At 39.7% G+C, this 144,179-nt stretch overlaps 1 long non-coding RNA gene across 1 annotated transcript; it reads left to right on the forward strand.

Moving 5' to 3' along the window:
* Positions 1-29,059: 29,059 nt before the first annotated feature.
* On the forward strand, positions 29,060-95,907 carry LOC128775526 (uncharacterized). The gene is made up of 4 exons (XR_008420258.1): positions 29,060-29,318; positions 91,127-91,246; positions 91,860-92,001; positions 92,095-95,907. It is a non-coding gene; the product is annotated as an uncharacterized LOC128775526 (long non-coding RNA).
* The last annotated feature ends 48,272 nt before the right edge of the window (positions 95,908-144,179 follow it).

Genomic DNA, 144,179 nt, shown 5'->3' on the forward strand with positions numbered 1-144,179 from the left:
TCACTAATATCCTTTTTTTCTTCCAAGATATCATATTGCCTTTGACCAAGTTCTTTGGATTTACTCACAGAATTAATTTTCTTATGTCAAGATGTTGGTGTACTAGATTAATTGCCCTAACGGCCTTCATTTATCACCACCTCTGTTCCCATGCTCCCTGCAATGTGACATTTTAGCACCTCCTATGAAAATGTGGTCTACTTCTCCCCTCTCCCCCCTTGAATCTGGGCTGGGTTGTGAATTGCTTTGGCCAATAAAAGGCAGCAGATATGAAGATGTGCCCATTCTGAGCCTTGGCCATGAGAGGCCTTGGGTGCTGTTTGCTCTCTTGGACACCAGCCTTCTTCATAAGAATAAGGCTGGGCTAGCCTGCTGGGTTGAGGGACTGCATGAATTAGATGGGAACTACCCCAAGTGAGTACTGAGGGCACACTAGACAACCAGGCCCCAGCTGGCTGCACATCCATGAGTGAGTCCAGCCAAGATCAGCTAATCCTGTCCCAGAGCAGCGGGACTACCCAGATGGCCTATAGATTTGTGAGCAAAATAAATATTTATTACAGTGAGCCACTAGGGGTTTGTGGTGGTGTTTATGCAACAGCATGGTGGTGATAGGTAACCAATACAGCTGGCTCGGGATGGATCCTGATATTGGCCGTCCAGTGACTCAGGGTTCACGGTCACTAACAAGTTCAGTTAAATTTACTAAATTTTGCAGATTGTGAGTCTTCTTGGGACTAGTCTTAGACTTTGTACCCAGGTTTAGGGAGCACTTCTTATAGGGTCCACCTCTCTTGAGCTCAGTAAATTTGAATAGAAAACTCATACTTAGAAAATATTTCTCCTATGACCCTGACAGGTTTTTGGTGCAGTTTTTCCCGTGCTCTCATTGGCTTGTGCGTATTGACTGAAGCGTGGTCACTACCATATATCTCCAGATTTCTTTCTTGCTGATTCTAAGGACAAGGCATCTATGCATACTTGCTGTGGGATTTTGCTGCTTTGGGTATTTCCCAAATAAGCTGTCGGTTTTGGTAGGGCTTTCTGCTGACTGCAGTGGGTATAAGTCTGGAATTTAAATTTGATGTGTTCAGCCATCTTAGATTAAAACAAAACATTTTCTCCCCTCTGCCAGGGTATAGACAATCGTCTTTTTTTCCTCTTTCTCTTTTTTCAGTGCTCTCAAAACTGTGGGATGTGCTTTGGGACAAAACCAGTTGCAAAGGGACATTATATCATCTAGCATAATGCCCATGAAACAGCTTTACTTTCTCAGTCTTGGAGCCACATTCTCGTTCCCCTGGAGAAGGCTTTGGCCTCCCCCATAGAAGGTTGCAGCAAGCCTTTCCTCTGCCCTTTCCACGCTCTTGGATTTCTCCTACTTCCTACTGGGATAGTGGCAGTTTTCCCAGGATCACGAAGAAGCAGTGGCAGTCCTAAGCCTTTTGTTTTTCTCCCTGCAGAGAATATCTTCCCCTTAACTCCCTTACAGGAGGAGTTCAATACCTAGTGTCCAGGAGAGCCATAGAGGAAGCTGCAGCATGCTCTGAGCTCTGATCAGCAGCAATGGCCTGCATGTGTCCAATGAGCATGCAGGCTAGGTCTGACTCCCTAGCACAGGCCTGCAGATGCTCCTGTTTGCAATCCCTTGCTTAACTTTTATTTTTATTTTTTTAATTTACATCCAAGTTAGTTAGCATATAGTGCAACAACGTGCAATCAATCCCTTGCTTAACTTTTTGAGTCAACCATGTCCCTGGTGCCCGAGACTTTCTGGGTTTTGTTGAGTGAAGTGATATACTTCCTGTTAGCCTTCCCCCCGCCCCCACCCCCCAAACAGGGGCACTTGTTCTCGGTTCCTTAACACTTTTCCATCTTCCAAAAATGTGTTGACACCTCTTTTTCATTCACTACTGTATTCTCTTACCTTCTCTTCATCCTTGTGGGTTTATATATTGGTTTGATTCCTCCAGTCTTATTTTAGTGGGGCTTTTCAAGACAGCAACATCTGCCATATTTAGCCTGAAGTTGTCAGACCTTTGAGGTTTTTAGGACTATGTATATAAATTGTCCTGCTATAGTTCAATAATTGTCTTCCTCAGGAATTTTTTCTTTAAAAAAAAATCACATAATATTTTAATAGAAAAGGGGTTTAGAACTACAGAGGCTAGAATTTTAAAGCAATTTTTTTTTTTTTTTACCTATAGGGGTTTCAGTAACTCTTTTAAGAATAGCAACAAAGCCTAAACATCATGAGGCACACATAACGTTTGATTATATGCTGCTTTGTTCAAGAGAATGGGTTCTCCTATTGCTCTCCACACTCTTAACACATACCTCATATTCACTCCTCATCTTCAGCACCCATTTTACTCATCAGCAAAGGAGGGAGTCACACAAAGGAAGCAGCTCAGCTGCAAAAGCTTCTCTTCTGTGAACCCCACAGTGGCCCCGGGAGAGGGACGATGTCATGCAAGGCGGTTCCAAAATGTAGCAGAGATGCGACATGGTAGTCAAATCATACTAAGCTTTCACACATGCAAATACTATTTTGTAAAATATAAACGGGATCACACCGCACCCACTGTTTTGCAGCTTGCTCGTTTCTCTATGTATCATGAGCCTCTTGCATAAAGAACTAACTCATTCTTTTTCTTTTTTTCTAGAACAACTTCTTAGATGATTTCCAATTCAAAACAATGTTGTAATAAACATGCTTTTATATACTTTTTTTTGCTCATTTGTTTATTTATTTCTGTAAGCTATTTTTTCCCAGAAAAGGCCCACACCTGTTATATTTTGATAGATAAGGCCAGATTTCCCCTCAGAAAACTATCAATTCATGCTTCCCAAGAAATTGTCAGAATGCTTATTTTCTCATCCTCTCTCCAAAACTGTATCTGTTTTCTCCTTTTAATCTTTGCCTGTCTGATAAGTGAGACAGCATAATTCTTGGTTTACACTCTTGATTATCAGTGTGGCAATGTTGCTCTTTGCACTACTAACCGGCTCCAGACACAGTTACTTTTCTTCCATTTCTTTTCTTTATTTTTTATTTAAAATTTCTCTTAAGGTTTATTTATTTCTGAGACAGAAAGAGACAGAACATGAGTGGAGGAGGGGCAGAGAGAGAGGGAGACACAGAATCGGAAGCAGGCTCCAGGCTCTGAGCTGTCAGCACAGAGCCCGACGTGGGGCTCGAACCCACGAACTGTGAGATCGTGACCTGAGCCGAAGTTGGTTGCTCAACCAACTGAGCCAGCCGGCGCCCCACTTTTCTTCCATTTCTGTTATGGTGGAAGAATGAAGTCAGCCCTAATGTTTTCTACAAGTCCAGGTGCCTGCACGTTAAAGCGTGATTGTCCTTGGGAACATGAATAACCTCAATAGCTTATGTTGTTTACCTCCTGATTCTATCACTCTGGTGGCATTTTAGAAATATGCTAGGTCAGGACTCAAATGTTCTATCCCTCCTGTGTTTGGAGAAGAGTTTGAACTCTCAGTAAGAACTGATTCTAGGTAGGCAGAGAATAATTTCCTTAACTGCCTTTCTTGGTGCTTTAGTCCAGTCTTTGGAGCTTCTTTCTTTCTGTATCAGTTCCTTCTAGTAGTCATTAGAGATGAATTCTGATTTTTCCTTTTTAGGCTTTTTAAAGGTTTTCTCTTTCCTCACTCCAATACCCCTCATGAGATGTGGCTTGTGGGAGTTAACGCCCTGGAGACAATCTTGCTCAACAGGGGCTGGGTGCTGCCAGATAACTTTTGTCTCTTTCTTCCCCTAAGTGGCTAGTTCTGAGATGAATATTGTAGGACTGCTTAGAATGTTCTGCAGGAGTGAAGTGTCCATAGCAGTGGCCAGTGTGTCTGTGACAGCTTGAAGAATGACGCCCCAAAGATGGTCCCATTCTTACCCTGGGATCTGTAAATATGTTATCGTATATGGCACAAGAGACTTTCTAGATGTGATTAAGGATTTCGAGATAGGTAGAGTATACTGGGTTATCTGGACGGGCCAAATATCATCACAAAGGTCTTATGAGAAAAATGCAGTACAGTTAGGGATAGTATAAGGTGTGACGTTGGAATCAAGAGGTTGTAATGATGTGAGAAAGCGGTCACAAGCTCAGGAATTCTGGCATTCTCTAGAATGTGAAACAAAAATGAAGGGAATGGATTTTATTTTCAGAGACTTCAAAAGAAACCAGCTCTACCAACCCTGTGATTTCAGCCCTTAAGACACATTTCAAATTTCTGACCTCCCAGGACTATAGGAAGATAAGTCTGTACTCTTTTAAGACATAGCAGTCACATGAAACTAATACCACATCCCCATTTCATCCCCTCATTCTTCACTCCTGTTGCTTGGGATCACAATCCCAAATTAAGTGCTCATACAGAAGCCCTTGATTCAGAGTCTCCTTTTTGGGGGAAGCCTGGGTAAAACAGGAAATAATTAGATTTCCACTGATAGTTTCTATGGTGCATTTTTCCCTGAGGACCAGATCTATGAAAAGTGTAGTTGGTTCATCTTACATTCTATCCATGATGGCCATTGACAGGGAAAGTAGTCTTCAACTGAAAGATGCTCAGGTTGTTCCCAATGACCAGGAATTGAGGGAAGAGCTGCCAGTGGCAGGCCAGACCACACTCCCTTGTCAGGGGATTGAAAGTGAGGCAGCTAGTAATGGGGGAGTGGTGTGTATGTGTGTAGGAGCACATCGTGAGAGCCTGACTAAGAAAACAGAAGCACCTTCAAGTGTAGACAGTGGTGGAAATTTACTGCAGGGAATTGTTTATACAGATGACAGAGGAACTGAGAACCAGATAGGGAATGGGGAGGTAATCCAGAGATTGGCAAGAGCAGGAAGCCCCTACATCCTTAGGCTGGAAGACAAAGTGAGAGGTGGTGTGACTGGAGCCCATGGACTGGGACCACTGGAGGACGCTGGAATCAGAGTGGAGATCTTCAGTAGGAGCTGAGCTTCTGAGGGGCTGGAGAGGCCACCAGAGGTGAAATGAGATGAAAATTAGTACTCCGGTTTCATCCTCCCTTCCCACTTTCTATTCCCCATTCAGTGCCTCCAACTAGCCAAACCCAGAGAAGCCAGCTCTGCTGAAATACAGAGCAGGTGGGGTGAAGGATGGATATGAGAGCAAACAGACGTAGGACAGGCATCAGCCATGCTGCCAAAGAGCCGGTGAAGAAACACCCACGGGAGAAAGAACCCGTTTTAAATACCTGCCAATCTGTGTGGAAACCAATTCCAGATTAGTGCCGGTTGAGCAGTATTTTTTCCTACCTTTAACAACTCTTGCTTTCCACGCCCCAGGCCCTGAGGGGTCAGAAGCTATAGCCAGTATGTGGGGCCACGTTCGTGGAGATGCCAACAGAAGGAAAAAAGGAGGAATGTGCCTTCTCCCTTCTTTTCCACCTCTGGCTTCCCACTCACTACAAGCTTGAGCTAGGGGAGGTGGAAGCTTTAATGCTGAATGAAATTTGGGTTTTTGTTTATTACATTTAAACACATATTAATTGCTAAAGCAAGTCTATTTGAGGCAGTTCTGGCATGACTGGAGGATGTCACCTGAGAACAGTCAGATAACCTATGGGGCCTGCCCTACAGTTCGCCTAAAGTAGTAAGAATAAGCCTTCTCTTTCCATGCTGAATGATTATGCAAAGAAGGTTGTGAGAGAAGAACACAATTTAATTGAATTCTTTAATCCCATCTGTGCATGGAAAGCTTGTCAGTGGTCCCATTGAAGTTCTTCTCACTTGACTAGAGGTATCCTCACTAGTGGGTTAGGGGCCAATGGTCACATAACTGGTCTTTTTTCCCACTACCCCCACCATAAGCAGTTAAATGTGGGAATAGTTGGCATCTATTATTTTGAAGCTTCAGCCACAACTCAAACTGAAACATTCTATTTTAACATTCTTTAATATCCATTTGGAATGATTATGTTTTTAAAAATTTTTTTAATGTTTTATATCTGAGAGAGAGAGAGAGAGACAGAGCATGAGCAGGGGAGGGCAGAGAGAGGGGGAGACACAGAGTCTGAAGCAGGCTCCCGGTTCTGAGCTGTCAGCACAGAGCCTAATGTAGGGCTCGAACTCACGAGCAGTGAGATCATGACCTGAGCCGAAGTCGGACGCTTAACCGACTGAGCCACCCAGGCACTCCTGGAATGATTATGTTTGCATCATCAGCAGGAAAAAACAGATGTGAATGGGATGTGTTTAGTTATGAAGACAGAAAGAAATCTCTACTTTGGCACACTCATCTTTTGTGACTGTTGAAATTCATATCCCTTCCACGGGGAATCTTGTCTGGAATTCTGAAGAGTCTTTGTTTGAAGCACATCTGCTCTGCAAACTAATATACGTAATCCTAGGTGAGAATTGGAACAAGTCAGCTTGAAACCAGAGGTGTGTCCGTGTGCGAATAATGGTGTGTGGCAAAGAAGTAAATTCTCAGAAATCCCTGTTGATTTGCGAGCAGAGGCTGCCATAAGCTCATGACTGAGAGTGTATCTCAGAAAGGGCCAGGCCTGGAAAGACCCCAACTTCAGATCCCAAGGTGCTGAAAGTGTTGAATGTCTTTTTGAGGAAGGAATGCTGTACCATGTTAGCTGAGAAGTGTGGAGGCCTGGAGCATATCTCAGGAGGGTCTTCACTTGGAAGGGATGGACTGGCTGCATAACAAGGGAAGAGACTTTAAAGTTAGGAATTGGGGCATTAAAGCAGGCTTGGGAGATCTCATTGGGGGAAGTGAGAGAAGGTCCAGAAGGTGGAACAGAAACTATCTCTCATACTAGGTGACCACACCTCACAGACTCAGCGGCTTTGGGGAGGGGAGGAACTACAGGAGATCAGGTTGATATTTTACCGAGAACTGTTCTCTGTGCTTAGATAAGGACAGCTGCTGGCCCTTGTTGAGCAAAGTCTACTGGAAACTTGGAAACCCCCCCGGCTGTCAAGGGAAGCCATGCCTGCATCTAAGGCTGAGCAATCTGGGTTGGGTGGAGTGGGTGAGCTCAGTGATACTGGGAGAAAAAAGAGCATCCTGAGAAAACAAATAGTGATTCCCTCGTGGAAAAATGAGCACTTCACCAGGATTTAGGGCCCACCTACCTGCTCTTGGATAGCCTAGTGCATACCCTGAAGAATCAGATTCTGGACGTTCACTTTGTTGCTACCTTCTGGGAAGGGCAGGTTGTGTGGGGTGCACTAAGATGTCATTCGTAGGAATGCAAAATTTTACTAGGAGTGAAATGAACCAGGGTGACACACACAACACGTGTGTGTGCACACACACAATTAATGGAAGAGAACGGCTAAAGAGCCTAGGCAGACTAGTTTAGGGAGGTCAGCGTCGGGAGGCTGTGCCAGAGGGGTATGCGTGGACTGTGACACTCAAGGCAGTCAGTGGGCCATGCAATGAGAGGAACAGGCTTGGAGCGACCGCAGGAAGGAGACCAGAGAAGGCCTGAGACTCTGGGGCTTCTGCCGTGTGGACACTGCTGAGGTCACGGCGGCCCCAGTCACCGTGGTCTGTCCCCATCCAGGAGTCATCGCAGCTGTTTTTCTAGGGGATATCTAGTGGGGACCTCCATCGAGAGCTGATGTGATGGGCAAAAGTGATGCTCGTTCAGCTCTGTCTGAACCCCTTAGTGTGACTGTCCTTCTCATAGCGACCCAGAACACTTGCACGTTCCAATGTCACTCCCAACCCTACCTACAGAGTGCAAAAGCAAAAATGTGGGCCTTTGACACTCAGGGCAATGTGGGACATGGAAAATAAAACCTTAACACCTTAACTTGGGGGAAACTGAGGAGAAACAACATGAAATTCCTTCCCAGAGATGCGGCATGTGGAAACATGGCCATGTGTATCATCCCTGTTATATGAGCCACAAAATGACATTTTCTGTGGTGGAGTCCCTATCCCTTAATTGCATTGTTATTATAATGAAACTCAATTAATATTCTACTTCAACTTTGATTTCTAGAAAGGACCCAAAATATCGGTGTTACCAAGACTTTCATCATTTGCATTTCTCTTTGACAGTGAAGTACACATTATCTCCATAATCTTAGTATCAGCAAATATTACCTAGAAATTTATAGGTGTTACCAAAACTATAGTTTCCACTCCCTTACCCGGGCTTGAAGTATGGTTGGTAAGATCAGATAGACTTCTTTTTTGTTTTAATTAAAAAGTTTTTTTTTAGTTATTTATTTTTTGAGAGAGAGACAGAGTGCGATCAGGGGAAGAACAGAGAGAGAGAGGGAGACGCAGAATCCGAAGCAGGCTCCAGGCTCTGAGCTGTCAGCACAGAGCCCGACGCAGGGCTGAAACTCATGAACTGCGAGTTCATGACCTGAGCCGAAATCAAGAGTCAGATGCTGAGCCCCCCGAGCCACCCAGGTGCCCCCAGATAGACTGCTTCTTTTTAAAAAAATTTTTTTAACGTTTATTTATTTTTGAGACAGAGAGAGACCGAGCATGAACGGGGGAGGGTCAGAGAGAGGGAGACACAGAATCTGAAACAGGCTCCAGGCTCTGAGCTGTCAGCACAGAGCCCGACGCAGGGCTCAAACTCACGGACCGTGAGATCATGACCTGAGCCAAAGTCGGCCACTTAACCAACTGAGCCACCCAGGCACCCCAAGATAGACTGCTTCTTGACACAGCTTGTCCTTATTTGAATGATCCACAACATAGACAGAAAAAGTCGAAGGTTATTGTGTAACTATTAGAAGTTATGAATATTTAGCAAACTGCTACACAGGACATAAATTTACTTCGCTGTTTTATAGGTGCTTTCAGGTACAAGTCTAGAAATACACTTGGCCCAACTCTGGAAAACTTCCATGAAGACATTAGAGCAGAAACCCATGCAGCTGCTGCCTTGAAGTCCTGTCTTAAGAGAAAAGGCCCACCTCTTGCAGGATCTGATATAGGAAGGTAATTGGGGATCTCTTCTGAGTGATTCCAAAGAGGGCTCACTTCCTCCGTGCATATTTGAATATCTTCTGGTAACCTCTTAGGCTGGTGGTGAAAACATTAGGAAAATGCTGTGCTTGGAAAATTCACTTTATCTACTTGTTGTTTAAGTAGATAAAGCAATTAGGCTGCTATTAGAGGTAACTGGCTTTCTAATTTCAAGTTGTCAAAATCAATCTCTTTTGAGTTATCCAAAGGTACACACAAATACAAATCTTCCAAAAATATTTTTGACAAATTTAAAAATTAGTTAACCATTTTAAAACTATTTTTAAAGTCCCCCAACCCCCTAAGGTTGCAAGTTAGGTCTTAAAAAGGGCTTAAAGATTTTTTTTGAAGTCTATTTATTTACTTTTGAGAGAGAGAAAGAGAATGAGCAGGGGAGGGGCAAAGAGAGAGAGAGGGAGAGAGAGAATCCCAAGCAGTAGGGCCCCGACTAATAAGCTGTGAGATCATGACGTGAGCCCAAACCAAGAGTCAGATGCTTAACAGACTGTGCCACCCACATGCCCCTTAAAGAGGGTTTAAAGAAAAGTCTCAGTGAAGCCTCAGACCACAAAAGATCATTTTTTTAACCCCCCAAATTCATTTAGCCTCATAAGCTTTGGGGGAAAAATAACCCATATTGTCTTTGGGCAATTTCCATAGAAGACCCTACCATTCTCATATTGTGTCTTATTCCTATTTTTAGACAGGGTGTGGTAGATTTGGTGAAGCATGAAAGGCACTAATGTTTTTAAATTTTTATTGGTTTTTATTTTTCAGGATGGGGAGGGATGTTTACTTTTCAGACTGCTTTCAGATTTCCTTCAAATGTAATTACAGTGACATTACAGCGAGAAATGAACATGACTGGAAAATCAGAAATTGAGATGCTATTAACTTAATGACAGACCGCCCTGTTTGTGGAGGTGAACACCTCCCTTCCTGTGTTAGGCACATTGGTTGCTAGCAACAGAGACCAGCTCTTTCTGACTTAAGCATCATGCAAGGATTTTGCAGGAATGATTCTAGAGAGCTTACAGATCCCAAGGAATTGCTGAGTCACCAAGCCTGTGGGAGGGTGGGAGCTGGAACAGCTCCAGGGGACTATTAGCAAATTCACTGCAGTGCCTTCTCCGGACTGTGCCCTTGGAAGAACTCAGCCCCAATGGCTTCCATCTGCTTTTCATGCGGTTATAAAGAGATGCAGCCTCCCAAAAAAGAGAGTCCAGTTGGTCTGACCTGGTCACATGCCATCCCTTCAATGCCCTTGAGAGAGTCCAGTGGGACCAGAAGAACGGGAAGGAGTATGGTCCTTTAAAGGGAAAGCTGAGGTTGTTCCCAAGAAGGAGGAAGGGAGACTAGGCCAGCATCACCTGTTCGGTGCCAAAGCAGAGCCATCAAATGGAATTTTATCTCCTGCTGTCCCTGAAGTCTTATTGTCTAGCACAAAGTCAGCATGAATGCAGGTAGGAAGACAACATTCTGATGAAAGATATGCATCTTTGACGTGCTTTTACTGTTCTTCTTCTGATGTTTTTGTGCGGATTCTTGGTGGAAAATTCTGGTAGGCAAGGCATTGAGCTGAAGGAAAGGCACGGATTAGGAGAGCTGGGTGGTCAAAGCCTGCTGGCGGAGAAGACACCTCTTTCTCTTTCTTAGACGCGCATTCCTTACTGCCAGGAGAATTTTAAAAAACAAGCACAGTAAACTTTCTGTTTATCTTACACCTATAATTATAATAATAACAGGTTCTATAATTCATGCAGATTATTCACAAATCTTAATAAGAGTAACTGGAAACCAGTGCAATCAACATTCTATATATACTTACTTTGACACTGGGAATTAACATGTATTTAAATATAATGACATAAACTGCTCCTATCTGATTATAGTTACATGATGAGGTGGTTCCAATATCAGACATGCATTTAATTAGAAGAATGTATCAGTGATGGGCATATAAGAAATGATTTAGATAATTAATGATAAACACTTTGATTTTATTTATTTTTTAAAATTTTTTACATTTATTTATTTTTGAGAGACAGAGTGAAAGTGGAGGAGAGGCAGAGAGAGGAGATACAGAATCCAAAACAGGCTCCAGGCTCTGAGCAAGCATTCAGCACAGAGCCCGATGCGGGGCTCGAACCCACAAACCGTGAGATCATGACCTGAGCAGAAGCCAGACACTTAACCGACTGAGCCACGCAGGCACCCCATGACTTTGACTTTAAAAACAACTTTCTTTTTATATATTTCCATCCCTTCTCTACTCTATCCAGCATTCTGAGGTTCTTGCCTTATATGAAGAAGAGTCTCAAATAATATTGTATTTCTTTTAGGAAAACTCCCCACAATTTGATTTATAGGCAGAGAGAGGTTTACTTTGAAGCAAATGAAGCTTTAGTTTTGTTAACCCTTATTTGTATGGGCTCCTTCCAAGCCTCTGTAGCTAACTTTGCGTTTTTGTGGAATTTCTTTCTTTTTCTTTTTCTTTAAGTAGGCTCCGTGCCCAGTGTGGAGTCCAATGCAGGGCTTGAACTCACAACCCTGAGATCAAGACCTGAGCTGAGATCAAAAGTCAGATACTTACCCAACTGAGGCTCCCAGGTGCCCCTGTGAAATTTTTTTCTTAAATGCTAATCCCCTCAATATTACTTTAGGCCCGAGAAAACCTGGATCTGCCCTGCTTATGGATTCTGGGTATGTAACCTGCCCAGTATCAGCTATTCCCTCAGCCACTTCCTGATTCTCTTGCAGGCTGCATCAACCCAGATTTGAACATTGTACATTCAATGGTTTTCACAAGAAATCCAATAAACAAGGATTTCTGTAGGTGTATTTTTTTTTTTTTGGTAGTGTTTACTGAAGACATTGAGTGGGGAGACCTGGTGGTGGGGAGGAGAAGTGGGGGGGCAGAATTGAGTAGGAGTGGGAATCCTACATTATGTAACAAAGCATCTTAAAAAAGTATCACACTAGATGATTTATGTTCATTGGAATTCTTTCTTGGCCTTGCCTCTACCAAGTCTCTGTGACTGTTACTTTCTTTTTCCTTACTCCCCCTTGTCTGGATGCTCTTTTGTTCTTTTGAATTTCCCCAGGGGTCTTCAAGTTCCTTTGCCCGCTATTACACAGTGCCATGCGTCTCTCTCTCTCTCTCTACTTCTACCTCGGGCTCGCCTCTCCTCCATCACATGACCTAGGAACTTGCCACCACATTTAATTGTCCTCTGCTTTGTAACGAAAGCCTTCTACTTGAGATCATCCTCTGGGATCTCACCTCTCACTCCAATGACTATTTTGCAGTATTTTATTCTCCAAAAATATACAATACTTACACCAAGCAGAATTTTGGTAACTGAAACATTTTCTGTCTCCATTGTTTTTAAGTGCACATTTTCACATGTGAACGGTACACAATTGGAAAATCCTGGGGATTACATGATTGGCTGCCAGATTGAGGACCGGTCTCCTCATCGTCTCTCTGGACAGTAGTAGCACATACTAGAGGTTCAATAAATGAATATTGACTGTTTATTAAAGGAAATTACCATTTTGATAAGGGGTGGCGTATTGGTATTCACATTTTTAGTTTGGTTTGATACGGAAGCTGCAAGAAACATTCAGTGACTGGGCCTTTTCCCCAGAGGGCTCACAGAATCTGCACAGATGGGAGGAACAAAGAAAAGAAAAAAAAAACTGACAAAAAAAGGACAACTAATCCGAATGAATCTACCTATTGACAATTTAAGTGATTAGTAATAGGGACATTTTGACCTAAATAACTCCTACTTTTGACCTATGTGTGTTTTCACATCATTTTATAAGCATGCTTTAGAGGCTTTGGAATTTTCACAAAAAGATAAATTCTGTAAGAAAATCATCTAACTTTTTAGAGCGCTTTTTAAAATTTTGTGCATAAGAAAATAGATAAACAGAATATATAAAATGGTAAAGAATAGGCTTTATGATAAAGAAAAGAGCTAATAAGTCTTTTTGTTCATTTCCAATATTTTGAAGCCTACTGAATGTAGTCATACAGGGAAAGCGACATTCAAAATAGCAACAGAAGAAACAGAGTATTTTTAGGCCCCTGAAGTGGCTTTCTACTTTGTAGGGCTCCTGGCTTGTAATAAATTGGAATTTATATTTCCCTTTAGTTAGTGCCAATTCTCTTCTCAAAGATGAGACATATTTTCTGATTGTACCCATGTGTCCCATAGTATCATCTGTCATTGTTGCCTCATCCTTGGAGTTGACTGGGATCAACTCTTGGGTTCAGGTTAGGATGCTGTCGTCATGGATGGTCAGCTTCTGGCTCGTGTGCTGGGGCGTTTTCTCAGGCATGTCTTCCATCAGCTTTTGTCTCTTAGCCACGTGATTTGGGACAAAGAGAATGAAGGCCAGGAAGGTGTCATTGTCTTGCAGCTGGAAAACCTCACCAGTTCTGCTGACCGGATGCTGTATTTCAGTCCCAATCTTACTATTAACCATTTCCTCAAAGAAACTGATGGGACTAGTGAAATCTGCTCTGAGAGCCGCTATCATTATTTCTGAGAGACAACATTAACACCAGAATTTTCCATGCTAAGTCGTGACTTGAGACCTTTTTTGGCTCAGCAGAACTTATAAGGCAGGAGATTTAATAGAATAAAATACAGATTAAAAGAAAACACACAGATCTGTCTTCCTATGACACTATTTATTGCAACTCCATCTCCCATTTCTCCTCAAGATGTTTAGTTGTCATGCTTTTTCTTAGCATAGACATGAACTGAGAATCTGAACTGAAAATATTTTTAGGGACAGATTGACAGGAACTTGATTTAGTATTAGGAGACATTGTTAGTTTGGGACAATATGTTGTTTTAAAAAGTACAGAGAGCCTGGGACTTCTGTAAGAATTCATTTAAAAAATTCAAAAGAAATAAAGCATATATAAGGAAAATCTCCCTTTACCTTGTGTTTCTCTCGTTAGTATAGTAGTTTCTAAAAAAAATGACAGCAGCCTGCATTTATTGCTTAACCTATTCACGTAGCCATAGAGGTATCATTGATTTCCAATTTTATGTCAAACCATTCTTGCTCATGGAAGTCCAAATCTATTCATTTATTATTGTGTGTACTTGAGGGAGGGAGAGGAGTTCATTGATCCAGTGGAGCATTGGCTGGTAAATATTTAATGTTTATTCCTATCACTGAAATTATTCAAGTTTGAATATTGACAGTCGTTTGAATGTGCCCGTCGGTATGGCCCTCAATCCATAACATCATCTCCAGCAGGCTGCAGTTTATTTCATTTTTGCAGACGGACCGGACCGACTTGCCGTGCAGTACTTCTGAAGTATTATTTTCCAGATGGCTGTCCTACAGTCCAGACCAGAATTTCAGTTAATCTTGAAGCCTTTTGGTGGAAGGATTATGCAAAAGATGCTTGAGCCCTACTCTTTCTCAACGATGGAGCATTATTAGAACTCTAATATCCTCAAATGTGCTTGAGAATTATTGACCTTTATAATTATCTTTATAATTGTGTTATTTCTCACCAGAGATCCTTTGCTGCACCAAGAGAAAATTTCTGCTCTCAGATTTTCACCACAGCAACAAATACTTTGCTTCATGCCCTTATAGTTATCCATATTTAAGGGCTTAAGACTTGGTTTTAATTTTGAGACCCTTGGCCATCTGCCCGGCCTTAGCTTTGAAGGCATTTTCATCTTCCCAAGCATCCTACACCTGCTGGTTCCTTCAAGGGAGCATGACTACCTGGAAGTAATGGAGAGAGTTCTCCTGGACACCAGTGTTTTGTTGGGCTGCTTCTAATAGCTTGAATTTTGACTTTCAAGAACATCTGGCTTTTTGACCCTTGTATTGATTCTTATCTTTTACCCTTAGATTTGACTTACAGGATTAGACTTGGCTTCTGTCTCTTGTACCTTTGAACTTCATTTTGTCCCTGTGGTCTTTGGTCTAGTTGTCCCTGTGGCTCTGAGTGTTTACAGCCTCCACTGTTCCCATACAAGCCCCGAGAATCCAATCCTGATCCCAACCAAGTACTTGATCATCAACATGTTTGAGTTAGACCAGTAGTCCCTTCAGGAGGACAAAAGTCATATATCGTTTGACCATTTCTATGTTCTTTAAACAAAACAAGTATAAGACTTCTGCTTTCTGGTTAGGGGCTTTAGATGTAATGTGATATTATAATTCTGTTTTAAAATTGTGGGTTAATATTAACTACAAATTATTCATTAAAAAATATACAGTCCACTGGCTTCTGCACAAAGTTAGTTGTATTATTTCTCTCATCTTTTGGGGAAGCTCATGAGAGTCTGACAGAAGTAGGGTCTCTAAACAAACTTTGAGCTTGTCATACTAGTGAAATGGATAAAAAATCGGAAAAGAGTGTAATATTCTATTATATGTTTGGTTCATCAGGTGCATTTTTAAAGAACAGTGTCTTTTTACTTGGTTTGTATAGGGGATTATTAAAATACTCTAGAAGGAAATATTTTGTTTTTATTTTAATTTTTTTGTTTATTTATTTTTTGTTTTTTTAAATGTAATTTATTGTCAAATTGGCTTACATGCCTTTTTTTTTTTTTTTTTTTTTTTTTTTTTTGTAAAAAAAGGGCTAGGGGGTGCTCTGGAGGCACACTGCCTGGGCTTCAGACCTGGCTCTGTGTAATTTTAGACAAGTCATTTAATTTTCAGGGCCTTGATTTCCTCATCTCTAAATGAAAATGTTTCGAGTATAAAATGAAATAATATATGCAGTGTTTATCATGTGGTCTTGTTCACAGTAAGCACTAAATAAATGTGATTAAGTATGTTACATCATTTAGAGTCCTTTCATCTGAAAGTAACAGAAATTCTGACTCAAACTGGCTTAAACACTAATGAAGTTTCATTTCTTATAATACCAGAAGGAGGAAACTGGTTACCACCCTTTAGGGAGGCTTGTGTCCATACCTCAGTAATGTTACAGAGATCCACATTCTTTCCATCTGTGATCTGCAATTCTTAGTGGTGACTTCATGTGCAGATAGTGATATGCTATATGCTATAGCAGTTTCCAGACTTGAAAAAAATCCAGAACAAGAGATGCTATTCCATCCAGCAGCAACCCTACGCAGGGGTACTTTTCCCAGAAGCTCCCAAGAAAGCATCTTTACACTTTTCTTTGGTCTGAGTTGAGTCATAAGCCTGTTAATGAACCAATCACTAATAAAGGAAGTGACATTCCCTTTAGATTAATAAAGTACACCTCTGGATGTGAAGATGGGGTTAGCTTTTTCTAAGAGAAGAAGTGAATTTCCCAAGATTATGCAGACAGCCTCAGTGATGTAAGAGACCCTTCTCTTACATCAGACCAGACCTGAGCCTGGTGTTTAGAGTAGTAAAGAGTGGTCTGTACTTTTGGGACACGTGTTGCGTTGACATCACTGAGGGAAAACACGAAGAAATAAGTGTTCCTTGTTAACCCTTAGGATGATTTTAAATTTTCCTAATTTTCCTACTTTTTATAGAATGAAGAAGTTCAAAATGGAATTTTGGCACTGGACACATTTAAAATAGGATAGTTAGTAAAATATTGATTCTTCATTATCAATTTTTAAATTAAATAATTCCAATTTAATTTGCCTGAATATTTCACACTGGTTTGATCTGCTCCTTAATATGCCCCTGTAGGAAGGCAGAACAAATGTAAATGTCTTTATTTCATAGATGTAACCACGGGATAGAAAGATAAAGTGACTGTACTTATCATCCTTCTGACACTGACCCTCAATCTTTACATTATATTATGCATTATGTGCTCCTTGTTTTCCTTGATGTTCTGTCTCCTTAACTAGAGAATATACTTTTTAAGGTAAATGACACATCTTCCAGGGCAACTGGGTGGCTGAGACGGTTAAGAGTCTGACTCTTGGTTTTGGCTCAGGTCATGATCTCACAGTTTGTGGGTTTGAGCCCTGAGTCAGGCTCTGCTGGAACCTGCTTGGAATTCTCTCTCTGCATCTTTCTCTATCCCTCCCCAACTTGTTCTCTCTCTCTCTCTCTCTCTCTCTAAGTAAATAAACTTTAAAAAATGTTTAAAAAATGATACATCTTCCACGTGTTCTAGTGCCTAAGTATTTTAGGATTCAGGAAATGTTTGTTGATTACATTGAAAGATTTGGATTTAGTGTCATTGTGTTATCTGTAGCTTTCATGCTTGTGGTGATGTCTCTGGTCCTTTGTAGTCTTTGTAGCGTCCCACTTACAGAGTCACCTTTAGGATCTCTTGCAGGGCTGGTTTAGTGGTCATGGACTCCTTCAGTTTTTGTTTATCTGGGAAAGCCTTTATCTCTCCCTCTATTCTGAATGACAGCTTTGCTGGATAAAGGATTCTTCGCTGCATATTTTTTCTATTCATCACATTGAATATTTCCTGCCACTCCCTTCTGGCCTGCCATGTTTCAGTGTGCAGGTCTGCTGCTACCCTTATGTGTCTATCCTTGTAGGTTAAGGCCTGTTTGTCCCTAGCTGCTTTCAGAATTCTCTTTATCTTTGTATTTTGCCAGTTTCACTGTGATATGCTGTGGATAAGACCCATTCTTTTACATCTGAAGTGAGTTTTCTGTGCCTCCTGGATTTGGATGTCTACCCCTTTCCCCAAATTAGGGAAGTTTTCAGCTATAATTTTTTCAAGTAAACCTTCTGCCCCTTTCTCTTCTTCTGTAACTACTATGATATGGATATTATTATGTTTCATTGAATCACTTAGTTCTCTAATTCTCCCCTTGTGATCGAGTATTTTCTTATCTCTCCTTTTCTTGGCTTCATCGTTTTCCATAATTTTGTCTTCTATTTCACTTATTCTCCCTTCTGCTTCCTCCATCCCTGATGTCACTACATCTAGTTTATCTTGCACCTCATTTACAACATTTCTTAATTTGTTGCGACCATTTCTTAGTTCCTTGATCTCTGCAGCAATAGATTCTCTGCTGTCTTCTATGCTTTTTTCAAGCGCAGCTATTAATCTTATGACTATTATTCTAAATTCTTGCTCAGATGTATTGTTTACATTTGTTGTGAGCAATTCTCTAGCTCTCATTTCTTCGTGGAATTTCTTTTGAGGAGAATTCTTCTGTTTCATCATTTTGGCCAGTTTTCTGTCCCTTAGGTATTTTAATAGCTTATTATGTGTCCTGCACCTGCTAGCACTATTATACACTGTCCAGAGCCTGGCCCTTTGGAGGTGTTTTTGGAGTGTGTCATGTGCTCTCTGTTTTTGTGACTCTGGTTGCTTTATCTCCCTACTCGTAGTGGTGGTTTGGGTCTTCCACCAGGTGTGCTTTGATTTGTCTGTTGAAGTAGCCCTGAAAAAAATTTTAAAAGGGTGGTGGGGTGGTGGAAGAAGACTTACCCTATACAAAGAGAGAAATGACAGGGGTGGGGAAAAAGAAAAGACAAAAAATTGACCAAGCAGAGAATCAGAGAAACTATACAGTTTAATCCAGAGAGGGAGAGAGAGGAAAATAAAGAAGAAGGAGATACAGAACATCTCAGAGCCTGGAGCCTGCTTCAGATTCTGTGTCTTCTCTCTCTGCCCCTCCCATGCTCATGCTCTGTCTCTCTCTGTCTCTCATTAATAAATAAATGTTAAAAAAATTAAAAAAAAATAAACAAACCAACAACCAGAATAGAGTAGGGAAGGAATAAGCAGAAGAAAAGGAAGAAGAAAAAAAAAATACATATATATAATAAGAATTGACCAAGAATCAAATCAGAAAATGCTAAACTGCTGGACTGATATCTGATGGTGCCTTGGAACCATTGGCTGTGCTGGTCTGGAAGAGAGCCTGTCTCATCTGGTCAGTGTCAATCTTGCTCCTGTAGATACACAGTTACAGGCACAGAGGGACGTGGTTTGGTGTAGGCGGGTCCCCCCTCCACTATGGGCCCACTCTCTGGTCCCTGAAGCCCCACCTTGTGGTGATGGGGAGAAAAATGGCGACACCCCAGTCTACCTCCCCCACAGAATGTCCCAAACCACTCTGTTTAGATCATCCTCACAGTGCCACATGAGCGTGAGCACACCAGTTTGTCCTGCTCCACAGTCTCCCACACCACCCTGATGTCCTAATCTCCCTCCATGTTCCCTGGTTCCAGGGAAGTTCCACTCCACCCAGCCAGTCAACAAAGGGCCTCTGGCTGGCAGGTGCCTGAAGAGTCTTTTGTCCTTAGAGGCCAAATGCCTTCTTCCACAGCACTGAAAGGAGAGGATTGCTCTCTCCAACTGCGCCTCTGAGTTGGCTACGGAGCCTAGGGCTGTCTCCCCTCCTCCCCAGGAGTGAGCATAAGGCAGCAGGCCCCAGCCTGGAGAAAGCCCTGCAACCCTAGAATGACGTAAAAATTGGTTCTTTCTCCTTTTTTTCTGTTCCCTGGTCTGTGGTTTTTCTCTTGTCTGAATTCAACCCTACACTTCCACTGCCTCCCTTTCTCTTCCCTTTGTCTCTGCACAGAAGGAAATTCCTCCCCTCCATGCCTATACTGCCTGTTTTCTCTCTCCCAATTCTCAATCATGCACCTATGGCCCGCAAAATAATCCCCGTGGGCCCCTGGAGATGTTTCTGTCACTCTGTAGCCCAGATTTCTGGAATTCAAAGTCTTCTGGCCTCAATCCTGCTGTGTTTGAGGAACAAGGGAACTTTGGTCCCCCTACTTCTCCACCACGTTGACTCTGCCTCTCAAATGTTTGTTGATTATAAATGATCTGCTGAACTAAGGCAAGATTAAAAATCTTGAGTTTGAATCTTTCCTTGACAATGATACATTTGTGGACAGAGCAATGAATCTCTGCCTGGGTCAGTCTTAGAGAGCATTTATTTATGTGCAAGGAAACCCATTCTCCTACCAAATTAAAACAAATAACAGTTTGGTATTTAATTTCCTCTTGACTTCTTGTGACTTCATAGAATTTCTTACAAAAAAGACTGTATTTTAAAGACATGAAGCCACTAACATACCAGAAAATCTGAAGATTATGAAGTAAATCAAGGACGAATGTGAACAAAGTTATAATCCAATCTAATGAAAACAAGCGAAAAGGAAAAACAGAAACCACTCTTCAGAAGCAAACAGAATTACCAACTTCCAAATAGGGCTTTTCAAGGACAGAAGGGCACAATCAATTGGAAATGGGTCAACCCAATATATACAGTTCAGGATAAGATAACAGCATCAGCATCAACAAAAATCTAGGATATTTGAATATTTTAAGACATCTGAGACCAGGCACTTTCTATCATAAATAAATTTATTTCTATTAAATTATGTTATTGTAATCTAAGAATAACTTTCTAAATGAATTAAATTAAATGGTACTGAGTTTTCTTCTGGCCTCCATTTGTGGCTGGTGCTCCGTTGACTCCATTGGAAACACTTGTAGGTCCTTCTCTGTCTGTGGACTTAGTTGGGAGGATTCCTTTATGAATGGCCCAGGGAGATGAACCAACATCTAGAAACTAAACCCATATGGATAAAGATGTGGCCTTGTACCAACATTTACCTGTTTGGATACATTTGAAAAGTAGGTTTGTTTGTTTGTTTGTTTTTGTTTTTCTATTTTCACCTTGAACTCCTTTTCATTCCAAATTTGTTTTGGATTTTATCAATGCTTTGATTACAACCAAAATTAACAAGTTCATCTCCACAACAGTTGCTGGAAGGGCTTTTTAGGCAATCAGTGTCTTTATTATGGGGTGCATTGTCTGCACAAATATGTAGGAAGACAAGTACTGACATAAAATTAATCAGAGTATTCTGATTATGTATTTCACACATTTCCCAGTAGTGTGTAAAAAAAAAATGAGAATAAAAATGTTTCTTTTCAGCTATGATTAAAATAGATCATTATTTAAATGTAGTATTATTTACATTTTTATGAATGTTATGTGTACACAAAAACCAAACTTTGTTATCTCTTTCATTTTGGTGAATGAAAGACAAATTTATGGCCTCATAATTGTGTACTGTTTTTTATTTTATTTTATTTTATTTTATTTTATTTTATTTTATTTTATTTTATTTTTAATTTTAATTTTTATTTTAGAGACAGCAAGTTGGAGAGAGGGACAGAGGGAGAGAATCTTAAGCAGGCCCCACGCTCAGTCCAATACAGGGCTCTATCCCATGACCCTAGGACCATGACCTGAGCTGACATCGAGAGTCAGATGCTCAACTGACTGAACTACCCAGGTGCCCCTATACTCCTTTTGTGGTAGCACTCATGTGTCTAGTTTTAATTTAAAAAGAACCAATTATTTTTAAAACAAAAAAGTGGGCTATCTCTATTATGGTAAATGTTGCATTATTCAACATGTGTGCTGAGTTTATTAATTAACTTAGTTCCTTTTTCTCTTTTTTAAAACCTGCCTTCATTTTGGTTACTTCACCAGAGAAAATACCCATTAAAGATTAAAAAAGAACAAACTAGCCGTGATGGCTAAATGAAATAATGTTGTTCGAAATACATTTTGGTCACCCATCTTGGCCTTGTCTCCTCATTTGTTAAGGCCACTTCCCAACCCTGAGTATCACTAAATTTTAATGATGTGCTGAATTGCTCATGTTAGCCTCTTGGCTGTTTTGGCCTAGTAGGGCATGGCAGACCATTTCAATTGACAGTGATTCTATTCCAATTAACTGCAAACAACTCTGACAAGTTACTTCTCTGCCAGTACATTTTCATAAAGTATTTCTTCACTCTAGGAGAAACCAAATTTGAAATCATACCTTAGGTAAAGAGGTATTTGAAAGTCTTGAGGTAATTGCCGGTTCCTTCTGGGAAACGTATTAGCTGTAGTTTTAGTAATACCTTTTATTATTAATCTTCCAGCTACATTATTAAAATATTTCTTAGGAAAATGGATTAATTCATTAAATCTGACAAATTCTACTGATGTTAGTGGTAGGTAAATCTCTAAGCTCTAGGGAGCCATTCAGTTGTGTAGATCTTTGGTAAATATTTCCGGAAACGTGAAAAATAGGAGATATTGTTGGGGGAGGCAGTGGACTCTTCACATGCAAGGAAGTGTGTTGAAGGAATGTTGTTTGCTTGTAGTGGTTTGAATGGGTCCAGGTGCAACTGGGGGAATGAGCTAAATGACTTCAGAGATGTCTTCAAGACCAAAGTCTCAATGACCTTTTCCCATGATGAATTCCAACCGACCTTGTTCAGTGCTGGTGATTTCAATCTCTATATTCAGACTCCTCTATGCTCCATTGCATATATTGCTGTGTAATCTAGATATGAAATAAAGCTTCTCATGCACCTCATAACCAAATATTATTTTCTAAGAATTTGCTAAAATTATGGATTTGAGAGTCTAAAAGTTGCGTCATGATTTCTGTTAATTGTTGGGGCTTTCACTCATATAGTCCTCTATTTTTCTATTTTTCTGCCTCTCTTCTTCCCACGTCAACCACAAAGTGTAAAATCATTTTCCTGTGTTTTACAAAGCTATTCTCATCCCTTTCCCCCAACATCTCACCCCCTCCAAAAAAAACTGGCATACCCTAAACTCATAAAAGTACTCAACAGAACAAAGGAGACTTCACTTCCTTGTATAGCAGTTGGGGATCATAGCAAAAAAGAGAAATATACGCAGAAATAGAGAAGCTAGGGGAGAATGGAAGGTCACTGGGCTATCAGTGTTTCTCTCCTTATATTTTTTAAAACCAAAAATTTTTAAGTGATAACAGCTGGTCACATGTTTTTCTAGTCTAATTCAGAGGGGATTACCTTCTAAAGTAACTCATCACTTTGGCAAGACGGTGCCTTGTCAAACACATATCATATTTGACTACATTAACTCTCCTTTCTCAAACATTAGCTGCAAAAAATCCACTCCTCTTTCCTTTTTATAGCCTCTCTTCCTTTAAAATTATCTTAAAAACTTTACTTCATGGCACAGTAACCCATCTGGAACCATTTGGATGTAGCCTGCCTGTTTATCTATAGACTCATCTCTGGACATAATCTGTCTAACTTCTTCATTTACAGTGGATATGGTCTGGGAAAATGGGGCCAAAGTAAAATTGCAACACACCTCTGTCCAGTTGATGTGGATAAGCCCTGTTATTTGAGCCTGGTCTCTGTTAGGGAGAAGATGAAATTTTAGCTAAAAGGTAGCATATGGAGACAAATAGAGAGCTAGGTGTCCAGAACGGAGATATCTTCATAGCAATTTTCCCCTTTTTCCCCCTGAACTCATAATCAAATCTTCATCAAGCCTCTAGGACCACCTGGTATTGCTATATTGAATAATAAATTCACTATAGATAACACATCTAGCTGAGAATATTGAAGAAAATGCAAAAGAATATTTTTTAAAGTTTTTAATAAAAGTAAGTTTTGGGGTGCCTGAGTGGCTCAGTCAGGTAAGCATCTGACTCTTGATTTCTGCTCAGGTCATGATCTCACGGTTCCTGAGATCAGAGCTCCAGGTTGGGTTCTGTGCTGACATTGCAGAGCCTGCTTGGGATTGTCTCTGTCTCTCTCTCTCTCTCTCTCTCTCTCTCCTTCTCCCTCTGTCTTTGCCCTTTCCCAGCTTGCACTTTCTTTCTCTCTCTCTCTCTCCTCCCCCTCTCTCTCAAAATAAATAAATAAACAAACATTTTAAAAAAGTAAGTTTTCATGTTTAAATGAAGAACTGTGCAAGATTTGGGTTTAATTGGATGCTGGTCTAAATTAGAATAAACCATACTTGAGTATTTTCTTATAACTTGAGAAATGCTATTGAATGTCTTTTGATTGTTTTCAAGCCACAGCTGAGTGTAGCAATTTTTTTCTGAGTGTATTTGAGAGTGCAAAACTTTGCTTACAATAGGAACTTAAACAATTATAGGTTTGAATTGACTTAGCAGGACTATGAAACAATTATGTATTTAAATCTATAGCGTGAAGCCCTGGTGTTTAGTTGTATGCTGCAGCAATGTGGTAAATCTACTATAAATTTATCTTTCTTCTTATTAAGCTTGCACTTACCCACTTACCCTTAGGAAGAAGATATCTTAGAAGGTATCTGTTTTCATTATATTCTGAGATTCTTCATCTTCCTTTAATTTTTTTTTCATTTAATCCAAGGATTAACTTTATTATTCCTTTTCTTTTTTTCTTTCCTAAGAGCTGCAACATTTTCATGATGTCCTAAATCTTACAGCACTGAATAGAATATAAATGGAAATCCAAACAGGCAAAGATGTAATCTATCACCCTTTTCTGGGGCTGTCACTTATCAGAGGAAGTTCATTCTTGGCTTTCAGGGTTTTAGCATATACATATTATTTTCACTTTAGGTATTTAAAATACTTTATTAAGCTTTAGTGTTTTCTGAGTCTCTTATTTTTGTAAAAACTGATATGCTGAGCAAGTAGAATATTTCTCTCTTTCTATAGTTCTACAATTGGACTCTTCTAAAGAAACATGTTCCTTGTGAGGAAAAAAATATGTGTGCTGGATTTAAAGTTATAGGGCTAGCAGCAAATTATTCACACTAGGGTTTCTTTTCTTTTCTTTTTTTTTTAAGTTTATTTTTGAGACAAAGAGAGAGAGAGAGAGAGAGAGAGAGAGAGAGAGAGAGAGAGAAATCCCAAGCGGGATTCGCACTATCAGTGCAGAGCCGGATGTGGGGCTCAAACTCATGAACCGTGACATCATGACTTGAGCAGAAATCATGAGTGGAACACTTAACCAGCTGAGCCACCCAGGTGCCCCTCAACACTAGGGTTTCCGATTAAAGGACCAATCACTCTCTTCATTTGACAGAAATGAAGCTGAGACTCAGAGGAAGCAAAGTGACTTATGTAAGTTAATGGTAGAGCTCACTACACTTTCCTGTACCACCTGCTGCTTCTCATCTAGAAATCTTTCCACATTCATTCTTCCTACTGCACATCAAGACTGTATAGGGGATTTTTAAAATTAGAACTTTTTTCAACTTTATTGAAAACATGACATACATGACATTATGTACAATAAGGTTCACAGTGTGATGGTGAGATCATTCATTCATCACCTAATATAATTATAATATTTTTTTTGTGTGTGGTAAGAACATTTAAGATCTACCCTTTTATCAATTTTTTTGGGTATGCATTTTCAGATAAGAAGATGCAAAATAAAATTCAAAAGATCATGGGCTCTGATATCACAGAGGCCCAGGTTCAAATCCTATCTCCATTATCTACTGGCTGTTACTCTTGGCCAAGTTACTTTGGCCTCGGGGGAGACCAACATACACATAGAAATACGTTTTATATATATATATATATATATATATAATATATATATATATATAATATATATATATATAATATATATATATATAATATATATATATATAATATATATATATATATATACGTATATTTGTGTGTGTGTGTGTGTGTATATATATATATATATATATATATATAAATAGTATGTGCTCTGATCGGAACACACACAGGATGGTATGAGAGCACGGAGAAGAGGCCCCAGCAAGGCTTGGGAATATTGGAGAAGTCATACCTGACCCTCCGCAATTGAGAGGCTACTCTTGAGACCTGTAATAGGATTTGTGAGGTGCAGAAAAGTTCTCTTGTCCAAACAGTGTCTCTCCCCATCATCGACCATCGCTCTCAGTAACATACTGCTGGCATGCCTAAAATTGCCACTGTTGTTATTACTTCTTTGGGACAAATCTTTCTCTAAAATGCCTCAATGAAATACAAGTATGTCCAAAGAGTAGGGCAACATATTCAGCACACTTTCTACCTCCTACCCCATTGCCCACCCTTTCCCCTTTCCCTTGTTACCTGAAGGCAGGTCAGGGATTTGGAGAAATGAACAAGGACAAACGAGTTGTGGCTGAGAGGCTGGGAGAGGCTTGGTGAGGGGGCTGATTTCCCCATGTCTGGAATGGCGCTCCTCTGGAGGAGAGAAGGTGTGTATAGTGGGCGAGGTGGATACTAAGGATAAACTTTGCTGACCCAATTATTTCTCTGAGACCAGTTGAGTTCCTAAAGGTGGAGACAAATATTTGGGACAGTGACCTTATAAGACACTAACAGTTGGAAAACTGAGGCTATCAAGGGAAGGCTTCTCCCTATGTATGGATCTAACATACACATTTTATATTAAACAAAAATGAGAGGACCATTAAGACATCTACAAATGGGGAAGATGAGAAAAGTAGCTACTATGAAGGAATTGCCTTTCAGATGAATAATATTTTATATTTTTGATGAACTAACACCAGAGTTGAATGAGAACTAGAACATGAAGAGAAACCTTTAGAAGAAAGTATCTAACCAACCCAAAGCTGCAGTTTCCAACCCTGTGTGTTTTCTTACACTGACCTACTGTCTAGGTGCTAGGAAATTCCAGGATTTCTATCAGAACCTTAGTGTAGCAGAGGGCACCTTGGGCCACTGTATTTGGCTCAAAAAATATGCTCTTGGGCCCCCCTCTTAGTCCATGGAAGGCAAATAGATAGATAGATAGATAGATAGATAGATAGATGATAGATAGATAAATACTGGCAGTATTTCTGGCATTCTGGCATTTGTACTTTTAACAGGATAGATTTCCACCCTATTTTATCAGTATAACAAATCAGTCTTGTGAGCAGGTCATGTTTCTGAGTTATTGTCAGTATCTGACTTCACTTGTAAGTAGATATACGTGCATTATATATCTTGCAAAATAATATCCTTATGTGTTTTTTACATGTTGAAATTCTATCATACAGGGCATTATTGGTGAATGTTTTATCCAACTTGAGCATGTTAGGTAAGGTCACTTATGAGGAAGGAACATAGCCAGACCCAGACATATAGAGCCAAGGACTTAACACACTTTGAAGCAAGTAGTCTTGGTTTACATTGCTGCCAGGAAGGAATTTCCCAGGTAAAAATCAGGATCCTAACTTCCACAGTGTGATTTATCATATTCCTAACAGAGATAAATATTTTCTTAAAATTTTTTCCTTTGCCAGTTTTCATGGCCAGAACTCGGGTCATTAAAATCTAACCAGCCAATATGTTGGCAGTCCTTGCTTCCATGATCTCATTAAATCACTTGTGGAAGCGGTCCAAAGAAACTCTGAACTTGCAATTCCCTGCTGTTATAAAATGCTCTAATTCCAGGCAGTGTGATGAATGAAACAGAAAAAAGAGAACCAGGTGGTTGTTATTGGAGTTTCCATAATGTTTTCAATAATACTGTTGACATAGGGGACAGATAAATGAACCAAACCCTAGATGAGCCTCATAGGTCAAGGCTGATGCAATAAGCCCGGTGATATGGTTGTAGCCCTTCTGTTGAGCCATCTTGCATGCATGTACATCAGGAGGTTCAGCACTACTTGGTTTCCTATCGAGGGAGGCCAGTGTATTTGTGTGAGCTTTGTCATTCCCTGGGCATAACCGACTCCCAGGTCTATTGCCATGGCTTCTGATAAATTTTGAAGATGTTGGAGGCCATGGATTTTCAAGGGCTCCATTCCCTATAAATGCTTGGCAGAACTTTCCGAGGAGCAGTAGCTCTGGTTGCTGGCCTGGCTTGGCATAGTGGCTGGGAAGTCTAGGAGGGCAGGTCTCTTTTTCAGGATCAGTTTATGGAGGTGAGCATGAATCAAAAGGCGATATCCAAGGCGAAGGCTGACTGACAGCAAGACTGTCTACTGGTGTTTTCATCCAACGTGAATAGTCAGGGATTGGGGAGGGGAGTTTCCATGTATGAAGTCATAAGACAAAGATAAGGTAAAAGAAATTTATTTATTCAACAAATATTTATTGCAACAGGATACATACACTAGGCACAGGTTTAGGCATACTAAACCTGTAAACCTAGCACATCTACTTATGTGGTTTATAAGCATTCAGTAGAAGATAGAGTAGAGCCTGAAGGAGCCTTTGTACTAGGGAGTGTAGCCCCAACTGCTTTGCCCCTGGGTAGAACAGCTGGGGGTTAAAACATCTGACTGAAGGGGTACACCCAATTTCCTTAATATGACTTACAATACATTCCTTCTCTAGCTCTTAACAATTTAGCCTCCAACTATCTCAATGACTATTTTCCAAACAAACATTCTAGCCATAATAAACTATTTATTTACTCGTTTATGACTGAGACATACTTTCTCTTGCCTCTGGAACTGTGGACATGCTCTTCCTTCATTTTTGAATAATTCTGCCCCCCTCCTTCCTGCATCTTGGATACATATTTCCCGGCCAACTCCTTCTTATTCATTCTTTCTAGGTCAGATACTGCTTCCCTTGGGAAGTTGTTCTCAATTCCTAGGCTTAGGTAATGAGTGTCTCCCAGGTTCTTCCATATAACCCTGTACTTACCATTGTTCTCATACAAAACACATTTGATTGTAATTTCTAATGTATTCTCTGTACTGTCCACAAAACTGTAGCTTATTAAGGGCAGAGATTCTATAATGTTATCATTATTTCTCCAGATCCTAGCACAGTGACTGAGACATGACAGGCACTCTATAAAATATTTGTAGAATGTGTGAGTGGTTGACAATATCTGAGAGAAACGATCTTCAGTGAATCAAATGGAAGGCAGAGAAATGTATTGCTGCAAATCATTCTAAGTTAACTAGGTGAAGTAATTCATTCAGTCCTTCATTGGTTCCTGCATTCATTCATTTATTTATTTATTTATTTATTTATTTATTTATTTATTTATTTATTTCTGTAGCCAAACTTGGTAGGTGTGAAGTTTCATTTAGGAAGAACTTGAAGGATTGTTTCAGATGCATCTGGCACTCTAGAAAATTATATTTTCTAAATATGGGTTCACCAATATATATCCCATTCCATATGCTCTTCAGAGAATGTGACACGAACAATATTCTTTCTGCATTAAAACTAGACACGTGTTTGCATCTGCCTTGACCGATGGAATGTGGCAGAAGGGATGCTGCGTGACTTTCCAGTCTAGGTTATAATTAGGGAGTATGATTCTACCTTGCTCTCTTTCGCTCTCTCTCTCTCTCAGCTTGCTCTCTTTTAGAACTCAGCCACCATGGTGTGCAGAAGCCCAGGCCGCATGATGTGGCCATGTGTACGTGTCCCGGCCAATTGCCCTAGCTCAGGCCTCAGCTGACACCTGAAATCAAATGCCAGACTTGTGAGTGAAAAAGCCTTCAGATGATTCCAGGTGCCAGCCTGTAAATCTTCCAGCTGAGGCCCCAGACATATTGCAGTAGAGGCAAGCTGCTCTCAGGCATCTTGTATGAATTCCTGACCCACAGAAATCAGGAGAGGTAAGAAATACCTATTGTTGTTTGAGCCTCTACATTTTGGGGAGATTATTATGCAGCAGCAGATAATACAGGCAGCAGGGTCATTTCCCCACCTCTTATGTTTGCTGGCTTTTCCCCTTGCAGTGAGAACAGGCTTCCTCAGAAACACAGTCAATGGATTAAGTTTGTATAAACGAAGAGGAAATGCAAATGGAATTCGGGGTGGGGGGGGGGCAGATAAAAGGCTAAGAATGGTCATTTAAATAAACATTAAAAATTTTAAAGAAAAAAGGGGGCACCTGGGTGGCTCAGTCCTTTAAGTGTCTGACTGGCTCAGGTCACGATCTCAGGTTTGTGAGTTTGAGCCCTGCGTCAGTCTCTCTGCTGTCAGCACAGAGCCCATTTTGGATCCTCTGTACCTCCCCCCCTCCCGACCCCCACCCTGCCTCTGCCCCTATGCTGCTTGAGCTCTCTCTCTCTCTGTCAAATAAATAAACATTAAACAAAAATTAAAAACTACAAAGACTAAAAGTAAAAGTTTTAGAAACCAGACAAAATTTTAAAGCAAATTTAGGAATAAAATAAATAAAATGAATTAAACATGTGAAAATGAGAAATCCTCTCTCTGTTTCAGTGTTCCTTATCCCTGTCTTCCTTCTTTCCTTCTTGCCTCCTTTCTTCCATCCTTCCTTTTCCCCTCTTTCTGCTCACAAAGAACTAATTTTCAAAGAAAAGCTAGCTTTGTAAAACAAGAGTTGAACATATGAGAAAAGAATCACTTTCACTTACAAAGACATTCAAATTAAAATTCCAGTGATTTATATGCACATATATGTACATACATATATAATATATGTATTTCATACTGGCTGGGCAAGTCAGGAGTCCATAGGGCAGGCTGTCAGGAAAGGCAGGCTGTTAGGAAGGGCAGGCTGGAACTTTTGGGCTAATAAAACTGCAGTGACCGTCCACATGTGAAGTGAACGGACTGGATCAATCCACTCAGATTATCTAGGATAATCTCACTTACTTAGAGCCAGCTGATTATGGACTTTAATCAAATCTACAAAATACCATCATAGCAACACCTAGATTAGTGCTTGATTGGCTAAATGAAGACTGTGGCTCAGCCAAGTGGACACATAAAACTGACCTTCACGCCTTCATTTGTTCTTTCTCTGATACTCTTCCTTTCCTAATGTAGACTGAGTTTTCTGACCATATCCTTTTCCTTCTGCCAGCACTTCTGCTGATGATAAATTCCATGCTTTTATTTGTCTGAAAAGAAAATTGTGGAAAGTCTTTATTTCTCTTTCACTTTTTAAAGATAATTTTGCTATATAGAGAATTCTAGGTTGGGGGGGTCCTTTTCAATACTTTACCTGTTTTGCTCCATTCTCTTCTTGCTTGCATGGTTTCTAGCACAAAGTACATTCTTATGCTTGTGTCTCTAGAAGTAAGGTGGCTTCTTTCAAGATTTTTTCTTGTGTCTAATTTTCTGCAGTTTGAAGAATATGCGTAGGTTTAAGATGATTTTTAAAATAATCCTATTTAGTGTTCTCTGAGTTTCCTGGATTTGTGGTTTGGTGTCCATCATTAACGTTGGAATTTCTTGGTCAATATTACTTAAAATATTTCTTCTGCCTCATTCTTTCTCTCATTTCCTTCTGATATTCCAAATAAGTATATTTATATCTTTTATATTGTTACACAGTCCTCGAATGTTCTGCTCTATTTTTTAAAATTCTCATTTTTCTTTGATTTCACTTCAGGAAGTTTCTATTGACCTATATGCAAGCTCACTGATTCTTTCCTTACTGTGTTCCAGCCTACTAATGAGCCCATCAAAGACATTCTTCATTTCTGCTAGTGTTTTTGATTTATAGTCTTTCTCTTTAATTATTTCATATAGTTTCTTTCTCCCCACCTTACCCATTTATTTTCACACGTTGCCTACTTGTTCTATTAGAGCTTTTCTTTTTTTTTTTTTTTTAAATTTTTTTTTTTCAACGTTTTTTATTTATTTTTGGGACAGAGAGAGACACAGCATGAACGGGGGAGGGGCAGAGAGAGAGGGAGACACAGAATCGGAAACAGGCTCCAGGCTCCGAGCCATCAGCCCAGAGCCTGACGCGGGGCTCGAACTCACGGACCGCGAGATCGTGACCTGGCTGAAGTCGGACGCTTAACCGACTGCGCCACCCAGGCGCCCCAGAGCTTTTCATATATTAGTCATAGTTATCTTAAATTTCCCATCTAATCACTTCAACATTTGTGCCATATCTGTCTGGTTTGCTTATTGCTTTGTCTGGAGAAAAGTAGGTCCTTCACTTTAAATGGAACGAGTGAACGAATGAAAATATATAATAAATGAGGAAAACAAAGTTTTATTATTGAGGTACAAAGGTTTAAAAACATACACAAACGTAAGGTTAGTACAACAAGTTGAAATATGGAAAAGATAACACACTATGATATGTTGAATAATGGCTCCAGAGTATATCCAGATCCTAATCCCTGGAAGCTGTGAATATTTTCTTCTACGATAAAAGAGATTTTTCAGATATGATTAAATTAAGGATTTTGATACAGTTATTCTGGATTATGTAGGGGGCATTTAAATGCAATCACGCATGTCTTTACAAAAAGGGAGGCAAAGGGAGCTTTGATACAAAGAAAGTAATCACCACCGGAGTAAGATTCTATGATGATGGTTTTGAAGAAGCAAGATGGAGCCAGAGCCACAATGCAAGGAATGCAGCTCTAGAAACTGGGAAAGACAAAGGAATGGATTTTCCTCTAGAGCATGGGCCTGCCTATACCTGGTCTCAGTTTAGTGAAACCATTTTGGACTTTTGGTGCCTGCAGTTGTGAGAATAAGTAAGTGTTGTTTAGACCACCAAATGCGTGCCACTTTGTGACAGCAGTCAGGAAATTATTGCACATGGTGATGTCCTTAAAAGAGGTCTGAGTTGCCCCTGGCTTCCTATAGAATGGACACCTTCTCTGGGGTGGAGAGTGGGGTGAGTGGAGAGCCTTGGGCAGAATACCTCAGATAACTCTTCTTTTCTGCCTCTGCCTCACTGTCTAACAACTTGAGTTCCTTGCCAAAGCATCTATTTCCAGTGGAGTTTACTCACCAACAAATTCGAGACTATTAGGTGAAAAGAAGTGATTCATGCCTCTTTGGCTGTGTATCTTCGAAGTTTCCAAGGCTGAGCATCTTGGCATAGCCACAGAACTAAATGCTCAACAAAAATTTAAACAAAATGAAAGTTGTCTTAAACAAATTAGACAAACACAAATCCTTAATATGAGCAAAATAGGAAAAGATAACTTAGAAAGGATGACAGAATGTCAAAGAGGCTGAGAACATGCTAACATATAGAAAGTGCTGTTAACCTATTGAATTCTTTTTCAAAACAAATTAAAATGGAATGTCTCCAGGTTGGCTAAAGAGGTTTTTGAAGTTTAGTTTGTCAAAATAGAAAACTAAAGGGATAGAAAAAAAAATGTCAGGAGGAATTACACTAAACTAGCATAGATAAAATGATAAATTATGATAAAAGTGGATTTTAGATAAATATGCCATTAAAGAGATAGATAAGGAAATGAGTCCATGCATTCCCATATGTGGTATGATGTAATTCTAATATTTAAAATACTGTAAGGGCTCAGTCAGTCGGGCGACTGACTCTTGGCTCAGGTCATGATCCCAGGGTCGTGATCCTGGGGTTGTGGGATCGAGCCCCTCATTGGTCTACACACTGAGCTTGGAGCCTGCTTGAGAGTCTCTCTCTCTCTCTCTCTCTCTCTCTCTCTCTCTCTCTCTCTCTCTCTCTGCCTCTCTCTCTCTCTGCCTCTCTCTCTCTCTCTGCCTCTCTCTCCTGTTTGCGTGCTCTCTCTCTCTCTCTCTCAAAAAAAAAGGCTAAATGTCTGTAGCATGTATCATCCTAGTAAATGTAACCAATAAAACCCCTATTTTACTCCAGTTAGTGACTAAAAAGCCTTCATCAGGAATGCATTCTGGTGGATCACCTAAATTCCTTCTGGAACATCTACCCTTGCCACCTCAGAACTGCCCCAGTGATAGGCAATACTGAGACCATTTTATACCTTCCTTTCAATTCAATAAATATCTATTGAATATCTATTATGTGTTAGGCACCACTAGAGTTTCTGCCCCAAGACCTCGAAGAATTTGAGGTTTTGTGGACAGCAATGTACGTGTGTGATCTATCATCATCACCTGTAAACAAATGGGTCACAGTGAAAGGATGATACTGTTTTCAAAGAATGCATCTGAATGAAGTTGCTGAGAAAATTGTGCCAATAGATTTCTTGTCTGTCCATGTATTTCTTTTTTTCCAGTTTTATTGAGAAATAATCAACATACATAACTGTGTAACGTTAAGGTATGCGGTATGACACCTGCATATTTCTTAGTGGCAGCCCTTGGAGCCATTTTTCATTCTCAAAGTTTTCCTCTCTTGTGTTGCTTGAAAGGTAAGGATAACTTCATCATTATGTGAACATAATGAGGCCATGTCTTCTGCTCTATATTTTGGCTTTTTTATGACACACATCCCTAATGTTTCACATCTGTGCTGCTCTGTTGATACCTACTCTTTCTACTTATTATTCACTTTTACTACACTATTTGGTGTTTTGCTAAAAATCACGAGGCTAGACCTAGATGAAGAATTTGTGCTACCTAAGCAATTTTGTAAAGGGGATGGAGTGACCTCATTATGTGGATCAATCGCAGTGGCATCTGGTTTTATTATTTATTTATTTTCAGCCTATGGAAGTGAAGTTGCATAGCAAGGAAAACTATAATTCACAGAGTGTCACTGAAGTGACATTGTATATATCAAATTTGTTGGCTCACTGCCCTGCAGAATTTCAGTTCCAGGAGGCAGTTCGCTTTGGTTTCTATGGATGTGGCAAAAACATGGCCAAGGCCCTGGGCATTTAGCAAGTTCAGGTAGGGGCTCATAGTCAGGCCGGCTTTATTTCCAGTCCTCTCAGAACCTTGGCCTAGTTAACCGGTCTTTCAGGAACCGTGCCCCAGTGTCACTTCTCCATACTGTTTTTATAACTGGGTGTCCTGCCTAGGAACCAAGTTCCTCTGTGACCGAAGTTTACCCTGGTTCTTGCCAATCTTGTCAGGTACGAACTCTTCTCTTGTGTTTCAAGCCCAGGCATCGGAACTGGACTCCAGTTCTTTGGTGTCAGACCTCTCTGCTTAGTTTCCTTGATCTTCCCTTCCTACCTGGCAACACCCCGTGTCTCTTCCCTGGAACCGTGCTCCGTCTGCTGAGAATCTGCTCTTGGCCATTCACAGCACTGCCTCACTGCTCTTGACTTTCCTGGGTAGGCAGTGGTAACCTTTCTTCGTTACCTGCTGTCTTCATCCCGTTACCAAGACCAAAGCATGACGCTGACTGCTATTTCTATGTCTGCGACTAAAAGACAGAAGCAGACTTGAAAATGCTATTTCCTTATTGGTTTCTTTAAATTTTGTGACTCATTTTATAAAATGCATGCTTTCTCAGACACATCATGTAGTGAAAAGTGCCTTCTCTCTCTGATTTCACTCCTCGCAGAAACTAGAGTTAACAGTCTGTGAGGAGTAGTTTTCAACCCCGCCTGCATGTAAAAATTATCAGAAGAGTTTAAAAAAAAAATACTGATCCCTGGGGGCACCTGGGTGGCTCAGTCGGCTAAGCCGCTGACTTCGGCTCAGGTCATGATCTCATGGTTTGTGGGTTCGAGCCCCCGCATCGGGCTCTGTGCGGACAGCTCGGAGCCTGGAGCCTGCTTTGGATTCTGTGTCTCCCTCTCTCTCTGCCCCTCCCCTGCTCACACACACTCTGTCTCTCTCCCTCAAAAATAAATAAACATTTGAAAAAAATACTGATCCCTGGTTTCCATCCAGCAGGGTGCCACTGTGGTCAACAAGCAGCTCTGTGGGGTGGGGAGTGGGGGTGGTGGTCGGTTTGTGAGCCGGCATGCGCTGCCCTGGCATCCACTGCCTCCTCCACCATCCCATCCCACCCCTCCAAAAATGATTGTCCAAAAATGAATAGAATCTGTGAGGATCAATCCGAGGAAATCTCTCACACGAACCCCTTGTAACACAGTGCTTGGCCCCTGGATTTGTAACCCGTCTCTATCACTTAATATCTATGTACCTTTGGGAAACTTATTATACTTCCATTTTCCCTAGTTATAATATATTGTTCCTACCTCATAGGGTAATGACAAAGATGGAATGAATTGATGTAAGGCCTCAGCTGAATGCAGGGCACGTTAGCTGTTCTTAGCGTCCCTCAGCTTAGTCTCTTCCTTTTAAATGGGCCTCTTAGAGAAGACTGTCCAGACCTGAATGGTAATTTTTGTGTGTATTGGGTTGTCTCCAGCAGCTCAGGAGTCTGTGTTGGACAGAATTGAAGATGAACCGAGATTAAGAATTTAGACTGAGGGAAAATAAGAATTTTAATTAAGATGAAAACTAAAATTCACAGAACATTGTATTTCGTTCCTCGCTCCCAGGCTGGAGCGAAGAGGTTAGAGAATGTTTCATCAGCTCCAAACATTCTGTGGACTTCCCCCAATCCTGTGCAACCTAGGTTAAAAATGCATGCTGCTTTGGCAGGGCACATCACATAAAGACGCGCTCCTCTAAAGAAGTTCGCCTCCATGGAGTAAGTACAGGCTTGGGCTTTGATGAATACTGAAAGCAGAAATCAGTCCCTTGAAATGAATTTCTGAAGAAGAGCTTAAGGGTTCAGATCTACCGCTCATATCATTAAAAAGCTTGCTCTCTTAAGGAAACCTGCTCACTTTAAATCATAGAAATTTAGAGCTAGAAGGCACCTTCGAGATCATTCCTTATTCACCTAAAAGAGAAGAACTTACTAACTAGGTCTGAGGTTTAATAAGCAAGTTCTGAACAAGCCCCTGGCATTTTCTCAAATGTTCTTAGGCTCTCCATTTTCCCCTCCCTCAACTGAGACTTTCGAATGGATTTTTAAAAATTTGCTGGAAGTTCCTGTTAGTCACACTTTGCCAGGTCACTCTGAACAAAGGGACACCTACTAAACAAGAAGATAAAGGGAAATAATAGATGTTTATTTCTAAAAAATGATACTGCCTCAGCTTAGAAATATGTCCTTTTGTAGGAATGCAGCCTTTGCCATCATATGCAGGATTCCACTCCAAAGCAAGTTGGGGTCAGCGCTAAGTGATCACGAGACACCCATCCTGTAGAGATGACCCACATTCCCATGGCTCTTTGGACAGGGAAAACTGTTTACGGTGGAAGAAGTTAAGACACCAGAAAGATCCAATTACTGTGTAGGCTGCCCAACATGGCAGCAATTATGCTCCTAGCTTTGGACAGTTTCTTCTGTGGTTCAGAAACCTGGAATTTCATTTTTTTAAAAAGTGTTTTAAAATTCTATGTATAATGTGAAATATCAAGGGGGGGGCAGGGAAGAATGCCAGATTTTTTAAAGTTCTTATTTCACCTAGGGCCCTGCGAGTCATGGTTTTCATGTGTCACCATGAAACCTCACGGCAGTGGTAGGAGTTAGGTTTCATGATGCGTTCGAGTGCCAGTGTTAATACTTAGCAAAACTATTTTGCACAGCTATTTCTGACTCCAAACCTCTTGGTCCAATATTATTAGGCCCATGCTTCTGATGAAGATAGATGCAGGATGAGAGCAATATGGCGGTAAGGGCATTACCTGTTTAGCTGTTTGCCCATTCTTCTTTAAAAACCATTCTTTCCCTCTTTACACTATCACCAAGCATGGTCCCCTGCTGCACAGAGCAATACCGTAGGTCTGCAGTTGGAAATATTGCAACATTAACATATGATTATATAATTATAGCTCCTATCAGACTTCCTGTGACTGGATTTTCAATCTTGTTGATAGGGAATTAAGTAAGACCTAATACATTACCCCATGGCAGCACTTAGTAGTTGCTGGACCAACATTAGTTTTATTCTTCCCTTTTATGTAGTTCTGGAGGTAGAACAAGGAAGGCTGTGTGTGAGGAGTAGATTTTGGCGGAGTGTGTGATATCTTCTGGAATTCTCCAGTGTGTGGGGAGATCTATTACAAAGGGGGGTACGGTTAGTGTCAAATGGAATCAGATGTGCTAATGAGGATTGGTCCCATCATATAAGCATCTTTTAAATGATTGTCTCCATGAAGAAACTCACTGCATCCTAAATAATTTACAAGAAACTTTTGGGCCAACACCAGGCTATATTTTGTCTGAAATGAATAGGATTCAAAGAAGCATTTTCAAGTAAATACATTGAAATTATTCAAGATGTTAAGGTTTTCTGAGGAAATGCTGAAGAGTTTTCTCTTTCCACATTTATTATTTAATATTCATGGAGTAACATTTTCATGGCACAAGTTTACACAAGAGATATTATCACGATGAAGAATTACTAAATGAGAGACCAGATGATGTTTGAAAACACTTGTGTGATCTTGTGTGAGAAGCAGCCCTGGGGAACTTGCCCTTAGATAATACCTAAGTGTAAGCCCTTGCTTAGAAAACATGTGGAGATTCTTTGCCCAAAGATGTTATAGTTTCAAGAAAGGCAGGAGGTAGCCAGACAGAAGTCCAAAACAAGCAGGAAAGAATCAGCTTCTTCCACAGAAAGAGTCCAGGTTGTGTGTCCCACGGGTTGGGCTTAAATGGGGGAACCTGTAGACAGCAGGTTCCAAACCTCAAGAGTTTTAGCCGAAAGATCACAGAGAAGCTAGAAAATATGCTCTGGGAAGGTTCCTTTGAAGCTACAAGAATTTCTTCAAAGTATTTTGAGGCTTAAAAGCCTCCTTTTTTTAAGTGCTCACTGGAAGATTGGGACTGATTGAATCCAGATGAACCAGAGCCCTTACCTTTTTCTTGCCGCTCAGTTCTCCAGACTGAATTCTTGGTGCTTTAAGTGTGGGTTGAAGTGGCTAAATGTGGCATTTGGATGATGAGAAAACTATAGTTTTCCTCTTGGGCCATCAAGATGTGGGAAGAAACTATTGGAAGCATTCAAAACAAAACAAAACAAAACAAGACAAAAATCCCAAACAAAAACTGCAAATCAGGAGAAAAGGAAGGAATCAACCTGTTGACTTTGGAGAACCCCCTGAAAATCTTCCCAGTCAGATTTTGCTATTCTGTTTAAAATCTTGTTTCTGCCCTGCATTGATAGGCTTTGGCTCTTTTTATTATCTCTTTCATCTTTACTTTTGTCTGGTTTCATATCCTTGAGTTTGTGATCTCTCATGGCTGATGTCTTATCTCTGCTAATGTCAGTTATTGTTTGCGATGGGAGCAAGAGATTCTTTGGGGCTTCCCAAAACAGTGATTGATTCTAGTGCCTTATTCTAAAGTTAGTTCTAGTCACCAGATGACTATTTATAGATGAGGGTGAGGAATTACAATCTGTAGGAAATGGAAACAAGACAAAACAAAACACTCTGTGGTGGGAATAGCCAGGGGGAAAGAAGTCTTGGGACAGGCAAAGAAGTTGGAGACTAGATTAGGTATATGTGTAAATATCTCACAGAGCCCCCAGGTGAGGTGGACTGTGCCTGGCTGGTGGAAGGGGCAGGCATAGGTTGGAATTTGAAAGAGAATCCAAACACTTTGCCATGTTCAGGGAGAGAGGACCTAATTCCAGAATAAGCTAGTCTCCAGCGGCCAAAGAGCCACAACTGGAGTCTTCTAAGCTACGTTTTCCTGTGTTAGTCATCCTCTTGGATTCCAATTTCTCATGTACACATAATTCATACACTTTACTCCGTATATCCATTTTAAGAACAACTTAAAAGTTTCTACTGCATGATAATACCTCTATTACATAGCACTAATCACCTTGTAGTATAGTAACTGGACACTCTCTCTTCCTCGTGGGACTGTGTGCTCCCGGCGCATGGGCCACGTTTCATTTGTCTGTGATGCTCCAGTGCCTCCAACACACTGGGCACTGAAATATTTGTTGAACTGAAATGCTGCATTGGTGTGAGTGTGGGAGCGCTAAAAGGAAAAGCAACATTGGATGACGATAAGGAGGAAGAGAATATGCTGTGGTATGTCGCGTCCATTTTCTAAGATAGACACGATTTCACTTACCCTCCTTTACAAACTTTGTGCCTTCTCCTAGACCATAACTGAATATTTTTTCTTTTATTTAAAGTATGATTGCAAATCACTGAAGATTGAAATGTAGTAGGGAAAGGTTGACAAGGACTGTAAAGAAAGGCTCCAAGGTATTTATAGAATAATTTATTAGACATGAATGCCAAGTGCTTAGAAACAGGTGGTGCCCTGCAGCTGATAAAAAACGTGTAATAAAAAAATTAAAATGCCAGGAAAAAAAAGTCTACAGGAGGGAGGCAGAGGAGCAAAAGGCAAGTCAGAATTAACAGAACTTCTGGGGCTGAGGGACGAATTGACGTGCTGATCTTATTCTAACTGGACAATCTTGAGATCTCCTTTATTTTTAAAAACACTTGGGCACATTATCGAGTGGAATAGAAACATAAGACATTTCTCAGTAACTATTTAATGGTGGAGTTGATGGGATCATTGCAATAATTTCTCTAGCTATTGTGACAAGAGCTAGAGCATTAATTGTTTCTTGTTACAGTTTAAGAATATAATGCCCTACTTCCTTCTCAGAAAAATACAGTAGTCTTTAAAAACTGAAACCCCATATTGATGAAAGGAGATTTATTTCACTAAAAATAATTCATTTCAGTTTCTTTTAATGGCAAATTTCCTTTGTACACTTAAAGAAGCATCCTTACTGGAGAAAGTTGCAAAAAGATCTTAACTGATACTTGCAGAAATTCAAGAAATATTTGCTTGCTTCTTATGCAAAGGACTTGTCTGAGGCAGGCGGAATTAGAGAGAGGAAAGACGACTGTGAGGTCTGGAACATCTACAACTGCTCTGCTCTGACTTTATAAAAAGAGCTGAGATAGATATTTCTAAGACAGCTTCCACTCATCCTCTCTAGAGGTGTACAATTCTGCTACACACAAGGCAAGTTCTCGCGATGGCGAAATTCTCTTCCGCATTTTGAGCGAATATACCTCCGTGTTCTGGAAGAGGATCCAGGCAGAGAGCAGAGGAGGCGTGTTTGCCCGATTCTGACACATTCTCCCCTGTCTTCGGTTCCCGGTTGGGTAGCGGTCATGTGACAAGAAGAGGAGAAATCAGTAGAGCTACACCCTGATTCTTCCAGGTTCTTTTTTGTTTCAACACTGCCCTTGGCAAGTAGCATGTTTCAGTGCCTCCGTCCACTCCCCTCCCCAGTTCAAACATCTTCCTTTCACCTTAAAGAAAAACTACCCCCCCAACCACGTGAATCAACGTATATAACAAAATATTTTATAATTAATTACTCAAACAAAACGCTGACAAGTGTATGCACCTGCCACAGCACCCTGTGCTGTTTTTATGTTTGCACTCGTCATGCCTGCATGGCTCTGTGAGGCTGGGGACTGCATTTGTCTTGTAGAAGGAGTGAAAATATAAATGCCGGAAGCTTAGAGGAGAAGAGGATAGCATTTGCAAGATTCTTATTTCTCCTCCGGAATTTGAATTCCAAACGGATACTTTTTTATTGGCCTATCTTACTAGCCTGGCAATGTCTTTATTTCTCTACATTTTCAGAACAGGAAATTTATTTTTAGCACACGTGTAGTCCAGTAGGCAGTCTTCTATAATTCATGTGGTTGATCCAAAAACTGAATGTTGCTGGGGGGGGAAAAAAAGAATCAATGAATGGCAACATACACCCACTGTTTGCGATGTCGGGAATGCCGGCCCTCTTCCGCGTTCATCTGGCAAAGCCAAGTTCTCTTTCTTCAGGTTTCTGCTCCAAAGGCTTTACCCCCAGGTGGTTGGTAACTTTCTGGTGTTTCCAAATGTACTTCTGTGTACTTCTCTCTAGGAGTTCAATGTATGTTACATTAAGAGATTATCTCAGCCTATTTTAATTTTTTGATTTCCTTATCTGTCTCCTACATTTCTCTGAATTCGTGGGGATTTGGGACCATGAATAAGTGAATTAAAGACCATAAACACACAGGAAAGAAATGTCTATGAGAAGAGATGATCAGAAATGATTTATTTCAAGAATGAGTGAGAAAAAGGTGCTAAGAAGGAAGCTAGGGGAGAGAGGGCAAAAGTCAATCCAAGAGAGGAGTGATGTACAATCCAAGAGAGGAGTGTTTCAAACTGCTATGCATGTCAAGTTCCCTGACTTTCTCAGTGCTCACATAAACAAATGTATACACATCTACAGGATCTCATTTGTTCTCTAACAAAAAGTTGTCATACTATACTTAATCACATGCAAATCAGCAATGCATCTTCGATATCCAATAAGTGCATAGATACTGATCTAAGTCTTTTTTCATTTCGTCATTTACAAATTTTATTTTATTGTAGTAAGCACACTTAACAAGAGATCTACCCTCTTAACATATTTTTAGATTACAATACAATGTTATCTAGAGGCACAATGTTGCACAGCCCTTCTCTAGAATTTATGCATCTTACTGCAACTTTATACCCATTGATTAGCAACCAACCCCCCCCCCCATCTCCCCTCTTCCCTTCTCCCTTTTTTTCAAAAGCCGCATCTGCAGAATGGATATCCCACAATGTATTTCCCTATTTCTGTATTGATGACATTCATTTATTTTCAGGGTTTTTTATTTTTCCTTTTTTGTTGCTACTGCAACAAAATTGTTGCAGTGATCAGCCTTGTATTTATCATCACACACCGGTGCTTTTGTCTCTGTAGGATGGATTTTCTAAAGTGAAATTGTTTGGTCAAAAGGTATGTGTATTTTGAATGTTTATAGCAATTGCTCAACCTCTTAACGTTAGCTTACCAGGAGCTTGAGTCCCAGCAATAAAATGCGAGAATTCTCCTTTCCCCACATCTTCATCAGCACCAAATTCCATACATCTTATTTTTGCCCATATGGGTGAAAAATGCCACTTTGTATGTTAGTTTCTACTTCTCTAGATAGTTGTGAAGCTGAGCATCTTTTCACATTTATTGGCCAATTGGGTTTCATCTTCTATAAGTTGCCTTTTTATAGCTTCTGTCCATTTTTCTTTCAATTCTTCTTTATTTTTCAAATTAGAGGCATTCTTTTTGCTTGTTAGATATAGTAGTCCTTTGTCGTATGAACTGCCAATGTTTTCCTAGTTTATCATTTTTTATTGTGACTTTGTTTACAGTGGATTTGACATCTATGTATGTTTTAATATTATGAAGTCAAAATATGTCTCTTATTTATCGCTTCAAACAATTATGTTTTGCATAGAAAGTTTTTTCCTACCTCCAGTTTTTGAAAATTTCTTAACTTTTAAAAACTTCAAAAATATTTTTGCATTAAAATTTTATCCATCTGGAATTCATTTCGGCATATGGCACGAGGTAGATCTAGCTTGTTTTCTTGTAGACAGATAACCAATTATGCCAGGATCATTTATTAATAAACCAATTATTTCCCACTGAATTAAAATGTCACTTTTGTGGATTTATTTCTGGACTCTATTTTGTTCCACATATATATTTATCTATTTCTGTGTCAGTGCCAGGGATTATAATGACTTTATAGTAAATATAAATATCTAATAAGGTATATATGCCCCTTACCGTTTTTCTTTGTTCACAATCTTCTTTTTTATCATTGACATTTCTTTTATCTTATGAACCCTAAAAAAATTTTATCCATCTTCTTCCCCACAAAAAAACCTCAACAGGATCATCAGAATTAGGATTCTAACCGAAATTGCATTAAATTAATATTGGGTGAACTAAATTTTTGACAAAAGCTCTTACTTTTTATAAATATTGTTTAGGTATTTGGGCAATCTTCAGAATATTTTATTAGCTTTCTTAGATGACTTTCTAATATTGATCCCCCAACTGTTTATTTTTTAACAGTTGTAACTTTTATTGAGAAGGACACTATACATACAAATCATAAATACATAGGTTAGTGAATTATCACCATGATAGTATCAGGATTTTAAATTTCTGTCATTCTCATGGGTTTCTAGTGATACTTATTTATGATATTAGATTGTGTTTCCTTGATTACTATTGATGTCGGACAGTTTTCATAACTTTATTGACCATTTGGTTATCCTTTCTGGACCTTTTGGTTATCCTATTCAAGTGTGTAGAGCTGTCTCCTTTTTTTTTTTTTTTTTTTTTTTTTAATATATGAAATTTACTGTCAAATTGGTTTCCATACAACACCCAGTGCTCATCCCAAAAGGTGCCCTCCTCAATACCCATCACCCACCCTCCCCTCCCTCCCACCCTGCCCTCCCTCCCACCCCCCATCAACCCTCAGTTTGTTCTCAGTTTTTAACAGTCTCTTATGCTTTGGTAGAGCTGTCTCCTTAAAGATGATCTGTAGTAGCTTTTCAGTCCGTGTTTGGGCCCTTTGTTGGTTATAAGTGTTGCAAATATCTTCTCCAATCCTCTCACTTGCCTATTTACTTTTTCATATTGAATCTTTCAGTAGAGGTTCTTAATTTCACTGTAATCAAATATGTCAGTCTCATTCCCTATCATTAGGACTTTTATATTCAGTTAAAACTACTTTAAGATCCTAAAGATATATGCCAACATTTGCATCTAGGAACTTTATTTGGCATTTCACATTTAAGTCTTCAATCCACCTAAACTTGATTTTTCTGTATAATATGAAGTAGAGATCTAGTTTCATTTATTTTTGAATTGAATATCCAATTGGCCATTTATTGAAGTAGTCTCCTTTCCCTTCCTCTTCTGCAATGTTATCTTCATCATAAATCAAATCATCAAATATGTGTAAGGTTGTTTCTGGACTCTTTCATAGTGTATTTACTAACTTGTCTATCCTTGAGGCAATACCAAGCTGTTGAAGTTACTACACTTGTATATGTAGTTAAGTAATCGTCTTATTTTGTTCTTTACTTGGCTTATTTTTGCATTTTAATATGGAGTTTAGATTGCCACTTTCTATCAAAAGCCATAGAAATTTTCATCCATAGACAAATTTTGAATCCATAAATTTTAGAGTTGACATCTTTACAACACTGAATTTTCCAATTCATGAGAATGATTATATGCCTCCTTTTATTTAGGTCTTATTTAATTTCTCTCAGTAATATTTTATAATGTATTGATTCCTAGGTATTTGATATATTGATGCTATTCTAAGTGCTGTTTTAAAATATTTTATAATTATTTGTCTATTCTATAGAAACAAAATTGATTTTTATATATTGATTTTTGTATCCAGGACTCTTACTAATAGCACATTAATTCTAGTCATTTTTCTCTTCATTTTTGCATTTTTCTATATATTATAATCGTATATCATTAAAAATGGGATGTGTGTGACTGTTTTAGGTCAGGGAGCCAGGAAAACTTCTTTGTAGAGGGAATATTTAGAAGAACACTTCCTTCTATCTTCTCAGCCTCTTCTTAAAACAGAGGTCAGAATGACCTTTAAAATTAGGACAGGTCATGTGATATCCTTGATTTTATACCTTCTTGATATTTGCTATTTATTTTTCCCTCCCCCTTTTCCCTACTTTTGTTGGCTTGCCAAAATTTCCTTCTCTCCTTTTTGTTTGCTTGTCAATGTGGAAGTTCTATTATGCTTTCCAGTTTTGACAGATGTGTAAAACTACTACCATAATACAAATATGGAACATTTCCATCACCCCCCAAATTTTCCTCCTGCTCTCCACAGTCAAACACCTGACTCCTCACCCCATGCAGCCACTATCTTTTTTTCCAGTCACTATGGGTAAGTTTTAGACATTCCACAATTTTATATAAATAGAGTCCTGCAGTATATATTGTTTGATTCTGTTTCTTTGGCTTAGCATAATGATTTTGAGATTTTAGTTATGTTGTTTTATGTATCGGTAGTTCATTTCTTTTTATTGCTGGGCAGCACCCCATTGTATACATATACCACCCTTTGTTCATCCTTCTATTTTTTATTCGTATTTTTATTTTTTTTTTGGAAGGGCCCAGCTCACGTCGGGAGTTGCCGCTGCCACCGCCCCCCCTGGGGGGCCGGGGCCTCCATGGGCGACCTCCCCCGCCACCAGGGCCCCGCCACCCCCTGGCCCGCCTCCCGGAATCCTTCTATTTTTTGATGGACATTTGGGTTGTTCCATTTATTGGCTATTATTAATAAAGCTTCTGTGAATTTATGTCAAGACTTTTTATAAATACACATTTTCATTGGTAAATATCTAAGTGCAATTTCTGGGTCAAAATATTCTTCAGTATGAGTGCACCATTTTACACGCCATGAGTAATGAATATATGACTCTCATTTATTCTACATTCATGTCAACAGTTGATACTATCAGTGTTTTAATGTTAACAATTTTAGTGGGCTTGTGGAATATCTTGATTTAACTAGTATTTCCCTGATGACTAAAGACGTTGAACACCCTTCCATATACTTATTAGCCATACATGTCTTTTTTGTGAAGTGTACAAATCTTTTGCTCACATTACTTTTTAATAATGGGTTGTCTTCCAATTGAGTTGTATTGTATTATTCTGGATATAAGTCCTTTGCCAAGTATCTGTATTGCAAAAATCCTTCTTGGTCTTTGACTAGGAATTTCCACCTTCTTAGTGGTGTTTTTTGAGGAGCAAAAGTTTTAAATTTTTCTAAAGTCCAATTAATCATCTCCTTAAAAATGATTCATTTTTGTGTGTTCTCTTTATGAAATCTTTGCCTCCCTCAAAGCTTCAAAGGGTTCTTCTTCTTCCTGTTTTTTAAAAGAAATTTTATAGTGTTAAGGTATATATTTAGGCTGATGATCCATTTGGAGTTGATTTTTGTATGCATTATGAAGCAGAGGTCAAAGTTTATCTTTTTTTCCATACTGATATCCAGTTGTTCAGTTACATTTGTTGAAAACACATTTTCCCCCTCCCCAGATTACCTTGGGGAATTTTTTTTTTAAGTCAAAAACTTTTTTATTTTTTATTTTTTTAAGTAGGCTTTACCCACACGCATGCAACTCTTGATCTTGGAGTCTTGCGTTTAAGCCCCACACTGGGCAGAGAGATTACTGAAACTTTTTTTTTTTTTTTTGTAAAGCCAAAAAACAAAAACCAAACCAATCCACGCCAAGAAAAACATTAAAGACCCCAAACTGAGTGATACATGTGAAGCTATATTTGGATTCTCTATTTTGTTCCATTTTTTGGTACATCTATTTTTATGCTACTATCACACTGTCTTGACAATTGTAGCCTTATATAAGAAGTCTTAAAATCAGGTAGTTTACATCTCCAAAGTTTGTTCTTCATATTCAAAATTGTTTCTGCTATATTCGGTCCCTTCCATTTCCACATGATTTTTAGAGTCAGTTTGTCAATTAAAAAAAACAAACAAACAAAGCTTCATGGGCTTTTTATTGAAATTGCATCGAATCTCTAGATCGGTTTGGGGAGAACTGATATCTTAACCTTGAATCAATCATTCCATGGACATGGTACGTTTCGCTGCTTACTTAGGTCTCCATTAATTTTCTCAGCAATGTTTGGGGTTTTCAGTGTGGAGATCTTGTATTTGTGTTTTAAGTTTATCCCCAGTATTTCATTTGTTAATACTATTGCAATGGCATTTACAATTTTTTAAATTTCCAATTGTTTATTGGAACACAAACATTGTTGGTTTATAGAAATATGATTGATTTTTTCACATTTACCTTGTATCCTTTGACTGTGTTATATTTATTAGTTTTGATAGCTTATTTTGTAGATTCATTAATATTTACTGTGTATAAAATTATGTCATCGTGAGTAAGCCAAGTTTCACTTCTTTCTTTCCAATTGGAATGTCTTCTCTTTTTCTTGATTTACCACAAGACTGGCTAGGACCTCAGATATAATATTATATGGAGATAGAGGGAGCAGACATCCTTGCCTTGTATTCATTGTGTATCACTTGTAATTTATTTTTATTGTCTTTTTCTTTATGTATGTATTTTCTAATTTTCTATAATGAACACATTATTTCTTAGGTAAGAAATTGTTTAAAAACATAGGAATTGTTGATCTCTGAAGATAGGAATTAATATTCATAGCTAACGTCTGATTTTCAAGATTTTGGTGTATCAGATACAATCTTAGTGTTGTCTTTCTTGAGAGAAAGCATATATTGAGCTTTAAAATTTCATGTATCAGTATGTCTTGGTTTTGTAGGTTGTGACTGTGAGATTAAAATGTATACAGATCATTACAATGCTGAAAAAGTTTTATTGATTCTCTTAGGGATATACGTTGTTCACCCACAATCAGTTTGGCCGGGGAATTTGTTACTGACCTCTGAGACTGAAACTTATAGGTTGGGTTTCTCTCCTGGTGGTACCTGATGCCTGAATTCAGATAGTCATAGGCTTAATTTCTTTTATTGCAGCCATAGTCCCACTGGATTTAAAAATTTTAAAACTACAATTCACATTTTAAACTGTCTGTCAATATTTAAATTAAACAAATTTTTACCGTGGTATATGCGTTGAGTTTACAGCTATATCCTTCGACAACATCATCATACTTGCATGATTTCATCTATGGATCTTGTCTGAATATAAAACCTTTCTCTCAGAAATGACAGACAACCTCATTGCAAACAATCTCCTTTGGTTTGAAAGAATGATTTGATCGAATTGGATTTTGATGCCTAAATTCTTTCTGTTTGTAGAACACCTAGTCCTCAAATTCATTTTGGTGCATGGACTCTTGCCTGAAATTTCTCAAATTAATATGGTTGCCCATTTATATTTACCTTTGTTCCTCCTGCTTCTTGGCATTTGTGGTTCCTTTCCAGATCCTTCAAGACTAGAATAAAAGATACAAGACATCTGTATATAGCTCTCATGCAATGTTAAAGTCCCCAGTAAGCCAACACAAAGTAAGTGGGAGAAATTAAATATGTTAACTCTCTGTTTAATAATTTTTGCCTGTCTTCATCAGGCTGGCTTCTTAATTTTCATTAATCTTATCCTGATTTTATTAAGATTCTTACTATTTGCTTACAGAGCTGCCTGATACTTTACATAAAGATGTTTTTCAGTGGATCTATTATTTCTTGGAGTGGTCTATCTACTTTAAATGGATCACCAGCCCAGTGTTTTGAGCACCATCTGTGGAGTCAGGAGGTCTGGGTTTTTGTTCCTGTTATGCTTTTAAGTAGTTTTGTAACCCTATATAAAACATTTGTCCTTTCTGGGATTCAGTTTCTTTATTTTTTAGATGATGAGATTGGTCTAGATGGTCTAGATGGCTCTGAGATCCTTTATAATTTCAATGTATCAGGATTATAAATTGATTAACGTTCTTCATTAGAAATTTGGGTCTCCAAATGGACTCCTGCAATAGAAAATTGTATGTAGTTATTTGGTGTTTGTGTCAAATTTGTCTTGCATGTGTATATCATATAAATGATATCAACTGGTTTATCTTAAAGAGTACAAAATCAGTATATATATAGTAGCAGCCACAATGATAGATAAAAATGATGCCTATGTCACATCAGTAAAAGAGAAAGAAATTCATGCAATTATATTAAATCACTGCATTGTATTTATTGTCTACCTAGAGTAAAACAAAGACTATTTTGTCACATTTCTGATTCCAAGATGGAATGTTTTGCAATGTGATCTCAGAAACTTCAGAAGAAATTATTTTTCTGGTTTCAGAAAGAATTTAGGCATCAAAATCCAATTTGACATCAAAATCCAATTTGATCAAGCCACTTTGTACAAACCAAAGGAAATCTTTCAATAGCCTTCCAGTGGCTCAAGAAATCATTCCCTTAGAGTCAATAACTTTCCATTCACTAGGAATCCTAATGTTGTATTTTAGGACTCTTTTGGAGCAAGTTTTATATGGGCTGAATTATTGAGTCATCACTGGTACTGTCAGTTTACCAAGCAGAATTGTCTATGATAGAGAAAAAGTATTATAGCCTCCCAGCTTCTTCTCACCGTTTATATTAGAAGGCTTCAAATGAAATGCTTCCATGGGCTTGCTGGGAGTTTGGATTCCTGGGTGTAGGAGGCCACAACCAGGAATAGCTGAAATTTCATCTTTGATATGCGTGGCACCTGTTTTCAATGTGTTTATATGACTCCTTGACTCCCTTCCTATATGACTCCTTTTCTATTTTCTATGCTAATAGAATTTGGAGCACTTTAGCAGACAGGGTTCACTGTACTGTTTATTATTTCTGATAATAGCTATCATCTATTCAATTTTACTAAGTTCCAGACACTGTCCCATGTACTCTACAATATCCAACATCATTACATCTTACAACATTTAAAAGAATATTGCCCTTTGAGGGACGTGGATGCTAAAAATCAGCAAGGTTATATAGTTTGGTCAAGGCCACACGGTAAGAGGAGGAGCTGGGGGGTAATCTCAGCCCTGTGACTACAAAGCCTTTGTTTTTTCACTGAGTCTCAGGTATGGCGTATAACACAGCACTGTTTAAATATGTTAGCTCTGTGTGGTGCCTGGGTGGCTCAGTGGTTAAGTGACCGACTTCGGCTCAGGTCATGATCTCACGGTTTGTGAGTTTGAGCCCTGCATTGGGCTCTGTGCTGACAGCTGTGAGCCTGGAGCTTGCTTCCGATTCTGTGTCTCCCTCTCTCTCTTCCCTTCCCCTGCTTGCGCTCTATCTCTGTCTCTCAAAATAAATAAATAAACACTTAAAAAAATTAAAAAACAACATGTTAACTCTGAATATGAAACTTGTCCATTATGCTTACTGTATTAGGTTGGTTATAGATGAAGTAGCGAGAGCGCTGCTTTGTCCATCAAATTAAAAAAGCTTCCCCTTTCCTAGTCATCTGCATATATTTTCCCCACCTATATTATATTCTGTTAGAGTTATTTGCATTCTGTTTTACTTGTATTAAGCCCACCTCCTGCAAATAAGGCCATAGCGTCTCTTGATAATGGCATAGATACACAGGATAAGGCCTTTAAATGGACTTCCTCTTTCCTTAAAAAAAAAAAAAAAGTTGAATTCCAGTTAGTTAACATACAGTGTATTATTAGTTTCAGGCATACAATAGAGTGATTTAACACTTCCGTACATCACCCAGTGCTCATCACAGCAAGTGTACTTCTTAATCCCCATTACCTGTTTAACCCATCTCCCCACCAACCTCCCCTCAGGTTACTAGCAACTCTGTAGTTAAGAGTCTGTTTCTTGGTTTGTCTCTCTCTCTTCTTTTTTCTTCTTTGCTCGTTTGTTTTGTTTCTTAAATCCCACATATGAGTGAAATCATATAGTACTTGTCTTTTTCTGCCTGACTTACTTCACATAGTGCAATACTCTCTAGCTCCACCCATGTCATTGCAGATGGCAAGATTTCATTCTTTTGTATGGCTGCCTAATATTCCATTGTGTATATATACAACTTCTTCTTTATCCACTCATTAGTCAATGGACGCTTGAGCTGTTTCCATAATACTTGGCTATTGTAGATAATGCTGCTGCAAACAATGGGATGCATGTATCCTTTTGAATTAGTATTTTTGTATTCTTTGGGTATATACTTAGTACTGCAATTGCTGAGTCATAGGGTAGTTCTATTTTTAACTTTTTGAGGAACTTCCATGTGGAAAACCACAGAGGCTGCCCCAGGATGCATTCCCACCAACAGTGCAAGAGGATTCCCCTTTCTCTACATCCTCACCAACATCTGTTGTTTCTTGTGTTATTAATTTAAGCCATTCTGACAGGTGTGAGGTGATATCCCATTATAGTTTTAATTTGTATTTCCCTGATGATCAGTGATGCTGGGAATCTTTTCATTGGCCAATCTTCTCATTGGTTTATTGGCCATCTGGATGTCTTCTTTGGAAAAATGTCTATTCATGTTTCTGCCCATTTTTAAATTGGATTATTTATTTCTTGAGTGTTGAGTTTTATAAGTTCTTTTTTTTAAATATGAAATTTATTGTCAAATTGGTTTCTATATAACACCCAGTACTCATCCCAACAGGTGCCCTCCTCAGTACCCATCACCCACCCTCCCCACCCTCCCACCCCCCATCAACCCTCAGATTGTTCTCAGTTTTTAAGAGTCTCTTATGGTTTGGCTCCCTCCCCCTCTCTCCCCCTCTTTCTCTCTTTTTTTATCCTTTCCCTCCTCCATGGTCTTCTGTTAAGCTTCTCAAGATCCACATAAGAGTGAAAACATATGGTATATGTCTTTCTCTGTGTGACTTATTTCACTTAGCATAACACTCTCTAGTTACATCTGCGTTGCTACAAAAGGCCATATTTCATTCTTTCTCATTGCCACGTAGTATTCCGTTGTGTATATAAACCACAATTTTTTTATCCAGTCATCAGTTGATGGACATTTAGGCTCTTTCCATAATTTGGCTACTGTTGAAAGTGCTGCTATAAACATTGGGGTACAAGTGCCCTATGCATCAGTATTCCTGTATCCCTTCGGTAAATTCCTAGCAGTGCTATTGCTGGGTCATAGGGTAGATCTATTTTTAATTTTTTGAGGAACCTCCACACTGTTTTCCAGAGTGGCTGCACTAATTTGCATTCCCACCAACAGTGCAAGAGGGTTCCTGTTTCTCCACGTCCTCGTCAGCATCTACAGTCTCCTGATGTGTTCATTTTAGCCACCCTGACTGGCGTGAGGTGATATCTCAGTGTGGTTTTGATTTGTATTTCCCTGATGAGGAGAACGTTGAGCATCTTTTCATGTCCCTGTTGGCCATCTGGATGTCTTCTTTAGAGAAGTGTCTATTCATGTTTTCTGCCCATTTCTTCACCGGGTTATTTGTTTTTGGGGTGTGGAGTTTGGTGAGTTCTTTATGGATTTTGGATACTAGCCCTTTGTCCAATATGTCATTTGCAAATATCTTTTCCCATTCCGTTGGTTGCCTTTTAGTTTTGTTGATTGTTTCCTTTGCAGTGCAGAATATTTTTATCTTCATGAGGTCTCAATAGTTCATTTTTGCTTTTGTTTCCCTTGCCTTTGGAGATGTGCCAAGTAACAAATCACTGTGGCTGAGGTCAGAGAGGTTTTTGCCTGCTTTCTCCTCCAGGGTTTTGATGGTTCCCTGTCTCACACTCAGGTCCTTTATCCATTTTGAGTTTATTTTTTGAATGGTGTAAGAAAGTGGTCTAATTTCATTCTTCTGCATGTTGCTGTCCAGCTCTCCCAGCGCCATTTGTTAAAGAGACTGTCTTTTTTCCATTGGATATTCTTTCCTGCTTTGTCAAAGATTAGTTGGCCATACTTTTGTGGGTCCAATTCTGGAATCTCTATTCTATTCCATTGGTCTATGTGTCTGTTTTTGTGCCAATACCATGCTGTCTTGATGATTATAGCTTGGTAGTAGAGGCTAAAGTCTGAGACTGTGATGCCTCCCGCTTTGGTCTCTCCCTCAATATTACTTTGGCTTTTCGGAGTCTTTTGTGGTTCCATACAAATTTTAGGATCGCTTGTTCTAGCTTCGAAAAGAATGCTGGTGTAATTTTGATTGGGATTGCATTGAATGTGTAGATAGCTTTGGGTAGAATTGACATTTTAACAATATTTATTCTTCCAATCCATGAGCACGGAATGTTTTTCCATTTCTTTATATCTTCTTCAATTTGCTTCATAAGCTTTCTATAGTTTTCAGCATACAGATCTTTTACATCTTTGGTTAGGTTTATTCCTAGGTATTTTATGATTCTTGGTGCAATTGTGAATGGGATCAGTTTATTTATTTATCTTTCTGTTGCTTCATTATTAGTGTATAAGAATGCAACTGATTTCTGTACATTGATTTTGTATCCTGCGACTTTGCTGAATTCATGTATCAGTTCTAGCAGACTTCTGGTGGAGTCTATCGGGTTTTCCATGTATAATATCATGTCATCTGCAAAAAGTGAAAGCTTGACTTCATCTTTGCCAATTTTGATGCCTTTGATTTCCTTTTGTTGTCTGATTGCTGATGCTAGAACTTCCAACACTATGATAAACAACAGCAGTGAAAGTGGACCTCCCTGTTGTGTTCCTGATCTCAGGGGGAAAGCTCTCAGTTTTTTGCCATTAAGGGTGATATTAGCTGTAGGCTTTTCATAAATGGCCTTTATGATGTTTAAGTATGTTCCTTCTATCCCAACTTTCTTGAGGGTTTTTATTAAGAAAGGATGCTGAATTTTGTCAAATGCTTTTTCTGCATTGATTGACAGGATCATATGGTTCTTTTCTTTTCTTTTATTAATGTGATGTATCACATTGATTGATTTGTGAATGTTGAACCAGCTCTGCAGCCCAGGAATTAATCCCATTTGATCATGGTGAATAATTCTTTTTATATGCTGCTGAATTCGATTTGCTAATATCCTGTTGAGAATTTTTGCATCCATATTCATCAAGGATATTGGCCTGTAGTTCTCTTTTTTTGCTGGGTCTCTGTCTGGTTTGGGAATCAAAGTAATGCTGGCTTCATAGAATGAGTCTGGAAGTTTTCCTTCCCTTTCTATTTTTTGGAACAGCTTGAGAAGAATAGGTATTACCTCTGCTTTAAATGTCTGGTAGAATTCCCCAGGGAAGCCATCTGGTCCTGGACTCTTATTTGTTGGGAGATTTTTGATAACTGATTCAATTTCTTTGCTGGTAATGGGTCTCTTCAAGTTTTTTATTTCTTCCTGTTTGAGTTTTGGAAGTGTGTGGGTGCTTAGGAATTTGTCCATTTCTTCCAGGTTGTCCAGTTGGCATATAATTTTTCATAGTATTCCCTGATTACTGCTTGTATTTCTGAGGGATTGTTTGTAATAATTCCATTTTAATTCATGATTTTATCTATTTGGGCCATCTCCCTTTTCTTTTTTGAGAAGCTTGGCTAGAGGTTTATCAATTTTGTTTATTTTTTAAAAAAACCAACTCTTGGTTTCATTGATCTGCTCTACGGTTTTTTTTTAGATTCTATATTGTTTATTTCTGCTCTGATCTTTATTATTTCTCTTCTTCTGCTGGGTTTGGGGTGTCTTTGCTGTTCTGCTATTTCCTTTAGGTGTACTGATAGATTTTGTATTTGGGATTTTTCTTGTTTCTTGAGATAGGCCTGGATTGCAATGTATTTTCCTCTCAGGACTGCCTTCGCTGCATCCCAAAGCATTTGGATTGTTGTATTTTCATCTTCATTTGTTTCCATATATTTTTAAATTTCTTCTCTAATTGCCTGGTTGACCCATTCATTCTTTAGTAGGGTGTTCTTTAACCTCCATGCTTTTGGAGGTTTTCCAGACTTTTTCCTGTGGTTGATTTCAAGTTTCATAGCATTGTGGTCTGAAAGTGTGCATGCTATGATCTCAGTTATTTTATGTTTATGAAGGGCTGTTTTGTGGCCCAGTATGTGATCTCTCTTGGAGAATGTTCCATGTGCACTCGAGAAGAAAGTATATTCTGTTGCTTTGGGATGCAGAGTTCTAAATATATCTGTCAAGTCCATCTGATCCAATGTATCATTCAGGGCCCTTGTTTCTTTATTGATCCTGTGTCTAGATGATCTATCCATTGTTGTAAGTGGGGTATTAAAGTCCCCTGCAATTACCACATTCTTATCAATAAGGTCGCTTATGTTTGTGATTGTTTTATATATTTGGGTGCCCTGAATTTGGTGCATAGACATTTATAATTGTTAGCTCTTCCTGATGGATAGACCCTGTAGTTATTATATTATGCCCTTCTTTATCTCTTGTTACAACCTTTAAAGTCTAGTTTGTCTGATAGTATGGCTATTCCAGCTTTCTTTTGACTTGCAGTAGCATGATAGATACTTCTCCATCTCCTCACTTTCAATCTGAAGGTGTCCTCAGGTGTAAAATGAGTCTCTTGTAGACAGCAAATAGATGGGTCTTGGTTTTTTATCCATTGTGATACCCTATGTCTTTTGGTTGGAGCATTTAGTCCATTTACATTCAGTGTTATTATTGAAAGATATGGGTTTAGAGTCTTTGTGGTGTCTCCAGGTTTCATGCTTGTAGTGATATCTCTGGTACTTTGTGGTTCTTGCAACATTTCACTCACAGGGGCCCCCTTAGGATGTCTTGTAGGGCTGGTTTAGTGGTGATGAATTCCTTCAGTTTTTGTTTGTTTGGGAAAACCTTTATCTCTCCTGTTCTGAGTGACAGACTTGCTGGATAAAGGGTTCTCAGCTGCATATTTTTTTCTGTTCATCATATTGAAGATTTCCTGCCATTCCTTTCTGGCCTGCCAAGTTTCAGTAGATAGGTCTGCCACTAGTCTTATGGGTCTCCCTTTGTAGGTTAGAGCTTGTTTATCCCTAGCTGCTTTCAGAATTTTCTCTTTCTCCTTGTATTTTGCCAGTTTCACTATGATATGTCGTGCAGAAGATCGATTCAAGTTACGTCTGAAGGGAGTTCTCTGTGCCTCTTGGATTTCAATGCCTTTTTCCTTCCCCAGATCAGGGAAGTTCTCAGCTATTTCTTCAAGTACACCTTCAGCACCTTTCCCTCTCTCTTCCTCCTCTGGAATGCCAATTATGCATATATTATTACATTTAATTGTGTCACTTAGTTCTTTAATTCTCCCCTCATACTCCTGGACTTTTTTATCTCTCTTTTTCTCAGCTTCCTCTTTTCCATAATTTTATCTTCTAGTTCACCTATTCTCTCTTCTGCCTCTTCAATCCATGCTGTGGTCACCTCCATTTTATTTTGCACCTCATTTATAGCATTTTTTAGCTCCTCGTGACTATTTCTTATTCCCTTGATCTCTGTAGCAATAGATTCTCTGCTGTCCTCTATACTTTTTTCAAGCCCAGCGATAAATTTTATGACTCATTCTAAATTCTTGTTCTGTTATATTGCCTAAATCGTTTTTGATCAATTCACTAGCAGTCGCTACTTCCTGGAGTTTCTTTTGAGTAGAATTCTTCCGTTTCATCATTTTGGGTAGTCCCTGGAGTGGCATGGAACCGCAGGGCACTTCCCCTGTGTTGTCTGGAGTAACTTGCGTTGGTGGGCAGGGCTGCAGTCTGACCTGATGTCTGTCCCCGGCCCACTGCTGGGGCCACAGTCAGACTGGTGTGTACCTTATCTTCCCCTTTCCCACGGTCAGGAGTCACTGTGGAGTGGTGTGGCCCCTGTCCGGGCTACTTGCACATGCCAGGCTTGTGGTGGTGCTTTGATGGGATCTGACCAAGGGCGTATTAGCTGGGGTGAATCTGTAAGGTACACAGGGGCAGGAGGGGCAGGCTTAGCTCGCTTTGCTGTAGGTGGTCCACTGTGGGAGGGGCCCTGCAGCAACAGGAGGGAGGCAGGCCCGTCGGAGGGATGGATCCACAGAAGCACAGCGTTGGGTGTTTGCTAGGTGCGAGCAAGTTCGGTGATGGGAACTGGTTTCCTTTGGAATTTTGGCTGGGGGATGGGAGAGGGAGATGGCGCTTGCTAGCACCTTTGTCTTCCTGCCGAGCTGAGCTCTGTCTTCCGGGGCTCAACAACTCTCCCTCCCGGCGTCCTCTCGCCCTTGCCGCTCTCTGAGAGCAGAGCTGTTGACTTTTAACATTCCAGATGTTAAGTCCTGCTGGCTGTCAGAACTCACGGAGTCCAGCCCCTCTGCTTTTGCAAGCCAGACTTCAGAAGCTCTGCCTTGCCTGGCAGGCTGCCCCTCCACCACCCCGGCTCCCTCCTGCCAGTCTGTGTAGCATGCACCGCCTCTCTGCCCTTCCTATCCTCTTCCGTGGGCCTCTTGTCTATGCTTGGCTCCAGAGAGTCCATTCAGCTAGTCTTCCACGGTTTTCTGGGTTATTTACGCAGATATGGGTGGAATCTAAGTGATGATAAGCAGGACGCGGTGAGCCGAGCATCCTCCTATGCCACTATCTTCCAGTCTCTCTCTGAGTTTTATAAGTTCTTTATAGATTTTGGATACTAACCCTTTATAAATTTGCAAATATCTTCCCCCATTTTGTAGGTTGCCTTTTTAGTTTTGTTGATTTTTTCCTTCACTGTGCAGAAGCTTTTTATTCTGATGAAGTCCCAATAGTTTATTTTGGCTTTTGTTTCCCTTGTCTCAGGAGACATGTCAGTAGAAAGAAGTTGCTTTGGCTGATGTCAGAGAAATTACTGCCTGTGCTCTCTTCATGGATTTTTATGGTTTCATGTTTCACATTTAGGTCTTTCATCCATTTTGAGTTTATTTTTCTGTATGGTGAAAAAAAAAGTGATCCAGTTTCATGGTATGATATTTTGAAATGTGAATTCAAGTCACTTGGAGTTAAGGTCACAGTAAGCAGTCTTCACAATAGACCAACCACATCTTAAGATCTGTCAATGATCTTGATATCTGTGGTGGTTATTCTCCATTTGACACTTTCATCTTAATCCATTCTCTGTTCGTTTTCTCTGTCCTGCTTGGAAAGAAACACATTTGGCTGATATCAAAGAGGTTACTACCTGTGTTCTCCTCTAGTATTTTTATGGTTACAGGTCTCACATTTAGGTCTTTAATGCATTTGAAATTTATTTTTGTGTTTGGTGTAAGAAAATGGTTCAGTTTCATTCTTTTGCATGTTGGTGTCCAGTTTTCTCCACATCATTTGTTGAAGAGACTTCTTCTCCACTGGATATTCTTTCCTGCTTTGTTGGAGATTAATCGAGCATATAGTTGTGGGTTCATTTCTGGGTTTTCTATCCTGTTTCATTGATGTGTGGGTCTATTTTTGTGCCATTACCATACTGGTTTGATCACTTTGGGGCTTACTTTTACTCCCAGCTGTGGATTCTTTTATTAAAAACATTTAGCCTCTGATCCTTGGTCATAGTTACAGAATCATAAAATTAAAAAAAATTGAGATTATATGAGAGTAACCCTTAATTTCACAGTACAGGAAGATGAGGCCCTGAAAGGTTGAATATTGCCCATATTTATGCAGCTTCTGAAAATTTTTCAGTTGCTTAAATTGCTGAAAGAAAAAAGAAGACTCCCATTACTATGGTTACGTCTACATAATGATATATAATCCAATTAATTTAGTCCTAAGTCCTAACTTCTTGGGCATCCTGTCTGTTTGTAACAGTCTATAAAATGGTTTTAAAATGATTTTTCTCCCCGAGCTTCTTATGATCTGTTTTCTGGTTTCTAAAAATGTTCCTAATGTATGGCTGCTTCATATTTTGGTGAAATAAGCCAGTCTGTACAATAAGGGGATCTTTGTTTAAGTCAGAATCTGATTTATTTGACCAAGCTTAGTAGAGTTTACAGAGTTCACATAGGGATCTCAATACCAAAATTAAACACGCACACACACACACACACACACAGTAGTAGATACACACACAGTCAATAGATAAAGATACTAATACCCTCCCCCTCTAGTTATATCATGTGAAGAGATAACTGAATGATACAACTATTTATTTTGTAAGGAATTAAGAATGAACTCCCAAAGTAGAAGACACTCATAGTTTTTCATTGAAAACCCTTGGATTCTATTCCTTGATTTGGTCAGGTTGGTAATTCTTGGCTTTGAGCAGATGTTCTGCCATATACACACATTCTGTCATAATGAAAGAAAATTGCATTGCGTGCTGTCATGTAGGTGATTAGCTAGGTATGTTATACATCCACATAGGGGAGAGGTAGCCACTCATTTCCCAGTGACTCAACTTTGTTTCCATAGTTCACCATCATAAACCCATAACTTCCCTCAAGTCCTTCATTTCTCTGTTGCACTTGCCTAGTTAAACTCTGCTAGTCATCTACTCCAATGATGCTGTCATAGAGGACAATGTACATCCCTTGCATATTTTATTTTTCATTTTCCAAAACAATTTCAAACCCTCTCTCAAACTCTCCTTAAACTCTTACATACTCTACTCCCTCACACTTTGCTGATGACCTTGTCTCATGTTTCACTATTGAAACAGATGTAATCAAACAGAATCTCTCCAAGATCCCCAACTACCAGCCTACTCGCTTCTGAGGCCAACTCTGATTTGTCCTCCGTTACTGTGGATGGAGTGTCCCTGTCAAGGGCCAAACCCCTCGATCTGTTTGCTTTGCATCATATTTTTCTTAACTTTTTAAGGTCTTGGCTCTATCAATTTTCCTCCTCTGTCTCTTATATCTTCTGTATCCCCCTACTGGATAATTTCCATCAATATCTAATCAAATTTCTCCCCTGTCTTAAGTATCCTATCTTTAAAAAGATGAAAAAACTCACTCCTTTGTGGCTATAGCTCTATTTCTCTGCTCCTCATTGGAAGAAAATTTCTTCAAAATAGTCCCTCCCCCCCACTTGATATTTATATTCTCTCATCAACCAGTTCTAATTTGGCTTCTATGCTCTCAACTAAACTGGGTGGCTACTGTCAAAATCATAAATGATCTTTGTGTTGCCAATACAATGGTCATGTCTCTGTTTTTATTCTTGTTGACTTGTCAACAGCATTCAGTACTGGAAGACTCTTGGGCCTCTTCTCTCTATGTATTTTCCTTTGGTAATTTCATGCATCCCATTTGTCATACCAATGACTCCCAAGTCTATATCTTGAGTCCTGATATTTGCCCATAATTCTAGATTCATATATCCAATGCCTACTAGAAATCTCCACATAGAGATCTGAAACTTTGAATTTAACATGGCCAGAACAGAATTTTTAACTCTAGCACATCTGAAGTCCACTGATTTTTTAAAGTCTTTTTCATCTTTGTAGATGGTATTATCCCTTCAGTTGCTCAAGTAAAAACTCTGAGTTACCCCTAAGTTTACACTTTATCTCACTTGCTACATCCACTCTCCAAATGAGTTTTGTTGACCATATTTCAAATAGATTGACTCCATTCATTTATGTTCATTTCCACTTCTACTCTCCTGGTCCAGTCTACTCTAATTTTCACTTGGCCTGCTGCAGCAGCCTCCTCTTGGTTTCCTTGTTTCTACTTTTGTCCCCTGGACTGGTCCACTGTAGTTTTGTTCTCTGATCTCTTCTTCAGCTCTGTGCCCCAGAGAACTGAACTTTCCAGCCTCCCTTGCCCTCTGGCTTCTGAGTAGACTTGCCTAGTAGAAGGAATTAGTGGGAGATTGCTTGCTGTGATGGCTCATATACTACATCTTTTCTGTGGCTCTGGCTGACCCAGATAGTCCCATCTTCTGTAGACCTACCTCTACCAGGAGGCCTCTGCCACGATAATGTGGGTAGAATGACTCCAGCATCTAGACCCTGGTCATGCTACCTCTCTTGTTTCCTTTTGTCCTGGAAGCAGTAGAGGCCATGGTGAATCTCAAGTTGTTTCACCATACCCTGTTTGAACTCCTAGGTCTTCTATTAGCTGTGTCACAAATTCCTAGTACTAAATAGCCTTTGTTTAAAAGACACTAAGTAATTTTTTAAACATTTTTTTATTTAACCCTAATTAATATACTCCTACACAATATAATCACAACATGGCAGCCAGAGATATCATTATATTTATGTTTATATTTTTTAAAGTTTACTTTTTTATTTTGAAAGAGAGAGAGAGAGAGCGAGTGAGTGGTGGAGGAGCAGAGAGAGAGGGAGAGAGAAAATCCCAAGGAGGCTCCGTGCTGTCAGCACAGAGCCTGACACAGGACTCAATCTCACAACCCTGAGATCATGACAGGACATGAAATCAAGAGTCAGATGCTTAACTGACTGAGATACCCAGGTGAAATCATTTTAAAAATGTAACCTAGATCGTGTCAGCTCTACCTTTCTTCTCCCTTCCCAAACTCACTTAAATCTTCCCCAGAACTTATGACAATGTGAATAAAATATCAACTGCTTATACTGGCTGACAAAATTTACCATAATCTGGGTCCAGTTTGTGACTCTTGTCTCATTTATATCACCTTACCTTTCATTCATTACACTCAGCCATGCTGGCCTGTGTTCTATTCTTTGAATGAATCAGGCTTGTTCTGGCTTCAGAGGTTTTGCACAAACTCTATGCTCTACCTAGAGTGCTTTTCTCTCTGACCTCACACTGTGGTTCCTTCTTAACATTCAGATCTGAGCTTTAGTAGCATCTCCTCAGAAAAGCCTTTCAGGATTTGCATGGTAAAGTGATTATTGTTCACTCTCTCACCTCAGTCTATATCAATTCTTCACATAATGTTTCTTAATACATAATCATTTTTCTTCCACTCTCTGTCAATTTTCTGACTCATTCAAGTATTTGTTTGGTTTCCTAGGCAAAACTCTTGCCCATCTCATTCTAGTTCCTAGAACAACGTTTGGCACGTAGAAACCATCAATAAATATTTGAATGAATTTATAAGTGAATGCAAACCAACATTTTGGTTAGACAAGTGTTGAATGGATAAGCACTAGAATCCTTCAGTTAAGTGGTTAAAAATAAGTTAGCGTTTAGAAGGTAAATTGAAAGTTCAGATGCTGTCAAAGTGCTATGTACTATGTCTAGAAGAAGACTGTAGGCTAATATAAAAGAAGATAAAATACTGGGGTCAAGTTCACTACTCTATGTCTGCATGCCGAGCCATGAAAATACTCTCATGCTCTTTGTAGCTGAGCAGAAAGAGGTTAAAAGAGTGACTGCAGGTTTCATCTGCCTGGGATTTCCACTTCTGGTATGGCTGATAAAGTAATTCAGTCCAACTATAACATAGAAGATAGCTATGAAAGGTGGAAAAATAAACTAAAAATATCTGCTTGAAAGCATTAGTGAGTTAACAAGGTGGTAAAGAATTATAGAGCAAAGATATGGATGGAAAAGGAAGTCCAGAAGGGTAAGTCCAGTATTTGGGTCAGTTTTTCCCCAAGGATATCTTCTAAGAAACACAGCAGCACTTTGACAGCTACATAGGACCAAGGGGACAGATTGGAACCAGGGTAAGTGTGGACCAGAAGAATTACAGGTAGCAGTTACCTTTCAGGAGGAAGAAGGAAGCAGTTACTGAGGGAGAACATGAGAAATATGTTCCATTTCTTGACTTTGGTAATGGTTATGTAGGTTTTCACTTTGTGATATTTCTTGGGGTGCAGTTTTCTATTAGAGTCATATATATATTATGAAAAGTGTTTAAAAGAAGTGATTGCCATAACTTTGGGCCACATACATTCCCTAAATAGTTGGAGATCATTAGGAGGATACCCTTCCCTTTCATGTACTGTAAATTTTTGGTTAAACACTTTGAACCTGCTCATAGGAACTTGGCTTTTACATATAAAATTGAAGTCTGCCTTAGAAAATCAGTAGTGTTTCCATTAAGAGGACAATTTGTGGTGGTATGTAAATATTCTTTATCTGAAGTGTAATAACTTGAGTTTAACCTATATAATGGAGCCAAAATCCATTTGAGGGTATGAACCCTGGAAGAAAATACCATTTAAAAAAATGAAGTCAAATGTTCCATAACCTTAGGTGGTGGGGAATGATTTTAAGGAAGCTCCCTCTGCACGCCCCCGGCACAGCTGCACTGCCCATCATGACTGCTGCAGGGGTTGCTCCAGAGGTTAAAGACCTCTGGACTCTGCCCTCAGAGGTGGAACCCGTCGCTTCCTCTTCTGGCTACCTTACCACTCTGCCATCTCTGTTTCTCTGTCTCTGCTTTTCCCTCCTTTCCATTCTCACACTACCTTTATTTACTCTTCTTTTCCTGTGGCTTCTACTCAGTCATGCCTTCTTCTGTGTCACGACTGAGGCTTATCCTCTCTTCCCTGGGTGACCCCTTCAGTTTCTCCTCCTGCCTGCAGTATGTTTTGCAGTCTGAGTCCCCAGAAAGACCTGCTCAGGTCCTGTGCTCACATGCTGGTTCAGAATGGTTGTGTTTGGCTGGCTTCTCCAGCCTCCTACCCGACAGAGGCTGTCAGCTCTCTCCCACTTGCCTGTTGAGAAAGGCATTTGGGTCAAGGCTCATCTCTGGGCCCCAAGTCCACAATAATTTCTGCTTATGAATGGATATTGTGGCTCTCAGAAAGTATGATGCATTGCCTACGTATGGGGAAAATGTTTGGCAGACTCTCATGTAGAAGGCAGAGAGGGCAGTGTTGTTAAGTGATAGGAAAATTGTAAAAAGGGGCAAAAGAAGCACAATCTATGTTTAGACAGGAAATGACTGGACAGAGCATCTGGAGATCAAGAGGTGCCTCAGAAGTCCTAGCTTTCTCAGAAAAAGTCTGTGCAGTTCACTCCAGGGGCTTAAGTGGCTGCAGGGAAATCACTCCCCCTTCTTTGGGAGGGCTCAGAATTTGGGAAAAAAGAGGCTCAGACCTCAGAGTTTTCATTCTAAACAAGTGAGGTCAACACGAACAACTTGCTTTGATGAATACGTTGCGTTTAGCAAATGCAGCAGCTATGCAAAGGGTAGACTACAGAGAAGGTCCCTAATGCACCGGCTGTGCATGTGTCCCTCTTGTGTAATCCAGAGTCACCATTCACAAAGCTACTTTGAGCACTTTGGAACTACCTAAAGTGCTCCTGGTATTTGAATTACATAACTGTCTTTCCACCTTCTGGTGATGGAACCCCTGAAAAAGAATTTAGGGGCCTAGGTGTCTCAGGGCTTTGTGAGGAGAGAGTAATAGCCCCAGTTCAGTATACTAAAAGGAAGTTCTTTTAAGGAAGTTAAAAAAAAAACTACTCTGAACCAAGGAAGAATTTAATGGGCATAAGATTTCAGTTGTGCGAGATGAATATGTTCCAGAGATCTGCTGTGTAGTATACTCTCTACAGTTAACAATGCTGTATGGAAACCAATTTGACAATAAACTTCATATATTGAAAAAAAAATACAACAAAACTTTTAAAAGTAAAAAAAAACCCAACAATGCTGTATTGTGCCCTTAAACTTTTGTTAAGAAGGTAAATCTCATGTTAAATGTTTTTACCATGCACACACACAAAAGAAAACAAAGGGACACAGGCAACTTTTGGAGGTGATGGATAGATCTATTACTTTGATTGTAATGATGATTTCACAGGTATTTGCATATGCCCAAACTCATCAAATTTATACATTAAAAATGTATAGTTTTTGTGTATCAGTTACAGTTCAATAAAGAGTTGAAGAAAATCAGTGGGTCTGCATTCTACTTTGGGAGCAAAAAGGAAAGTGTTCTGAGAAGGGGATGCTAGGGGAACTCGTAACACAAGATCTCCACATTCTTTAAAAGAACTATAGAGTAAGTATGGTAGGGAGCTTCTTGGAAAGGTCTTCAACATCACACACACCCTAATCCCTGGAACCTGGGAATGTGATGAGTTATCACTTCTTTGATTGTGTTATGTTACATGGTGTATCAGTTTGTTGAGACTGCTATAACAAATCACCACAAATTAGATGGCTTAATACAGCAGAAAGTCACAGTTCTGGAATCTAGATTGTTAGAGTTTTGGAGTGGTGGTGGGGGTTCGGAGTTGACGGCCAAGAAAGAATTCTTGAAGACATCTTTGGTGCAAAAAGGTAATTTTATTAAAGCACGGGGACAGGATTCATGGGCAGAAAGAGCTGCACTGGGGTTGTGAAGAGTGACTGGTTATACACTATGGAGCTGGTGGAGGTAAAGTCATGAGGAAGTTTCTTAAAGGGATTTCCATATGCTAAAGAAGACTCACAGATTATTGGAGCCCTAGCTATTGTCAAGCTAATGTTGTTTTCCCCTCTAGTAAGACATTAACATTAGGAGAGTAGGGAGTTTCTGGATCTATATTTCCTTCTGGTCTTTGTTTCCCACATCACTATGGAGGAGAGGGTGATGTTGGGGGCTATAGGTTTCTGGAGATTAGGCTATTGATAAGATTGCTTTTTTTTCTTGTAATTTACTAACATATGTGTAAACTGATGGAGACTCAAATCTTGTGGTCTTTATCAGTTCAACCATTTGTTTTCTGTCCTTTCCTTTGTTCTTGGGCAGCCAGGTGTGCCTGAGGAATAGCACATATCCCATGTGGCTGGGCAGGATATGGTAGCTGTGCTTTGCCCTCAGCTTGCCGTATGCTCCCTCATCATAGATGTCTGAATCAAGGTGTGGGCGGGGCCGTGTTCCCTCTGAGACTCTGGGTAGAATCCTTCTTTGTCCCTTCCTGGCTGCTGGTGGTGGAGGGCAATCCTTGGTGTTCCTGGTTTGCAGCTGCCTCAGTCCCATCTCTGCTTCTGTCTTTACATGACATTCTCCCGAAGTGTCTTCACATCCTCTTCTTTCTGTGCCGGTCTCTATGTCTGAATTTTCCCTTTTTATAAGAACATCAGTTATATTGGATTAGGGTATACCCTATCTATTTTTAACTTGATTACCTCTTTAAAGACACTATTTCCAAATTAGGTCACACTATGGCATACTGTGGGATAGGACTTGATCATATCTTTTTTGGGAGGGACACAACTGAACCCATAACATAAACATAATTGACCTTAGCAAAGGAAGATTAGGTAGGCTTAAATATAGTCACATGAACCTTTAAAATTAGAGAACTTTCTTTGCTTGGTGGCAAGAAGAGTCAGATTGGAAGCATGAGTGGGATTTGATGTACCATTGCTGGCTTGAAGATGGAGAGGGCCATGAATCAAGGAAGGTGGGTTCCTTCTAGAATCTGAGGGTGGACTCTGGTTAGTAGCCAGCAAGGAGAGGGACCTCAGACTGAGAGCTGCAGGGAATGGAGAGTTCTGCTGACAACCAGAATGGTTTTGAAAGTGAGTTCTTCCTGTGAGTGTTCTGGTAAGAGTCAGCTCAGTCAATATCTTGATTTCAGTTCCATGAAAGAGCTAAGCTACAGATCTTCTGACCTACAGAACTGTGAGATAAATGGATGTTATTTTCAGTCACTAAGCTTATGGTAATTTTTATACAATAGTAAAAAAGAAAAAAACCCAGTAAGGTACAGAGTGCTATAAATTCCTCTCTAGGGTTCCTATAAGAGCGTACTAGGATCCAGAACCATTCTTAAATGACATTTAGTTTCCCCTACCTTAAATGACCTGTTGATACAATCAAATTTTGGGGACAGACTACAACTAACAGTGCAAATAGATCGTGGAATCTGCTTGGAGCTAAGGGACAATTCAAGAACTTTCTGTGCTATTAATGGGCACCTGAAACCATGGGTGAGCCCTGCTAAGGGTTGCTTCCTGGAAGTGCCAGAATAAACATTGACAGAGGCTCTCACTGGAAGCAATGGAGACCGTTTTAATTGAAATATTCTGGTCTTTTATATTATTGCTTCTGAAATAGGGGATTGACACAAAATAGGTAAGTATAGCCCAAGACAAGCAGACTGCAGTTCAGAGTAAAATTCAAGAGTCACTAGGGGAGCTCAAGAAGCAACTAGGAATAAGAGAAGAAGCCCTAACATGTGAATGGTGCACATACGATAGGGCTCAGACATAAACAGGAAGCTTGGGGGCAAGCAGATCTTTAAGGGTTCACTTGGGACAAAGTGGACAACATCCACAGGGCAGTCAGAGTAAGGGCGGGGCTAAAGCTCCTACAAATGTCATATTAAAGCTAGCTAGGGTTGAGCAAGTAGCGTAGAAATCTTCAATCCTGACTTTTGGGGAGGAGCTTGGACACATGGACTGGCCTTATGTGTCTAGAAACCCAGAAATCTTGGATGAAATCTCCTATCAGTGAATTGAACCTGATATTCGTATTCTCTACTTGATCTTAGCCAAAAGGCTGAGAAGCAATTGATATTCATATTCTCAATTTCTTGGGGGATTATTTGGGTTTAGGAAAGGAATACATTCATGCTTATTTCCTTAGATCCTTTATCTAATTTCAAAATCACTATCTTCCCTGAATGAAGTATTTTTGTCTTTTACATAAGAGGAAGAACCCAGTGCAACTATTTTAATAGAAAGGGAAGGATATATGCTCTGTTGTGAGATAGAATTTGCCTTTTTATTTATTTTCAGTTAAAAATTATGCACGAGTGACTTAAGCAGTCAACACGATGGGAAGGAAACAGCCTTAATAACTGCTTGGTCTCAGCTTCTGTATTCTTCTCTCCCTCAGGTGGTGTCATTGGTCCCCTCCGAGCAACGAGCCCGGTTCCAGCACCTGAATGTAGCTCTGTGCCACTCCAGCTCAGTGGGCGGGTTCAGGTCTCCAGTCAGCCTGTCCAGCTTCAACCCCTCAAACCTAGTCTGCTTTGCGTTCCTTCTGGGCGTCTTCCCTGGCCAGGCTGTCGTGATCGACTTCTACTCCCCTCCCACTTTACACTTCATGTCTACAGTGATTCAACACTCAGCATAAGTTACCTTGTCTAGATATTTACGGTTTTTAAAAACTATTGTTTTTATTTGGGTATAGTTGACACACAACAGTACCTTAGCTTCAGGTGTACGGCACTAGTGATGTGACAAGTGTCTACATTGTGCTGTGTTCACCACCAGTATAGCTACCCCCTGTTCATTACATCACTGTTACAATATTATTGACTGTATTTATTTTTTACTTTTTTTCATGTTTATTTAGTTTTGAGAGAGAGAGGGAGAGAGAGAGAGAGAGAGAGAGGAGGAAGTGCAGACTGAGAGGGAGACACAAAATCCGAAACAGGCTCCAGGCTCTGAGCTGTCAGCACAGAGCCCTACGCGGGGCTCAAAGTCACAAATCGCGAGATCATGACCTGAGCCGAAGTCGAACGCTCAACCGACTGAGCCACCCAGGCACCCCTTATTGACTGTATTTTTTGTGCTTTGCTTTTTATTTACGTATTTTAGATATTTATGCGTTTTGAGTCTAAACTCAATGATATTTTACAGCTATGGGAAGTCTAAGCAAGCATCTATTCTAATCTTCTCTTTTTCACAATTTGAAAGTGGACTTGAAAAGATTAAGTATTAGGCTAACATCATATCGAGGAAGAGCCAAGATTAGAATTATATGAAATAATTCCTTGTTTTCTGTTATTTTTCTTATACAATGATGCCATAATTACATATATTATATATATGTAATATATGTATATATTACATATTGACTATGAGGCATTTTGACTCCCACATTTACTGATGAATAATGTAAACATACAATATTTTCTTAATGAAACATACAGCATTTTCAGTAATGTAAAATATATTGTCATTTGCTGTAGTCTGGTAATGAGGCATATTAATAAGTTTAGTCAGAAATCTAGATTTTATTGGCATACTTCAAATTTCTGGTGTTCCTTGATTAGAAAGGTTATTTCCTGGTACCACTGTTGAGATAAAAAGGTAACACGGTTGACATGCCTATTTATTTAAAGGAACCTGAGCTACCTGTGCAAGGATCGGATATTTTTCTGGTAAGTTATTACTGTCTGTTCTGCATCAAGGAACAGAATTTCAATCAACAGCCCCCTTCTCCCTCTTACCTTTTAAAAATGACTACTATTGTGTGGCAGCTAACTATAGGAAACACATTAAGCACTTGTTCAATATTCTTCGCTGAATTCGGCAACATACATTCAAGCGTTACAGGATTTAGTTGTGCAATTTCTGCTGACTCGTCAGTTGGGTCAGAGAATGAAAGACTGAATAGAAAATTGGAATAAACAGTAACCAAAAAGTAGCAGCTTGGATCAACCCTGGTACCTGATGGGGGATAGAATATGGTTTATCAAGTGTCCTTCAAGGTCCTTGCATGTCTAGTTGTGGAGTTAGCGGTCACAGGCTTGAGGAGCATGAGGGAAACTGTACAGCCATATCAATGATCCAGAAAACTGGTGAGTGGCCATTGGGCTGACTACCCCTCCCCCCCCCCAACAAAACAAGTCAATTGGCAAATTTGGCAGTGAGGCAGGGTACCAGGTTTTATTTAGTACAATGCTCAGTCTAAACCAATGCTATTTTTTTGAAATGGCTTAATCAGCTATGTCATTTTAAAGTCAATTTATCAATAGAATTAAACACCCTGCAGTAAGCCATAACAGTTTCCAGGAGGGTGGATGTCCCTTCAGATCTGTAGCCAGTACCCACAGCCAGGATCAGGTCTGTTCCCCAGACCAGCGTATGCAGGCAGCAGCTGTCTTGCTTACTCTTCACCGGGGAGACTGTGGTCAGCTTTTCCCTGGGGTCACACAGGGCTCGGTGTCATGTGCAGCAGCACAATTCTGGGGGAAAGAAAACCCGAAGCACAAACATTTTTGGAAAATTGTCTGTAACCATACATAATAAACCATAAAAAAAAAACCCCAGGAATTTCTTTCTGGAGGAGGGGGGCACACATTTTTAAGTTTCCATTTTTCTGTTTTTCAGTCTAGTGATTAGGTTGCCATATGAGACATTTCTGTTATAATTTACAAATTTAGGAGAGTTATAAGAGATATAAAATGTCAAGTTATAACTAACCTCTGTTGTTCCGGATAAAAAGAGAAGTGTATGTGGGGCGCCCGGGGGGGCTCAGTTGGTTAAGTCTCCATCTCTCGGTTTCAGCTCAGGTCATGATCTCGTGGTGTCATGGGTCTGCATCTGGCTCTGCGCTGACAGTGTGGAGACTGCTTGGGATTCTCTCTCTCTCCTCTCTCTCTCTCTGCCCCTCCCCTACTCACTTAAAAAAATAATTAAAAAAAAGAAGTGTGTGACTGAACATGGCACATCTAAAGGAAGGTGTATGTTTGAGCTGTTACTGGGGACCCTTCCAGGTGCCAGTGTTTGCTCTTCTTGGGCAGAAGTGGCTGCCGGGATTTTTTCCTGCATGTAGTTTTGCTACCCGGAAAGCTTCCTCATCCTTACCACCTTTCCAGTTAGGTGGATGTTCACTTCTGTTCCTTACTGTTGATGTCTTTTCTTCCCCAACTCTGACTGCCCTTACAGTTTCCCACTGCTTGACACTCTGCTTATATTTAATCAATCCCTGTTCATGAGTTTTGCTTTCCAAGTCAAGCTTGTGTCCTTGCAAATTCTCAGAAACTGAAAAATGTCCTTTCAAAAAGGAACCTGCTGTAGGACTAAGATTCTTTGTTAGAGTCATTGGTGGCCCATGGCGTAGGTACGCTGACAAATCATGCACATCTGCCAGGCTCTGCTGGTCTCTATATGGTCAATTGATAACTTGCTTGTGAAAACCCTGGTTGTTTTGCTTTCCAAATGTGACTCATTAATTGAGTTAAAAATTAAAAATCTTTTCCTGTGATCTTAGTTTCTCTTACTTCAAAAAGAAAAAAAAAAGACAAAGAAGCATAACAAAAATATCCCAACTAAACTTTACTTGAAAGGCTCTGTGGGACAGGTCAAAATATTGTATGATACTAAATAAAATAATTGATAGCAGGTGGCCAGCTAAGTTCTACCAGATGTAATCATGAAGACAAAGAGAACTTTCATGATCAAGGTCAGGGTCTTGAACATACTTTTGATGTGAATGGAAGCTTTGTAAGGGTAAGGAATAAGAATACAACGGAATACTGTTTTGGCAAAAGGACACCGAATCCTGGGAAAACTAAAAAACTATAGTCATTTTTTAATTTGAAAAATGTACCTTATATTCCTCAAAACAAATCCTTACTTTATTTCCTACTTTTCACTCACAGATGTAATTAAGGATTTTCATAATTAAAGAGAATAATTATTTTGTTTACTCCTTATGAGATGATTGATGCCCAGAGGTAAGGTAAAATTATTTGGGGAAGCATAAAATCTGTTCTTTTTTTTTTTTTTAAGTTCATTTATTTGTTTTTGAGAGAGACTGAGAGTGAGAGCAGGAGAAGGACAGAGAGAGAGAGGGAGAGCAAGAAGCCTAAGCAGACTCCACGCTCAGTGTGGAGCCCAACGTGGGGCTTGATCCCATGACTGAGGGATTATGACCTGAGCCGATATCCAGAGTCCATCTCTTAACCAACCAAGTCACCCAAGCGTTCCATTTGTTCTTACTTAAAGTAATAACATGTGCTGTTTAGATTAGTTATTCCTTAATGTTTCTTTGGAAAAAGTGAATTGCTTTATTTATAAATCTATTTTAATGCAACATGTGCTTCTTGAAACCATACTAGAGACAATGAGACTAAGGATTAAACTTGATAGATACTTGATTTGCCAAGGTAAATAATCACAGAGTTGGTGAAAATAAAAATATACCTTTGGCAAATGAAACCAATAGTTGTTGACCACCATGTTTTAAAAAAGTCAGATTAAGAACTCCCATAGGACTTTGGTGCTATTTTCTAGTATTTGACAAGAACTTCAGTTTCCCTGTTACTAGTATTTATGTTGTAACTATCCATGAATTTGATATTCTTTTCTTTTACTTTTGATATTGTTGTGGGGAAAAGTCAAAAGGTAAAGTGCCTGTACTCTTTTTCCTACTGAAGATAGTGCCCTATTTCTGCCTTTCAATTTATTGCCACGCTTCTTCAAAGATTAATATGCTAGACCATCTATGTGTTGCTTTCTGACTCCTTGAAATCTTATAATAATGAATAAGTAGCAAACATCCATGTAGAGCTTGTGTCAGGCAGTGGCTTCAGCACTTGAAACATGTTAACTCATGATCATGTCTTCATGATCTTCATGCCAACTCTCCAAAGTAGGCGCTATCATTATCCCCATTTTATAAATGTGGACGCAGAGGCAAGAATAAATAATCTGCCCAAGGTCACAGAGTTTCAGCTAGAGTGCAAACCTAGGCAGTCCCATTCCAAAGTTAACTGGGTGCCTCCCACTCAAGGTTTGCTTGATCTTTTAGTTACCATATCTAATGATTTTTTTTCAGTTCTTTTGTTGTTTAGCATCTTGTTATTACTTGACACTGTTGCTCCTTCCTTGGCTTCTGTGACCAAGGAGTCTTCTGGTTCTTCTACCTGTCTGCTTCATTTTGGGGGAATTTTATTACACTGTTTACATTTTTTGTGCTTATTTTCATGCATTTAACAAGGTGCTGTCTCCATTCATCTTATTTATTTTCTCTCTCTACTATCATTCCTTTAAAAATCTCTTAATCTGTCATTGCTTCAACGATTCTCATGTATCTATCACCATCCCCAATCCGCACCTGAATTACTTGCTACATAGATCTCTCTTCCGAAATGTTTCATAGATACCTTAAAGATGGTCCTTAGATACCTTAAACAGGTCCTCAAGTTTATTATCTCCTCTATCCCCTTACCTCCCAGATCTGCCCCTCACTGTGTCTGCATCTTTATTCACTTAATGCTACCACTTTCCTTCTGTCTATCTGGACTGGGCACCATTGGAGTTATCTTCAAAAGCTCTCTTTGGCTTCCTTCTCAGACATAGTTTGTCATAAGGAATTCTAGACAGAACAGTTTGAGGAAAAGATAGAGACATGAAAGTTCTTAGCAGTTTAGGGGAATGGTGAATAGCCTTGAGGATCAAAGGAAGGAAGGGTGAAGCAAGGAGAGAAGAGATTATCTAAAGTTGATTGAACACAGTTCATTGACCTTGGAACAAAAGTGTTCTGTGAGGCCAAAATGTGTTATTGACCACTGACTCCTCACCAGTGGGTTTCTTTTCTTCACGTATCCCAGCCTTGGTGAAGATATTGAAGTGAGAACCGATTTTTATTTCTGCAGCTCAGGGACTTTGTCATTACTAGTGCTTCCAGAGATGAAAAGACTCTCAGAGATGAACTAACACCAATCAAAACACCATCAGCCAGCCATGGGGACTGGCAGTAGAAATTAAACCTGGGAGAGGGGAGCATTCCTTTCCAGTGCTTATGGCCCTTATTTGGGACACTATCCCAAGCACAAAGCTGCTGGGGAAGATAATCAAGACATCAAAGTAACTTGTGAGCCTGGAGACAGCGTGAGGATAAAAAGTAGCTTGGAAGCAGAGAGGGTGGTCTCTCCTCATCCCTGCAACCTGAGAGCTGATAAATTACAAGCTTCCACAGCAGGAAGTGACAACATCTGTCTCTCCTACACCATGTTAGGCACACACAGCAAAGGTCACTTCTGCAAATTCTATTCCATATCCTCATTCTGGCCATCTCCTTTCAAGCAAACATTTTTGGGTAGGTTAATACCACTGGTAAGCTAGAGGAAAGGAGAACATTCCTTATGATACGGGAAGCATTTTCACTCCTTTTATTCTCTGATCAAGTCTGTCCTCAATTTGGAGAGGGGTGGGATTTAGACAAATAACTGAAGTTTTAGCATGTGAGAATAGGCAGGTATTTAATCTTGAACAGAGAATCTGTAATCCTCAATTAGGGCAGCGACTTGGCCTTGGGATGGGGGCTTCTAACTGATGTCAGACCTAACAAGACAGTCTGGGAGACAGCTCCAAGTATCTGAGGAGTTGAAGGAGAGGAGAGAACCTCAGATGAAAGGTACTTGCTTACTACTTTCATGAGATCCTACTAAGACACTTTTAACTACTACGGCAGATTGGGGAGTTTCTTGGGGTGTCCTAATCTGAAATATTTTGTTTTTATGTCAACAAAGTCAGACTAAGAAAACGTGTTCTCTCAAAATGCTCAATAACCTCTCAGTTCCTTTGCACTTGTTTGAGGAAGCTGGCTTGTTTGCAAATTGAACAAGTCTCCCCACCCCCTTCCTCCACCCCAGCCAAACATATATAAAACATAGAGCATCATAGTTGGGCCACCTCTGAGTAGTTTTTGCTCCCCTTGAGGCTCCAAGGTTGAACAGATCATACCTCTGTGATGGGAAATATTTTGATCTCTTATGTCATTTTGCTTTATTTTTTCTTTGTTTTGGTTTCCTCACTATGGTTACTTTACACTTAGTCTGTTTTATAAATTAAGAATTGGCAATTTGTCAGTGAAAAGAAACCATAAACTGCTAAAGAAAGTGGCGGGGTGGGGGGGGAGGAAATAGACTTGGTAAAACATAGAAATCTGAACATATGGTGACCATATTTCTTGCATGAAAAATCTGGTCTGACCAGTATGTGTCTATCTGGGGACAATAAGATGACACGTACAATACAAGGAGTTTTCCTGACCACTTGGCTTGCATGATTTCTAGTCTCACATAGGCCTTAGAATACGGAATAGACTTAGGTACCTCCCACTGCCTGCTGCAGAGGGCACAAATGGATCCTTGGTGAGGATGGAAATCCTCCATTCCTGCTAGGGGATGCTGCTAGAGAGAGCATTTCCCCATTCCTGTGAGAGCTGCAGTGAGCTTTGACTAGCAAACTCTCCCAACAAAGTTGAGATATTTGATGACTGGGTTTTCTAGTGTAAAAATTTCAGGCAAGCACGTATAAACCTACCAAGAGCTCAAAACTGCATATCCTAATAACCTTACTATGCATGAAAAAGTTGATTAAAATCAGGTTTGATTTTTACTGTATCATTGTGTTCTTCCTATTTCAAAGTGATTCACACAGAGCTATATACTTAAAAAGAGATGTGTGTTTTTCTAGAGGTAGATTTCCTCTTAACTACAAGTTCTCAGAAACTTTTATAGCTTTTATACATCTGTGCACATTTTTTTGTGTTCTAGTGGTTAGAAACATTTTTTGTGACAATAAAAAATATTTCCATAAAGAATAGTCCTGAAGAAGTGTTCTTCATCTATTTTAATATGCTTGATAACTTCAACTTTTATTCTGTCCCTACTGAATAAGACTGGAGGGATAATGAATGATTAAAGATTGTGTTTTAGGGGCGCCTGGGTGGCTCAGTCGGTTAAGCGTCTGGCTCTTGACTTCAGCTCGGGTCATGATCTCACAGTCATGAGATCGAGCTCCGTGTTGGGCTCCATGCCTGCTTGGAATTCTCTCCTTCTCTCCCTCTGCCCCTGTACCCCTGCTCTCTCTCTCTCTCTCAAAATAAATAAGTAAATAAGCATTAAAAAAAGGTTGTGTTTTAGATTACATATATTGTATATGTAATGTTATATACTATATATTTATAAAAAATCTAAACATATAGAATCTTATATATAATCTAAAATGCAATCTAAAAACAATATATGCTTATATTTTTACTCTTTTTCTTTGAAGTCTTTACAAGTTGCAAAAACATAGAATACTATGGGGAGGGGAAGCTTAGGTTTTGTGAATATGAAGAAAAACATTTCTTGAAATGTCTTCCTTTAAAACTGTTATCATACCCGGGGGAATATTTTGGCTTTGATTTCTTAATAGGTCTGGAAGTCATTTTAGAAGTGCCAGCTTCCTCCATTCTTTTTCTTGATTTTATACCCTCCTCCACAGTTATAACACTGATGAAAATTAAAAGATAACATTAGTCTATGGGGAGGAAAAAGGCCTCTCCCACGTTTTGATCCTTGACTTTCATTCGTAATCCTCCTCAGTAGGGGAGCTAACATCCTATTTCTGCCAGCTGAGCTGAGATGGCAAAGAGGAACATTAGTAATAAGACTTAGAAGTTGTCCCAAGCTAAAGCCGGAAACTATGAAGGACATGCTGGTCTCCAGGGTGAGGAATTCATTTTAGTTTTAATTCAAGCCAACCCCCCGAGAACTATCATAGATTGGGAGCAAAAGATTCAAACCCCACCCCACAAGATGTTCCTCAGCTGTCCCTGTTTTTAGCTAAGAAATTTCACATGCTCCTTGTCCCTCCACCCCCTGCCCATGTTCCCAAACTCCTGCATCACAGAAATTTCTGCAGAGCTTTGGGCTTCCAATGTCAAATACAATCACAGCTGCACTTACTACCAGAAAGTAAAAGTTGTAGTGTTCCTGCTCCATCTATTACCAAAGAGATGGATATAGGAGCCCTGTTTTGTTAAGTATCAATGTCTTGCCTTGTCTCAAAAAACGCTCCCCTTCTCTTTTTACTACACTTTAACAACTGTGCTCAAAGGTAAGCTATTGTCCCTTCTTTATAAAGAGATTTCAAAATGCCTTACCTATAGGTCAGCACATATTGTACTCTCTTCAGACATTGTCCATCAAAGTATTAGGACACAAGAATCCTTTGGTCTTATTGCTATTTTCCACCCTTGTGTTGTACGCTCAGAAATTTCCTAATATCAAAATGGGCCTTCTCATTGCTTCCGAGGGTGGACTTCAACATACCAAGGATGTTGAGAATCTTGGCTGAGATGGTTAAGTTTCTGTGTCAACTTAACCAGGCTCAGGGATGCCCAGATAGGTGGCAAGACATTATTTCTAGATGTGTCTGTGAGGGTGTTTCTGTAATAGATTAGCGTTTGTGTTGGTGGACTGAGTGAAGAAGATAAGATAGCCCTTGGCTATGGGGGTGGGCCCCATCTATTGAGTGCCTGAGTAGAACAAAAAGGCAGACAGGAAGGATAGATTTTCTCTCTGCTTAGGCTGGGATATCATCTTCTCCTGTTCTCAGACATTGATGCTCCGGGTTCTTGGGCCTTTGGATTTGGACTGAGAATTTACACCATTGGCTCCCTAGGTTCTGAGGCCTTCAGGTTTGCGCTGGCTGTCCTGGACCTCCAGCTTGAAGATGACAGATCATGGGACTTCTCAGCCTCCATAATCATATGAGCCAATCCCTTATAATACTTATATATACTTATGTATAATACATATATATGCCCTCTTGGTTCTGCCCAGGAGAACCCTAACAAATACACTGGCTAAATGTCACAAAGTTCAAACCAGTCATGTGACCAAAGAGCTGAAAGAGCCTTTTGGGGACAGTTATTAGAAGGCTCTGGAGACAGGCTGTTGGAGCATGGATCTTGGCTTTGCCACTCACATTACCTGTATATCTTGGGGAAGTTACTTAACATTGATTTGCTTCAAATTTCTCGGCTGTAAACTGGGATTATGAATAGTATATACCTTAAAGATTATTGTGAGACTCTAAGGTCTTCAGAATAGTCTTTGTCATATGTTAGCCATTATTTAAAAGTTTCCTGTCTTTCCACTTACTGTCATTTCTCTTTCTCCCTTTCTCTTTTTTGACCACATGTTCTGGGTCTTCATACTCTTAACAGTGCAGGCCCATATATGCATGATGACAATACCCTATACTCTGGACCTTCTCCTCCTCTTCCCCACAAATGAAAGCCTTGTCAAGTGGGTCCTCCATTTAGGACATAATGAAATAATTCGTCCTAAGATGTTAATCACTGAAAATATCTATGTGTGTTCCTGCTTCCTTGCTTTTGCATTTTAACAGGTCACAAGGTCCTGATTCAAAGGCATTAATTCCTAAAGAATAGACTTCAAGATGGGGTATATTTCCACTGGAGGTTAGTGCTAGAGTGTTTCTGATATCCTTTAAGTTATACATATAGTCAACTATAGCTGTTTAAAGTTCTAGTAATTATCTTCCTTACCCATTTAAGACTTGTCATCACCATCATCATCATCATCATCATCATCATAGTTGTCATTGTCATCATTTGAATGAGAACTGTCACTTGAGCACTTTCCTTGGTATTTTCCAAGATTATCTGAATCCTAAAATTCTCTGTGAGGAAGGTATTACTATAGCCTTTTTACATATAAGAGAATCAACTCTCAGAGAAATTAAGTGACTTGCCCAAAGGCACACAAGGGGTAAGTATTTGAGATTTGAGCCCAGATTGTGCTCCAGGTCTGTCTGGCTCTGAAGGTCGTGCCGTGATTACAGTAGAAATAGAATGGACAGCTGCCTGGTTCGTGTCACTCCTCCTCTTGTGGACAGCCACGGGACAGCAGGCTTGTGTCTGCCTCTACAACAGTGCCTTGTTCATATGGTCCCACTACACGTTTGTGGGAAGAATAAGAGGATGTGTGAATGCGTAGCCTCAAAAGTCTGTACCTTCCTCAAGGAATGAGATGTAACCAATGACTCTGTTAGCTGTATTTAGTTGTCATCTAATGGCCTTAGAAAGATCAGGGAAGTGAACTGCTTCATCCACTCTTCACAGACCATCTTGCAACCTTGGTAAATCAGAACTTCTGGGTATCTGAATCACATTTATTTGTGCCTTATGCAAACAGACCTGTCTACACTTGCAAGCAATATCTGACAATTATGTAATTAATTTGATCATTGAGAAGAGTTGTTCCTAGACCTTTATTAGGACTTAAATGATTTCAGTAGGACAGTACCCTTGTCCAAATTAACTGATCCCTACCAAATCTTCAACTGTCTTTGTGCTTTACCTGCCCAACCAGAGATGGTGTAGCCTATTGGTTTCAGTTTTACTGTATTCTGAGTACAGTCCTACTAGCATCAATTTCAGCATGGTGGGTGGAAACACATCTCTCATTGCACAGTAAGGTTATTGCAAGTTGCCTGGCAAAATCCCATAACGCTTGCTGTGCTGAAAATGGGTCTCGGGGTGTCCTATATTTTACTGCCTATGAATCAGTTACTGAACAATAACAAAAATAATAATAACCAAAAGCAGAGATCTGGCCGTCACTACAAATTCCTGCTCCAAAGATCAGCTTTCCATTTTTAACCAAAGGAGTGGTACATATCTAAGAGATTTTCTTTGATGTCTTGGACTTTCTGTTTTCAAAAGAACTCAAAAACATTACATAATATCAATCATGTTCAAATACAGTACATAGCTGAGACATTCTAAAGGAGAGTGCTGCTGTGTCTCTCTTGAGTGATTTCTAACTTTAAAACAAGAAAAATATAACCATGGACCAAAACTTGAGGGCAAAGATTGACTATTTCATACCATGGCATAATTTTTTTTAAAAAGCTCAAATAAAACATGTATTTGGGATTGAAATAAGTTGTAAAAGTGAAACAGTAAGCTAATTCTAAAAGTCTATTTAGAATTGAAAAATAGTTTTGTCGCTCTGAATTAAAATTGCACAAGAAGCAACTGATAATGTGTGCAATTGCTTGGAGACACGTGGAAAAATCCAATCAAATTAAAAAAAAAACATTAATTACATTGCTAAGAATTTCTATGGTATTTTGTTTGTTAGGTTTGTTTTCTTTCAGGGACTTTGTTGTTTTCCCCATGAAATGGTTCTACAGCTTTTTTAGTAACTAAGCCTGGTGCATTCATATAGCAGATTAAAATTGCTCCAAAAAAGAGGCAATTAAAGTCAAATAGATCTACAGCCAGCCAGTAAAGGTGGGCATCTGAAAACTGTATTTTCTTTTGCTGAGCAACTGGGAGAAAAAAAAATTGCCATAACTTATTTTTTACTCCAAATAGTAAAAAAAAAAAAAAAAAAAAAAAAAAGCTTACTTTACTAGTCTCTGCTTTGTGTACTGTTGATTGTGCTGATACATGAATTACTTTCCATATATTGATTTTCTGTTGAAATTAGAATGTGCAAGATCCTCTAAAATGGATGGGCAGGGTCTTAACGTCTATAAAGTGGTGTTCTGGTACTGATTCAGAGAACCTCCTTTTTCAAGCTGTGTGTGCCTCGTGGAAGGAAGGGAGTTCACCCTGCAGACTGGGTGTGCTTCATGCCCGAGGATTTTATGAGCACCCTAGACAGCAACTCTGGTAACCTGGGCATTCCTGAGGGGAGAAACACTGCACAGGGACTCTGCACCTGTCACCAAGATGACTGCTCAGTCCATCTAGATGCTGAGTCTGGTCCATTTATAATCCAACATACCCCCCAAGGTCAGCAGAATGCCACAAAGGGACGTGATGTTCATCAGCAAAATAAAACCTAGGACCTCTTGGGTCAAGCCCTGGAGGAGAATCTCCAAAGGGGAGTGGTCAGCATCCAGTGCTCTAATTTTTCTCTGTTTCCTTAGAGTCTTCCCACTTGAATTCCTATACCATTATGGATACACACTCAATCCCTTAAAAGGTCTTCAATTTTCTCCTAGAACAGCAGAGATGGACTAGAGCTTTCAAAGTGGACATTTTAAAGTACTATAGGTAAGCAAAGGCATAAAATACAGAAGTTATAGGCAGAAAATTACAGCCAGTATATACAATATTATAGCTGTAGCTATAGCTAACCTGACCATTGCTCCTAAAAGAACATCTCAGCCAGATTCCTCATGTCCCAGCTTCCCAATTACATTTCACTTCTGTTTCCAGAAAATGCCTTTCTTCACTTGGTCCCTTTGCAACAGGGCCAAGAAAGGGTGTTTTAACTCTGATCCTCTCCTGAGGCCTTCTACTTCTTTTTGGTTTTTAATCTGAGGGACAAGCCATTGTTTGGGAAAATGCCAGAACAGGATGCATTTTCAGGTGAAAATTGGCTCTATGTATAGGAAATGGCTTGGCCTCTAAAGCCACAAATATAGAATTTCCTTAAACTGGCATCATAGCCATATGTATCAATTAGGTTGCTTTTGGTCACAAGTCACAGAAACTTAACTGGCTTAAATTGTTGAGGAACTATATACGGTCACTTAACAGAAGCAGGGCTGGCATCAGGGTAGGTTGATCCAGCGGCATAGAGTGCAATAAAGGATCCAGATTTTTTTCATTTTGTCTGCTGTTTCCAGTAGAGGCTTCAGGCTAAAGCTGGATCTCTGACAATCCTCAATCCTGAAGCTATCTGCTTTCTCAACAATTGTGGCAGAAGAGAGAGAAAACATTTCTACCGGTGACTCTCTCTCTCTGGAAAGTTTCCCCTGATATCTCTGTGACCTGATCTGAGTCACACGCCTCTTCCTGAACTGATGGCTGTTTCCTGGGAAATGCCATGAGCTGTTGGCTTTGGAGGGCTTCTTGATGCTCGCATGGGTGAAGACATTTCCGTTGTTGGTAGAGTCTGCTTAGTGCTCACCCTGGAGCAGGGTCAAGCCTCTAAACTCTGCTGATGATGTGCAGTGAGGAATGGTAGAGTGCGCACAGGGCAGTCCATTAAATGTGTATCTGTTCACAAAAGTTAATTATCGGTTAGGGGCGCCCGGGTGGCTCAGTCGGTTGAGCATCCGACTTCAGCTCAGGTCATGATCTCACGGTCTGGTCCGTGAGTTCGAGCTCCACGTCAGGCTCTGTGCTGACAGCTCAGAGCCTGAAGCCTGCTTCGGATTCTGTGTCTCCCTCTCTCTCTGCCCCTCCCCTGCTCATGCTCTGCCTCTCTCTGTCTCAAAAATAAATAAAAACATGAAAAAGAATTAATTATTGACAAATGCTGATTGAAAGTCTACTTTATTTGCTCTACTTTTCCCAAATAAAACTTGACTTCTTTATCAAGGGGCTCGGTAAGGATCAGAAATGACTAGGACGGTGTGGTAATCTCTTTGGTCTAACAACTGTCTTGGAAGTTTGGGATCCTCAAGAATATTTGGAGGAGGATGGGAATTCTGTTTTTTTATCTCATTAATTCGACATACATTTTTACCTGGAGAGGGGCATCTTGGATTGGGTTTGCTCAGTTGCAGCTAATGTGGGGTTTCTCTTGCACCCTGACCACTTCACCAGATGTCATGCTTCACATCCCCATACAGACCTGGAGTTTGTGAATTTCTCGGGACAAGGGGACTTTACACAAAAGTCAGGTTGATAGAGACCAAGCAGAGCCTTGGGAGCTCTCATGGGTGTCACTTCTACTGGTTGGTCAATGGCCATTGGTCAATGCTGGCTGCTGTCAAAGGATAGTCCTTGCTGAACTCCAATGGGGAGGATAGCTGGTGTAGCTCTGTGGTGTAGGCAGCAGGAGACTGGCTGGTGTACGGGCTTTGACTCTGCACCCGTGGTGCTTCTGGACGTTAGCAATGGCCTGGACTGCTGGTGGAGGCTGGGCCATCGCTGCGTCCTGACTTGGCTTCAATATGCACAGTGTCTTCATGGTGGGACCTCTTGTCCTGAGCTCCACCAGTCTCCATGTGTTCTATTTCTGCCTTTTCCAGACAACCCAATGAATTTCATTCAGACCCTTGCTCATCACGTGTTCTTTCAAGTCTATCGTTTATTCACTAAGTTGTTTCTTTTCTTCCTTAAGGTTTTGCACCTAAAGAGCCAGGCAGAGACTCCTACTTCCAATTCTCTGTTTATACATGCATATGGATTGAACTACCTATTTAACCCGCTTTCACAGAACATAGCCATTTTCTGTGCCTTTAATTTCAAGTTAGTCTCACTATTTATTCATCTTTGAAAATTATATGCCCTCAGAGCCCCGAGGACTGGAATATTTTTTACAAGATGAAATAATAAATCAATATGATACTGTGGGTCATTTATTTTACATTAATGGCTTTGAGCCAGTTAGATAGGAGATAATATGACTCTCAGAGAATCTTTTTAACTTTTCTGAGGTAAACATCTTATATAAACTGGCTTTGAATTTCAGAGAATTTTTTAGAAATCAAAAAAATTCTGTGCCTAATTTAAAGGGATACCCTGATATGATCAATTTATTTTTTTACCTCATTATCCCTATTTTGAAGAAATCAGTGATGTGTTTAAAATCAATAGCACTGTATTTTATATATGTGGTAACAACGTGACCAGTATTTAGAATGCTTTTGGATATTACAGAGTGTTTTATTTTCTATCTCAATTATCTTTAACCTGTGATGCCAGGTATAGTTGTTATGTCCGTTTTACAGAAAGTTTAAGTGACAAGCTCACGGTCACACATGCCATGTGGTCCAGCCACTGCTTTGGACAAAAATAATCTAACTCCAAAACCCACACTCTTTCCTTTATACTTGCCACTGGGAAATCCCTTCTACTGAAATCCAAATATTTCCTTAGCCTCTGTGACCTCTTTCCTTTTTTTCCTTGGAAAGACTCAGTGGACACTAAGAAAACATTTAGATGCATTTTGATAACGCGAGAAATGATTTTGTAATCTGTGTGCCAAAGAAGAATGCTAAAAGGGGTCTTGTTATTTTTGAAAGGGCACCCACTGCTACGTAATATATAGCTTGTTGATTCAGAGAGTGATCTATCACATTTTTGTTAAAAGACAACACTATTCCCTTACAATTACATGCTAATTAGTTTCTTAGACACTCCATCTGAAAGGCAACTCGATGCCAATTACCTAATTGATATATTGCAAACTTCATTTTCCCAGGGCCATATTTTATGAGAACGAAAGGAAAGGTTGAGAAAGAGAAAAGCAGCCCCAGCCAACTGGGAGTGGGCCTGGCCCTGTCAGCGGGGCATCGGTGTCTCTAGGAGCTGGTCTGAGTCTCACAGCAAGGACTTAGTGCTGTCCTCTGGAACAAGAACCTTCAAGAGCACCATCGGACAAGGTCATTTTGTGACCATGAAGAAGTGAGACATAAAACAAAACCACTCTGTAATTTTGTCTACAAAACAAGGTCACTGGGCAAAACCCCAAATCCCAAATATTTCCCTATCCTGCCTGCTTTGAGTGACTGCTGCTTCTTTATCACTCCCAGCTCCAGCCTGACTTTGTACTTCTCGCCTTCTACCTAAAATATGATTCTAGAATTGTAGAATTACTCCTGCTTCCTGAAAGGATCCAATCCAGAGCAAAACTTTACCTCCTGAAATTTCCGCAAAGTCACCTAATGCAATCCCGATATCTGTTATAAGTTCTTTTTGACATCCTCTTACTGAGATGTCCATGGTTCCTCAGGGTGTGTGGTCTCCTTTATTGCATTGGGCAAGAGTCTAAGGTGTTTAAATATAGATGTGTTCCTCATTGATTTTGCCTGGAGGGCACTGACAAACTTCAGTTATTCAACCAGAGGAAAGATTTAAGTACACCGTATTCCATCATTAACTTCTTTTAGTTATATACTTTATTATCTGGGAGAAATCTTCTGGGAATCATAGAACATTATTTGTGGCTTCCACTGATACGAATAGTTTATGGATTAACTATAATGATCTCCACAGAGACCACTCGCACCCAGTTATTGGCACTTACTTAGAACTTGCACCTTAATGCAGGGTCAATAGTAAAGATTTTAGATGGTTCTTATGTCAGTTTGCATTGGACAAGTGTAGCACTTTCAGGGTCTAGCCTACCCCCCACACCTGCCATTACTAGATGGGTGACTTTGGAAAGATATTCCACCATTTGTGAAATGGGGATGATGATAGTACTTAATTTATAAGGATGTTGTGATGATTGGGTGAAATGATATGTTGTGTCTTAAGCACTCAGTATATTTTAGCAATTATAATGATTTTTACTCTTGTCATGACCTAGGAGTGGTATGTTACTCAGCTCAGTTTCCACAACAAAATACCACAGACTGAGTGGTATAAACAGATTTATGTCTCTCAGTTTTGGAGATTGGAAGTCTGAGATCAAGGTGTCGACACGGTCGGCTTCTGGTGAGAGCCCACTTCCTGGCTTCCTTCTAACTGTGTCCTCAAATCACACACACACACACACACACACACACACACACACACACACAGAAAGAGAGAGAGAGAATGCAGGAGTGGGGAGAGTGAGAGGGAGAGCAAGAGAGCAAGAGACAGGAAGCTTTGGTGTCTTCTCTTGTAAGGGCACTAATTCCGTCATGGAGGTCCTATCCTCATAACCACATCTAAACCTAATTACCTCCCAGAGGCCCATTTCCAAATACCATCACCCTGGGGGTTAGGGCTTCAACATATGACTTTTTTTTGGTTGGAGGGTGCACAAAATCCAGTTCATCAAGTGGCCTTACCTTTCACAAATTACAAATTAACTGTTTTAAAATCCCAAACCCAAATAATAATTTTTGGTGGTCAGTTCCCAATACTGAGCTGGTATATGGTTCAACATTTGATACAGTAAATTCTGTGGGATATATCTAAAATTTATATCATTCAAAGTTATAGTCTCTGAGTCCCTTATAAAGATTTTTCCTGACCTTTCCCATTTCTGCTTCCCCCAGCAGATTGTCTTTCTCGAAGGGCTGGAGCACTTATCAGATTTTTCAGCTTTTGTAAGTGGTTCCACCCCAGCTGGGCTGATTGCCCCCAGCAAGTGGCTCTGGATTTAACTGAAATGATAGAGTAATGCACTCCAGGTACTTAGCAGGGATATTATCTCAAACTCTCTGCCACTTACTGTTTATTAAAAGCTCGGTCTAGAGAACTAATACTTACATATTGCAACCCATTTATTCCTCTCCATCTTCTAAAATCCATCCTAAATGTAAGTCAGAGCAAAGAATAGCGGAGTACCCAGATTGTATTAGTTCAGCTTATGCAGGACTGCTTTTATAATTTGTGTTTTGTCGTTGTGCCCTTAGCCCACACTGGAAGATGTTTCAAACTGAAGTCTTATAATACATGTTGCTAAATCCTGTGACTGGTAGTGTCTTGAAAAATAGTGAGCGCTCAGTAAGAATTTGTTGAGTAAATGAGTAAATGAATGAATAAACTAATGAATAAATAACTTTATAGGTTCACCCTTAGGATATTTGGTATTCATTACTGTTCGTTACACTCCAGTTATTATGAGAGAAATTATATTATATGAGAGAAATTTTACATAGGACTCAGTACTAAGATTAGAGGCATTTTACCAGTATTTTTTTTACATTTTATTTTAAAAATTAACACAAAGTAAAATTTACCTCTTGGGGAGGTGTACAGTCAGTAGAATGTACGGTCAGTAGGGGTACAGTAAAATTTTAACCTATGTCTATTTTCAGGTAAGCATCACCATAAGAGGATACAGAACAGTTCCATCACCCTCCCAAACTCCCTTGTGCTTTAATTTTGTAGTTATACCCCCCCACCAGCTTCCTAATCCCCAACCGCCGATCTGTTCTCAGTCGCTACAGCTTTGTCTTTTTGACGATGTCACGTAAATAAAATCAGACAATATGTACCCTTTTGAGACTGGCTTCTTCCATTCGGCACGATGCCGTTGGGATCATCCAAGCTGTGTGTATCATTAATTAATTCCTTTTTAAACAGCTGAATAGTGTTCCATTATGTGGATGTAACACTGTTTATCTCCTCGCCCTTTGAAGGACATCTGAGTTGTTTCCAGTTTTTTTTTTTTTTTTATTTATTTTTGGGACAGAGAGAGACAGAGTATGAACGGGGGAGGGGCAGAGAGAGAGGGAGACACAGAATCGGAAACAGGCTCCAGGCTCTGAGCCATCAGCCCAGAGCCTGACGCGGGGCTCGAACTCACAGACCGCGAGATCGTGACCTGGCTGAAGTCGGACGCTTAACCGACTGCGCCACCCAGGCGCCCCATCCAGTTTTTAGCTATTATGAAGAAAACTGCTATGGTCATTTATGCAGCTTTTTTTTTTTTTTTTAATGGGGCATGTTTCTTGTTTCTCGGAGGAAATAACTAGGAGTGAGAATGCGGGCACCACATGGCAAAGGTATGTTCCTAATGAACTGCCAAGCTGTTTTCTCCAGCTGTTGCACTGTTTTATTTATTTATTTATCTATCTATCTATTTATTTATTTTCAATATATGAAATTTATTGTCAAATTGGTCTCCATACAACACCCAGTGCTCATCCCAACAGGTGCCCTCCTCAATACCCATCACCCACCCTCCCCTCCCTCCCACCCCCCATCAACCCTCAGTTTGTTCTCAGTTTTTAAGAGTCTCTTATGCTTTGGCTCTCTCCCACTCTAACCTCTTTTTTTTTTTTCCTTCCCTTCCCCCATGGGTTTCTGTTAAGTTTCTCAGGATCCACATAAGAGTGAAAACATATGGTATCTGTCTTTCTCTGTATGGCTTATTTCACTTAGCATCACACTCTCCAGTTCCATCCACGTTGCTACAAAGGGCCATATTTCCTTCTTTCTCATTGCCATGTAGTACTCCATTGTGTATATAAACCACAATTTCTTTATCCACCCGCCAGCAACGTCTGCGAGTCCCCCCCCCCCCCCCCCCCCCCCCCCCCCCCCCCCCCCCCCCCCGTCGCCCTGCATGCTAGCCACGCCTCGCATTGTCGGTCCATTTTGCTTTGGGCATTCTAATAGATATGCTGTAGTGTCTCAGCTTTCATCTGCAATTGTCTGGTGGCTAACAATGTTCAGCGTCTTCTCAGGTGCTGATTGCCTTCTGTATCCTCCCTCACGAGGCCTTCAAATCTTTCGCTCCTTTTTAAAAACTTGGGTTGTTTATTTTCCTCCTGCTGAGTTTTGAAAGTTCTTGACACATTTTGGATAAAAGTTCTTTGTTGAATATGTGATTTGTAAACATTTTCTCCCAGTCTGTGGCTTGTCTTTCCTCGTTCACAGCATCTTTCACAGAGCAAACATGTTTAATGCTGATTTGTTCCGATTGACTCATTTTTTCCCCCATTATATCTAAGAACTTTTGGCCCATTTTTGCTTTTGCCACTGAAAACATAAAATTGCTCTTCTTCTTGTCTCAAAGTGTTATACTTCTGAGTCTGCATTTAAATCTGAAATCCATTTTGAGTTAATTTTTGCATAAGGGGTGAACTTTTGGTTGAGATTCATTTTTTTCTCTATGAGTGACCAATTTCTCTGTGCCTTTTGTTGAAACGAGTAGCATTTGCACATGTCAGAAACGAACGGGCCATATTTGTGTGATTCTGTTTATGAACTCTTTTTGGTTCTATTGATCTCTAGGTCTCTCCTTTTCCCAATATTATATACTGTCTTTTTTTTTTTTTTTTTTTTTTTGAGACAGAGAGGGACAGAGCATAAACAGGGGAGGGGCAGAGAGAGAGGGAGACACAGAATCGGAAATGGGCTCCAGGCTCTGAGCTGTCAGCACAGAACCCGACGCGGGGCTCGAACTCACGGACTGTGAGATCATGACCTGAGCCGAAGTCGGACGCTTAACCGACTGAGACACCCAGGCGCCCCTATATTGTCTTGATACTATAACTTTATATTAAGACAAAATGGGGTGGTGGTATTACTCCAACTTTATCCTTAGTTTTCAAAATCTCATCGACTATTTTAATTCCTTTGCCTTCCATATACATTTTAGAATTAGCCTGTCTGTATCTACCAAAAACCCTGCAAAATTTTTGACTAAAATTAGGTTAAATCTAGTTTGGAGAGAATTGGCATCTTAAAAATACAGTGTCTGCAAGTCTACAAACATGATATGACTATTTGTCAAGGTCTTTGATATATTTCTTCAGCATTTTGTAATTTTTGGTATAAAAATTCTGTATATGTTTGGTTAGATTTATACCTAAATATTTCATACTTATGGAGCTATTATAAATGGTATATTTTAAAGATTTCATTTTCTAATTGTTTATTACTAATATCAATACGATTCATTTTGTGTGTTGACTTTGTATCCTACATCCTTACTAAATTCATATATTTACCTTAGTATATTTATTGTAGATTCATTGGGATTTTCTATGAAGATAATCATGCCATCTTTCCACAGAGGGAATTTTATCTCTCTCTTTCCAGTGTGTATGGATTTTAGTTTTTGTTCTTGCCTTGTCCTAAGAATTCTGTGTAATTTTGACCAGAAGTGGGAAGGTGGACTTTCTGCATTCCTTATCTTAGGAGGGAAGTATTTAGACTTGACTACACAGTACGATGTTAGATGTGGGTTTCTTGTCGATGTCCTTTATCAGTCTGAGGACATTCTCTTCTGTTCCTATGTTGCTTAGAGTTTTTGTCATGATGGATGCTGAATTTTGTCAAATGTCTTCTCTGCGTCAGTTGATATGAACATGTGCTTTTCCTCCCATAGAGTGTTAAAATATTGTAGATACATGGATTGATTTTCAAATGTTAAATCAGCTTTGTACTTGTAATGTGTCATACTTTTTATATATTGCTGGATTTGATTTACTGCTATTTTGTTGAGGATTTTTACATCTGTGGTTGTCTTTCTTGTTCAGTCTTTTGGTTTTGGTATGAGAGTCATGCTGGCTTTCTAAAATGGTATGTGTTTCCTTCTCTTCTGTTATCTGGAAAAGATTATTTAGAATTGATGTTATTTCTTTTTTAAATGTTTGATGGAATTCACTCGTGCAACCATATGAACGTGGATATATTTTTTTCTGGAAGACTCTAGAATGAATTAAATTCTTTTAAATTTGTTGAAGATTTTATAATGGTCCAGGATATGGTCTATCTTGCTATATCTGTGGGCATTTAAAAAATAATGTGTATTCTGCTGTTGCCAGGAGGAATATTCTATAGATGCACTCCCTTCTTCTGGCTTCCGTGGTTTCTAATGAGAAATACATAGTAATTAAAAGCATTGTTCCCATATAAGCAATGCATCATTTTTCTCTGGATGCTTTCAAGAGATTTTCTTGTGTTTGGTTTTCAGCGGTTTCGTTTTCATGTATCTGGGCATGAATTTATACACACACACACACACACACACACACACACACACACACACATAATATATCCTATTTGGGGTTCACTGTACTTTATGTATTTCATAAAATTTAGGAAGTTTCACCCATTTGTTTAAAAAAATACTTTGTTCTATATTATGCTCTTTCCTTTTATTCTGGACTTCTTATGCCATAAATATTAGCTCTTCTGGTATTGTCCCATAGGTCCTTTAGGCTCTATTTATTTTTTTAAAAAACAGTTTTCCTCTGTGTTGTTTAAACTGGATAATTTCTATTGCTCTATTTTTCAAGTTCAAGTTCATTGAATCTTCCCTCTGTCATCTCCATTTCACTATTTAGCCTATGCGGTAAGATTTTTATTTTGGATACTACATTTTTTCTGTCCTAAAATTTCTATTTGGTTCTTATTTCCATCTTCCATTTATTTGCCCAAATTTTCTATCTCTCCATTTGTTCCAACTGTGTTTGCAATTTCTTACTGGTGCATTTGTTTGTTTTTTTGTTTATTTCCAGTTTTTATTTCAATTCCAGTTAGTTAACACATCATGTAATATTAGTTTCAGAAGTAAAATTTATAGTAGCTGCTTTCAAGTCTTTGTCAGATAATTTCAGCATGTGTGTTACCTTCGGGTGACATCTGTTTGTTTTCTTTTCACATGTGAGTTTAGATTTTCCTGGTTCTTTGTATATTGGGTAGATTTGGGTGGTATTCTGGACGTTTTGAGTACTATGAAACTGTACATATTATTTTAGTCCAAGGGAGAGTGTTGACTTTTTGTTTTAGCAGACAATCAGCCCAGTTGGGTTTAGGCTGCACATTTTTACCAATCCTCTGTTGGATGTGACTTAAATATTCTTCCATTTTCGAAGCCTTTTTAGTGCTATTCATATCCATCTCACACGTGCATCACCCAGTGGCCAGTTCTAGGTCCTTCGTGGTGGTGTATATCTTGGTTCAGTCCTTAAAGTCTTTAGTTTGCTGTTTAGGATTAGATCCACCCATGTCCAGCTCAAGGTGAGCCTCAGTGGTCATAAGTTACCTTATGGAATCCGTTTCCTGTGTTCTTCCCTCTCAGGGACCTTCCTGGTGCTTTCCAGTTCTTTGGAGACATTCTTTCAGTCTCCAGGCAGAGACTTTCAGTCAGAAACTTAGGACTTTATTTACCACGCACTTGCCATGCACTCCCATGAATGCGCTCGTGTCTGGGGCCAACAGGTGGAAGGACAGGGAAAGGAAAAAAGCAACAGAGGTTCCCCCCATTCCTTTGGGACCACAGCTCCTCCAATCAGGAAAGAAGTTCCTCCTTCTGGAGAGTTTTAGATGCTTGCTCTTCCAAGTGCTGCTGCTGTCGGTGCCAGTAGACTTCTTTCCCCCTCACTGCGCTGAACTAGTGGCCTCTTCTGGGCTCTCTCTTCCCACTTTGATGCCTGCTTTTCCCAGTGTTTCCTCCAAGTCCTGGCCGGAGCTAGTGAGAAAAACAATGGTAAACGTTGTCATACTTTGGAGTTTGGTCCATTTTCCTAATCTACCTGCTACTTTTCAAAGTCTTTAAATAGCTGCATTCTGTCCAGATTCTATAGCTGCATTCAGTGGGAGAGACAGGGTGGTGAGTGTTACTCCATTTTACCCAGAACTGAACCCTCTTATGGTTTGTTTTTATATTCTGAGCATAGTGACCCATGTAAGTAACAGATTCTCTTTCCTTGCCTTTCAGAACCTTTAGTGCCAAGTTTTGGCTAAGCTACACCCTCTCTTCCTTTACTCTGTGGTTTTTTGAATCCCAAGCCGCTAAGTCATGTCTCAAACGTTTTTGAGAACGTTTTAGGGAATCTAGGTAAGCAACACCATTTCCTAAACCTTACCTTTCTCCTGTGATTCCCCTTGAATCATAAGTGTGTGTATGTGTGTGTGTGTTTTATTCTCTGAAGAATCTTATCAAGCTAGGATGAAAGGAAAACAAATGTGACCCATTCTTATAAGATTGTTCACAGTTTTCTGAACAAAATACATCATTTAATGCATTCATACTAATGCTCACAGTGTTTTTCCTGTGTAGAATGCATTTTCAATCTTTTATGTCTGGAAAACTCCTATTCACCTTGCAAAGGCCTTGGAGCAAGTTTTTATGTTTTTCAGACTCTTTAACTGATCTGCCCCAGGTACAGCTGGTTGCCTTTCATTATGCTTCAAGAAAACATCATTCACAAGCCAGCATTTATATGCTGTGGTATGTTTCACTATTGTTTCCAACTACCTGCTTCTTCTTTTCCACCCTTGCCATGACTCCAGGTAGATGGTGCTTTTATGTCCCATAGTCAAGATGAGCCTTGTAGCTTTCTTTGGCTGGTAGAAAGAGGGTGGGTTTATGTGGGAATTTTATGCCCTTTCAAGTAGCAACTTACATTTACCATTAGGTTTGCTTCAGCCTTTTGCTCTTGTTCTCTCAGTCCACCGTGAGAACAGGACCTTGATGGGGCTATCCTCTCAGCTCGTGTCATGTCCCAGAATGAGAATGCACACAGAACAAAGACAGGCAGCGTCCCAGCTGACCTCCAGACTCATACGTGAGAAATAAATACTTGTTGTCGAGTAAGCCACTGGGGTTTTCAAGGTGTTTTTTTTTTCTTTGATATTATTACTAAATGAAATCTGACTTAGAAATGTCTGATTTCCCCTTTACAGGGTCATAAACTTCATGAGCAGAGCTTGAAAAGTAAGAGGCACTTGTGGAAAACAACTGATGAAAGACCAAAGAAGACAATGGGCTCAATGAGGATTTCACCATAGGAGTCCCTGGGGCCCCTGGCACTTCCAGCCTGGACCTCCTGGGGCAGAAGGACAGATGGACAGATGGACAACTGCTGGGTTAAGTCCAGGCTGAATATATACTTTGAAGTGGCACACTAATTTTTTTTCTGATTTTTGTGATATTTTTTTTTTGTCATTCCAGCTGAATCTAGAAGTAGCCAGGTATAATTCACAAAGGCATATACAAATATAACCTATACTTCGGGTGGATTTGATTGAGGAATCACATGGCTTAAGTTAACTGAAATTCTGATAAGCTGGATGACCTTGAGCAAATCATTGATTTCTTTTCTCATTCTCATTTTTGTTACCCATAAAAGGAAGGGGGATAAGGATGGATAAGAGTTGGATTACTCATTTTCTTTTTTTTTTCTAATTTGTTTTAATGTTTATTTATTTTTGAAAGAGAGAGAGAGAGAGAGAGAGAGAGAACACAAGTGGGGGAGGGGCAGAGAGAGGGAGACACAGAATCTGAAGCAGCTCCAGGCTCAGAGCTGTCGGCACAAGCCCAACCCAGGGCTTGAACCCACAAATTGTGAGATCATCGCCTGAGCCAAAGTCGGCCGCTTAACCTACTGAGCCACCCAGGTACCCTTGGATTACTCATTTTCAAAGGTCTCTTTTTTAGTGTAATTATGTTCTGATTTTTTTTTTTTTAATTTTACATTTTTCTTTAGTTTGGATGCCCACACAGTTTAGATGTAGTCATAAGAGGGCCCAAGTCATTATATGGAAGGCCCTGGTGTAAAAATCCCATTTCAAGTATTTGGCATTTTATTAGAGTGAAGAAATGCAGATTGCATCACTAAACAGAACCATCAGTAATAGCTCAGTGGTTTTGGGGACCTGCCAGACTGGGGGGTGTGCAGCTCTCTGGAGCACCTCGGCTTCTCAGCTGCAAGCTGCCTTCTCAGTTTCCTCCCCAGCTTTGCTTGGCCCCTGCAGGCCACTCTCAGCTCCCAACCCTATGGTTTCTTTGCCCTGGCCCTGGAAGGGCAAGTCAGGATTCGCTCTTCTTTGCTACCTGCCGCTGCTTCTACTCAGAAAGGAAGGCAAAGAGACTGTATTTTTGGCTTCCTGTATGCCACTGATGAAAAGTGTTGTTGGTTCCTCACTGTCCACAGCCCTCCCTCGGAGTTGTGTACAAAGGCTCACAGAACCATTGAGCTGGAATGGACATTGCTCGGTTCAATAAGTTTAGACAGGAGGAATCAAAACCTGGGGATTTTGACTTCCTCAATCCAGTCCCAGAACTGACTAGGGGTGTGGTTGAATATATAACTGGGTCTGTGAACCCCCACACCATGTTAATGTGCTAAAGTTAATCTGCTTCAGGAATTCGAGGAAAAAATAAAATATATAATAAAATGCAAAACGATCCCTAAATTTTACAGGTTAGAAACAGAAAGAGTGATTTAGTAGTTTGGTTCCTGCCTTCTAGTTCTTATTCTTCTCTGCCCTTACACATGTAATTTTGGTCAGAACACCCGACAATAACAATCCGTCATTAAAAAGGCTTTTGCAGTTAATCAGCTTTGAAATAGCAACTAAATAATACTAGTACTACTATGAAGAAAAGAAGAAAGAAAAAGAAAAAAAAAAACAAAGCAAAAACCCCAATAGGCTGCTGGTTTTATGAGGTTCACAAGAGGACTGACAAATCACTCAGCCTGTATGCCTCAGCTAGCTATCTAGTTATCAATTATGTATCATAATTCGTCCTTGTAACATCCTTTGAAATATTCAGATAAAAGAGTCTAAAGGGGCAAAATAATTAAGACGATTAGTTCCAGCAGAAAAAAGTTTAAATTGCCGTTCTGTGCAGCGTGTTTCACATTATGTTATTCTTCGTTCTTATCTTCCCTACTGCACATACATGAGATGTGCGAAGGGGCACAGATAGTGTAGATTCAGCGGTGGGAGGCAAAAAACTAGTCACATCCTGTGCTTGGCATGCAGTGCCTTATTCAATATTTCTAACAAGCCCCTCAAAGAAGGAAAGGTAAGGAAACTGAGGCCCAGAGAGAATATATTCTCAAAATCACACAGAACCTAGACTTGAACACAGACCTTTCTAACTCCAAAATCTGTGCACTTGATTTCTTCTCTTGCTCTGTGCATGTATCTTGAAGGGAAGTACAACAAGGGGTGTGTATTGAGGCCAGAAGGGCATGTATACAAGATCGTCTGGCTCTGTCTGCACATTGATTAATGCACTGTTGTGTGCACTGCTTGCCAATTAGTCTTGAGGTCCTGTGAGATAGAGATGAAGCCGACACTGTCCCCATCCTCAAGGTCTTGTAAGGGGAGACAGACGCTAAACATCCTCGGGAAAATATTCTGAGTACTCGAATAGATGTGTACAGAGCAGTGGTGGCTCTAAAATATTTATTGAGGGGCAATTTGGTATGGTCAGTTGGTTCTAAACATCTCCGCCTCTAAACATCCTCACCTCTTTCCGTGTCCTCTCTTGTGTTGCAAAAGGCTAGAGAGCAGAAGTCTAATTTTCCATGACTCCCTTGCAGCTAATATTCTCCATGTAAAATAGGTTCTACCAAATCGATGCATTTGCACAAGACTTGGAAATTAGAAGAGTCTATCTTCCTGACACTCGTATTGATAAGCTGGGCTCAGAGTAGAGAGTGTTGAGAGGCAGTTACAGCAGCTGAAGTCAACCTGTCACTTGCACTGTGGGATTCCTAGTGCCTGTACCACTTGGGTTGATGGCAGTGTCTGCCTGAGTTCTATGGTAGAGTGTTCTTGAACCAGGTAGTTCCCAGGACACTTCCTGGTTCCTTCTCCTGCAGCCCTTCCAACAATTTTATAAGCACTTAATTCTTGTAATCAATCCCTTTCTCATTTATATACATAGAGTAGAATCTGTTTCCTGCCCTCAAGGCTAACAGAGATAAAGAGGTTTAGGGAGAGGACCTGGCTCTTTTGAACACATTCCTTTGAACTTATCTGGAGAAGTCATTTGCATGGCAAGCACCTTGGGTTTCTATAATCACGTGTTTATTTTGACTGGCTTAGGGTGGAGAAGCACATCAAGGTTGAGAGACTGTAAAAGCCATCCCAAACAACCCTTGTACCCTCTCCCTAGTCTCTGTAAGCTAGAGAGAATAATAAAGAAACTGATAAGGTAATAGTAAGGCTGGTCTATGAGGTGTGGGTTGGGAAGTAGGGAGGCTGGTCCGGGAAGACTCCACAGAAGCAGCAGCTCTGGAGTTGGGTCTTGGGAGATGATGGCCCTTTGTTGGCAGACACGGGGAAGCGTGGGGTATTCCAGGTAGAGGAACACAAGGCTCAGAAACCTGAAGAGAAGACATTGGGAACCTTCAGGACCATACATTGTTCAGTGTGACGAGAGCACAGGGGGTTGGCAGAGACCTGGAGAGGTCCTCACTGGTCCAAACCTGCAGGGTCACATACACCTCACCCCAAAGTTTGCATTGCATCCTGCAGGCAATGGGGGAATTTTGATGGGTTTCAAGCCAGGAAGTGACATGGTTGGTTTGGATTTTGGGAAGAACATTCTGGCAGCAGCAATGAGGACGGAGAATGAGACTGATGCCAGAAAGACACTTGGGGCACTTGGGAAATTCAGTGACAGAAGATGTGAGTGAAAACTGAGGTTGTGTTACCAGGAGCACAGGCTAGCGCCCAGAGCAGTGCAGCTGGGAAGAAAAGGGGGGTGAGGGGGGTGGGGTGGGGTGGGCAGTAACTAGAAAGCTACAAGGTCAAGAGTGCTTTTTATTTATTTATTTGTTTGTTGGTCCAATGAGTGGGCCCTTAGCAAGCTTATAGTCTAAATAGAAAAATAAGGAAAGCACTAGAAATACAAGAGAAGCAAGTCTATTTGTTTATTTTTATGAGGTTTAAATAAATGACATACTATACTGAAATAAAACCTAGATTTTTGTAATTATGAAAAAAAACCCCAAAATCACAGTATAGTAGAAGATAATATAAGGAGTAATATTTATAATCCTTTGATTGAGAAATGTGGTAGACAGAATAAAAGCCCCTCAAAGTAGTCCACGTCCTACTTTTTGAAGCCGGTTAACATGTCACTTTACTAACCAGAGGATTTTGCAGATTGATTAAAGTAAGCGTGTTGAATTAATCTAGATTATCCGGTGGGTGCAATGTAGTCACAAGGGTCTTAATAAGGGGGAAGCGGGAGGGTCAGCCTCAAGAGACAGAGGTAGGAGATGTAATGAAGGAAGCAGATGAGGGAGAGAGAGATTTGAAAATGCCACACTGGGGGCGCCTGGGTGGCTCAGTCGGTTGAGCGGCCGACTTCGGCTCAGGTCATGATCTCACGGTCCGTGAGTTCAAGCCCCACGTCGGGCTCGGTGCTGACAGCTCGGAGCCTGGAGCCTGTTTCGGATTCTGTGTCTCCCTCTCTCTGACCCTCCCCCGTTCATGCTCTCTCTCTGTCTCAAAAATAAATAAACGTTAAAAAAAAAAAAAATTAAAAAAAAAAAAAAAGAAAATGCCACACTGCTAGATTGAAAGATGAAGGAGCATAGGGTGATGAGCCAAAGAATGCAGGCAGCCTTTAGAAGCTGGAAGAGGAGAGGAAATGGATTCTTCCCTAGAACGCACAGAAGGAACACATCTTATTGTAAGACTTCCAAGCTCCAGAACTGCGAGCCAATAATTGTGTGCTGTCTTAAACCATAAATTTGTGTGATTTGTTACAACAGCATAGAAAGCTAATACAAGAAGATATGAGGTGGAAACCAGGAAACAAAGGGGAAAAAATTGATATTTTGATTACATAAAGCATTTAACTTTTTGTATTAGTTTCAGATCGTAGACTTACTGCAAAGCCATTGAAAACTCAGAAAGGTTTTTACAAAAGGCAATGAATGTGCAGACCACAAAGGGTTAACAGCAACGCCATAAGAAGCACACTAAAATCAGCATAAAAAGGCCAATCCAATAGAAAGTGAACAAATAAAAATAAATTGGTACTGTCAGAAGAAATACAAGAAACAGGTAAATATGTGCCGCTAAGACATGCAAATTAAAACATTAAAATAACCTTTCTTCATCTGGACAAGGAGCAGTGATTTATTAGACACTTAGCACTGGCCAGGGCATAGAGAACGGGCATTGCCATGAATTCCAGGTGAGGGTATAATTTGGTAAAAGGTTGCTGGAAAGCAATTTGGCAGCTATTACTTAAATGGTGACTGTATATATATATATATATATATATATATATATATATACTCTTTGATGTAGTGATTCCAGTTCTAGGATTTCATTCTTTGGAAATGCTGACTCAAGCGAAGAGAAATATGTAGATAAGAATGTTTATCGTGACAATGTTTGTACAGAAAAAAAAAAGGGAAATAACCTTGGAAACAACCTAAAATGAGTATAATTAGGAGACAGTTTGAAAGGTATTTCCTATATTCAAATAATGGGTTACTACGTTGCCTTTTAGAAGGTTGAGGTAGCTAAGAACAAGTACTTATAATACACTGACAAGTGAACATATGTACATTTTGATTTTATTATACAAATGTGTAGGGATGCCTAGGTGGCTCAGTCAGCTGAACGTCTAACTCTTGATTTCAGCTCAAGTCATGATCCCAGGGTCATGGGATCGATCCTTGTGTTGGGCTCCATGTTGAGTGTGGAGCCTGCTTAGGATTCTCACTCACTCACTCACTCTCTCCCTTTGACTCTCTCCCCCACTTGCGTGTGTGCTCTCTCTCTCTCTCTGAAATAAAATTTAAAAATAAAAGATAAAGAAATAAATAAAAATGTGTATATGTATCTTAAGTGCATTCATATGGTTGTTAGTCACATGCACATATAATTTGTATCAGTATATGCATAGGAAAAAATCTATCACAATTTATAAGCAAACTGTTAACAGAGGAAGGGATGTGCTTACAGGAGACTTCTAGCTTCTGCTTTATTTTTGTATCATTTGAAATTTTTTTTTACAACATGTGCTTTTTTACCCAGGAATAAAAAACTCACAAAACTGTGAAAATGTATTTATGGTGGATGTTTAATGACTCTTAAGTGACTCATAATTGAGCATGGTGGAACACATTTTTCTCTTGGTAACAAAAGACTAGCCTGGTTACATGTGGAAAAAACAATCTAGCAAATTATTATTTTTGCAGAGTAGACAACAAATATCTATTTGCTGGGTGAATAAATGAGTAAGTAGAAATAAATTGATATGTTGTGGTAGCTAAGAAAGGAAGGCCTCTATAAATCTCTCATAGGAACTAGCAATTACTTCTTTGATGCTACTTGAGGAAAGAAATGTTCAAATATCTCTGGCCATGTCTTTCTTCCATTTTTGCAATTCCCGAAGCTATCCTCAGTGTCCTGACATCAGCTTGGAATCTTCATATAATGTAAGCTATAAACATAACCCATCAGGGAACTCAAGCACAGTGTTTCATTTGGACTAAGTAAATTATTTCAAGAAGAAATTTCAGATGAAATCATCTCTGTAGTCCAATATTCTGAATTATGTGAACCAAGTAACAACAACTAAATTAAGTGAGATTTTGAAAGGCATTTAAAGACCTCTTGTTTAGGGGTGCCTGAGTGGCTTAGTCAGTTAAGCATCTGACTTCGGCTTAGATTGTGATCTCACAGTCCGTGAGTTCTAGCCCTGTGTCAGGCTCTGTGCTGAAAGCTCGGAGCCTGGAGCCTGCTTTGGATTCTGTGTCTGCCTCTCTCTCTGCCCCTCCCCTACTCATGTTCTGTCTCTCTCTGTCTCAAAAATAAATAAACATTAAAAAAAAAAAGACCTCTCGTTTTAAATATGATTATGCTTAATTGTGTAGCACTACTTAAAAAAATAATATCAATATCAACTGTTAAAAACTATTTTGGCCATCAGTTACATCATGAAGTTGAGATTGAACATTCATATAACCAATTTCAAGTGGACAAATGGAACCAGTGATCAAAGTTTGCTTTATATCTGAGGAAGGCTTAACAAGACAGACCTTATCATTGGAGTTTTAGAAATGTTGTCTATTCACATGGCCCCCAGGACCAACCCCCACCCACTGTCGCCAGAGCCCTGCCAACAGTGTTTGGCCACAGTTGGACAAGACATAGACAGATACGTGGTTCATTCAGCACTTCTGTCCAGGGAAATTGGAAATGGAGTCAGAAGGGGCTGTTCTTCTCTAGGCATGAGTAGAACTGTAATATCTAAAGTCAGGAGCAGTGGTGCATATTTATGTGATAGACAGTGGAGAAAGCCTACTGGGGAGGGATAAGAGGAGGAGACAAAGAAGAAGGGGGAGGGGAAGGAGGAGGAAGAGGAGGACTGTGGGAAAAACCAGTATGGAGGAGGAAGCAGTGACAAGAGACAGTAAGCAGGAGAGTATCTCCTAGGTCCCTGAAGGATTTACAGTTCCAGTTTTTCCCTAGGTCTAGACTTTATTCATATAACCATTTGCGCCTTTTTTCTCAAACTACTTTGGTATGATTCCTACAACCTGCAAGGGAAGAATACTAATTAGCACTACAGAGAAAATAGGAGTGCCTTTTGTCCAGTATTATTTCAAGTCTGTAAATCAAACTGTCTAGATTGCCAGAGCCACCTGTACCTGCTGGGGTCTGTGTCTCATTTCCAGACTCTTCATTTGAGTAACTGTGGAGTCCCACCCCCGGCCTCAGATCACTTCGGTTGTTCCATTTTAACATTTGGGTTTCCACTGGAAGCAGGGGATGGCTGACCACATTGGGGGAAGCCCATTGTTACACAAACTCTACCTTTTTCCTCCTGCTCCTGACCACAAATGCACACACCATACAACTGGAGCTGGAAGAGGCCTCAGAAATTATCCGCTACACCTCCCTCATTTAATAGATAGGAACACAGAGGTCCTGAGGGATGAAGAGGCTTATTCAACATTACATGATAAATTTGTAGCAAAACCAGGACCAGAACCTTCCAACATGAGACTGTTCCCTGTGTCCTACCAGCTGAATTGAGCATCTGTGTTGGGCTACAGCCAAGGGAAAAAACAATGCTGTGGGGAAATGGTGATAAATTTCAAGGCAAAAAGTAATTTTCATCAGCTCTTATCTTCTTGGGGGGTGGCTGAGAGTTCTTATTCTCCCTCACAGAGCATTCAGCCCTGCTCCCATAGCAAAGATAGCATTCAACTTTACATGGCCTTCATTTCTAGGGCCAGGATAGTAAATAAGAAGAGTGCTTTGAGCTTAATTGGAACTTCTTTTGTAAAACAGAATGGAAGGGTCACTTAAATGTCAAAACATTTTCTAGTGATCTGGGCAACTTACCTTCCCCAAAAGCAATTGCCAAATTTTTCACTGTGACATTTGCATTGTGGAAAGGCTTACAGAGAATTAGAAATGACACGAGGCCAAGTTTTCTTCCTCTGCAGCAAAGGAAGGAGGGAATTCCCACAGAGGTTTTAGAAATATTTTTTTGTTTCTTTCAATCATTTTTGGCCTTAATCTTGGTTTCCAAGCTATTTCATGAACCATGCATTTCCTACGTAGAAATTGCTGTCGCTAAATCACCTCAGAATCCAAATTCCAACAAATTACTGGGACAAATGTATTAATCTTAAAGCAGTCATGTAAATATTCATTCTCAATAAAATCAATAATTAAACTAACATCAAAGCCATATTCATGGACATGTTTTAGTGGATGGTAACATACGCACCATTCATTTTGTTATTTTCATTGCTGGCCACTGGTATGCACTTTAAATGATCATTCCTGGGCTGCCTGGGTGGCTCAGTCAGTTAAGCGTCCAACTTTGGCTCAGGTCATGATCTCACTGTTTGTGGGTTTGAGCCCCACATCGGGCTCTGTGTCGACAGCTCAGAGCCTGGAGCCTGCTTTGGATGCTGTGTTTCCCTCTCTCCCTGCCCCTCACGTTCTGTCTCTCTCTCTCTCAAAAATGAATAAACATTAAAAAAATAATAAATTAATCATCCCCTGTCTTGTGTATTGAAAGAGGACAGTGAATTTAGTTGAACTGTGTTTCAGGACTCGATTATTGGGGGCTATGCTATTTTGAGATCTGAAGTTTAACTTGCCTGGTAAAAAAAATTTTCATAGTTAAGTGAATTTATAGTGCATCCAAGGTGTCAGGGAAAACAGTTAAATGCTTACTTCATTCCCTCATTTCCTTGTCAGAGAAGACTTCTACTGTAGGCATTATTTCCCAGTGTTAGGCTACTTTTACAGTTGAGACAAGAGGGACTCAGCAGTTGAGAAAGTTATGATCGTGCAGCTTCTGTTTGGATGAGCTGGAAAGTGAACCTAAATTTTTCTGACTCTCTAGCCTATGCTATTTTCTCTGCCAAGATGCATCCAATCACCTTTCACAGCAGTTTATTTATTCATTAATTAACTTCCTCATCAAACATTCATTGGGTCCCTAAAAGACTTGGACCAGATAGGCTCTGGCAGGACAAAGATTAATAAGATTTAGACCCTATCCCAGGGGTAGGAGGTAGAAATGGTTATATACGGAAACCCATGATCACCAGACAACGTGGTCGCCTCTGTCACAGGGCACACAAAGCAACCATTGTAAGAAGCACTGCATTTGCTAATAATGCATTTTATTTACTTCTCCACGAAATGCCATATTGTTGGCATTCTTTGAGTTGCTTCATGTAATTCAAAACAGTAGGACTAGCTTTATTTCTTTAATAGCCATTTGCCAAGTAGCCCAATATTATTTCGATTTTACCTTATTTACCTTGTTCACCTCTGAGCCAGGGATATTGTAAAAGAGACAGCCAGCCAGGCTGACATATCATCCCAGGGATGACTTAGGTTAAGAGGATGAGTCAAGAGACCTTTTGTCTCTTTCAGGAAGTTGGGGAATCAATGCCCTTGCTGAATCAGTATTTCACCATATCTGTTATTCTTGCAAACTTTGTCCTTTGAAATCCCTTAAGATATAACTTTGATAATAAATATTTTCTTTAACATTTTTTTTACATTTATTTATTTTTGAGAGACAGAGAGAGACAGAGCACAAGTCGGGGAGGGGCAGAGATAGAAGGAGACACAGAATCTGAAGCAGGCTCCAGGCTCTGAGCTGTCAGCACAGAGCCCGATGCGGGGCTCAAACTCATGAACTGTGAGATCACGACCTGAGCCGAAGTCGGAGGCTTAACCGACTGGGCCACCCAGGCGCCCCAGATAATAAATATCTTCTTGAGGTTTTTGTGTCCCCCCCCCCCAAGAATATTTACTGAGCTCCTACTAGCTTTTAGCTACTGCTCGAAGCATTGGTATACGCAAAGGAGGAACATTTATTTGAAGGAAGCCCATTTTCACTCATTCTAACAAGTTATTTCACCATCTACAAATTGGAGACAAGAGCTGCTGTGCATCTTTAACAGGGTCACAAATGGGATCAAATGAGATAATTATATGCAAAATTATTTGGGGAATTCTGACTGATAAATATTATAGCTCTTGTAAAGATAAATGTATGTGCTCCAAAGTACATAGTTCATAAATTGAAAGTGTGTGTGTGTGTGTGTGTGTGTGTGTGTGGTTTAGGAGGACTAAGAGATTTCATTTTTGGCAAATTCTAATTGATTAGACATCTTACTGGTGTAAATGACTTCCTCAAACACATTTGTTTTACGGGTACAGGTATTGAACTTTCTCATAGCAGGACACACTGTTTAAAGCACTTCTATTTGTTTTTGTTTTTAATTTTTTTAATGTTTACTTATTTCTGAGACAGAGAGAGACAGAGCATGAGTGGGGGAGGGGCAGAGAGAGAGGAAGACACAGAATCGGAAGCAGGCTCCAAGCTCTGAGCTGTCAGCACAAAGCCCGACGCGGGGCTCAAACTCACAAACTGTGAGATCATGACCTAGGCCGAAGTCGGTCGCTCAACCCACTGAGCCACTCAGGCGCCCCAAAGCACATTTATTTGAATGGACTTCTGTTTTATGTAATGCTTATGATTCAGTGGAACTAGAAACCGGTTTAATCATTGTGTATTTGGTCTTCCTAGAACTCCAATATATATCAGATGACAACAAAAACAAGTGGAAGCTTTCAGCACAACCAAATGAAAAGTCTAAAAGCTTTTTAGAACCAGGCATTTAACTTTTCACAAGGATGGACCCCTGGCTGTGGGAATAACTCTGATCAAGAGGGTTGTGATAGTCCCAGATCTGTCATACTGTCCTTAAATGCTGCTCTAAGTTGTTAAAGAATGTGCATCAGAATCAAATGATTAAATCTGAGCCTTGCCTGCTGTGAAAGTTTCAAACAACCATGTAAAAGGAGACAGGCTTGTGTTGTCAGCACCTAGGAGTAGAGCACAAATGTGCTGAAGGAGTAGGTAATTAATGATCTCAGAGATGGGAGGGCTGAGCGAAGAAAGGTTCAGGGTGGGGCTACATTTGAGGAGGGAGCTGACTGGTGTTGGTGGAAGTTGCCTCTGTGAGCACGTCAATTCTTCTTGCTAATTCAAGTTACTATTTCTAAAGGCTATAAAGGACAGTCTATTTTGTGTGGGCTGCCTGGAAAAATAAAGTAAAACACCCAGTGGGCAATTGGTATTATAAAAGCATTGCACAGAATGCACTTAAGAATGAAGAGAGAAACAGGGGGTAGGGGAGACCTATTTTTCTATTTCCAGATAAATGGCAGAATCTGGCAATAAAGTTTTATTGCTTGTGAAGTGAGAGTGTTTTGATATAACGGTTCTAAGGGAGGCTTAGAATGCTACAAATTCTTTAAACCACAGCTGCCATCCATGAGAACGCACTGGAGGGCAGGCATTGATGGGAGGAAAGGCGAGGAAGGGGGAGCTTAGGTTTGAGGATCAGCTCTACCACGGCAATGGTTAACTTTGCTTCCAAGCCTTTTTCTTTCCTTTTTTTTTCTTTTAGATTTTCATTTTGCTATCATAGTATTTTTAAAGTGCAAAGATCTTTCCCCCCCCTCAATATTCTTAGGTTTATAGGCTTGTGGTTTTATTTTATGGATTAAGTATACTTTCTTACCTCACTGAAGGTTTCAATTCTAGTTTTTTTCAAAGTCTCTGTTTACTGCAATATTTTTGTTTTCCCTGAGTCATTTTTTTACTTTTTTTACTTTTTTACTTTTTTTACTTCTAAAAAAGTCTCTTTCATGTTGGGGACTTTTCTCAAATGACTTATGATCCTTGGCTTCTGCTCATTTTTTAAGACTGAGGCAACCAAAGGGTGACAGATAACTACGTGTATGGGGAAATTTTGTCAATGGATGGCTTTTTTTACTGAGGGACCCCTGGTCCATAGATGTCTTTTCTCTTGGTTTGGTCAGTTCCCTATCTGAAAGGGGTAAGCCTATCTACCAGCGTTCTGGAGGAAGCAAGAAGAGATCTCACCATGTTCTTAATGCCCCTATTCTCAATACAATACACTGACCCTCAGTTCTGCCCCCTGCGTTCAGCTCAGAATCTCTTTGGTGCACTTTCTGGAGAGTCACCCTGTCTTCTGTTGGAGTGGGAGAGACTTCTGGGGTTCTATAGTCTGTGCAGATTTTCAATTGATCCTCTAGTTTCCATGGCCCATTTGTATTCCTGCTTTTACATAATAGGGTTCCTCCAATTCCTGAGTTTTTCTGCGGATCAGCCTGTCTTCCCCATGCTGCTGGTAGTGAGGTCGCTTTTCTCAGCTTTACATCATCAATGACATCTTATCCACCGCTTTCTAGTTTCCAAAGTTGTTTTGCTGTTGTCTCCTTTCTTTCCCTTTCTTTTTCTTTCTTTCCTTCTTTCTTTCTTTCTTTCTTCTTTCTTTCTTTCTTTCTTTCTTTCTTTCTTCTTTCTTTCTTTCTTCTTTCTTTCTTTCTCCTTCCTTCCTTCCTTCCTTTTCTTTCTTCCCTTTCTTTCTTCCTTTCTTTCTTCTTTCCTTTTTTCTTTCTTTCTTTCTTTCTTTCTCCTTCCTTCCTTCCTTTTCTTTCTTCCCTTTCTTTCTTCCTTTCTTTCTTCTTTCCTTTTCTTTCTTCTTTCTTTCTTTCTTTCTTCTCCTTCCTTCCTTCCTTCCTTCCTTCCTTCCTTTCTTTCCTTTTTATACACAGTCCACATCCCCACCCCCTGCAGTCTTTCAACTGTTATCTTGTGTGGTTTGGGGAAGAAACTGATTAACACCATGTGTAAGTAGTATCGGTATTTTAGTTTTACTGTTGCTTCTTAAAACCTGGTTGTAAAAGTAATGTGTGTTATTGCAGACAATTTGTTAATTAGATCATGAAGTGTAACAAAAATAATCCAGAATCCTACTTTCTGTGGGTAACTAATATTTTGGTTATTTCCTTGAAGTCATTTTTTTTCCTAGGATTAGTTTTTACACAGGTGGGACCATTTTACAGTACTAACTTTGTACCATATATATTTTATTTTTTATTCAAAATTATACATATTTTATACCTTGTACAACAGTTTGTAAACATTGTTTTTATAAGCTCCGTTATATTTATTTCAATATATCACAGCTTATTTAGCCATCTGTCTGTTACCGGGCATTTGGGATGCTTCCCTCTTTACTATCTTAAAAAATAGGGCGATGAAAGTCTGTCTATGAATCCTTTTCTGTATTTTGAAATATTTTCAGGGATTAGATTTTAGGAAGTAAAATTATTGAGTCAAAGGGTAGGAACATTATTAAGCCCATTAACATATTAAAGCAATCATTATATCTCTATCTCTATCTCTATCTATCTCTATCATCTATCTATCTATCATCTATCATCTATAGCATTTGGTAGATAATAAATCAGCAGAGTAGTTACTTGGCCATTCAAAATGATCTAGTATTCTCCTGTCTCCTACCCTGTCATGATGAGCGGTTCTTAGCCACGCCTGGTTTTGCCTTAATCTCGTCGAGCAGACGAGAAGGCTATGTGGAGACAGGGCTGCGGCCACCAGCCAAGGAATGCCTGCAGCTGCCAGCAGCTGGAAGAGTAAAGAAAAGGACTTCCTGCTGGAGCCTCCGGGGCGAGCGTGGCCCTGCTGACACCTTGATTTTGAACTTTCATCTCCAACACCGTGAGAAAATAAATTTCTGTTGTTTTAAGCCACACAGTTTGTGATAATCTGTTAGAGCAGCCCTGGAAAACAAATACAAGCACTACTAAATGAAAACTCTAGTGTTACCTTTCCATTAATGGGTTTTAAGTAACAGAAAATGAAATCCTTAGATCATGCTTTGGCCAAAGATTTTTGCCACAGACCGGTTAACACTTCCATAGACTATGGTAGTTGTCATTCAGGATAAAAACATGCCATAATGCTGAAAGCCTTATTTCTACTCCCCTGAGAAACACAAGAAAAAGACTAGAGTCTTGAAGTCAGATCTGGCTCTCAACTCTTATTTCTACTACCTACTAATGCTGTGATCTTGGGTATATTACCTGACATCTTACCCTGCGATGTGGAGATAAACATGTGCTGGTACTATTTTCAGGCACACTTCAAAGAAACTATATTTCCTTCATCAAGTTCTCTTTTGGTCAAGTCTAAGCTCATATATGTATTCCTTTAATGCAGCCTCATTAACTCCAGGCACCCAAAGATTCAGTGTGAAGAATATAAGTTTTTCCAGTTTTGGATAATTGGGCTTGTACTGAAATGTGAATGGTTTAATATAGTAATTTTTTATAACTTTTTAAAATGTTTATTTATTTTAGAGAGAGAGCATGAGTGGGGGAAGGGCAGCCAGAAGGGCAAGAGGTGGCTCTGTACTGACAGCAGAGAGCCCAGTGTGGGGCTCAAACTCACAAACTGAGAGATCATGATCTGAGCCGAAGTTGGATGCTTAACTGACCGAGCCACCCAGGCACCCCTAATATAGCAATTTTTAAGCCAAAGGAATGAATCTCTAATGGTAGAGATATATACATTATGACTGACTAATGAGGATGATTCTTTTTAGTCAGAATAGCATTTTATGTATAAATTCTCAGGAATGATCTATAAATTGGCCATTTACATCGGTATTTTTTTCTGTCTCATTAGGCACAAGAAACAGAGGGGAGGGCAGGAGGAGCACAGTTATAAAAATAATGAAAGAATAGGACTCATCATCTTATGTTATTATTGCAGTCTAGAAGAGTTTACTGTTAGAACAAAGCTTATTTCCCCTTCTGTGGGAGAGAAATCAATTGCAAACCGCAAGGGATAAACAATCCCTGTTATGGATCTTAAAGAGTGGAGTTGTGAACATTAAAATTTCCATGAACAGCCGCAGACCATCTCTAACTTATCAAACTGGACTGAAGCCAAAATTCACAGCTGCTCTTTCTTCTCAACTTTGCAGAAGCAGCCTGTCTGAAGAATGAGTCTTACTCTGTATTTCTTATGGGGGATGTGCTCCTTTTGACGTAATCTGAAATTAAAATATTTATCGCTAAATATTTTGAAATGCTCACTTTTATTTATTTCTTTTATTGAAGTATCATTGGCACGCAGTGTTACCTTAGTTTCATCAATTGTTCACTTTTACATTTGATCTTTTAAAAGTATTTTATACATCCTTTTGGAGGATTTAGGGGTGGAGGGGTTGGGTCACAGAATGATCTTGATGCTAACAGCTGTTACTGCTGTAGGAGTATCGTGAGTGATTATGAGGTGGATTCTTGATGTGTGGACCAGATGTGTTGTCGCTGGGAGAAATAACAGCTGACTTCCTTTCTTTCTTGTTTTGTGACAGGGGGAGGGTAATGAAACAGGTAGATTCCAAAATGGAAGGCATTGAGAGGCTGAATCATGGTGGTCAAGTAGGCTGGACAGCTCAAGGTGAAATACCTGATCAAAAAATAAGGACATTCTGGCTAGTGCATTAAGGCAGGAACAGGGTCGGTAAATGTTTAAGATCAGTCTCCATGGAAAAATGTGTAGATTTGTAGATTTGCTGATGTTTGTGAAATAAATATTCCCAAGATGGCTGATTTTAAACTACAATGTGATGTCAATTGGCTCACAAAATTTCTGAAAATTTGACATTTAGTGCTGACAAGCTGGTATAAACCAAATCCAACACATCACATCATTAGAAGAAAAGGGGCTGAAAAATGTTCTTTGTTTTCTAGGTTTTCTGTTGTTGTTGTTTGCTTTTTTTTTTTTTTTTTTTTTTTCTTCCTATGATGGGATTTTCCACTATAAATGGAAGTGGTTTAGGTCTGAGATTCAATGTAATGGTACAGGGTCTTAGAGATATTTGGACGCTGAGAGGTCAGGACACTGTGGCATCTTGGGTCTGCCTTTGACCTTACACAGGAGCTGTTGCAACTAGTAACATTCTGAGCACGTGTTGGTGGGTTCAAGGCCATTGTGATTTTTATCGATCACGTGAATGGCTCTGAGAATTGGCCAGGATGGCATCATCTTATGTCTCTCTGTGGCCAGTGGCAATATATGTTGTGTTCTGTCCTTGTAGAAGGGAGTACCAATTTATTTTTTTGCTTCTAGGGACATGAGGAGGCACTCATATGCACTCTACTTTAAGCATTTGTTCAGGGGTAACATCAGGCTGCGTGTATTAGCTGCCGTGGGGCTGTACATCTGTATGAGTTTCTGCCTCTAGGTAAAATCGTGGTAAGGATTTCTTTTGCCTATCATGCTGCTATTGTTTCTGATAGAGTATTTGTATGGCAGGATGCCAACAAATGACAAAACAGACACTGAAATTCTGAGATTGTCTCAAATGTCTCAAGGGGCAGAGGAAGGTCCTAACACATCTTTAAGGAGCTCCTTGGGGGTAATGCCTTGAAGGCACTCTCATTGACTGCATGTGTTCCTATACACTGTAACTGACTGTAGCTGAGACCCATCTTTGGCGATACAGGCAAAGAGGTCATTAGGAGCAGCGTCCTCCTGGTTATGATGTCATACGCTTCCGTGCTGGGTGCCGACCAGGGAAGAAGCTCATCAGCAACCACAGGTGTTGGCACTGATCCTCTAGAACAGGGTTGGCAAACCATGGCCTGCAGGCCAAATCCAACCTCTCTCCCAACTTTTGCAAAGTTTTACTGCAATGGGGATATGCCCATTCATTTGCTTGCTATCCATGGTAGCTTTTGTGCTAAAACTTGTGGCCGACACTGAACGGCCTGCAAAGCCAACGGCCTCTACTACCTGGCCCCTTAGAGAGCTGTTTCAGGGTCCCTCCTGTTTCCCTTCTCCAACTGCCCCATATCTTCACTTTCCCCATTTCTCTGCTGCCATGTTGGCAACCAAGTGGCATGATAGAGGTGTTAGTTAATGCTACCTTGGTGATAGTATTGCCATATATAAATTTACCAAATCAACATGTTGTACACCTTAAACTTACACAATGTTATATATCAATTACATCTCACTACATAAAAATAAAAGGGACTAACTGTGGTATGTTGGCTAGCACATTGTGGCTGTTTCTTTCTTGGGCTTTATTTCAGGTTATAGTACCTCTCGCAACACTAATGAGAACAGAAGAATTAAAAAACATAAAGAATGATGGTCGGTGTTAAGTGTGGAATCTTTCCTATATTTAGATTTTCTCTTGAAAAGTATGAGAACATGGCAGGAGTGGGGGAGGGAGAGAGATATTTTCAAAGAACTTCATTAGTTTCAGTTTTAGAAGAAAGAACTGATTTTTCTTCCTTTTGAAAAATTTTCCCTTCCTAGAAATTGGAGAATAAACCATGCACCTCTGACGAAAAAGAAAAAAACAGACTCCCCCCCCTTTTTATTTAACAAGAGTCACCACGTATGTTCTTTTTTTTTTTTTTCTTTCTTTTGAGAGACAGAGAGAGAGTGAGAGAGTGTGCACACACATACATGCATGGGAGTGGGGGAGGGAGAGGGAGAGAAAATCTCAAGCAGGCTCCACACCCAGTGCAGAGTCCAATGTGGGGCTCAATCTCATGACCCTGGGATCATGACCTGAGCTGAAATCAAGAGGTGGATGGTTAATCAACAGCCACTCTGATACCCCACCAGGTATGTTCTTGACAAGAGATGTGGACATCAGCTATTTATTCCCACAATTTCTAAGGGAAAAATATGTTCCCACAAGCTCAGCTAATGTGCAAAAATGTCATACTTTGGGCATCCAAATATGCGGATCAAGGTTAGACAATTGACTAAGGTGACTATTAGTTTTCTAGGGCTACTGTAATGAAATACCACAAACTGAGTGGATTCAAGTAACAGAAATATATTCCCTCACAGATCTGGAGGCCGAAAGTCCAAAATTAAGGTGTTAGAAGGAGCCTGTAAGGGAGGGAGGATCCCTCCTTGTCCCTTCCAGCTTCTTGTAGCTCCAGCATTCCTTCCTTTATGGAAGTATTATCCCAATCTCTGACTCAGCCTGTATGTGCATCTTTCCTCTGTGCCTGTGTCCAAATTTCCCTCTTCTTTTAAGGATACTGGTTGTAATGGATTAAGGGCCCACCCCAGTGGCTGCATCTTAACTTGAATACATCTGCAGAGACTCTATTTCCAAATAAAGTCACATTCACAAGTACTGGGAGGGTAAGGACATCGATATATCTTTTTAAGGGGACACAATTCAAGCTATAACAGTGACCAAATATTTAATGAACTATGACCAGACACAAAAGAATGAATTGAGCTAACCACAATGTCTATCTTGGGAATCTGAAATCAAAGCAAAACAGAATTTTCTTTTTTGAAAAAGAGTCATGGATAAGGACTGTGACTAGCCAAAGCCATGAACAAACTGAAATTATAAAGGAGCGGACAAGATCTAAATGGGTGGAGGGCCTAAAAGAGAAATGATGTGCGTGGTGGACCAGGGATGAAGAGAGGCAAAAGGAAAAGGAAGGAATAGTTTGTACTGCAGATTCAAGTCTTCAAAAGAGCATTTTTATAGTCAAGCCCTTCATGGCCGCCCCACCCCCACCCCCACCCCTGCCCCAGGTGAGATAACTCAGGGGGCTCTTTGCTATTTGAAAACAAAAGAACAATTGAGGAGGGCACCTGTTGGGATGAGCACTGAGTGTGTATGGAAACCAATCTGAAAATAAATTATATTTCATATAAAAAAAACAGAAAAAAGAAAACAAAAGAACAAAGCTCTAACATCTGTTGTTGGCCCACAAGATTCAGGCAGGGAGGCTCAGGTTGGGAGGTGGGAGGAGGGCCAAGGGAGGAGGGGCGAGAGCTGCCCACTCCTTCATTGCCTATTTTGTTTGTGCCTTGTTGCTAATCTTTGTTTTCTGCCATGGACTCTCATAGGCAGCATTTGTTGGTAAAATCACACTGACCTTCAAATCCAGCTAGAACAGAGGATGAGGAGAAGCTCTTATTGATATTACATCCCTTTATTAAGTCATGCATCTCTCATTCTCCCAGGCTTAGCTAGACAAATAGAAAGATAAGCAGAGTAAGTACACACACACACACACACACACACACACACTCCTTTTTTATTTTTTATTTTTTTGCTTCTCAAATTGACTCTCCAGTCTTAAGTGAAAATTCTAGCTATTTGGGTTAGAGAACCAAATGCAGCTGCAGGTGCAGGGGATACTCTGCCTCACAACTGGAGCCTGCTGTCACTCCCTCCTAAAGAATCGGCATATTATTTTCAACACTCTTGAGTGCAATATTCCTGTGCTCTCATGGAAATGGCAAAATAAATTGCATGCAGCCTCAGCTTTTCTTCCTGATCAATAGAAACAATCATGTGGTTTTTCAGCTTTCCAAGAAGGTGGCTCTAATACTCTGTTCAAACTCCAGAAAAATCCAAGAAAATTTTCTTGAAATAATTTTAGTTTTCTCTAATGCATTTACTTTGGGGCACTTTCAAACCGAGGTGGGAACCATTTTTTTTTTGTTTGTTTTTAATTCCTAAAAATGTTTAGAATGGGAATTTTCATCCCTGCTCTCCAAGGATAATGTCTACTCATGTTTGAAACCTTCATTTTCAGGTGCCGAACCAAGTTGAGCGCCTACTTTTGACTTTGCCAAGCAATTTCCATCCAAATGTCTTTATCTCTCAATCTTTAACAACAGCTCTTTTGGGTGTAAGCATGTTCCATTTTATTGAGAAACCTTCTACCAATTGCCAGTTTCTTTTATGTGAACCTTGGCATACTTTACTAGCTTGGTTATAAAATCTTTACAATCATGTTATCTGTCAGGATCTGAGAATGATGTATGAACATTGTCAAGCAGAAGATACATCTTATGGAAAGAAACTATATTATGTGGTTGCCTGGCACATTTAAATCGGTGATGCTTTGTTTCAAGCCAAGGATAATAGTTTCTGTGTTTGATAAAACCAAATTATATTTAAAAAATTCTATATAACATGCTGTGAGAAGTTCTCTCTCGTTCCTGAAAAATTTACTTTAATTAGACATGATCATATAAAAATCAGAAACAGCATCATCAGGAAGCACAAGAATAAAACCAACAGAAAAATAACTGCAGCAGCAATTGCCTTCCTCTTAGTGTTGGGAAAATGAATAAAGTTTTACACCATAAGACGGCTGACGGGACTAAAACAAGCTCTGGTCTCTAGCTTGGAGACCCCTCTTCCAGGTTCTTCTTGCCCTGTTTGTCCGCCACAGATATGGAAGCTGACAACTATAAATTACCCTTCCCCCCTTCATTCGGAGCTCAGATCTTTGGAGAAACGGTCTCCTCTGAGCCCACCGGTGTTAAATAAATCTCTGATCCACCAAGATCTCCGAGTGCCGCTTGGTTTTTCCGCCAGCGTTCCAGCCTGGTTCCATAACATATTTGGTTCCCTGACCGGGAAACCCAACTGCGCTGGCCCATTGTTGCCACCGGTTTGGGAGAACAGAGAGGCCGTGACGAAAGGAGGAATCGCAAGGGAGAAGGAGCACACTGCCTGAATTTCGGCAGTCTCCCGCTTGGTCGCCTCAGGCCAGCCCCCACTCTGCCCTTCCCCCCAGACTCGAGGAGACTTGGCAGATGAGGGCCTGGACCCAACGTCGGAACCGGTAAGGCCGAGGCCCAATCTAGTCAGGCCCACTCAAGAGTGGAAGGGGGACCTGATCGCTCCCCAGAGACCTCAGTAGTCTCACAGGTAGGAATTCTGTGGGAGGGAATGTAATAACCCCTGGTGTGTATGTGAGTGTGAATCTGCGACTTGCTCTAGCTTGCCTGCTGAGTTCGATTCTGTGGCTCCACAGGCGGGTACCCTTAAGGTCCCCCAAAGCCCACACAGTCTGAATGGGCCTGTCTGCGATTCCATGGTGAATGGCACACAGTCTGTGGCGGCATCAGAATAGTTTCCAATTGTAAGTCGCAAAGCTGAGACTGCTACAGCTAAGTGTCACCTAAGTTCCTTTGGAACACGGCCAGACGGGCATCTGACTGGTCTCCTCATGAGGGGGGCACCCCTATCCCTCTGTCTTTGCGACTCCACCTCATGGGAACATTATAGGGTCAGGACAGAGCAAAGAAGGGGTTTTGGGGAGACTATGGAATTAAGATAACCCCCAGCAGGTTAAGGACCCTATGTGAGTTAGAATGGCCCACTTTTGGTGTAGGAGGGCCCTCTGAGGGAACTTTGGATTTCCTAATGGTCTGCTGCATCTGGCATGTTGTCTCCAGAGACCCAGGTCACCCTGATCAATTTCCATACATCGACTCCTGGCTTGAAATTGCCTGAAATCCTCTGCCTTGGGTGCGATTCATCTATAGCAAGCAGAGTCAGGCAAAGGTTTTAACGGCCTTATCCGGAGACTCACCCAGGGAACCAAAAAAGCAATCCACTGCTCCCCTAGTGTTTGCAGGAGACCCAGAGGAAGATCCCATCTTTCCGCCACCTTATGACTCACCGGAATCCCTCCTCCCCTACCCCAGAGCTTGAAACTCCTCCCCTGTCCATCTCTCCTCTGACCCTGGATGCCACCCATCTCTCCTCCCCTCCTGGACCCAGAGAACCCTCCCCCACAAGGACCATTGGCCAGAATGAGCCCTCGGCCAGGCGCAGGCGCTCTCCAGATGCCGGTCCACATCCACGGGTACCAAGGGGCTCTCCTCCGGGGGATCAGAGCAGGGGCTGAGAAGCCCATGAATATCCCCAGCAGCAAGGGGATTCCCCTGGGGATTATTATGTGAGGCTATGCAAGGCTTACACCCTGTTTGCTCTAGAGGCATAAGAGAGCCATGCCAAAAGGACAGGGAAGATCTAGCCACCAAAAGGGGGTTGGCCCAGAACCTCCTTAGCAAGGGGTCAGTGAACCTACTGCAAGGAAAAAGGACATTAAAAGAATAAATGTCCTAACCAGGGAAAGTCCCAGAAACCCAGCTGATATCTGGATGAACCTCAAGAAGGGGACTTTATTGGTCTGGCTGAGATAGAATCAGACTGAAGGGGACACAGACTCTCTCTCCCTGTTCCTCTGCCTAATAGATGTGAGGGATTCTCCCTCATTTCCCAGGTTAACAGCTATAATTGGAGCCAACTGTGGTTAGTCTACCTCAGGATGGGGACTTTGAGAAATGTTCCCAAGCAGTTGCTGAAACTCCATTTGTTTCGGGGAAATCCCCAGTCTTCTCTGGCCTGATGTGGACTCCGTATTCCCACTTTGGTGGAAAAAACATGGTGTCTGCCCCTCTGAGTTAAGGTTTTGAATTAGGTTTTCCTTCTCTGCCTTCTACTGGCACCTTGCCTCTTCTGCCTTCCCCTCCCCCTGCTGTTTCTGCACCAACTTGGGTGTGGCCTACATATCTGGTTCCCGTACCCTCCTCAGTGCCACAGGCACCATTGGCTCCTCCTCCCATCCTCAAGGTCAGGGAGTAAAGTGCACCCCCTTGGACATCTAGGTCTTTTCCAAATAGAATGAACTGCTAAAGCTTTGATTACTGAACATAAGTTTGTGTTTTTAACTTCTTATTGCAGAGAAATTAAGGCTATTTGGACCTATTGGAAAACATGCTTTGAACTTAATTGGTTCATGAATTTACGATCTAAAAAAATTCTGATGCAAACACCTCTCACTCAGTCGGTTACTAAGTCCTCAATTGGAGACTAAGGTTTCCTAAGAGTTAAAATTCTGCTAAATGTACTTAAGACTGATGGAAATAAGGAAAGCAACCCTGCAGGTAGGAAAGTAGGAGGTATGTAAGAAAGATATAAGGAATGGAAATACATTTTTGTTGACGGTAGAAGAAGGTAATTTTGTCCTAAATGAGACTGGTTATTTGGAAGGAAATGGCTTTGGGACAAAGTTTGAAGGCAAAGGAAAGTTGTAGAAGGTTCATGAAGGGAAATCTTTGGAAACGAATTTCATGTGTGCTCAGGATGGGCTAAGGTTGAGATGAACGGAATTTTAAAAGTACACTGGTATAAGGTTGAAATTCTGCTTTTCTCTCTGCTCAAATGACAGTTTTCTTGGATTTGTTGATCTGTTCTTGATAAGACAATGCAAAGTTTGTCTTCTGGGAAAACCAAAGTTTTAGATTTCATCTTTATCAGGTCTTTGATTCTTAGTTAAAACTTCTCAATGTTAGAGGAGCTAGGTTTTGGTAACAACTATGTAATGCTATACATTCACCTTTAGGATCTTTTATTGCCACCTTGGTTGAATAAATAAAGTTTTAAGATTTGTATGATCTGTAATCCTATTTAGGATGTACTTATAACTTCCTAAGGTTTTAGCAAACTTCCCAGGATTTAAATGGTAAATGAAGTCTTTTTGACCAATTAGGCCCTTCTATTTGGGATGCTAAGTTACTTGGAAAAGCACTGTCATACAATGGTAAACCTTAGGTTGTATTGCACAGGTAAATGCTGTAACTGCCCAAATATATATGCAATTCCTAAAGTTTTAATGTTTTGGTATAAGGTCATCACTTAATATTGTGATTTACTTGAAGTGTTATGTGTCACAGAAATAACCGAATTTGTCAATTGCATCATAATGAACTCTCATCAGATCTTTAACAATGTCTATTTCTGAGATTTTGTCATTTATAATTGTTATTATTCTCTCACAAAATGTGTTTCTTCTTCAAGGAGATTTATAAAAAGGACTTTGGGGACAAATACAAGTATTTGACATCTTTAAGATTAATACTAAAATGGGTAAGAATTTCCAGAACTAAAAAGCTGCATTCAAATTGCACAAGAATTAGGAACATGGGATTAAATGAACTGAGGAAGATTATAGTTTTGTGATTCTTGTTGAAAATATTGCTGGTTCTCTAATGTTTGCTCTTCCAGATTAAGGAAACTTTCTCTTAAGATATCTATGATATATAGAAATGCCATAAAGTATTCATTTGTAAACTGAAGCATTTATCTTTTCTTTCTACATAACTCCCCTGAAATTCAAAAACTCTCAGTGAGTATTCTTTCTTTCATGGCAATTACAATTGTTTGCATAAGTTCAATAAGAATCTATTCATCTTGTAACAGGTCACCATTGGAAATACTGGTTATTTTACCAAGGCTTTGACTGGAATGTCATATTTGAGAGTGACATTAATAGACTCAGATATGACCAGACAGATTTAAGGAACTAAGGTTGGCTTTATGAAACGTGGATCCGTAAAGCCCCTTGGAAATGTTGGCCTGATACCTTGCTTACAGAGTTCCCAGCAGCCTCACCAGGTGAGTAAAGAAGGTCACTTCCTGGCAGGTGCAGGAACCTCAGGATATCTTGGGGACCTCATGAAGAGGAATTCGCCCAATTCTACAGGTATTGCAGGCCTGTCTGATGGCAAGTATTTGGCTTGGCTTCTAGTTTGGAGAGGCCACTAAATGTTCAACCCGGAGATTCCTTATAAAAGGTCCCAGCAAAGCAAACTTCAAAAGATCCTCATAATCAATCGCTATTCTTGCTGAGCTTATGTAAATAATTAGGCCAGGTGTGTTAAGACTGGACTTGTTCTACAAATGCATTGGTCTCAGTTGGCTATCTCTGGAAAGGGGGTTTTTAGAGAGAAAACTATGTTTCAACAAGGCACCGTTATGGATGTTAAAGTCTAGTTATGATTGTCTTTAAATGTTTGTTGTTTGCCCAAACTAGACAACTTAAGGTAAACTTCAGAAAAATTGTCCCAGTATTTCATGTACAGACAATCTTCTGTGCTTGTTATTCTGTGGGGATAATAATAAGACCCCATAGGCATATGATTATTAAACAACTGGAAAACAGGATGGATCTCTAAATACGCAAACCATATCTTCCCTAAACCTGATCTGACAGTTACCAGAAACCCATCCCTTTTGAAGACTTGGAGGTGGACTTTACAGATTTATAACCACATACAGGTATCACCCCATGGGTTCATCACTCCAGAGTTAAGAAGGCCAACTCAGAGGAACCCTCAACCTGGTGAAGTGACCCAGATCCAGTAAACTTGCTTAGACAGACCCTCAGCCACTGGCTCCTGGGATCTCCAGCCCTGCTCCAGCCACACCCCAGAAGCTGGCTGGCCTGTGCACGGAGGGCAGAAGCTTGAGGAATCAATGTGTGGACCGAGCCCAGGGGTTCGGATGCAACTCTGCCAGCCCTTGCCCCTTACTGGTGTCATAGCCCTGATCTTGCTTCTTGCTATTGGGCTAATAGAGACTGCACCAACAAGCTGGACATGGAACCATGGCACATTCCCTGCTAACCTTATAAAGCCAGATAAACTCCCTGGCAGCAGTGTCCCTCCAAAATAGGCGAGCCCTCGACCTCCTCACTTCAGAAAAAGGAGGGACTTGTATCTTTCTGGGGGAGGAAGCTTGCCATTTTGTAAACCAATCAGGAATAGTCAGGACTAAGGTTAAGGAACTCAAGGAAAGAATTCAACATAGATGACAAGAAAATATCAGTCAATGGAGAGGATGGGATCTCACAGACTGGGCATCCTGGCTCTCTGCCCTGGCAGGGCCCCTCCTTTCCATAATTTTACTTGTGACCATTAGTTCCTGTATACTAAATACTCTGGTACAATTTATTGGAAACACTGTTGCTCGCCAAAGTGCAGCATGTAACTTAGCCCTCCGAGGGTACCAACCCCTAGAGCTAAAAAGTGATGCCTAATAAAAGATTTTTTTAAAAAAGGCATCAAAGGGGGAATGTTGGGAAAATGAATAAAGTTTTACAACATAAAATGGCTGACGGGACTAAAACAAGCTCTGGTCTCTAGCTTGGAGACCCCTCTTCCAGGTTCTTCTTGCCCTGTTTGTCCGCCACAGATATGGAAGCTGTCAACTATAAATTACCCTTTCCCCCTTCACTCGGAGCTCAGATCTTTGGAGAAACGGTCTCCTCTGAGCCCACTGGTGTTAAATAAATCTCCGATCCACCAAGATCTCCGAGTGCCGCTTGGTTTTCCCGCCAGCGTTCCAGCCTGGTTCCATAACATTAGGATATTTTGTTAATTCTTTATAAATATAGATTTTCATGTATTTCATTTTCATCATTTGTTAACTTTCACCTTATTATATTAAAGGTAAAGAAGAATATGGAAAAAGAAAGCTATTACTTTTCTTTCACTATGTTCCATTAAAAAAAAAAAAAGAACAATGGAGAATCCAGCATGATAATCCCCTCTAAAGAAACCTGGTTTCTTTACTTTTTGTGTGTGCAGACTTGATATTATATTAAGAGGAAGGGAATAATTGCTACATAATTAAATTTGCTTTCTTAGATGCCATTGTCAATTCGTTTTGTTTTCTATTTTTATAAGTTACTAGAAAATATAGCCAATGCTTGCTTTTGAAAGACCCAGCCTAGGTAATAAATTAAGTGCTCTACCAAATATTTCTTTCATCACAGATCTCAAGGACTACATTGTTGTTGTTTTCTCTATTTGAAAAACAGACCAACCCAGATTCTGGAGGCAGACTACCAGGTTTAAATGTGTTATGACCAAGGACAAGGCATGTAATCTCTCTTTAACTCAGTTTCCTCGTGTGTCAAATGAGATAATAAAGTTAGCTTTTCCACAGGGTTAGAAGAGTGCCGGGTAAAAGTCGGTACTATGTAAGTGTTAGTCTACTATTATCTGCATGGTGAAGAGACAACCTGTTGTGCCTGTAAATATTTGCTCTTGCACTCTTACCTGGTATGCTCTCCATAGGGCCACCACGTTGCACAACACAGAATGCAATGTGAATGACACCACATGGGATACAGTACGGTGTTCTGCAAGAATGCTGTCTCCTCGTGTTGTGTATTTTGGAGAACTTAATCCAACCGCTTCCATTTTACACCTATCAAAGCAGACCATTGAGTATTTTGCAGAACTTCCAAACCATATTAAGAGCATGAATTTTCTCCCTGCATTCCAGAAAAGAGGAGAAAAAAAAAACTCTTCCATAGTAGAAGAAAACAAATTAAACAAATTATCTGTTAGAGATGTGACCAAATTGGACCAAGCAATGTAGTCAGTTTGATATTCTGTAATTCATCTAAAACAGGCAGATTATTCTGGGGAGACCTCAGTGTACTGTGTGTGCTACTCAGGCGATGTAAAATTGTTCTTAGGGAGTTGATACAAGCAAATGTTTTGGTTCTTTTATCACTTCAGTATTTGGGGGACCGAGGGTGGGGTTTCCCCCTTGGACGTTGCTTTCAGAAATGTGTCTCTTATAGGCTCAGAGGGGGGTTAAGTTACTCCGTTTTTTTTCCTGTATTTAGGACTTTGAATATGGTCCAGAGGGATGAAGTCACTTATTGTATTAGCATTTCAGAGCTCACCCGTAGACATCAATACTCAGGAGACATTGATACTCAGTTGGACTAAGTTCAAAATCTCCGTTTGAATTTAAAGGTGTGGGAATTTGCATTTATTATTTTTTGTTTGTTTCAAAACGATAACCACCTGCTGCCTTGCCAGAGTTATTTCTTCTAGTCTAAATAATACAGCTCTTAAAAATTCATTTTCTCTACTAAGAAGCAGAACATTAGGAGAAAATGTTCTTTTCTGTTTCTTTAGCTTTTGTTTGTTCTCCAAGTTGATCACCAAACCCTGGGGGTAATGGAATTTAATTCAATCATCATAAATATAGCATGAGGCACATTTAGGAATTTTCTAGTCTATAATCCAATCACATAATCCTCCTTTTCTGGCCAAAAAGAGACTGTTGCCAGCAGCACAGAGAAGGCATCTGAAGTTTCCTTTTTATAACTTCACATTGATAACAACTACTTGCAAAAATAGACTGTGTTCCAAAGATGAAGTGCTTCTTCATATCTCCTCAAAGAATTGTGAAATCACCATGTGCAAATGTTTATAAAGGCTTTAATTAGCACCTTAGGGTTTCACGTACAGATCTGTAATAAATGGTGCATTGAAATTTGAAAAGTATTTTTGAAACCCTTACCGTACACAATACTTTAAGGCAGAATGCCTCATCCTGACCATAGTATTTCCAGGAACTTCCGTGACCCTGTATCCTAGATTCTGCAATTCCTTCATGTCTACAATCGTCCTATTTCCTATCTTTTCAGCTGCCTTGTTCTGCATCAGCTTGACATTTTATGATGAACCGACCATGGTTTCTCTTCCAGACTCTGAATTTTCTGCCTATAGCTGACCATGTCATCATCCATTTCAATAACACTTTTGTATATAAAAAGCCCTGGCTTTCCATCATATTTTCCATCTATTTTTATGTGTTTATTTATTTATTTTTATTTCAGTTTGCTTTCCAGTCTGAATTTTCTATGTTCTCTGCTCCTGGATTGCTGGAGAAAGTCACGCTGCTTAGGTGCTCTAAAAATTCATGGCACATAACCTTTGATGAGCCCTCAGCAAACCCTGTGAACCACCTGCTATGATTCAGAGTCATAGTCCCCAGAGTTGTGACTCCAAATATTTTTTTGCCCTTCTCTTCACACCTAAAAACCTATCCATAGCTCTTTTTATCTTCACCAAGCTGAATAACACTATCTGAAAAAAGCCCAACTCCTTTCTCTCAGGTATTTCCCACTTTACATTTGCTTTGTACTTTCGCCTGTCATCTTGTTCCTAATTCTTCTAAATTCTCAATTTTTATAAAAGAGAAAGAAGATCCCTTTTCCTTCTCAAGGCTTATGGTTTACTCTACTCTCACAATCCCATCCCTTTTGCAGGACTCACTCCACTAATTATTCTCTTTATTTCACATCTTCAAGCACGGTTTCCATTTCTTTCGTCCAATGAACACACTTGTCTCTTCCTTTTACCTGTTATTTTCTATGTGATTCCTTTACAGTGGCAGTCTATGTCCACTGGCTCCATTTTTAAATAACTTACTGATTCCATAAACACATAATTCGATGTCTAGCATTCTGTTGAGAGAAATACTCTTTTGAAGGCACAATCTTTTAATTGCAATGAATTTTGTTACATTTTAAATAAATAAATCTATATATCTCTCCAAACAAGAACATAAACACTTTGAAGACAGAGACTTTATCTGTCTGGTTCCATGCTCTGTTTGGTTCAGAGCTGGCATTCCAAAGCATCATTGTGGCTCCCTCTTAGGGTGATGGATTATGAAGGTTAGATAATAAATGGAGTTCTAACTAAAATCCAGTCTCCAATGGGTCCATTGCATCAGTGGTCATTTCCCGAATGTATAACTGTGATGGACATATTTGATAGTCAGAATAATTCTCTCACTGGGCCCTTGCCTCTTAAGTAAAGAGTAATACGTGGGGGAGGCCAAATAGAAACCTCTGAAGTTGCCCCCATGCTGGAAATTCCCATGCTGGTTAATGCACTGCGGGAAAAGTATTTGGTAAGAAAGAGTGTGGCAGAGATTAGTGGGTCAGTGGCTCCTATCATTTCCTTATTTCCTCTTAGTTTGTTAGCCTGGCCTCCTCTGGCACTGATACATCCTTGGAGGAACTGTCAATCACTGCTGGCTCAAATTCCAGTTGCCCTGTTTGCAGATGCCTCAAGTTTCATTGCCGTTAGAGGAGATACTTGAAGCCTCAGGTACATGACCTTGAGACATTAATTTGGAGAATGCATTTTTTGTAGTCCGATAAGAAAAGAGGATCAGTGGGGCGCCTGGGTGGCTCAGTCGGTTAAGCGTCCTACTTCACTCAGGTCACGATCTCGCGGTCTGTGAGTTTGAGCCCCGCATCGGGCTCTGGGCTGATGGCTCAGAGCCTAGAGCCTGCTTCCAATTCTGTGTCTCCCCCTCTCTCTGCCCCTCCCCCGTTCATGCTCTGTCTCTCTCTCTGTCTCAAAAATGAATAAACGTTTAAAAGAAAAAATTAAAAAAAAATAAAGAAAAAAGGATCAGAAATAGTTAATATTTTCATGGAATGGACAAAAACATTTCTTAATAGGCTTGCCCTACCTGAGCTATGTTAACTCCTCCTCCTCTCCTAATAGGATATAGAGAAATCGGAATGGTTCGGGTAGCCCATAGAACATCACATTGATCCATTATGTTAATACGCTGATTGGGCAGGATGAGCTCGAGGTGATTAATACCCTGGGGGCCGATATCTGGATCCATGCTATCCTACTTCTCTCTTCATTTCAATAGAAGTCTTCCCCTCCTTTAAGATTAACTCACTTATTTGCCTACTCAGAAGTCTTGCGATATTGATTATACTGTGTTTTGTATATTTAACACCTTCCTCTAAAATAGATGTTTCTTAACCATTTTCTCCATTAAAACAAAGCCAGTAATCCTTCTTTTACCCACAATTTCCATCTACACTTGTTTTTATCCCTTTACACTGTCCCACCCCATAATGAACATTTTTCCAGTTTAGTTTAAATGAATCTCCCATCAGGTAATGAAAAAAAATCTGTTTCTAAGGTCAAGAGTGACCTCCGTGTTGCTAAATCTGGACATGTTGTAGGCAGTCTTCATTGGTTTCTCAACAGCATTTGATATCTTATTCCAATCTTGCAGTCCCCTTGAGGACCAGATATAACTACCTACTTAACATTTTTACTTGAATGATTGAAAGTCATCTCAAACTCAACCTATTTAGATTCAAAGTCTTGCTCAGTCTGCCACATGTAGTCTTTTTCTCCAGAGGTCCCTGTCTCAGTGGTTCAAAATCCCAGACATTAATCTTGACCTATCCCTCTTTCATCCTCAATATCTGATCTGCCCCCAGGAAGGGATTCCCCCCCCCCCCCCCCCCCCCGCCCAGTGCTCTTCAAACCTGCCCTTTTTCTTCTTTACTGCCTCTGCCCTTACTTAAGCCAATCAATCTCTCACCTAGATTATGTAATAGCTTCCCAACAGACTCTTCCTTATTTTCAGTTGTACTCTTCCAGTTTTCTAGACTCTATAGTAACTTTTTCCACTCTGAACAAGAACCTCATCAAGTCATACTGTCCATAAAACACTTTTATAAAATAAAACCCCAAATATTTAATGTGGCCAAAGAAGCCCTTCGTTATCTGTCCTCACTTTTCTGTTTTCCACTCTCTTATACAGCTCCCATACTCCATGACCTTCACATAGGTAGCTCTGGCCATTCAGACACCAGTTATACAGGGAAGCCTTCTCTGATAACCTCGGTCATGTGTCCCTGTGAAGGGTTCTCAATACGTGTACCCTACCTTATTTATTCATTAAACATTCAACTAGAGATTACTATGTGTCAGACACTGTTTTAGGCTCTTTAAATATTAACTCAATTGATATTTATAACAATCTTATGAAATGGATACTTTTAAAATGTCTATTTTACATATCAGGAAACTGAGGACAGAGAGGTTAAGTAACTTGCCCAAAGTCACATAGTTGTACATGGCAGATGGGACCAATCCTGGGCCACAGGCTCCCGAGTCCATACTTTTTAACCTCCTCATTCATGCTGCCTCTCCTCTTTAGGGACATTTCTCAAAGTCACAGTTTAAATTTATTTGTGTGTTCATGAATGTCAATTTCTCCATTGCAAGGAAAACAACCTGTTAACTTACTCTCATATGTGTGCTGTCTTTTGGAGTTTCATATTGCCAGCTTAAGTTATTTCAAAAAATTTCTGAATGAGCATTGGAAAGAGGTAGTTGAAATAGGTGATGAATTATTTTCATGGACTTCCAACTTAATAAACTGGGGATCTAAAGTAGAGAGATCAGCATTTCATAAATGTTATGGGAAGTATTCATTTTCCATTCATTTTGCAAGTTTCATGAACCAGAAAGTTTCATGAAGTTTCATTTCCCTTTCTCCAATTAATTATGAATTCAAACTCCTTGTCAAGCTGAAGCCAAGGGATGGTAGAAGAAGGTAATATTTTTCTGATTATGAAATAACACATGTTCATTACATGGAATTTTAGATATGTAGAAGATTGTTAAGAAATGAAGAATCAATTAGTGCTACATCTGCCAGGAAAAAAAAACCAGAATTAATATTTTGGTGCATAAATCCTTTAAAACCTGTACACATACATAGATATATAAATAATACACATATGTGTCGAGTACAGAAAAAATGCATATACACATGTATATGTGTGTGTATGAGTGTATACTTTCAAAATTAGCATGCTATTTAAAAATTTTTTAATGTTCATTTATCTTTGAGAGAGAGAGAGAGAGACAGACGGAGTGTGAGCGGGGGAGGGGAAGAGCGAGGGAGACAGAATATGAAGCAGGCTTCAGGCTCTGAGCTGTCAGCACAGAGCCCCACACAGGACTCGAACCCACGAGCCTCAAGATCATGATCTGAGCCAATGCTTAATCAACTGAGCCACCCAGGCGCCCCTAGCATGCTACTTTAAATGAACTTACTTTAAATGAATACTTTTTTAACCTAACTTTATATAAGAAGCATATTTCACTATTAAGTTTTTCAAAACATGATATTTCATGTTTGGACAACACTCATCCTATCAATAAACCATAACTTCCTGTTTGTGTAGCAGTAAGACCTGTGTAGCTCAAATCTGTTTTTCAGCCACCCATACACTTGCTTACATGTATCTGGAGCATATTTCTATAGTGCCTTCTTTGAAGTTGGTATTGAAGCTCATAGCAATGACCCCAAAGTTTACTGATTTTCTCTATACCCTACTTTCATTTCAATACAATGCTGCTTTTCCTTTTCTCTCCCTCTCTCCCTCGATAGATTGATGATAGATACACAGATGATAGATACATAGATTAGATGATAGATAGATAATTTTGGGGTGTTTTTTGGTTGAGGTTAATTTACCTTAGAGTTCGTAGACTCTGAGGACTGCTGAGGATATGCCTGGGTAGATGATCTTGACAGAAGACAGGGCTTATTAGCAATACTGGCAATTTGTATGATCTTAAAGCATCTGACTCATAAATAAAATCAAGATACTTTTCTCCACCATTTGTATAGAATTGTGCCTTCAGAAAACACATCGGTGCTGCAAGTCCTTCTGGGAACACTTTGCAGTAGACCAAGGCTGACTGATGAGCCTGAGAGCTAGTGTTCATCGGTGAAACCTGAATGTGTTGTTCCCCACCTCATTTCCCAGGCTGCCAGGCAGAATGTGATGGCTCGGGTGACAGCTGACACCATGGGATGGCTGTGAGATTTCATTTACTTGTAAAACGCGGCCACAGAACTATTCAGTTTGGCTATGAGAGGCAGTGCTTTTAACTATCTTGTGGAAAAGGAAGGATCCTTCAAACCATTACAGAATTCTGCCTTCAAGGCCTCTAAATTCTAATTACATGCTCTCCATAACTGTGAGCTGACCAGTGTATCAATGTCTTCGATGGACCCTAAAGATGTTGTGCGCCCAGCCGTAGACCATCCCTCTTCTCCTATCATGGTAGAGAGAAGAGTGGAGACTGCTTCTTTGATATCCCTGGAGAAACATGCCTTTTAGCACCATCAACATCCTCCCAATTTCCCTCCCTTATGTTCCTGTTCATTGAGGCATATCTCTTCCCCCTTATCAACACGTGTCATGAGATTCAATGTGTTAATATCGCTGTTTGCTGATCTTTCTGGAAATCTCTTTTTTTGGGACGCTGTACCAGTAACTTCTTACCTAGCATATGGCCTGGTTTCACATGCCATAGGGATCTTGTGATTTTTGGCGTTAAGTTGACACCTTTCTTGGCTCAAGATGTGCCACAGTAATAGTGTTCCTTCTCAAAAGTAACACACCATTAGGCTGAAGCTCCGTGAGGAGAAGCCCTGTCTATTTTGCTCATCCTTAGCAACCTATATACTCCTTCCATAATGGTAAGTCTTTAGTAATGAATGAGTGTCTCCTTGGCAACTTCCTGAACACTTCTCACTTCCTACTGCTGCTCCCTGCCCACTTCAGTGTTTTATCTCAAGTACAGTGGAAGTGGAAAGAATAGGTCATCTGCAAGTGCTAACCAAGTCCTTTCATTGTGCTTTCTGGCATCTCTCTTAAGTTACCCTTTGTCCCAGTTACCCTGACATTGTGATTTTTTCTTTGCCCATCTTCTGCTTTCTAGGTCTGTATTTTAAAAAAACATTTAGTTTTTGATTATTAGAATCCAAATGTGATTTAATTAAACAAAAATGAGAAAAGTTGTTGGCTCATATAACTAGTGGGTACATCTGGACTCAGAGACAACTGGAACCAGGATTCAAGTGCTGTCTGGATTCTCATGTGCTGTGGGCTGTGCTTTTGTCTGGAGGAAGCTTCATCTGGCCTGCTTCTACTGTAGAGCAACTTTTTCTCCATTGTGTGGAAGATGGCTGTTAACAGCTTTTAAGTCTCTCATCTCAGAATCTCTATTCTAAAGCTCGGTATGAAACATCATAGGCAGAGACTTAGGTTGGCCTAGCCTGGATCACATGACCATCCATGGACCAACCTGTTACCAGAGGACTGGAGTATTGGGATCAGAAATCCCTTTTAGTGAGGGAAAGAAATGATAAATCACATAAATAGATATATTTTCCAGAAGAGTGGGCTATATTATATAGTATCTGATAATAGACTAAGAGAAAAGAGTGATTATTTCTCCTAACATACCCATGAAAGCCAAGTTTGTGTTAAGTTACATCATCCTTTACATTATTGAACATAGCTATAATGGCCATTCTTTTTTTGCTAATTCTAACATCTGAGTCATCTTGAGTCAATATCTGTTGATTACATGTTCTCTTGAGAATGGAAAATTCTTGAAAATTTGCTATTTTTCCATATGTCTAGCAATTTAGGATTGTATCCTAGACTTACTGATCATTGTGTTAGAGTATCTGGATTCTGTTGTATTCTATGAACAGTACTGATTTTATTGTTTCAGCAGGCAGTTAAATGAAGGGTCTAAAACTGCAAACTTTGTATATTAGGCAGTAAATCTGTATCAGTTTAGTTATTTTATCTTTGGTGTGACTGTCTTGTACACGCATGCTTCTGAGACCAGCTAGAAATCTGGGTGGAATTATAACCAAATTTGGGGTTCTCCTCTTTTAGCCCTCACCTTTCCAGGATTCACCCTTCCTTTCTGCACCATGACCACCAAACACCACACGTACACACATACTTTACGGTGGCTACGATTATCTCAAACTCTGTCCTCAAATTCTTCAGGCCAGAAAGATTGTGCCGTGTCTAGCAGAGTTTTAGATGCCCTTCGTCTAAACTAGGACCTATGTTAGTCTGCATTTAAATCACGCTCCCAATTAGAAATATTTTACAGTGGGACCTAGGCATCATTCAGGTGAATAAAAGGGTATCTCAGGAAAAATTCCTGGGTCCACCCAAGACAGCCGGCCAGAGAGGCAATGACATCACTCTCTGCAGGCTCCCTGAGAGCAGACACTAAAACTTATTCCCCGTTCTCAGTACCAGACCTACAGAAGTGTTCGATCATACCTTCAGGGCAAGTGAATAAAAATGTAAATTGATGGATGGGTGGATGGATGGATGGATGGGTGGATGAATTTTCATGGAATTCTTTACAGAGAATAAACCTTCATACAAAGAATTTGCACAGTATTTGAGGTGGAGTGAAAACAAAAATAAGGCCACCATAACAGATAAATGATTGGTAGCAGATTCTTTCTTAAGAATAAGAAAGTTCCAATATTGCAATGCCATGTCTTATACCAGCATGTGAGTCTGAGGGCTGCAGACATGTTTCCAGTTTAGAGGCAGATATCTCAGGTAACTGGTGCAGGAAATTATATCTTGTTCTTCCACAGAAGGAAGTGAGGAGGGAGTGTTAACTTTCTACGTAAGCAATATTCTCAGACTATAGTTGATGAAAATTTTCTCAGTAGACATGCCTTTGGCACCTCAAGGTGATAGGTTTGGAAATCTTGAAATATTTTTTTCTTTCTCTGAATGTGAAATTTGAAGGGGAATGTCTTGATGTGATTTCTTGCACTAAATGGTACCTGAAGATGTACAGACAGAACACAGAATATTGCTTGATCCTAATAGGGGTTGGGTTATCAAGACCTAGGGCAGTTCGATGTGGGAAAAAATAAATTAAAAACATGAGTGAAAAAGGCCTAGTGAACAAAGTTGTTAGCAAAGTTCCTTTTGCTTCTAAATTAAGAATGAAATCTGAAAAAAAAAAAAAAAAAAAAAAAGGAAATACCCAAGCGGAACAAAAGTCCAAGTGGCTTCTGCTCTGAGGTTGTAAAGCCATACATAATGGCAAGGACAGTTTTCCAAACCCAGTCTGTCAGTAGTGGAAGATGGGATTATTCCTCCCTTAAGCTGAAATAGGCTTGTGCTAATGCATAGTATTTTTGTTTGCAGTTAGTTAAAAAAGATAATTTGGGGCTCAACAAAGATGAAATAGCCATAACAGTTGAATTATTTGAAGAATCTGAAATGCCTTAGATTAGTAAATGTTCAATTAAAATTACTTGGGGACATTTTTTATTATAAAAGTAATGCATGTTCATTGTCATCAATCTTGAAAATACAGAGTAGCAAAGATTGCATCTCAACTATTAATATTTTGTCACACAGGCTTTCAGTCTTTTTCTTTATCTGTGCTTATGCATTTGTCTTAATTATATAGGAACACAAAATAAAATTCGAGTTATAAAATATAACAGAAACGTATAGCAGAGAAGGAGAAAGTACTTCTTCACCCAGAGAGCCACTGCCAAGAGTTTGCTGTCAACCTCCACTCATTTTTCTGTGCGTATATATTTATGAAAAATAAGATTCTATTGTACAGTCTGCTTTATGACCTACTATTTGTCTAATCATAGATTAATTCTATAAATACTCTTTTATATATCATTTCACATTTTCTTATGGAATAGACTTAGTGATTTAATTACTTAATCCTTTACTAATATTTAGGTTGTTCTAATGTTACGATCATCTTGATAGGTAAGTATTTGTATGTATTCATAATTAGTTCCTTAGAATAAATTTCCAGAGGGGGACATTGGATTAAGCGTTTCCTGAACTTTTAAGTTTTTTCTCAATATTAAAAAATAAAACTGTCCTCCAGGAGAGTTTACAAATTTAGATTTCTAACAGCGGAGTATGAAAAGGCCTCTTTCTCTTATTGTTGCCAATGCTGGGTATTACGTTGGTTAATCTTCTCTAATCTTATTCTAAGAATATCTTATTACAATTTATATTACTTTGATTTCTAGCAGGATAGGAGTATGCAACTTTCCAGTACAGAAGCATCAGTGAAGTGAATGTTTTTAGTATGGTACTCGAGGCTTATGTGGATAACTTGGATCAAGGTGACTCCGAGTGGGAGAGTTGTCGTTTACATTTTCTAAGATGAAGTGGGATGTGTGGCAATAATGAACTCAGGGATTTCGTACCACCAGCTTGAGTGTTGGTGTATATTTCCCACAAGAAGTGGCAGCAGACTGAGATGTGCTAGGAGCAGAGTAGCGAAGTAACGGCAGCCCTTGCTGGGCTCATCTTTTATTTTCCTTTGGGATACTTTCTTGGCCTTGGGTTCTCTGGTGTCTCTCCCTTTGATCTCCCTCAGACTTGAAAGTGGGACAACCTGTTTGCTTTTCTTCTTTCTGTAGGAGTTGTTGGCACCTAGCCATCCTGGAGAGCTGGTCTATGCACTCGGCCTTCATTTTGAAGACCCGTCCACTCTCCTCTGCCTAACTCGGAAGTCCTCAACTCCGGACAGCACATCATACTCATCTATGGAGCTTTTTGTAAATCACGCTTCTCTCCCTTTTCCATCTCCTCAGACCAATTAAATTATAATCTCTGGGACACGGGACCCAGGCATGGTGGGGTTCCATTTAAAGCTCCAGATATGACACCAGTATGAATCCCGGATAGAGAACCACTGAGCTCATTTATTTCCATCCTTCAGTTATCACAGGAAACACATCTCTTCACACCTTTCCTCTCCCTGTATATACATGTGTTTTCTCTAGCTGGCACCAATGTGGATATTACTGAGAAGAATCAGAGCAACACTGTGAGTGAACAATACACAGATTTACTACAAAAACCTAATTGTGGTAAGTATTCAAGGATGCCTTCTTGTTTAATCAGCATCTCTCCTGCAAGGGACAGTTTAATATATAAATAGTCAATTATATAAGTGTGTATATACATATGTACACACATACACACACATATATATGTATATACATACATACACACACATATATATACATGTATATATATACGTATATATATATATATACATATATATATACTATATACATGTATACATATATATATACGTATATACATGTATATACACGTATATGTGTGTGTGTGTGTGTGTGTGTGTGTGTGTATATTAGCAGCACCAGCAAATAAACCATTCCCTTAGCTTCAAGGCCGTGGGTCTAGATGCTCAGCTAGTGGAATAGAAATGGATACGAGTGTCTGAGGCCACCTGTGAGCCTAAAGAATCTGTCCTGTCCAAAGCTGACCTGCCTTGTCTTGACCTCTGACAATCAGGCCACATTTTTGTCTATTGCTTTTGTTTTCTTGCTGACACCGTGGCTATAGAAATCACCAAACACCCTGGCTAGCCTGACCCAAGGCTCCAACAATAGCTTTTCTTCAGTTATCTCTTTTCAGGTTGGCTGTGATGCAGGACTTTGTGGTTTTCCTCTAGTCTCTCAGTACTGGTCCAAAATGTTTATCTTCCCCTCATGGTTCTGACGAACCATAGGAAAGAACAGCTACCAGCCAAACAAGGAGGCCCACTCCCCTAGAACAATAGTCTCTTTTCTCCGGGGTCTTCTCCAGTTCCCTCTTTGCAAAGCTTGCCCATGTTCTATAACAGCAGGCAAGAGACAAAAGTGTACGTGATATGCAAAGGCTATGCTTAATATTCAGAAAGTGCTATCCCAGCAGAAAACTTCTTCTCTGCACTTTGGAATCCATGAGCTCCTTCTATTTCAGTGGCCCTGCTCCCATTTGCTACCGGGGAAGTGGAAATGTAGCATAAAAAAGAAAAAAATGACAGTGGCCAGAGACCTACAGGCACTCAAGAGACTTTAGCAAGTGAGCTCTCTGAGCTTTAATGTTCTCATCTGTAAAGTCCCTAATAATACCCGCCATATTGGTCCCATGGGTTGTTGCAAATGAGATGATATATGCAAATACTGTATATGATTTGAAACTGTGAAGGGATACACACTTCTTTATTGATGTTTGATTTATCAATAATGAAATGTGCAAAGTTCAATACATTTTGACAAATATATATGCCTGCATAACCAATAGCCAAAGCAAGACACAAAAGCTGATCATTACTGTAGAAAGATCCTATTCTTTTATGATTAATAAACAGCACAGCCTCCACAGCCATGCAGGAGACCACCATTCTGCTTTCTATAACCATACATTCATTTTCCCCTGTCCTTGAATGTCAGATAAATGGGATCATACACTCTGTGTTCTCTTGTAGTTGGCTTCTTTCGCTAATGTAATGTCAGCAAGATGCATCTCTGTTTTGCTTATCATTCCATTTTATTGGTGAGGAGTATTTCATTGCATGAATATACCATATTTTGTTTATCCATGCTCCTGTTAATGATATTTGGGCTATTTCCAGTTTCAGCTGTTATGAATAAAATGACTATAAACATTCTTGTACATGTTGTTTTGTGGATATACACTTTCATTTCCTTTGGGTATATACTCAAAGCAGAATTTCCAGGTCAGAGGGTAGGTACAAGTTTACCTTTATAAGAAACTGTTAAGCCACTTCCCAAGGTAGTTTTACGAGAACACCAGGTGCCATCCTGGAAAATTTTTCCAGCCTCTTGAATTTCAGCCATGCTGGTGGGTCTCAGTATGGTTTTCACTTGCCTTTCCCTAATAACTAAAGGTAATGGCCATCTTTGCATGTGCTTATAGGTTATTTGCATACATTCTTTGCTAAAGTGCCAAGTTTTGCCTATGTTAAAAATTAGGTTATTACTAGACAGTCAAAGCCCTTTTTTGGTTCCCATTCTTACAGTTAAAAATCCTTCTGGGGCACCTGAGTAGCTCAGTCAGTTAAGCATCTGACTCTTGATTTTGGCTCAGGTCATGATCTCAGGGTTAGTGAGATCGAGCCCTGTGTTGGGCTCTGTGCAGACACTGTGGAGCCTGCTTGGAATTCTCTCTCTCCTTCTCTTTCTACCCCTCCTTCTCTCTCCTTCTCTCTCTCTTTCAAAATAAATAAACTTAAAAAGAAATCCTTATGATTATATTAGTTTGTTTCCCTAGCAAACACAATTGAGAACAAATTTAAGAGCAGATTCACAAATCCAATAATGTTTTTTCCAACTTTAACGTTAATACAAGTCACCTGGATATCCTGTTAAAACGTACGTTATGGTTCAGCAGGCCTGGGTGTGACCCAAGATTCTGAATTTCTAACAAGGTGCTGCAAGGTGTTGATACTGCTGGTCCAGTAACCACTTTTGAGTAGCAAATAATAAATGCTTCTTTGCTGATGGAGCCGTGGTAGTACTGAGGGCCATTTTTAAATAGGTACATCATCTATTTTTTACGGTAGATCTCTTTTTGTTTGTGGAATCATAGCTTTAGAATGCCAAAGGTGAAAGAGAATCTCAGAAGTAAGGTTTGAAGTTACAGCTTATGGGACATTGATTGCACTAACGGACCTAATTCTTCAACCTTGTGCATCCAAACCCTTTGCCATGTAGTTTTGTTGTGCCCTTTCACTTTGACTCTGTATGAGCCATGTGACCTGCTTCATCCGATGGGATATTAGCAGATAGGACAAAGCAGAACCTCGAAGAGTGCTTATTTCTCTGAGTTCACCACTTTGCCTCCTGAAGACACGCGGCTCCATCACCATGCTGCCCCAGCCAGTAGTCAGCAGAGCACTTAACACGTGCAAGAACCCGGCGAACACAAGAACTGCTCTGTCCAACCTCATCCAAACTGTTAATCTTGTAAATTCATGCATGAGCTGAATAAGTACGTATTAGTTTAAATCAATGAGTTTTGGGGGTAGTTTTATTACACAGAGTTATTGGGGCTAAGTGGATGACCTTCTTTTGGTGGAGGAAGGAGTTGCATAAGGAAGGCACAAGGATACCAAAGAAAATCATCATCCAATTCCCCCCTCCTTCTCCGCACTGCTCTGGAGTCTTCTTTCCTTTTCCAGGTACTGCTTTAGTTTCCTTAATTAACCTTGGTTGCTAAAACTTCATCTTGAGTCAGAAAAAAAAAATGTGTTTCATTTCTAGTTCTGGGGCTTATTACCTCTAAGTCATTAAACCTCTCTAGGTTTCAATATTCATTTTTTAAAAAAAATTTTTGAACGTTTATTTATTTTTGAGACAGAGCATGAACAGGGGAGGGTCAGAGAGAGACACACACACACACAGAATCCAAAACAGGCTCCAGGATCCAAGCTGTCAGCACAGAGCCTGACGGGGGGCTCGAACTCACGGAGTGTGAGATCATGACTTGAGCTGAAGTCGGACGCTTAACCCACTGAGCCACCCAGGCACCCCATAGGTTTCAATGTTCTTAATAGTACTATCTATGGCATGAAGTAACTGTGAACATTAAATGGAGCAAATATTAGTAAAGTGATTAGCATGGTGCCTGGTCCATAAGAAATGCTCAGTAAGTGGTCAGCACTGAAAAAAAAAAAAAAATGATCATGACAGTTGTAGTTTTAGTTTAAAAAACAGAGTTGTATTAACTATACTTTCTTATAGAAAATGCCCACTACTTGGAAACTAGTTTAGAGGGCAAATATCATATATGTATTAAACATCATTATGGGCGACTAGGATTTTGCTAGATAGCAAGAGAAGAGAAAAAGGAGAAAGAGAGATGTTGAATGAATATATGAATGAATGTACAATCAAATGTTTCTATTTAAGTTTCTGAGTCTCAAAGCAAAAACAGACTTGGGTTATTATAATGTATTATTCAATATAATGTATTAAAAAATAACTGAACCACTAATACAGGAGCATCAAAGATTGCTGTCAATTTCATTTCAATTTTGGTTTATTTAATCTGGCTTTGTCTCTGGTATTTAATTGTCCAGTTAATTAAAGGTTTCTGTTGAGTGTATTTTATAGAAACTATAATTATTTTAATTTTCAACTGGATTTTACATAACTTTATCTTTCATATATAATTTTATATAATTTTATTTTTTATTAAAAAATAGCAGAGTGATGACAGACATTCATATTCAAGATAATGTACAAAAAGCTTTATTTTACTGAATTCTGTTCCAGGCACAGCATGCTATTCAGATAATGGTATAACTTTTATTGCGGGGCCAAAATATTTTATTTTTATGGGTAACAATTTTATTCATAATATTCATTTCCTAAACTCACTCTCTGGGCAGATACATTTGTCTTTAAAGTATCTTAAACCTTAAATCCTAAAAGTTAATTTTAAATGTAACATTCTACTTTTGGCAAGTGTATCAGCTCTACTATGACTGGTTTTTTAAAACTGAACCACAGCTTTTTCAGCTTAAAAAGAAAGTATAGTAGCAATTCCCTATTCAAAATGGTATTTGGAAGATTGTATAACTTGGTAAGTAAGATAGACATCTAGTAATTCTGGCCAGTAGCTGAGTAAAGCAGATTAAAATGATGTACTCTATGTTACTCGAATCGATTTTTCGTGTGTTCCCTTTCTATCTTGTGACCTTTATTTTCGTTTTCTTATTTTTCAGGCTGTTGGGCAAAACGCATTTCATGGTTTGGAAAAGACAGTTAGTTGTCTGTGATTCCCCCAACAATAAATAAAAGAAACTTAGAGGGAAAACATGTTACTTTTAGAAATAGCAAAAGGGAGAAAGTCTTCTTTGTGGTTAACGTTGTGGAGAGCTCTGTGTCCTGAATCTGATTCAGTAAATATATATTGAGAGTATCTGGAGCAGTAAAGATTGGTATGAACCGAGAAAGTGGGAAAGCAGTTTGTCTGATGTTTCATTCATTATTTTCTCTCTGGGTCAACTCATTCAAAAACTGGGCTGCTGGAGGGATCAGAAGCAGAAATGGTTTATGTGTGAATTGCAACGGATGACATACATCTATATACGTTAGATACAACAACTTCTAAAAGTTGGGTACTTAGAAGCAGGTCTGCTGTTCAGCTGGTCACACAGGCATCATCTCAAGTACGGAAAATGAGAGTCTTCTCTTGGGTTTAGGTTTGAATAGACAAAAGGAGAAAGATAATGAGTTTGGACTGTGTATATTGCTCACAGCGGTACATAAAGAACAATGTTCTGAGAGGGCAAGCAACCATAATAAATAATGGATTATAAAATGCAGATCTGGAGAGAGGAGTTTTCTGCTAGGCTTTAATCTTGAAGGTTCTTAAAGCCTTTAAATAGTATGTAACTTTTTGTAGTCGTGGGCAAGAATGGCAAATAGCTTAGTTGTCAATATACTGGGTACAGAAGAAACATATGAGGTAAATAGATGCAATTTAATAAGACATTAAGATGGGAACAGGACATAACAAAACCTCAAGTTGAAACAGAAGCTGCAAAGTAGAATGCTGTGTTCTTGGCCTGAACCAAAGCGAAATGAAACAGCTGTCAATAATTGATTTTTATAAAATAGATATTGGCCTTGCATTTGGCCAATGCTAATCATAAGGTGCTTTATTGGAGAGATAGCTATAAAGTTGGCCTTAAAAAAAAGACATTCTCCAGCAAAGTTTTTCTTAATTTTTTCTTTTGATTTTGTTTAATATTTATTTTTTAATAGTATGAGAGTATCTAAGTATTTTCTTTTTCTTTATGGCACTCGAACTTCTGACAGTCCAGTTGGGTTAAGTATGATTATTATTATAAATTTTATTTTCAATGGTTTGATGACAATTTTTTTTGTCAAGCATTAGAATTCTTGTCTCTTAAAAATTAGACTTATGTACCGTCTATGACAGAAGGCATGAAGAGGTAAATAATACAGCCTTAGGCTGCTGCAGTTAGGGGTGTCTTGGCATCCTTTTTCTGCCCAAAGGGAGAGCCTTTGCAGATGAGACTAATAAGGATTTTTTTCCCCTGCTTCCAAAGGCAAGAATTAAAAAAAAAACAAAAAACAAAAACAAAAAACAAAACAACGATTCGCGTGTCACAGTGTAATAGCCTACATGAGCCGAACGAAGAACAGAAATAGAGAAAGTTTCATTGCAGGGCAAATGGGGGGAGAAGTCACTCTAAATCGAAGTAAACGGCAGTGGCATTTTTCTGAATCTGTTGGAGGAAGCAATCTCCTTAGCAATAGAGTTAATGAGGACTTTGCTCTTTGAAGTCTGAACTTTGAACAATTCCAGAGAGACTTGGAATTTTTTCTATTTGGTTTAAGGGAAAAGACATATGGGTGCAATTGCTTCAGTGCAAAGCAGACTGGGACAAGAGCAAGGAGGACACAAGAAGATCATTAAGTCAGAAAGATGGAAACATAGAACATAAAAAATATTCCCCCTGCCCCATTAATTTTTCAGTGAGTAGAGGTCGGGGAGGAAGTTAATGATGGAGCACCACTTCGGATCACTGATAGTTGTAATCGCCGACGCTGTTGTTGATTGTATACTAAGATGTCTACTGTTGTACATTTCAGAATGTGGGGTCTGTTGTTATCGGTTCAGTTCTTGGTGTCTTGGTACAGTCATTTACTAAAGAAGTTCGTGTGTCATTGTGGATCTGTATCTGAACCAGTTGAATCCCAACTGGCAAGGTTCTGGTGCCTTAGACAAAATAAACAGCCTCCCTTCTACTGTGTCATATTCGAAGATTCCCTTCCTACCCGGAAGTGATATACATACACATTATACATACATTATATACACACATATATACATTATATACACATTATATACATGCATATATACATTATATACACATTTCTTGAGAGATAAGTGAGTTCAGAAATGGAACCCGATATTGTGTTTCTGTTTGTAAGATATTTTGTTTTGTAATACCACAAAAGGAATTCAGGAAACTTGCCTGTTTATGATGTTTTATGTAGGACTTAATATATATGCTCTCACTTTATTCTATCCTTGTAGGTAGATAAATATTTTTAAATATGAGAAATGAAGGTGAGGTAATGCAAATAGCTAACATGGTCATACTATAATAATAATAATCACAACCTATAATTAAGGTTTTCTTCTTAAAAATCTTACGCTCCTGTCACTTTGCTATTCTTCCCAAACCACTAGGGAGCAGTTCCCAGGTTACACCTAAAGTCTTAATAAGTCTCTTCTTATAGACCAGTTATCTAAACTTTTCTTTCTCATTGAAAGATTTGTTTTAACCACAACTCTTATTATTTAGTAATTTTTTTGTTTAATAAAAGTTCTTTTATAAGAATATTATATACTTTTTGTCACGTAACTGAAAAGAAATCAGTGAGTGTGATATTCTTGTAGGACAACACAAACGTATATTCTATAATAAGAGACACCAGTACAAAATTTTCAGTTGCTGACTTTCAGTCTGAGGATGCTAGAATAGGCATATTCACTTTGTGAACAAGGGATTGCAAAGCCCTTAATAAAGTGAATGATGTATAAACAGAAGGCTCTGGAACTGTGAAGTGAATGGGCTGGAATAAACTGTGCTTTTCTATTGATAAAAATGAAAGAATTGAGTCATTTTAACTCTGTCATTCTTCACAAAGTTTCATTAAGTATAATCTAACAAGTTTTCCAAGGTGATCTTGAGTATACACAAAAGGCTGTGCTGTATCAAGAATAAAAGGCAGATACTTCTTTTTTTTTTAAAAAGAATGTTTAAAAAAAAAAGTACTTTTTTTTGTTTGGTAAATGTTACAGAGAAGCAAAAGTTAAGATAAATACTGTGTATTTTTTTTTAAAGCTACAGTGATTAATTCCAAACTCCCCATATGCCCATGTTAGAGTGGCCATTTCAGGAAAAAAAGATCATTGACCACATTGTGAAGTTATGGAATCTTTACAACTGTGGAGCAAAGGAAATACCATATCAGCCCGTCTATAATTCTATTGATGGTTTTCCTTTCACTCTTAAATTTTTTTTTAATGTTTTATTATTTATTTTTGAGAGAGAGAGAGAATGTGAGCTGAAGAGGGGCAGAGAGAGAGGGAGACACAGAATCCGAAGCAGGCTCCAGGCTCCGAGCTGTCAGCACAGAGCCCGACGCGGGGCTGGAACCCACAAGCCATGAGATCATGACCTGAGCCGAAGTCAGACGCTCAACCGACTGAGCCACCCAGGTGCCCCTTCCCTCACTCTTTATTTTCTGAAGCCTTAAATCCTAAAACTCAGCACCAGTTCTTTTCTTCCAGTCCCAGACTTTCAGTTTGCTGGTTGTATAACAATATTATGTACTTTCTATTGTTAGAAAACAATAAAAAGTATGTATTTGAAGAAAATGCAAATGTATATACTATGATAAGAGATAGAAGTTTGTGTGCCCGAAGGTCGCTGTCCTGACCAGATAAAGTACAAGTTTCCTATTGTTCTAGCTGCCAGCATAATGCATCATCCTCTCTAAGGCTCTACACCTCAAGTGGGCATAACCGTTTTTTATGGATGGAAGAGAGGGGGACATTCTCAGTTATTTGCGTGGAGACAATGGTGTTTTATGCTAGATTTCCCTTGTCAAAATTACAGCATGATCACAGACTGTGTCAGATTTCCCATCAGATCTGGACAGGAGAGCCATGTGACTATGGAAAGATCAGATAGCGGCTGACACATCTGTACTTGTGAAGTGTCAAGTTGGGAGGTACTAAAAATAATGTTGGTTCCCTGAATGAAACAGTCAAAGCAAAGGGCAAAAAGGACAAACGAGATGGAAAATGTGTCCAATTAAAGACTTTTACCACAGACCAGGGAGGTTCTAAAATAACAGGAGACCAGCCCCAGCCCTAACTATCCTGACTCAGGGGTGGTCTAAGAAATGTAAGAGCCAGTATAAGACAGAAAATGCAGATAATGCTAGCTTTTCTCCTTTTCTTTATGAAATAAGGGATTACTCAAACTCTTATCTAGAGCTGTAGCTGAAACTTGCTAATTTGAATATGTCAGAACAATTAGCATGGCTATTTTTCCTCTGCACCTAAATGCTTCTTGATTTTTCCAGAGCAGGGGTCTCATTTTTAATTTTTTTTTAGTATTTTTAAAAAAAATTTTTAGGTTTACTTATTTTGAGAGAGAGAGAGAGAGAGCGCACAAGCAGGGGAGGGACAGAGAGAGAGGGAGAGAGAGAATCCCAAGCAGGGTCCACAGTATCAGCACAGAGCCAGACGTGGGGCTTGATCTCATGTACCACAAGATCATGACCTGAGCCGAAGTAAAGAGTTAGACACTTAACTGCCTGAGCCACTCAGGCTCCTGGAGGAGCAGAGATCTCTTAACGGCCCATCCAGAGGTCAGTGGTCCAAAGGTTGCCTGTACATCATGGAAAGACTTCCGGCAGAGAAAGCCCAGTATTAGAGGAGGTGAAGCCAACTCTGGCATGTGAGTGATAATGGTGGGTACGGTGTGGCCACTGCCCTGCATCTCCAGATGTGTGTATCTGCACCTGTCTGTGTTTGGCCTTTGCCTAGGACCTTTAGCTCAGTAAGGGACTCAGTTCTGAATGCCTTTGTCTCTGACTCCAAAGAGACGCGTGAGCAGGAACTGCCAAAGAAAGGAAACTGCTGTCCTTTGGGACAGTGAAATACTGGAGCTTGGGGCCTCCTTTTACTAGGCTCTTACCCGAGCACTTTTTATTCCTTCAAACAATGCTAGGTGGCAGTGGTACCAGGCCCCTAAGAATCAGCCCCTCCAGAGGAAGAGACTAAGTTATATCTGAAACGCACCTGCAAATAAACTCGTTGAGGGCAGGGACCCTCTTCTGCATTACATCTCCAGTGTCTGTCACATCAGAAGTGTGCAGCAAGTGTTTGATGGATGAATTTAAAATATAGCATGGTTTTGCCAGATTGAAGCCATTTACAAGTAGGTGTTACCACTCTTATATGCAATATTATTATTATTATTTTATTTTTAGATAGAGAGTACAAACGGGGGAGATGGGCAGAGGGAGAGAGAGAGAGAGAGAGAGAGAGGATCTTAAGCAGGCTCCATGATCAGTGTGAGCCCCATGCTGAGATCATTACCTGAGCCAAAATCCAGAGTCAGATGCTCAAACGATTGAGCCACCCAGGCACCCCTACATTATTTTTATGCAGGTTTCAGTAAGATTGTGACTACTAAAACACTAGGGATTTGTCCCTCCCTGGAGCTGATAAGTCGGTGAACTGATATCTGATATTGAAGACAATGAAAAATGAATTTCTTTCCAGTTTGTCAATGTGGGTTTGCTGTTTCATTTTATAAAATTTCTCCTATGGGCGGAGCTAACTAGAATCGCTGGGAAGCCATTCTTGCCTGATAGGATTTGTACTGCTGCCTCACGAAGTTAGTAATTGTGTCTCCGCTTTATGGGCTGGAAAGAAATGCTAGTGACCATCAGGGTGTCCATGGAAATCACTTTCAAAGCAGTTAAAATATTTTTGGAGCCCTATCATGCAAGGTCTTAAGAGGAGGGGAAGGAGAGCAAAGACATCTAATACTTTGCTTCTGCCCTTAAGATGCATCAATCTTAGTTGAGGGGCAGACACATGTACACATCTACATGGCCTTCCCCTTCATTTCATCCAGAACTTGCTCAAATATCCTCCTATCTGACTTTATTTTGCTTCATGGTACTTATCACATGTTTGTTCATTATCTATCTGCTCCCACTAGAGTGTAAGCCCATGAGGATAAAAGGGACTTGTTTATTTTGTTCATTTCTCTGTTTCCAGTGTCCTGCACACTGACTGGCACATAGTAACCCCTTAATAAATATTTATTGTTGAATGAACTATCAATATCAGGTAGCCTATAATTTCTTCATTGATTTAAGACTAGATAATCTGTGAGTCCTTCAGCAATAACATTTTACAGTCCCCTGTGGTAAAGAACAAAGGACCAGCCAATAAAAAAGATTAAAACAAACTGTTTCAGGGGCACCTGGGTGGCTCAGTTGGTTAAGCGTCTGACTTCAGCTCAGGTCACGATCTCACGGTTCGTGAGTTTCAGCCCCGTGTCCGGCTCTGTGCTGACAGCTCGGAGCCTGGAGCCTGCTTCGGATTCAGTGTCTCCCTCTCTCTCTGCCCCTTCCCTGCTCACACTCTCTCTCACTCTCTCAAAAAATAAATAAACATTAAAAAAAACCTGTTTTACCCTATTTAGAGAAGAAATGTGGAATCCAATTGATTCCACCTGTTTCGAAGACTTACTGAGACATCTTATTTTCAGCAAGGCTTTTTGTTTGTTTCTGGTGTTTCTGCTAGTCAATTCTCTTTACCACCTCTGTTGCTGGAGCGACAACAGTACAGATGGCCCTCAAAAATGTCTGGTGACATTTTGTAGTATACAGAATTTCATACTCACAGAAATAATCTTTTTATGGATATTGCAGTCGTTGGGGAAATAAAGGCCACGAGTCCTGAATTGATTACTTGAGGGGAAAAGAAGAATCAATACATAACTTCTTAATGTCTCTCAGACTCTGAATTACAGGAAAATTTTTGTTGAAACACAATGAAGTTATACTGTGCAATTCAACCACAGACTAAATCATTCAGAGTTGGTTTTGCCCTAAAATCCATCAATAATAGCAATAATGTTTAGTAGCAAATGCAATTTTGAAGACTGATGTGAACTGTCTACTTAAATAGCCATCGCTTTAACCAATTAAGTTTTTGTAGTTATCTCCAGGTGTTTTGTTTTTTGGTTTTTTTTTTTGTAGACATGGTATGTTGGATAACACCTGATGATAATAACTAAAGCACTGTAATTCTGCAGCCTTAGCCTGGCTTATTTTATGCCTCAGGGAATGAATAAGCATATAAATTAGACATGAATCACCATAGTCACCTGTCAATCCAAAAATATTCGTGAGCAAGGTAGGCCAAAAATGACTGGCTGGCGATTGTAGAATCTATTGAAATGTACTGCTTTCTTTAAAATATATTACCTTCTCTAATTGAATTAGGTGAGTGTCATATGTTTGACTCATGCACCAACCTGTAGGAGGGATTGATGAGCAGTACGTGATAACCTGAGGGTCAGGCTAGATTTGAAAAAATTAAAAATATCAGGAAATCACTTAAGATTAGATAAAATGACCTTTAAATTACCTTCCAACCAGACCCTGTATGATTTTTAAGAAATCATAGCCCATCACTGTGTGCCTCCATTCAGCAATATTTTGCAGAGTAACAGTAGGAATTTGAAATATCTGTGATAGAGTGGAAGAGATCACTAACAAAATCCTGAACTGTGATTGTCAAATAGTCTAATGGATGATTTCCAAGCTTGCTGAGCCTTAAGAGTCACCAGAGAAGCCTGTTAAAAATACCTAGTTTCAGGTTCCTCTCCATCCCTGAGATTTGCAGATTCTGGTGAAGTGGCCACAAGTCGGAAAAAAGGGGGAACCTTTCTATCATCCTATCAGAAATTAGATAACTGAAGTTTTACCTTTTCACATTACTTAAATAAAATGCCCACCCTATATATGACCGTTTCTAATTATCTACATGTCTGCCTGATCCAGGGGATTATGAGTTTAGGTTTTAAATTACCAGGGACAGAAGTTCAACCACGTCCAAACTTAATGTTATTTATATATATATATATATATATATATATATATATATATATATATAAAATATTATATATAAAATTGTATATGTGGTTGTTTTTAAAATATCAAATGGGAAAGACATGTTTTCAACTCATTTGTATTACAATAACAATTCTCAAGAAAAGAGGACTTGTTAAAGCTTCAAAATGGTGTGCAATTTGATTGGATGTTTTAGACTACGTTGTTAACACTCCATTCATGATGGAGGAAATGCTGTGAAAGGATGGGCGCACTGACATCTGAACAATATCATTAAAGATAAAAAAGTTTTATGGCCTCATGTGTATGAACTGAGATGCCATTTGATTATAATCTCAAATAAATGACTCCCTCGGGATAATTTTTGGCATATTTATATGTGGTTACTTTGGGAGCGACAAATTTATTTGTGAAAACTTTCAAAATTCACTGTACAAAAAAGTACAAAAATAAAAGTCCTGGGAATTAGTATGATAAAATCATTAATTAAAATATTTAACTCCATGCTGATATTCTATAATGGAGATGTCACCAGAAAAACACCGCAGGACTATTTTTTCCTGTAAGAAGATTTTGCATTAATTATATAGCACACTCACTGAAGGACGAATAAAGACGTTTGCACTCATGCAATTATGTGGGCAAATGGAACATACTACCTGTGCAATGAGTTGTTCTTTGCATTTGTAGGTGAAGAAACCAACATTCATGACTACATGTGTAGAGCTAATGAGATATAGACTTTCTTTCTTGATGTTTTACAAGTTAGAAACAACATTAGGGGCACCTGGGTGGCTCAGTGGATTAAGCGGCCAATTCTTGATTTTGTCTCAGTTCATAATCTCACAGTTTGTGAGATCCAGCCCCAAATGGGCTGACAGTGCAGAGCCTCCTTGGGATTCTCTCTCTCCTTCCGCCCTTCCTCTGGCCCGCCCTTCCTCC

The sequence above is a fragment of the Panthera pardus genome, unplaced genomic scaffold (genome assembly GCF_024362965.1).
Source record: "Panthera pardus isolate Hobbes unplaced genomic scaffold, ASM2436296v1 HiC_scaffold_1, whole genome shotgun sequence".
Taxonomy (NCBI): Eukaryota; Metazoa; Chordata; class Mammalia; order Carnivora; family Felidae; genus Panthera; species Panthera pardus.